The sequence below is a fragment of the Salmo salar genome, chromosome ssa03, assembly GCF_905237065.1.
Source record: "Salmo salar chromosome ssa03, Ssal_v3.1, whole genome shotgun sequence".
In the NCBI taxonomy this organism is placed as follows: domain Eukaryota; kingdom Metazoa; phylum Chordata; class Actinopteri; order Salmoniformes; family Salmonidae; genus Salmo; species Salmo salar.
In genome coordinates this window covers 68,338,436-68,456,000 of record NC_059444.1, presented here as the reverse complement: position 1 = coordinate 68,456,000, position 117,565 = coordinate 68,338,436, and the positions used below count along the sequence as shown (strand labels likewise).

General features: G+C 44.0%; 4 protein-coding genes across 5 annotated transcripts; 1 reads left to right on the top strand and 3 right to left on the bottom strand.

The window, feature by feature from the left end:
- Positions 1-3,946: 3,946 nt before the first annotated feature.
- LOC106601309 (transcription activator BRG1) lies at positions 3,947-12,089 on the bottom strand (the record flags this gene model as incomplete). The annotated part of the gene is made up of 6 exons (XM_014193416.2): positions 11,904-12,089; positions 6,819-7,055; positions 6,496-6,631; positions 5,113-5,526; positions 4,735-4,833; positions 3,947-4,455 (listed from the first exon to the last, which is right to left on the bottom strand). Coding segments are annotated over exons 2-6 (1,353 nt in total), but the record flags the coding sequence as incomplete, so codon positions are not given.
- LOC106601328 (cysteine protease ATG4D) lies at positions 12,062-23,528 on the bottom strand. The gene is made up of 11 exons (XM_014193447.2): positions 23,363-23,528; positions 20,139-20,386; positions 19,967-20,050; positions 19,663-19,836; positions 19,228-19,504; positions 19,056-19,123; positions 18,814-18,962; positions 18,628-18,706; positions 18,465-18,541; positions 18,070-18,189; positions 12,062-17,540 (listed from the first exon to the last, which is right to left on the bottom strand). The coding sequence occupies exons 2-11, from the start codon at positions 20,323-20,325 to the stop codon at positions 17,355-17,357; spliced, it is 1,401 nt and encodes a 466-aa protein (XP_014048922.1). The 5' UTR covers positions 20,326-20,386; positions 23,363-23,528; the 3' UTR covers positions 12,062-17,354.
- Positions 23,529-24,253: 725 nt separating this feature from the next.
- On the bottom strand, positions 24,254-84,510 carry LOC106601329 (microtubule-associated serine/threonine-protein kinase 1). Of its 2 annotated transcripts, XM_045715170.1 has the most exons (26): positions 83,651-84,510; positions 73,881-73,909; positions 53,216-53,313; positions 53,020-53,095; positions 48,693-48,765; positions 43,715-43,951; positions 42,681-42,890; positions 42,013-42,114; positions 40,142-40,274; positions 39,943-40,010; positions 39,460-39,536; positions 39,054-39,262; positions 38,791-38,929; positions 38,533-38,665; positions 37,749-37,914; positions 37,558-37,659; positions 37,027-37,149; positions 32,775-32,884; positions 31,341-31,501; positions 30,901-31,172; positions 30,572-30,802; positions 30,133-30,362; positions 29,823-29,945; positions 28,066-28,202; positions 27,743-27,930; positions 24,254-27,619 (listed from the first exon to the last, which is right to left on the bottom strand). In XM_045715170.1, the coding sequence occupies exons 1-26, from the start codon at positions 83,687-83,689 to the stop codon at positions 25,947-25,949; spliced, it is 5,139 nt and encodes a 1,712-aa protein (XP_045571126.1). In that variant the 5' UTR covers positions 83,690-84,510; the 3' UTR covers positions 24,254-25,946. The 2 variants fall into 2 exon arrangements, with proteins under 2 accessions (XP_045571126.1, XP_014048924.2); XM_014193449.2 differs by lacking the exons at positions 73,881-73,909; positions 83,651-84,510 and adding an exon at positions 71,934-72,069.
- Positions 84,511-109,604: 25,094 nt separating this feature from the next.
- LOC123723646 (riboflavin-binding protein-like) lies at positions 109,605-116,744 on the top strand. Its single transcript, XM_045715169.1, has 6 exons — positions 109,605-109,781; positions 110,591-110,798; positions 110,969-111,062; positions 111,241-111,369; positions 111,498-111,594; positions 115,095-116,744. The coding sequence occupies exons 2-6, from the start codon at positions 110,636-110,638 to the stop codon at positions 115,464-115,466; spliced, it is 855 nt and encodes a 284-aa protein (XP_045571125.1). The 5' UTR covers positions 109,605-109,781; positions 110,591-110,635; the 3' UTR covers positions 115,467-116,744.
- The last annotated feature ends 821 nt before the right edge of the window (positions 116,745-117,565 follow it).

Below are 117,565 nucleotides of genomic sequence, written 5' to 3'. Positions count from 1 at the left end.
GTAACCTAATAAATCACACTTTTTCCAGTATTTGGGAGCACCGACTCTAGGCCTTATATTAGGCATTTTGACTGTTGTATTTGCGAATTCCAATCTGTATGTAGGCTTGTTATAGCCATTTGCATTGCACAACCCCATCACACAGAGGCTATATCCATATCAAATAACGAGACAAAACCAAATATTAAGTGTTGGCTATAACCTGTCTTGAGCGGAATAGCCAAGGGGTCCCAAATGGTCAAGACTATCTATAGCCTATTCTTACTGCCAGATCTGTTTTCCCTATCAGCCACTGCATGTGCTTCTTCAACTATTTTGTTTAAAATGTATTTAGAAGCTATATTTAGAGGCCTGTGAGCTAGGGTCTCTTTTTAAGGGAAGGCCTATAATAAAAACTGGAATAAAACACAAATAGAATCCTACAATTATTCTGCAAGACACCAGTACCAAATGATAGCCTACATTGCAATGCCTACATGTTGATGGCCCATTGTTCTATTTGGATAGGCCTAAATTAAACACTGAATTATTAAAATGATAGGCAACTTGAGAATTTAGATACTTTTGAATACACACATGGATTTCAATAAACAAACATAAGACTGTTCTATTCTCTTTGATTTAGTTCCTATTGCAACTCAGACCATAAACAGAATGGATGACATACTGACTGACTGAACTGAATGAAGGATGAATTAAATGTTGGAATGAGTTGCACGCATCGTGCATGCTCTGTACTTTATTTGGCTAGTAGGCAAATAGGCCTACATTAGGGTATAATGACTATGGCTGCATGCCTCCAGAAAGGCATCTTCTGAGGCTGAGGGGTGCTTTTCCGAAGGCGCATAGTGCTGGGGTATTGCATGGAGATCACAAGCTCTTCAACTGGGCAGCAGTTTCACAATGGAGGGAATAGCCTACACGGAGACTACTTAAAAGACCACTGCAACAGAGTTATTGTAAAGTGTGGGAATAAGATCATGCTAGACTTAGCCTACGTTTAACCTCTCCCTTGCTCATTTTAAAAGCCATATGTTCATGACCCAATTCATATAAATCATGTCAAATTATTTTACATTTATGCTTTGGCAAGATTGAGTGATTAAATAAATGTCAAAATATAAAAAAATTAAATATTGAGTGGCAAAGGCTCCAGTGGTCATACATAATTCATAGATTCACCAAACATCTGTTTCATTATTCCTGGTATATACTACTGGTTATGATTACAGACAGAGAATGGGATGGTGCAGTACTAATTATTCATGTTGATAAGGTGCATGCATGGGGATGTCCACGTCACCCAGAGATATGCCCATGCTGTAGATTCACCTAGCTGACTGAAACTTCACTGTTGTAGGCATAATACAGCTCGTGTTATCTAGACTTGCGCTGGCAAACAAATCCATTACATTAGCTACTGAAATGTGAAGTAAACTGAGGAGTAATAGAGACTTTTAACTTGAAAACGTGCAGGATAACTCTTTCCGGTTTCTCCGGCTTCCATTTATTTATTTTTTTACACTGTGTTATGCTTGTTTGTGTAGCACTCCTCACAGGCCGTTTGGTGTACGTTTTTTTTGACGGTGAGATGAAACTGCCAAAACTCTGAAAGGTATTATTGTATGTCAGAATTACAACACAAGATTTGTTCAAGCCTAAAATGTTAGTCCGTAATCGTAACATGATGTTTCTATGTTCACAGATTAAATTTCACATTTACATTTTATGCATGGCTTTTCTTACAATCCAAACAATTTATGTATGGATTTTCTTACAATCCTAAAGAGACTTACATTCAACCTTTTGGCAGCTATCTGGCTCCATAGAAAAACTGCGACATTTACCTGGATCTCACTCTGCAAGTAGCACTGCTGGGTGATTTGAAAAATCAGTTAATCAATCAATCAATCAATAATACTATTAGCAAAAATGTTTATATTTAATTTACAATCTGTTGAAACTATGAGAATAGAAAGCTTCTGAACTTTTGTGAAACATCACAGTACAGTTGAAAAATATATGGCAAATAGACATCAAAACTGGATGGTATTCAGAGATGGATGGGAGGGGTTGAGGAGCTGAAGGGTGGGACTGATAACTAAAGTAAAATGTACTGTGTCTGTAAAATGTACAGGATATAGTATGCATAAGGTGTAAGTAGAAGCCTAAATGTTGTTGTCCATTAGTTTAATCCAATTAGGGGAGGGGTGGTAGGGTTATGGGAAAATAATAAATGGACAATATATATAACAAAAATGTTTTATATATATATATATCTGTCAAAAGCTTGGACACACCTACTCATTCAAGGGTTTTTCTTTATTTTTACTATTCATTTTAGAATAATAGTGAAGACATCAAAACTATGAAATAACACATGAAATCATGTAGTAACCAAAAAAGTGTTAAACTCATCAAAAAATTTCTTTGCAGCAGTTGGACCATGAAGGCCTGATTCACGCTGTCTCCTCTGAACAGTTGATGTTGAGATGTCTGTTACTTGAACTCTGTGAAGCATTTATATGGGCTGCAATCTGAGGTGCAGTTAATTGCGGATTTTTGAGGCTGGTAACTGTAATGAACGTATCCTCTGCGTCAGAGGTAACTCTGGGTCTTCCTTTCCTGTGGCGGTCCTCATGAGAGCCAGTTTCATCATAGCACTTGATGGTTTTTGCAACTGCACTTAAAGAAACGTTAAAAGTTCTTGACATTTTCCAGATTGATTGACCTTCATGTCTTAAAGTAAATATGGTCTATTGTTTCTCTTTGCTTATTCGAGCTGTTCTTACCATAATATGGACTTGGTATTTTACCAAATAGGGCCATCTTCTCTATACCACCCCGACCTTGTCACAACACAACTGATTGGCTCAAGCGCATTAAGAAGGAAATAAATTCCACAAATTAACTTTATCAAGGCACACCTGTTAATTGAAATGCATTTCAGGTGACTATCTCATGAAGCTGGTTGAGAGAATGCCAAGAGTGTGAAAAGCTGTCATCAAGGCAAAGGGTGGCTACTTTGAAGAATCTCAAATATAAAATATATTTTGATTTGTTTAACACTTTTTTGGTTACTACATGATTCCATATGTTATTTCATAGTTTAAGTCTATACTATTATTCTACAATGTAGAAAATAGTAAAAAATAAAATAAAAACTCTGGAACAAGTAGGTGTGTCTAAACTTTTGATTGGAAATGATTGGAAATGATGCAGATATTTACACTGATAGAAGCCACAATCTATCTGCAACATTTGAGCTGATCTAACCCCCTGCCAAAACAAATTGTGTAGACTACATGACCAAAAGTATGTGGACACCTGCTCTTTGAACATATCATTCCAAAAATCATGGGCATTAATATGGAGTTGGTCCCCCCTTTGCTGCTATAACAGCCTCAACTCTTCTGGGAAGGCTTTCCACTAGATTTTGGAACATTTCTGCGGGGACTTGCTTCCATTCAGCCATAAGAGCATTAGTGAGATCGGGCACTGATGTTGGGCGATTAGGCCTGGCTCGCAGTCTGCGTTCCAATTCATCCCAAAGGTGTTCGATGGGGTTGAGGTCAGGGCTCTGTGCAGGCCAGTCAAGTTCTTCCACACCGATCTCGGTAAACCATTTTTGTATGGACCTCGCTTTGTGCATGGGGCCATTGTCATGCTGAAACAGGAAAGGGCCTTCCCCAAACTGTTGCCACAAAGTTGGAAGCACAGAATCGTCTAGAATGTCATTGTATGCTGTAGCGTTAAGATTTCCCTTCACTGGAACTAAGGGGCCTAACCCGAACCATGAAAAACATCCCCAGACCATTATTCCTCCTCCACCAAACTTTACAGTTGGCACTATGCATTCGGTCAGGTAGCTTTCTCCTGGCATCCGCCAAAGCCAGATTCGTCCGTCGGACTGCCAGATGGTGAAGCGTGATTCATCACTCCAGAGAACACGTTTCCACTGCTCCAGAGTCCAATGGCGGCGAGCTTTACACCACTCCAGCCGACGCTTGGCATTGCGCATGGTAATCTTAGGCTTGTGTGCGGCTGCTCGGCCATGGAAACCCATTTCATGAAGCTCCCGACGAACAGTTCTTGTGCTGACGTTGCTTCCAGAGGCAGTTTGAAACTCGGTAGTGAGTGTTGGAATGGAGGACAGATGATTTTTACTCGCTACGCGCCTCAGCACTCGAGCCTGTAGCCTGTACTCTCTCTCCTGGAGGATCTCCACTGGGTCCAGGCCACAGGGCTTCTGGATAGGTGTGATGTGGTTCTGTTTCTGGTGCAGCACCATGGGCAAGGGCTGGGGGGGCTGCCCAGGGGACTGGGTCTGAGGGGGCATGACCGGGGAGGCAGTAGGGGGCACGGAGGGAGGAGCAGGGGAGGGTCTGCCAGTGGGCTGAGGGGGAATCAGCTTCTGGGGGGCACTGGATGGAGCAGCAGCATTCACCATGGGCCCTAGAATATATTGCATTGAAAGAGTTATTAGTTCTACCATTGATTCCACAGTGTTTTGGTGCAATTATTATCTGTTTAATATGCACGTATTACTTGTTTAATTTTTATTTAACTAGGCATGTCAGTTTAGAACAAATTCGTATTTACAATGACGGCCTTGTGATAGGTCTGGTGAAATTATCAGTACAGGAAAGAGAAGAACATGGAATAAAAACACTACAGACTAGTGCCCTCTCACACACAGGTAAATCACTGCCCAGGTGTCAAGAGGAGGCTCACCTTCAGGCCATTGTTTAGGGAGTCCATTGGTGGGCTGGCCCTGCATACCAGGGGGAACACCTGAGGGTCCTGGAGGAGGCATGTTTGGGCCTACCATTCCTGCAAGATGAAATTAGATATGATCATACACTACCTGGGCATTCATGCCTACTGAAGTCTAGTTAACGTAGAAAATGGTGCCTGAACCGAGAGCATGCGTTTAAGTTTCACCACCAACGGTCCGTGTTAAGCATTCAAATTATTTATTTTCTTTGTTTGAGATGGACAACATTTGTGTGCGATTGACTGTAATTATGTGCATTTGTGTGTCATTCATAGGGTTACAAAACTCATTAACAGGCTGTGTAGCATAAACTTGCATGTGCCCACCCCACTCACCAAGTGGTCTGTTGTAGTTTGCTAGTGGCTGTCCAGGCCCCGCCCCAGGCCCAGAGGAAGGGGGCATGTTGGGCATCCCTGGCTGCATCCCTGGCATGGGCCTCTTGCCCTGCACAGCCATCTGCAGGTGGTCTGGCAGGGGCTGGCTGCGAGCCAGCATCTTGTAGGCCATGATCTGGGCCCTGAGCTGGTGCAGCTGGTTTTGGTTGAAGGGGGTAGGTCCACCAGGCCCAACCCCACCTGGCACTGAACCACCACTCAGGACACCACCGAGGCTCTGCTGGCCCATGGACTGAGGGTCACCGCCCTCCATGGGAACACCTGGGCCAGAGGGCATCATGGGGCCAGGGGGAGGGCCGTTGGCTGGCACAGGGCTGGGAGTGTGCTCAGAACCCCCCAGTGGAGAGAGGTAGCCTGGGGAGGAGAGACAACAGCACAGGTGAGAAAAGTCATCTTCCCTGGGAATGGTAGGGCATGAAATGGTGGCGAAATGGATGCTAACAGACCAGAAGAAATGTTAACCAAATCCAGACTGGTATTATGATTATGAGCTGGACTGGCGATACAAACACTTTACAAATCAGTCTCTAACAGACATGCACACATTACAGCTGAGCCCCGCCCTCTGTACGTATTACCTCAATACCCCCGCACATTGACTCTGTACCGGTATCCACTGTATATAGCCCCGCTATTGTTATTTACTGCTGCTCTTTATTATTTGTTAATCTTATCTCTTACTTTTATTTTATATAAAGGTATTTTCTTGAAACGGCCTTGTTGGTTAAGGGCTTGTAAGTAAGCATTTCACTGTAAGGACTACACCTGTTGTATTCGGCGCATGTGACGAATACAATTTGATTTGTCACCAGTCAAACACTTTACAAATCAGTGTCTAACAGACATGGACACATTACAGCTGAGCCCCGCCCTCTGTCACACCAGTCAATACAGGATAGAAGAGTCAACAGAAAAACATAATCTCCTGTGTTACAGTATTTCAACAGCCCCTCTGTCTCCCTGTCCTTCTCTCCTTGGTGACTGAGTAGTTTTGTAGCAGACAGCTGCCACCGGCATTGTCTGAAAGGGGAAGCCTCATGCCCCGCCCCTCCACTGAGCGTCTGCTGCTCACGCTACCCAACAAAACGACAGAAGTGAAAGAGGAGAAACTAGCTGGTTGAGTTCACAGTACAAGTGCACACAAGTTAGCATTCTCTTTTCAGGTAATCAGCTTTAAAAACAATTGTGCTTAACTCTAAAATCATAAGCACCATATTTAGATCATATGGAAAGCTAATAAGTTAACCTTTTGTGTAAAGCTCCTTCAAAAACAGAGTCAATGTTTCCTCTATCCAATCTAATCAGTACCCCATGGTATGGTACCTTGGGAGTGTTGGTCCATGGGGCTAGGAGGGGGTCCCATTCCAATGTGGCCTCCACCTGCTCTCATGCCCATGCTCTTCATCGGTCCATAGCGAGGGTCATCAGACATGCCCTTCTCATGCATTCCTTCCATAGGCTGGGAGAAGACAACACACATGAATACATTGACATAAGCATGTCCTACTTAGATAGCATATACATTCCTTATGTACAGTAAAGGAAGAATAGATTAATGCAAAAAAAGTATCATAAAATGGTACTGCAGACCATAGCAGACATTTGACATACATTACAGTTATGGATATGCCCATTTTCTGTCTTACTTTGTGCATCTGATGCATATTCTCCTGAGGATATCCTGAGGGCCCCTGTTGTGTGTGGGAGTGTCCAGAGGCTGGGGGACCTGGGCTGGGTCCCATCATGCTATGAGCAGAGCCTGGGGAAGTGCTGGGGCCCATGGCTCCTGGAGACGGGCCCGGCCGAGGCGTCCCTCCCATGGGGGGGTCCGGGGTGGACATTTCTCAGGTGAGTCCGAGAATGTGACAGCACCAAGCTCCACTCTGCAGAGGACAAATGACAGATGAGATACTGACCACTATTTACAACAAACCAACCCAGCAGTGGGGAGTAAAATGTACTGTGTACTAGTGATGGGGGGGATTGATACGTTACATATCAGGATACTGTTGACGATATATTGTATCGTTTTGACAATATTGCATTAGTTGGCTGTACCTAGGGTTGCAAAGGGTTGCAAACTTTCCGGTAAATTTCCTGAATTTTTTCCTGGGAAGTTAAGCCCTGGAATTTGGGTAATTTTGCTTAAATTCATCAAAAAAGTTAGCTTAAAACAGTGAACCTTTTTTGTGGGATACATGGCAATTCTAGGTCTTGTGGCATATTTTGGTTAACCTATCCCCAATTCAATGGAATTGCAACCCTCTGCATGCACAGTGCATTCTTCCATCACATGTACAGCTGATTCTCAAGATCTTGCACACTAATGAGATGCTATTCAGCCCACACTACTACACTGTCTGAGTTAAGGACTACATGCTTTCTGGTAAGTTTTGATTACAATATTGGGTGGGGTGAATATTTTTTTTGTTAACTAGTAAATTGTAGACTACAGAAAAGTGTGTTTAAATCATTTCTAACTTGTTAACAATTTCTACTAGTTAGTTTTTGCTACCATGTGGGATTTAGCTTGCTTGAGCCTGCTAACTGAGGAGTGTTAATTCACCTGTTTCCATACATGTTTCATTTTAAAACATTTATCTTACAAAAGGAATTGTTTAATCTAACTGCTTAAGTATTTATCTGTACATGGAATTGTATTTGTTTATTTTTTAATAATTGTTTTCTAATCTTTACAGGAAAATGCCACGGGCACCATCTGATGTGTGGAGACATTTCACTGCAGCTAACGTAGAAGGAAAAGTTGTGTACATTTGCAAATACTGTGCCAAATAATATGAAGAATGCAACAAAGATGCAGAATCGTCTGGCCAAGTGCATAAAGTTCCCTCAGCGCTCACAACAAGCAACCTCTGACAAAAGTCCCTCTACTTCTATTCGAGGTGAAAATGATGAATCAGACACCTTATCGATAGCAACAGCTCATGGTCCTCCTGGAATTAGAAGTTTTTTTGACTCAATGGAAGAACGTAGTCAGAGAAATCCTGATGAATGTGTTGCTCGAGCTGTGTATGCAACTGGTTCACCTCTGATGCTCACAGATAATATGTATTGGAAGAGATTTCTGAATGTTCTTCACCCAGCATACACCCCTCCAACCAGACATGCTTAATCTACTCATTTGCTGGATGCAGAGTTCAACAGAGTTCAAGTCAAGATCAAGCAAAGCATAGAGAGAAGCAGACTGTATTGCAATAATCTCTGATGGGTGGTTGAATGTTCGTGGCCAAGGAATAATTAACTACATCATCTCCACCCCTCAACCAGTATCCTACAAGAGCACAGACACAACACACACACCAGTCTCTACATTTACATTTTAGTCATTTAGCAGACGCTCTTATCCATAGCGACTTACAGTAGTGAATGCATACATTTCATAAATTTTTTCTCCGTACTGGTCCCCCGTGGGAATCGAACCCACAACCCTGGCGTTGCAAACACCATGCTCTACCAACTGAGCTACATGGGACTCTACATTGCAGATGAGCTGTCATCAATGACCTTGGACCACAGAAGGAATTTGCACTGGTGACAGACAATGCTGCAAACATGAAGGCTGCTTGGTCTAAAGTGGAGGAGTCCTACCCTCAAATCACACCCGTTGGCTGAGCTGCTCATGCATTGAATCTGCTCCTCAAGGACATCATGACACTGAAAACAATGGATACACTCTACAAGAGAGCCAGGGAAATGGTTAGGCATGTGAAGGGTCATCAAGTTATAGCAGCAATCTATCTCACCAAGCAAAGTGAGAAGAATAAGAGCACCACATTGAAGCTGCTCAGCAACAGCCGTTGGGTTGGTGTTGTCATCATGTTTGACAGTCTCCTGGAGGGGAAGGAGTCTCTCCCAAAAAAATGGCCATAATCACAGTCTGCCGATATGGACAGCCCCATCAAGAGAATCCTCCTGGATGATGTATTTTGGAAGAGAGTGGTAAGCAGCCTGAAACTCCTGAAACATATAGCAGTAGCCATTGCGCGGATTGAGGGAAACAATGCCATCCTGTCTGATGTTCAGACTTGCAGATGTAAGAGAAGAAATCCGTACTGCCCTGCCCACTTCACTGTTGCTCCAAGCAGAGGAAACTGCAGTTCTGAAATATATAAAAAAGCATGAAGACTTCTGCCTGAAGCCCATACACGCCGCAGCGTACATGTATGCTGCCAAGAGCATCCTGTCTGGTGCAGAGATCAACAAGGCCTATGGTGTCATCACTACCGTGTCTCGCCACCTTGGCCTGGATGAGGGCAAGGTTCTTGGCAGTCTGGTGAAGTACACTTCCAAGCAAGGGCTTTGGGATGGAGATGCAATATGGCAGTCGTGCCAACATATCTCATCAGCCACCTGGTAGAAGGGACTTTGTGGATCTGAGGCTCTTTCCCCTGTTGCTTCCATTATCCTCCAAATCCCACCAACAGCCGCCGCCTCAGAGCGCAACTGGTCCTTGTTTGGAAACACACACAACAAAGCACGCAACAGGCTGACCAATACAAGGGTTGAAAAATTGGTGGCCATCCTGGCAAATTTGAGGCTTTTTGAGCCTGACAATGAGCCATCCTCAACAAGGTTGGAAAGTGACAGTGAAGATGAGCCCTCAGAGTCTGATGTTCAAGAGGTGGACATTGAGGAGGTCCAGGGAGAAGACATGGAAGCCTGAGAGGAAGACAACCAAAGCTTTAGTTTCATTTTACAGATGTATGTTGAAAACGTTTTTGGGAGATGCGATGGATCATTGGGGATCATTCAATATTCCCTTTCTCTTGTTGTTCATCCAGTGAAGAGTCAACTCATTTAATTAAAGTTCAATTCGTAACACATTTTATTTTATTATTATTTATATTGGAAGGATTTAATAATTTGCAATTATGTCTACATATGATAAGTTAAAAGGTTTATGTTTGTCTCCATATATGGTAAATATATCCAATGCAAAAAAACATTTACATTTAAACGGTATTAATATAAATTTGCATATTCCCGTTAATTCCCAAGGAAAGTATCCACCTCTGAATATTCCCCATAATGTGCAACTCTAGACACACCTACTCATTCAAGGGTTTTTCTTATTTTTTTTTACATTGTAGAATAATAGTGAAGACATCAAAACTATGAATTAACACATATGGAATCATGTTGTAACCAACAACAACAACAAAAAGTTTAAACAAATCAAAATATATATTTTTTGAGATTCTTCAAAGTAGCCACCCTTTGCCTTGACAGCTTTGCACACTCTTGGCATTCTCTCAACCAAAATCCACCAACGCTACACATACCTTTGTCTCATGCCCTTCTGCACACCTAGGAACCTCCCTCCTACACTGCTGCCACATGCCCATTAGCTTGACACACCTGTAACGTTAACATCGTAATGTATTCGGTACAAAAGCTCAGACAGGGATAACTGATATAACATCACTCTGCCGGGCAGACTCAGAATCAAAAGAACACAACTCTTCTGTGTCTCCACTCAAGCCACACAGTCTGCGTCGCACCAAACGAAGAGCATCACAAACACCGGGAATCTTCCCCTGGCTTCAGGTTGTCCACTTTCACCACAACCCCAGTAATCACTCCTTTTAATGGCGCCCTATACTTGAGAGCAAAACTATTCATATATCCTGTCCCCAGACGTTTAACGCCAAGCGCCTGCTTCTTCTGACCAACAGAAACGCAATCACAAGACCACTTCAGGTTACCTAAACCGATTCCACAGCACCCAACTCCATTTTCACCCACCCTTAATTTCACTCCTACGGTCTCAGACTCATCTTTATCCTGACCCTCTGTGTAATCCTCGGGCTCCGAGAACTTCACCACCTGATACTTCGCCCTTATTCACTTTCATTTCTCCTGTCTTCGATCCGGTGTACAGATCACACTTTCTACCATTCTTCAACAAACCATCTCCCCTTTTCCTCCACTTTTGACCAATTCAAACTCACCTTCTCCTTTTCCTTCCATTAGTCCTCCATAATCCAAGTATATGTCACCATTCCCCGCTCGCTCTTCAAGTATGATCACCCCAAACATTTTCCCTTACCAAAGATAATCGTAACTCCTTATCGGTCATCGAGGCCGTTAACACTTTCAAAACTCGCAGAGATCGACAGTATTGCAGCGCGTGAGGCACCTAATGTGGTGTATAGCTAGCATAGCTTGACTCGAAAGCTAGCTAGCAGTAAAACAACCCCCGTTAGCTCCGTTTACCACATAGTAGCACGTTATATTTGTTCGAGGTCAGAAACAATTCACCCATGTGATGGGCTACATTTAAAAAAATTGTTTTCAACATAATAAATGCAAATAAACTGGAACACTGCCAGACAGTTGGCCAACGTTAGCTAATGGTATGGTCTATGCTAGCCGACCATGCTGTCTTAACAAAATGTATGGTGCGAATGACGTTGTTTTGCTGACTTTAGAGATGCGGCAAGAGTAAAAATATATATATATATCAGTTGATTGATCCAACCCGCATCCCGTACCCCTGCTAACTATATACATTTACCAAAAACATGTATTAATTTCAGTCTGCAGCCACTGTCTGCAGAGAGACAGACGAGTAATGTCGGTCCTGACTACCGTTCCTTCCCAACCCAACGATAACCAAAAGGTATCAGAAAGTGAAATTACGTATCATTAATCTGAACAGGGATAACATCGACGAAGTATTGAAAATAAAACACCTGAATCTGACTTACATTGAAATCACTCTTCGCGAGTAGGTCCTTTCGAAGTATGTCGACGTGGGGGATGGGTGTACAAATTATTATAGAACAGCATTATTACATGTAGTAAAATAAGGTCATGAGGCATCATTGTTGATAGTAGTCATTGACAATAATAATAGCAATTGAGCTCTGTTTACATGGACATTTTATTCAGATAGAAAAATGCAATGTCAAAAAAACATTGAACGTTATCAACACTAGCTATATTAACTCGTTTAATAACCACAACCAAAGGTGCTGTTTTGTAGTTTGGAATATGTACCAGTCCACTTTACAGTAAAACAAAATATGATAATACAGGTTATTGAAATTAAATGCATAGGGACTAGATAGAACCACGGAGAGAACTGGGTAGTGGTGGATTATCGATTCCTCGACTCCTTGCCTGTCGACTCCCTTTTCTTAGTGTCAAGCTTCGACTCCTAAGATTCAGTATTTTTGCAATGGAGGAAACAATTTCCCGTAGAACACAAACTCTCGTATATTTCACCGCAAAGAAAGAGCGAGGGGGAGATGGGAGGGGCACAGCCAGGCATGTCCGCCAGCAGGCAGAACTGTGCATCGGTAATCAAAATATGTGGGCTATTGCAATGCTGTATTTCACAATTGCTTGCCTTGTAATGTCTCGCGCAAATTCACGAAAGGGCTATCAATGAGTAGGCTGAGCTATTCTACACGCAACAGACCGAAGACCAAACACACACTTATCTTCCTAGTAGGACTGCAATAATGTGGTGCGTATGTGTGTGTGCATCCGTTTCAGCGTGTTTTTGGAGTTGAGCAAGAGTCGACTCCAACCACAAGAGTCGGAGTCGAGTAAGTGGCGATTCATTTCGACTCCAATCACAGGATTCGGAGTCGACTCCAAAAATCCTGAAGTCGCGCACCACTGGAACCGCGTTCATCAGGACAAAACTTTTTAAATTGTTTTATTTAACCCTTAACTAGGCAAGTCAGTTAAGAAAAAATATCTTATTTACAATGACGGTCTACCAAAAGGCCTCCTGCGGGGACGGGCCCTGGGATTAAAAATACCAAATAAATACAATATAAATATAGGACAAAACCCACATCACAACAAGAGAGACAACTCTACATAAAGGGAGATCTAAGACAGCAACACATGACAACACAACATTGTAGCAGCACAAAACATGGTACAAACATTATTGGGCACAGACAACAGCACAAAGGGCAAGAAGGTAGAGACTACAATACATCACACAAAGCAGCCACAACTGTCAGTAAGTGTCCATGATTGAGTCTTTGAATGAAGAGCTTGAGATAAAACTGTCCAGTTTGAGTGTTTCTTGTAGCTTGTTCATTCAAAATTTTGGCCAACGTTCAGATAGAAATGTATGATGTAGAACAAACATAGCTACCTCTTTAGTGTATAGAATCAGGCCTGCTCTAGTCATGGCATTTCTATCTGCAACGTTTTTGTAATGAACATGGCCTGCTCACAGGAGGGTAAGGTTTACCCGTTTATCACCGGTTTTATTATGAGCCAATAGTATCTTGACATGTAGCATTTTAACCAATTGAATGAAAATGCACATTAAGGGTTGATGAGGAAAGCAACGCCCCCTCCAGCATCAGACCCTTCCTTTCAATGAATAGCACTGTCAATGTGTTTGCCACAGTCATATCAGACAATAGTGAAATACCATAAAAACAAGGGTGTCATTAACTTGTTTGTAGATGTGTTGGCTATTCTTAAAATACATTTTCATTGTTGCACACCTTGATTTAGGCCTAGGTGGTTTTACTATTCTTTGTGTTGTGGAATTTTCTGTTCTTATTTATTTTAATTGTATCTAATTTATTTGTTTTCCTTAATGTCCTTGTCTCTTGTCCAATTTAGCTTTTAGTATTTGGCATCCCTAATATACAAAAACGGATTGCTGCTCATAACATGTGAATAAGGACATTAGCCTTGTCATATTGCAGTTGCACCTTACATGACTGTTTACAGCAGCAAAGCTTGAGAATAGACATTCTCAAATCTTACGTAAGTCAAAAACTCAATCATGGCTTCTTGGCTGGAGAGTTGCTGGCTGGCTGCGTGACGTCTCGCTGAGCGAGTTTAGAGGGGGAGGTCAGGTCTCTCTTTAGAGGGGGAGAGGGGGAGGTCAGGTCTCTCTTTAAGCTCCGGAACCCAGTCTCACCTTCAAAGTCCCAGAGCCTATTTACCATGCTAGGAGGGAAGAAGGTTCCAGAGGAAAGTGTTTCGGGTGGGCCACAGAAAGGAGATGACCCTCTGCTGGTTGTCCACCCAACTTTGGAGACACCGTGTGATGGGTCTCCTGTTGGCTTTGTGTGTCACCTTGTTACTCATGCTCCTGGCTACTCAGTCATTGCAGCATCCAAGGTAAGGGACAGTCTGTCGCTCTCTTTCTCCCCACACCATTATGCAGTCTGTAGGTGGTGGTAAAACTAATAGATTTAGCTCAGTGGTTATTGTGAAAATGTACCAGAGAAACACTACATATATTTGTGTAAATGCAGTACAGATTAAAAAACCTTTTAAATACAGAATTGATTAATGAGGAGTTCTTTGTCATGGCATACAGCTAAGCTGCATAAGTTCTGTTGAGACTTTGTTTACCTAGATGTCTGTTGAAATCCTCTCTTTCCTGTTTCAAAAGCCACTATGGTGGGCACAAGGGCCATAAGGTGGAGGAGAGGGGAGCACTTTCCGACAATGCTCCTCCAAACACCCTCGTCCCATCCCACACTGCCCCTAACAGGAGATAGGTATGGGCACGACAACTATCTGGGTAGCTGAACTGGTATGCGTAATAGGGGAAGGCGAAAGTGAGGTTCTCCTTCTCCCCAAGGCGGAACATCAGATTCTGGACAGTGCTGCTTCCAGTCTTGTGTGTTTTGAGGAAAGCTACAGGTGGAGGGCTCCTCCTTGTCCTCATAAAAGTGTACCCATTGGGGTCTCTTTGATGCTGCAGATTGGGTGTCTGAACCTCCTTCCTCCTGTAAGATACGGTTACCTCTATTCATCTAATGAGTAGATATGTTCTATTGCAATGTTCAGATTATCAAGTTTACTGTCAGGTCTCTGGTACATTTGGAGCCCCTCCATTTGGTGGATATTAACTGCAGATAACTTTCACTGCTTTAACGTCCTTATGGCTCCAGGTTCCGAGCAGACTTTGTAGATAAGCTGCCACCGGGTTCCTCTCAGTTCGACATGCTCTGCAGCCACATGTGGCTGGACCTGGGACAGCTGAAACAGGTGATGCCCAAAAACACTATCTACATCACCCTGCTGCGTGATCCTCTACAGACCTTTGAGTCCGTTTTCAGCTACTACACTTCCACTGTACCTGCCTTCACTCTAGCCAAAAAGGCAGCTGACACAGCTAACAGGAAGTCAGCCCTCTGTCTTCCTGGAGGCCCCAGAGTCCTACTGGGACCCTACAGAACCTGGGAATGGCCTAGCCAGGAACCCTATGAGCTTTGACCTGGGCCTCAGCAGCCAAGAGTGTAACGCATCCTGGCCCATGGAGCTGACTCAGCTGGAGGAGGCCTTCCAGCTGGTGATGATCGCTGGGGGCTCTGCTGCAGCTGGAGCCTGAGGAGCTGGCCTATGTGCACCTGAACGTCCGCACCCCCTCGGACATCACCCCGATAGAGGAGGACACCAAGGCCAGGCTCTGGGCCTGGAACAGTTTGGATGTGCTGCTCTACAACTTATTTCTGCAGGTGTTCTGGGAGAAAGCTGAGCAGTATGGCCTGGGGAGACTGAAAAGGGAGGTGGCCCTACTGAGGGCCTCCACACAGAGGCTCAGACAGAAGTGTGTGGCCAGAGGAGGAGTGCCCCCTGGTGAGCTGGAGGACCTGGTCAGGCCCTGGCAGACCGACACAGTCACCATCCTGGGATACGAGGGAACCTGACTCTGCAGGAAGAGGGGCTCTGTGTGCGACTAGTGCTGCCTGAGCTACAGTACCACTCTCACCTGTATTTCCAGCAGTAGGCCATGACATGAGGTCCATACCTACGGACTAATGTGCAGCACTTTCCCTTTTAGATACTACACCGCTCAGGATTTCTGCTTTTGATGTATTTTTCCAATAAACCAGAAATACTAACATTTTTTTAAATGTAGACTTTGTTAAAATACTATAACGACCTTAATTCAACTCCTAGCGACCTAATCAAGAGATGTTAGCCTTTTGGGGAAGCTAAGAGGCATAGTTCAGCCATAATCCGAGAGGAAGTGGTGTCTCTCTTTACTAGAAGCTTGAGGACATTATTTTAGCTATAATCGTTACATTTTTCAGTAAAATGTTCAGATTTTTTGGGTGGGGAGAAAACTGAAGAGGGGTATCAAGCAAATGTATTTATAAAGCCCATTTTACATCAGCAAGTCACAAAGTGCTATACAGAAACCCTGCCTAAAACCCCAAATAACAAGCAATGTAGAAGCACTGCAGGGTATCCGTTAAACATGTAATTCAAATTTGTATGGCCTAAACTAAATCAGTCTGATGACGTTGAGTGAGATTTTTTTTTTTTTTACTGAGCTTTTATTGAGTGCATTGTGCCACTCATTTTCCATGTAAAAAATATTAATTCCGAAAACAGGTCAAATGCAACCCCATATTGCTCAGAATGTGCCTCTTAATTGAAATTATTATTTTATACTCTCCCCACTCAACCACATAAAACCAACACATCTAAGAAGACAAATTGATTCCTTCACCGGTTCCATGTGCACGTCACAAGGTCTAAGGAATCTGATTTCCTAATCCATTCACAGAGCAGACATCCTGTCACATGACGTCAAACAGCAGCTCAGGGCCCAGATTGTCTTGAGTCTAATGCTGGACAAAGTAGTTCAACAAAAGGTTGTAGTGGAAAGGACTACGGGATGAGCAGCCTATCTACACAATGAGGAAATAGGGTCAGTTAGTGTCTTTCAGCCAGGCATATTCACCCATGACTTCATGTAGAATAGTAAACAACGAAGTTGAAGGCAGGTTATTTAACGTAAGAACTAAAAATTAAAAACAATTATACAAAAACCTTCATTTAAAAATATTGTTACATTCATAAAAACACATTCCCTTAAAACAAATAATTAGCCCAAACTAATAAATACACAAGAATAGTGTCATTGGCCTGTTCTATTCAGCAACACCTCACCCAGCCTGGTTATTGCCTGTGGAGGTTGGGGATAAAGGGTAATGCTGGAGCATGTCCCCTGTCAGTAGCTGCCACTGATAAAGCTCAGTTCAGTAACCGTGTGTATGAGTTGGTATGTGAATGATGTTCCCTGCTGGCCACATTAAGTCAGTCTGTTCACAGCACCCTTAGCAGAGTGGCCAACAACCAGATGTTCCAGTTTTCAGGGATACAGCTAATTCAACCTAGCTTAGAACTTTTATATCTGCTACATTAGTTCACAATAACACAAACTCATCCATGCTGTTGCTGTTATTGGTCCTTCTCAGCCTCGCCTTGTCCTTGGTCAGGATGTGGGTGATAGAGTTTGGGGGTGCATCGCTCTCATCCTCCTGCCCCCCATCCTGTCCCTGACCCTCTGCAATGGTGAAGATGGGGTACTTTTCTGTTGATGATGAGAGAGCCTGGGGAAGAGAAAGAGATGAATGAGAGAACCATCTCTAGGAGAGCTCTTATTTTTCCCCTCATCTCAATTTAACCATTAACCAATGACTGCATTACAGACATACTGTAAAAGCAATAATGTACTTTGCTCCTTGCAACTAAAACATGTTCTGCACCAGTTACACAGCATACTCTTCATATATTTATATTTGATCTCAAGAGTAAACAGCATCTTGTCCAAGGTTCAAATCCATAGCCAGCCTATTCCCCTGACATGGACACCACAAATAAAATCAAGTTGGTCACATGCACAGGATACCAGGTGTAAACGGTACAGTGAAATTCTTACTTGCAAGCTTTCATCAACAGTGCAATACCCATTTATAAAAAGAATACACAATAAGTAATACAAAGTAGTAACAAAATAACAATTTTAATGTTTGGAATTTTTATGTTTGGAAATATATACACAAAAATAATATACAGTATAGCTTAGATAAATAATAAATAGTAGCAGCAATAGTGGCTGTGTGTGTGTGCCCCACATACCGTGCTAACAGCTGAGCACAGTAACTCAAATTCCTTCTGGCTCTTGGCATAGAAGCCTATAGTGCAGCTGGGATCCATGCGACTGAAGGAGATCTTCCTGGGACACTTGCAGTGAAACGACTGCAGGGGGAGTGGAGAGGAGAAGGCCCCATTAAGGCGAGAGATGGTGGCATCAGGGTAGTCCAGATTCTAGACCGAGATTTTATCTTGATTGTATCACGAAAGCGTCGCCAACATGCACAGACAGGTTGGTAAATAAGTGGCTTAGTGTTATACTGCTAGACTGAGATACAATCTTGGTCTAGGACCTGGGCTAGTGTCATGGATATAGAATAATGTATAGGGTTTGCAAACAACACAGACAGCCAAAACAGGAAGAGAGCGCCTTCCATTACCTCTAAGGGGAAGTTATCCTGTGTGATATCCACTGTGGACTGGCTGTAGTGGGGGTCCAAGTACAACAGCTGTTCGTCTAGCACAGGAGACATGAGCATGGTCAGAATGAGGGTACAAGGACTGTAAAATTACAGAATGACAACAGGAAGACCATACACCTACCTTGGTACCCAACGAAGAACAGAGAATGCTTGGGTTTGCCACCAATGATTCCAATGCAGCATTCTAACCTCAGGAGATTCTATGGAAAGAAAAACACAAGAATGGTTTACCAATCTCTTACTGTGTTTTGTGGTTGTCATTGTCTGTGTGCATGTCTCTAGCATGTTACTTTGACTTGACACATACTTTGACACATTTGATGTAGGTTGGGTTGAGGACTTCTCCTCCCAGGCGCACAGGGACCAGGATGATGACAGACTTCCAGGCTGGACTGGGTCCTGTGGAGCCCTCAGATAGAGGTCTCTCACACAGCCTCACCACGTCATCTATGTACACTACACAGGGACCACATAATGATATCACCTATTACTATAGTCTGATGGGCGCCCTGCCACATAGTGAGAATGAGATAACAAGGGAACACTCACCAGTGCAGTCCTGTGCTACATACACTGTCAGATTGGACACCTCTGCTGATGCTGCGTCAACAGCCTTACTAAAACAAACAGACACCCCACATCACTAAGGGAAGATGTATTGTATGGAATGCAGATGGCTGGGGGGGGTGGGGGGGGGCAGGTTTAGCTTCTAAATTCTCACCGAAGTATGTGTGCTACGATGGAGGGGCCATACCAGTCCCCTGCCTTCTTCCCTGAGCTTGTGCCCTGTTCCACCAGCTGGTGCAGCCCGAACGGGGCGATGGGATGGTCCCCAAACCAGGACACCACCCGTCTGTGAGTGACCTCAGTCCGGCTCTCCAGGAAGGACACTATGCTCCTCCTCCTTCCCTTCTTAGTCACCTCTGGACCCAAGGAGCGAGACTCCTGTACCTCCATGTCATCTTTGGAAACATGGTTGGCAGAGACCCAGGTCCAGCCTGGCAACAATAGAAAGACAAGGGACAAGGTTAAGTAGTGATAAACTGTAGTAGTGTGTTACTCAGGAGATACTTCAAGATGCTGCTGGAAACATGTACCTGTATATATGTGTGTGTTTGTGTGTGTCCCACGTGCACAAGTGTGTTTTTTCTTTTACCTGGCGGCAGCAGGTGTAGCAGCAGGCCCTGTGCCAGCAGCATCTGTCCACTGCGCAGCATGCAGCCCCACCCACTGTCTGTGGTCAGAGAGGAACCATCCAGCTGTGGGAAGCCCCGCCTGTACGTCAGCCACAGCAGAGTGGCAAAGGCCCGGCGAAAGCACTCCCTCTCCACTGACAAAACAAAGCGACAGACACTGGCCTTCAATATAGAATGTTCTCAAATCCAGTTACATACCAGTTTACCATTAGATGTGGGTCTTTTAAAAGGGTGGAGTTACCCAACCAACAGAACATCTCTCACCTCCATGACAGAGCAGATAAGACTGTCCAAGCATGGTCAGAGGAGAGGTCTTGCTGAAGCGGGCCTTTGACTTGAATGTCCAGCCTGGATGGGCAAAGGAAAACAAACTATAAAATGACAAACAATAAGTGACTGGTCACTGTTAGGTCAAAACGGTTTTAGGCACACATACCATATTTGACATTGTTCCATGCTGACACCAACTTGGACTTGAGTCTGCCTCTCTCCTCAGGTTCCTCTGGGTCATCCCGGCTTCCATCAGAGCCCTGAGTTCCCAGAGACATGGTGGAAAGGTGGAACCAATCGTCTGGAGGGTCACCCTCAGGGCTCTGGCCCTCACAGGGAGAACTGGGGTTCATGACTACTGGGCTTGACCAAATGTCTGGAGTCTGGAGGTAGTTTCCTTATCGCCATATCAACCTGAGAGTGGACACACCATTGCGTATTCAGCTAAGAAGAAACCTTGATTACCATTAGGGGCAAAGCTCAGATGTAAGCTGAGAGATATTGACTGCACAGATCATATTTGTAGCTTATACTAAGTCTTCTGTCCAGGAAGTAGCTACAAATGTATGTTAAACTGCATGACATGTTAATTATTCCCCTCAGTGAGTTAGACTGAGGGCATGTGACTAGCTTGTGATGACAGTAGGAATTTCAGACATGGGTTTCTTTCAAATAGATAGACTATAATGTTGTTGCTAGAAGATACCAACCCTACCGTTAGGCTTGTTTACACTGAGCTCCACTGGGGTCAAAACTCAATCATGGTTAAATTAAGACAATGGGGAGCCAGTGCGAGATATGGGTCGGAATATAAATCTCAATGTGGTGATGGGATATGTATTATTACTAACGTACGCCAGCTAGCAGTAACCACCGCAGCCATTTTCGAATGGCAGTGTCAGCCAATCAGCTCCTTTGTTGTTCAACGCGACTTGCCATTCCATAATGGCTGCTGTGGTTACTGCTAGCTAGCATGAGGATGAAAAGGACAGTTTTCCGGGAAAACTAGCAGTATTTCAATCTTCTCGATGCATCAGTGTGGATAAAGCTAAAACTTGGAGTACAGTGACATATCCCATCCCTGCATTGAGGTACGTTTTCCGTGCCATATCTCCAGCTAGCTCCACAGTGTTTTAATGTAATCATGATTGTGTTCTGACCCCAGTGCAGCTCAGTTTAAACAATTGTAACGGTAGGGTCAGTATCTTCTGGCAAATAATTGTGGAGCAGCACTTTCTTTTCAGCAGACACTGAAAATGCAGTTACGCACACAGTAGAGCTCCATCTGCCTCCGCATGTAGCTAGTATCCAACTGTTTAATATACATTGAAAGATTTTATAGCTGGCTAGTCTACAGCGCATTCGTCAAGTATTCAGACCCCTTGACTTTTTCCACATTGTTACGTTACAGCCTTATTCTAAACTGGATGAAATCGTTTTTTCCCCCCTCATCAATCTAAACACAATACCCCATAACGACAAACCATAAACGGGTTTAGACATTTTTGCAAATGTATGTATATATAAAAAAAACGAAATATCACATTTACATAGGAATTCAGACCCTTGACTTAGTACTTTGTTGAAGCACCTTTGGCAGCAATTAAAGCCTCAAGTCTTCTTGGGTATGACACTACAAGCTTGGCAACCCTGTATTTGGGGAGTTTCTCCCATTCTTCTCTACAGATTCTCTCAAGCTCTGTCAGCTTGGATGGGGAGCGTTTTCAGGTCTCTCCAGAGATGTTCAATCGGGTTCAAGTCCAGCCTCTGGCTGGGCCATTCAAGGACATTCAGAGACTTGTCTCAAAGCCACTCCTGCGTTGTCTTGGCTGTGTGCTATGGGTCGTTGTCCTGTTGGAAGGTGAACCTTCATCCCAGTCTGAGGTCCTGAGTGCTCTGGAGCAGGTTTTCATCAAGGATCTCTCGGTACTTTGCTCCGTTCATCTTTCCTTGAGCCTGACTAGTCTCCCAGTCCCTGCCGCTGAAAAACACCCCAACAGCATTTTGCTGCCACCACTATGCTTCACCGTAGGGATGGTTCCAGGTTTCCTCCAGACGTGACGCTTGGCATTCAGGCCAAAGAGTTCAATCTTGGTTTCATCAGACCAGAGAATCTTGTTTCTCATGGTCAGAGTCCTTTAGATGCCTTTTGGCAAACTCCAACCGGGCTGTCATGTGCCTTTTATTGAGGAGTGGCTCCGGTCTGGCCACTCTACCATAAAGGCCTGATTGGTGGAGTGCTGCAGAGATGGTTGTACATCTGGAAGGTTCTCCCATCGCCACAGAAGAACTCTGGAGTTCTGTCAGAGTGACCATCGGGTTCTTGGTCACCTCCCAGACCAAGGCCCTTCTCCCCCGATTGCTCAGTTTGGCCGGGCGGCTAGCTCTAGGAAGAGTCTTGGTGGGGCCACTGTGTTCTTGGGGACCTTCAATGCTGCAGAAATGTTTTGGTAGCCTTCCCCTGATCTGTGCCTTGACATAATCCTGTCTCGGAGCTCTACGGACAATTCCTTCAACCTCATGGCTTGGTTTTTGCTCTGACATGCACTGTCAACTGTGGGAACTTATATAGACAAGTGTGTGCCTTTACAAATCATGTCCAATCAATTGATATTTACCACAGGTGGACTCCAATCCAGTTGTAGAAACATCAAGGATGATCAATGGAAGCAGGATGCACCTGAGCTCAATTTTGAGTCTCATAGTAAAGGGTCTGAATAATTATGTAAATAAGGTATTTGTTGTTAATACATTTGCAAACATTTCGAAAAACCTGTTTTCATTTTGTCATTATTGGGTATTGTGTGTAGATTGATGAGGAAGCTCATTTATTTAATCCATTTTAGAATAAGGCTGTAAAGTAACAATATGTGGAAAAAGTCAAGGGGTCTAAATACTTCCGAATGCACTGTATATCAGTAGCGAGCTAACAATCTGTGATATGTTGTGTGATACGTTAAACAATTCAGGTGCTGACTTATGTAATAATATTCGTGTTGACAACCAGCTAACATTACAGTGACACACACGCCTAGGGATGAGGTAACTACATGTCTCAACATTACAGATGAATCGTCAACATTTTTTCCAACACAATGCCAATGGCAAGCACGTTGGTATTCATTTGTCACTGGCGAACTTCTTGCTGGCAATGTGTTCTAACGTTGCATTGTAAAAATATAGCAAACAGAAATATTGTATATTGCTTTCAAATCTTAAGCGAACTCAATGCAGGCTGACTTGCTAGTGAGTGAGCTAATAACTAATTGACAGCGGGTTAACTAACTAGCCAACGATATCCATGTCTTTATTATATTCTGTAAACAAGCTAACATTAGCTGTTCTTCTCTCCTGAGGTCTTTATAGTTGGTCGATAATTTGTCCTCTTACCTTTATTTACATATCTGTCATCTTGTATGTTTCACGTACAAACTATTGTCAACAAAATAATCGTTGAGACTGGAGATGACTTTCAACAACAAGTTATCCCATGATTAGCTAGCGGCTTGACTTCCTGTTTGTCTACTTGGCAATCGGTATCGTGATTGGTCAATAAAGGACCAACGTTTCATTTACGCTATGCATTTACCCCTATTGATTTACTCCCTCCACAGCGGCGTGTTCAGCATGACGCAACGTTTTGGAATGTTCATATATATGCTACGTAAAACAAACATGGCTCTCTGACGTATGGAATAAGGATTTATGTATTGCTCTATTCATGAAATGTTTATCTGCAAGGTTTGGAAAAGTTTAGCTGAACGTGGCCCTGCTCTAGATCCATCTGAAATCGATTTAGAAGTTGCCTGTCAAAGTTATGTCTCACAACAAGAACACAAACAGGCACATGGTAATTTAAGGATTCTCTTTAAGGATTTTATTACTCTTTAGGCTTTTTTTGCATTGGTTTCATAACAGTGCCTAGGGAATAAAATGACATGGACAACAATGAACTGAGAGAAGTGTCATAAAAAAGTCAAAACTCACAAATATGTCAACATGGACAGAGGCCATGGTGTATTGCAACTCTCTTATGGAATGACAGAAGTATAACTGCACAAAATAGGACAACCACACAGATTTGGTAAATTCTCTCATTTGTAGACTTACAATTTAGAGATATAAATAACAATTCAAAGAACAATGCACAAGTAAACCATTTGAGAGCAAGTGACAAATAATCAAATACAATAAATAGTGTAATAAATAGATAAATAAATTTGACACAAAATAAAGTGCAATCTCACCCCCCCCCCCCATACACAAACACAAGCTTTTAACTAGCATTCATCTAAATATAAGCTGTTTGTCGTCTCATAGGAGCACTGCATCAGTATCATACATCTCTCTTTATCGGTCATAATACACACAACAAAAGTTTTTTCAAATTGTATTTAGACAAACAAACAAGTTTCTAGTAGCTATATGAATGGAACAATGGTTACAATAGAAAATAATGAAGATATGAGGGTAATATCTCGGATAGAATCTAATCTTGCGGTCATTAAATTGTGAACTGATTATGTGTAAATTACATTTTGACCTCAAATACTATGTTCAGGACAGTTGTGTGATGACCACAAGATGGCAGTCTGATACAGGTATGGGCATGAACATATTAAGTTATGTCACTGATGAGAGTGCTGCCTAGGTCTATGGCGGGCTCTCAGATCTCACTAGGAATTCTACATAGAACTTGCATATCATTACACATCACTGTAAACAACATGTTATCCCTCAATTAAAACTGGCACTTTTATTCGCACATTACATTTTACAACGCTAATTTTGCATACATTGAAAAGGGAGCGAGTTCTAGCCTACTTTGCCAGAGTACGAGTAAGTCTCAAAGAAGACTCCCATTCTATAGTATCTATTTCATCACCTGACCACACTTAATTCACACACAGAGACATCTGGGTTCCACTTCTTTAGTTCAATTCATTAGCACTGTATTCATGTCAGAACCTAAATAATTGCACAATTCACAATGCCCACTGGGCACAGACGTCAATTCAATGTCTATTCCATATTGGTTCAACGTAATTTCATTGAAATTACGTGGAAACAACATTGATTCAACCAGTGTGTGCCCAGTGGGTGGAGTCAATGCAGACAATTCGTAGAACAATATATCTGCTTGCTTGGCTTATTGCAAACCTTTACCTCCCTAACATCCGTTCATGGGTACATTGTAGGGGACACACAGGAAAATACCTAAAAATCCCATTGCATAGTGTCCCTGTGCAAGTTCAGATAGTCCACCTAAATCCAACCAGGACTCAGCCCTTAAAACACTCAAACAAATTCATTCAGATCTTCTTTACACAATACAATTCCAAGTTCCACATTTAGCAAGCAGGTCATCATCTTAGTCCAGTTAGGAACACATCTCAATTTGTTACACCAATGCAACAATTCTTCTCTCAATCTTTTTTCAGGTACTGTGTGAGAAAAAGAACAAGGTCTTTGTATTATCTTTGTATTTTAACTAAGTGAAGAGATGGCATCGAAGTTGACGGACATGGATAATGTTCCTCGTGGTGACAGACTGTGACAGAAGCCTGCCTATTGACATGCTGTTTACATTGGGAACATGTGGGGGCTGTTGACATGATGTTCACAGTGTTCATTACCATCAGGTCTGTTAGATTGTTTTCCTCATCTCTTTAAATATTCTCTTTCATCTCTCATGTACAATTTGGAACATGCAAGAAGACACGCTTTTACTATATACATTACACATACAGTACATACAATCACACATTTGAGAACAGCATTAAAGCACATTCCTCCACATATTCTTGTTTTATCTACAGGTCTGTATTTTCTAGCTATTTGGTGTGTGTTTCTTTAGGTGTACATGTTTTTGTCCCTTTTTTGAGGGTCCCTGTCCGTGCCTGATATGGTGGCATGATATTCCGATCCAAAAGGCATTTTCCGGGAGATCCCAGGTTTTTCCCTCACTCGCAGATCAGGAGTGTTGCTTACCTGAATTCCTCGTGTTTGCCTTTTCAGGCTGAGCTAAGCCGGCAGGACTTTGAGATGTCCCCTGAGCCCCACGTCGACCACCTCCAGACGGAGCCTCAGACTTTCCTGCTGAACTTCCCCGTTTCTCCTCACCGCCTTTGGGCCCTTCCTGGGATCCCATCTTCATAGGCCCCAGCACGTTTTTGGCCACACTGGTCAGCTGAGTCACAAAGCTTGGCTTGTCACCAGGGGAGACGGGGCGTGACTTGCTGGAGCAGGGGGAGGCAGCAGTGGAGGAAGGGGACATAGGGTTCTCCTCCACCACCTCCAGGTGACTCCTCTCCTCCTTGGCCCCTCGGTAGCTGCTCAACAGAACAGAAACCTTGTCTGCTCTGGATTTTGTTGAAGCAGGAACTGGGCCTATGGTAAGAGGGGATGTGGCCTGGGTTGGGGCTGGTGCTTGGGTTGGGACTGAAGGAGCAGGTCCTTTAACCTTGGTCTCAGTGGCTTTGTCAATGCCACCCATCCCTCCTTTCAAAGTGCTCTCTCCCATATGTGTGTCTTTACTTACCTTGGCCAACTCTGTAGCTCCCGCCCTCTGTGTAGTGACTTTGTCTGGGCCCACACTCCCTTTCTCCTCACTCTTCTTCTGGCTTCTGCTTGCTGGGGTGGTGTCTGTCTGGACAGCCTGGTGCTTACGCTCCTGGGAGAGCGGACTCTGGGATGTAGCCTGGACTGGGGCCCTCTCAGTGGGTTTAGGGCCTCCACTGGCTGTCTCAGAGCTTGGAGCACTAGAGCTTATAGGTTTGTCTGCTGGGCTGGACTTGGCCCCTGGAGTGGAGGGGGTTGAGGCTGGGCTAGGCTGGGCCTCACCTGGTACTGGGGAAGCTTTTCTCTTCAGAGCCTCACAAGGGGTTAATGTCTTAGCTGTCTCCCCAGCGCTGGTCTTGGGCTCTACTTTAACAGGTGTGCTGTCAGTGTGAGGGTCAGATGCTGTAGTCTGGGCAGCTCTCTCCCTCCCTGTCTGCAGTGTGTCCCGGCTCAGGGGCGACTCCTGTCTCCCCAGCCTCCTCGCAGGCTTCAGGCACCCTGTCTCTCCAACCGTGGGGGGAGAGGGGGAGGAGGAAGACGAGGGAGAGGGGGGAATGGGCCCGTTCTCTCCCTCCATCTCCAGCAGACTCTGCAGGCTGTGCTCGCAGTGGAAAGACTCCCTCCTGTAGTCCCCATGTGACACCTCCAGGCTGTGCTTACGCATTGACACCCCCCCTGCAAGGGGCGAGGAAGCTGATGACGAAGATGAAAAGGAGGGCAGGAGGGTCGCGCCCAGTTTCTCTGACGACTGAACCCGCTGTAGCAAGGGTGAGCGGGGGGGCTCTGCGCTTTTGGGCCTGGGACGGGCCACAGGGGGAGAGGAGTGGAGCTTGGCTGGGAAGGCCTGGGTGGTGTTGGAGCTACCTACTGTGTGGCCAGACAGGGGTGGGGGAGAGGAGGTGGTGGGGGAGGGTGTGTGGGCCAGGGGGGACAGGGGGATGTTGCCAGCTGACTTGCAACGGGCTGAGCGGTACTGGCGGTGCAGCTTGGGGGAGAGGCCGTGCAGGGAGCTGGGTCTCATGTGCTGGGAGGCAGCCGGGGAGTTAGGGGTGCTGGAGACTGGAGAGATGCTCTGAGAAGAATTGCCTGAGGAGTGAAGAAGAGACATATAGCAATAATTCAAACTGTATTATTTTGTTATGTGAGGGTGCAGATGCTAAGAGGAGTGCTGTACAGTAATGTAGGTAGAGTATTGCCCTTCATACTGACCCAGGTAGGTGGAGTCGGGGGTGGAGCGGTAGCTCTGTGTGGGGGAGCGGGCAGAGAGGTTGTGGGTGGGGGAGCCTGGGAGGCTGTCCCCTGATGACAGAGAGCGGTTCAGAGAGGACAGGCTGCGGCTGGTGTGGAGCAGGTTCGACTGCTTAGTGATCTTCCTGAACAATGAGCTGCGCTTCTTACTGCGAGTGAGAAGTGAAAAGAGAGAGGTGGGAGGATGAGAGAGTTAGAAGAACAGAGTCAATGACATTGATTTTCTAGAGCGCTCATCTGAAATCATAGTGTAGCATCTGCTGTGCAGAGAAACCCACTTGTACCTTTCTTGTCCCTCCTTAGCCCCTGTCTTCTTGTTGCGCCGTGCCATCTTGGACTTGTAGCTGGACTTGCGGGCAGGACCGATCTTGATGGAGGTGTTTTCAAAGGGCGTGGTGGTCACCGTCACATTGTTTCCACTCTGGAGAAACAACGGAAACAAAACACGTACAGTATGCACTGCTTGCACACTTATTAGGCAAATTGTATTCCTCAGGATTCATTTTATTGTTGAACAAACACAATGCTCTCAGTCAATCCAAAATGTTATTGCATCTCAAACCTGAATGTTTAACAAAGGAATAGTGAGTTTTGCCTTTCTCAGGGGAATATATAAGTGTTAGGCAACTATTAGTGTGCACAATAATTAGGCAACTAAATTACAAAAATAATTTCTACCAACTCACTTTTTATTCTCAATTTTTAGAGTAAGTGTAACAAATAAGTAACACAAAATGACAATCAAATAAAATTTTTGGCCTTTCAAAAATATTCAGTGACCAATATAGCCACCCTTCTTTTAAATAATTGCCATGAGCCTTCCATCCATGGAGTCTGTCAGTTTTTTTATCTGTTCACGATCAACTTTCGCTGAAGCAGCAACTACAGCCTCCCAAATGCTGTTCAAAAAGGTGTATTGTCTTCCCTCACTGTAAATCTCACGTTTGGGAAGGGCCCACAAGTTATCAATAGGATTTAAGTCAGGTGAGGAAGAGGACCAGGTCATTATTCAGGCATCTTTGAGGCCCTTGCTGGCTAGCCAAGCAGTGGAATACTTGGATGCATGTGATGGAGCATTGTCCTGCATAAAGATCATGGCCTTCTTGAATGCTGAGGACTTCTTCCTGTACCACTGCTTGAAGAAAGTATCTTCCAGTTTCAGTTCATCTTCAACCTGAAAAGGTCCAACTACCTCATCCTTAACAATAGCAGCCCATACCAGTACCCCTCCTCCACCTTGCTGGTGCCTGATTCGAAGTGGTGCCTGTGTCCATTACTGATCCAGCCACGGGCCCATCCATCTGGTCCATCAAGAGTCACTCTCATTTCATCTGTCCATAAAACCTTTGAAAAATCTGTCTTCGGGTATTTCTTTGCCCAATCTTGACGCTTCAACTTGTGAATCTTATTCAATGGTGGTCGTGTTTCAGCCTTCTTGACCTTGGCCATGTCTCTGAGCACTTGACACCTTGTAGTTCTGGACACTCCAGGTAGGTTGCAGTTCTGGAATATGGTGTCACTGGAGGATAATGGGTTCTTGGTAGCTTGATGTTTAATTCTTCTCAAGTCTTTCGCAGTTAATTAGCACCTTTTCTACTCCATGCGTTTTATTCGCCCAGTTGACTAATCGCAACAAAACGTTTGATTGTCTGGTGGTCACGCCTCAAAAGTTTAGCTATTTCAAGAGTGTTGCATCCGTCTGAAAGGCATTTAAAAAAAAAAATACTTTTCAGTGTCAGTTAAATCTCTTTTTTGGCCCATTTTACCTGAGGTAATGAAGCTGCCTAATAATTATGCACACCTTGATATAAGGTGTAATTCACTTTCACCACACCCTCCCTCATTACACAAATACATATCACCTGAAAATGATTAAATCCAATAAGCATTCAAGTTTATATGGTTTGGAGTTGGAAAATGTGCATAGAAATAATGATAAGATCAGAATACTCACTTGCCTAATAATTGTGCACACAGTGTACGTTAGGCTTCACCTGTATTCTATACTGTAGAAAAAAACACGTTGTTTCTTTCCTCTCACCTTCAGAATGAGCTCCACCACCTCAGTGTGCACCAGCCCGTGGACAGACTCCCCGTTCACATGAGTGATGAGGTCACCAGCGCAGAGTTCCGCCTCCTGGGCAGGGCCTCCGTCCTCCACATGCTGTGATTGAAACAGATCAACATCAATCAAACAAGTCATCATGCTATTGGACAAGTCCGTTTTTTCCACTACAATTGTAGCGATGCTTTGTTATGATACAGAACTTCTTCAATAGAGTGATGTCTACTTAACACTACTTTCTCCATGGAAATGAACACAGAACATATAATCTCTATCGCTGTCTCACCCAGACCACATGGTGTACGCTGTAGACATCACTGTCTCCCATGTAGACTCGAATGGCTCGGAGGGTGAAACCGTACTTCTTCCCAGAGCGGTGGATGGTGATGGGAGAACGCAGCACGTTGACCGTGGGTGAGTAGTCTCGGCTGGGGGAGGAGTCACGAGACGACAGGTCGGAGGAGATGGATCGAGGAGACATGGGGCTGGCCAGGGGGGACGTACCATGCTGCTCCACTGAGGAGGGGGGAGAGAATCACAGGAATAAAGTGTGAGAAAAAACATCTGAATAAGTCAATTGAAGGTCAAAGCAATAGATAATCTTTAAGAAATTTACTATTTTCCATAACAAGCCCAGTTAACCGTTTTACTGTTTAACATTAATATTGTCATTAGCAACAGACAGACCCGGTCTTCTCACACTCCCTTGCCTTCCATCTCCTCACCTGTAGGTATGATGACAGACAGAGCTGTGGTGGAGGCAGACTTGATGACCTTGGTCACGGGTCGCGAGTTGCGTTTCTCTCCCTCAGCTGAGAGCTGGCTGTGGCGGACCCTCCTCAGGACCAGTTCGTTGGTGGCCCGGGACCCCTGGGGCTCTGTGGCCCCAGCAGTCACAGTACTGCTGGGGCTGGGGATGACTCCCATTGGTACATCAGCTGGCCTCAGCAGCTTGTCTGGAGCAGAGCAGAAAGATGGAGGAATAATATCATGTAGGTATCAAAGTGTATGTCAAGCCAGGATTCATCCAATATCCAATGCCAAATGCCCTCACCTCCAGCAGTCAACCCGTTGCCCTCCTTTTCCTTCCTAAAATCCCCCTGGCTGGATGTGGTGCCCATGGATGTGGTGCCCATGGCCCCCTCCAGAGAGGTGCCCCTGGCCTTGACTGGGGGCTGCCTGGTGGGCACGGGCAGCTCAGGATCGGCCTCTAGTGGGGAGGCGAAGCGGTGAGTGTCCATGAGGGCAGAAAAGCGTCGCCGGGCCCCAGATGGAGGACTGGAGTCACTCTCAGTGAAGGAGGACTCTGAGCATGACAGTCGCTTCCTACACACAACACAGCACAGAATAGATTTATTGTATTTATCAAAACAAACAATGAGTAATGATGATGAGAGCCTTGATAATGAGGACCAACAATGTCACATTTCCTACTTGTTATGCAAGGTAAGAGGGCAATAGTACTAGTCAGAGTACAGTAGTGGTCATACTCACATCTCAGGTGATCCTGTCCTCCAGCTCTTATCTCTCAAGGTCAGGCTGCCCAGGCTCTCTCTCTTGGCCGCCCGGTCCTCCCTGGGGCCCTTGTGCTCCCGCCGAGTCACCGTCGGGGGCTTGTGCTCCAGCTGGGACAGGTGCTCCATGCTGCTGTACACCTGTAGTTCCCAACAGAGAGAGGACGCATAAGCTTTCAGCACCCACAGAGGGAAAAATTACACATGTTCCCATGATTCTTTCTTTTACAATAGGTTCAGTGGCACAATTAGCTTTCACAGATTAGTCAAGAAGGGGAGATCTGAGCAGAAAGATAAATATGTCTGAGGCATGTGTGTCAATAAAATCCAAGGTTACCAAAGAGGTTCTTTCATGACTTAGTCTACCATGTGTGATAGTCACATTAAGTCACTTGGCTCAGACGTATGTCTCTTTCTGCTCAGATCTCCCCCTCTTGACTAATCTGTGAAAGCTAATTGTGCCACTGAAACCATTTTAAAAGAAAGAATCATGAGAATTTAGGATTATGAGATTCACTGACAGGCTTTAGAGAAGACACGTTTACATGGCCAAGACTTTTATAATGAGGGGCATCAAGTTAATCTAGTTCAGCAAGGAGTATTGGAGAAGGGAGGTGAGACAGAAGAACTGATTAGGCCGAAGTATAGGTTTTAGAGTAAACATCAATTAATAGCCCAGGCGTTTATTTGCTTGAATCACTGAACACAACAGGCTCTTATTAGACACAGGCTTCTATTTGAGTCATGAGTCTCTTTCCTTAAATGCACACAGCGTTTGCTCATTTGCTTACTAAGTTGTTTAATTCAAGCATTCACTTCCAGTATTTTAATCAATATCTTAATTTCCTGCACTAATGTGCTATCATTTACACACTGTTCCACGTTTATTTTGTCTTAGTATGCCTCTAATAAAAATGTATAAAAACTCCCACCCTTGACAGAATAATTATTCTCCCCTTTTAATGTGCATTTTTTCTGCAGTTCTTACTTTTGTCACTAGAGCGAACAGCTGATTTCTGGGGGTCTGTATTTCTAAAGTTGTTGACAGTTTTTGTGCTTGCCAGTTAGCTAGCAGTTCTCATCTGTTAGCAGCCAATGGCTAGCAGTTCTCATCTGTTAGCAGCCAATGGCTAGCAGTTTCTTACTGGTGATAAAAACTGATGATTGCCATCACTATTTCGAGACATTACTGAATTATTTAATGTAACAAATTAAACATTAAACATTGGAAACAATTCATGGTAATTCATGGTAATGCTGTAAACAATTAATTTAGACCCAGCGTTTATTTGAAACGGGTGTTTATTTGCTGAAATGTGTACCGTTGGCCGGCTATTAAAATGGACAGGTCGGCTATTTGAGACTGTGTTTAATTTAAGTTTGAAGGTAAGGATGAGTAAGTGTAGAGTTTGACCTTGCTGAAGCGAGGGGAGCAGGAGGAGAAACGACGGATTTCGACAGGTTCATCATCATTGGTGTCGTCCTCATCATAAGAGTGGACGTGGTGGTAGCGGTCCGAGCGGGCTGGGGACGGAAGAGGACATGACACACACACACACACACACACACACACACACACACACACACACACTTACAAATGAAAACAGACAAATAGCATGGACAAGTGCCTCAAAGCTCCAAACACAGCTAGTTCTTATCTCTATCCCTTATGCCAGTGGTATTCAAAGTCGGGGTTGTGACCAAACCATTTTTTTTAGGAACAAAGAGTAAAGATTATTGTATAGAACAATATGCAAACCTTTTTGAGAAATACAATTTTATTAAGTAATTTCATTTATTGGTTTCTTTGAAAAGCGATTAAAATGTTTTTTAATTATTTTTTAATTTTTTGTTTTTTTATTGAATATATTGAAACATACAATATACTTACATTGAACAACTACATCATACATCATACCAGTCAACAACTACATCATACATCATACCAGTCAACAACTACATCATACATCATACCAGTCAACAACTACATCATACATCACACCAGTCAACAACTACATCATACATCATAACAGTCAACAACTACATCATACATCATACCAGTCAACAACTACATCATACATCACACCAGTCAACAACTACATCATACATCATACCAGTCAACAACTACATCATACATCATACCAGTCAACAACTACAGCATACATCATACCAGTCAACAACTACATCATACATCATACCAGTCAACAACTACATCATACCAGTCAACAACTACATCATACATCACACCAGTCAACAACTACATCATACATCATACCAGTCAACAACTACATCATACATCATACCAGTCAACAACTACATCATACATCATACCAGTCAACAACTACATCATACATCATACCAGTCAACAACTACATCATACATCACACCAGTCAACAACTACATCATACCAGTCATCCAACAGATTCCCATTCAGAGCGACACACAGAAGCATCCAGGGTTAATGCCCTGCTCAAGGGCACGTTGACAGATCTCCCTCCAGGCCAAAAAACGTGAACCCGAACCCTCCAAAATCCCTCCCACAGTTTCCCAATAGCTGTCCCTCAACCATTCGAGACCCCTCACACAGTCCCGACAAGACGAAAGAAAAAATATATAAAATACAATTAATTCCATTCCCCACCCCCAAGAACCCCCCAATGCACCAACAGCCAAGAAAATGAACTAAAGAGAAAAAAGGAAAAGACAGATGAAAACAGCAAACAATGCAAAACATTTTTTAATAATAATTTAAACAAAGGACATCAAGGACAACTAAAATCATAGCAGCAATCCCAACTGTATATGTTTGTGTGCATGTCTGGCACTATTACATGTATGTGTTTGTTCTTGCATGCGTTTATTTGAATGAGAGTGTGTGTATATGCATGTGTACAAACACCTGCATGGCATCAGCCTCAGGCAAACCGGCATTAGTTGTAAAAACACTACCCCCCAGTGTCATTCAAATGTACTTTTTATTATGTTTTTATTTTGACTTAAAAAAAAATATATATATCTTTGACCATCATTCTATCTCCCGCACAGCAACTCCACTCCCACTTGTCTCCAGTTCCACATCCAAACCCTCAGCTTCCCTTAGCCCATCCCATCTATCTCTGCTGGCCACCCACTTCGGGTTTCTATGCAATACATATCTTTCAACTATGCTGTGATGTTTAACGTACAATTTCAATCTATCTAATCGAATAGAATCCACAGATTGCGAGTTCAAGATAAATACTTTTACCAAGAGTATTAGTATATTAGTAATTGACTGACCAGGTCTCTCCAGATCTCCTGACAGTACTATTTCTAGGGTCAATTTTAGATCAATGCTATGCATTTTCAGCCATTCCTGAACCTGAGACCAGAAACAGGCTACCTGAGGGCAATACCAAAATAAATGGTCTATTGATTCTGTATCCTCACAACAAAATCTGCAGAGCTTCGATGATTTTATTCCCCAAATATTCAACATTTGGTGGCAAGAATTCTATAGTATACTTTTAGCTGAAAAGCACAAAGTCTTGAATCTTACTATCTTGCTATTTTGCTGTCTGTATGGCACAGTTGTCAACATCCTGGTCCTCAAATGAAACTGGTATACTTTCCTATTTATGCTATTTTTATTCTTCTGCCAGTTTTTATCCTTTATATTGGGCAGACAGACCAGTTCCTTACCTCCTCCCGCTGCCACCTGCCTCCTCCATTTTAGGGGTAATGCTGTAATCAATTGGTTGTACTCTTGGATCGAGCAGACCTTCCCGTACAATTCTGTTAACTCCATGAAGGACATAACTCTTCCATTCCAATTTACAATATCATTAAAGAAGAAAATACCCTTTCCAAACTTCAAACTTTCACATAAATACAGGTGTTTTATCAACCAGCACATTTGAGTTCAGCCTTAATATTTGTTATAATATTTGTTCTATCTTTTCAGGAGGATGAAATTGAAATTGTAGCCAGCTTGAAAAAGAGAGATACTTTGAAAAAAGTATAATTTTCTAATTAATCGAAAAGGCCATTTTTAACCAATGGATGAGCTTTTCTTAGTAATCTACTTGAGAACCATTTAGGGTTCAAATAAAACTTTTGAATAAGTGAAGCTTTTAGAGAGGTTTAGTGTTTTTATATTTAATAATCTCAACCCACCCAATTCATATTCATTAAATAGATAGGCACGTTTTATTTTGTCTGGTTTAGCGTCCCAGATAAAGCGAAATATTTTTTGCTCATATGATTTCAAAAACAAATCATCAGGAGTAGGCAGCGCCATAAGTAAGTGAGTAAACTGAGATATGATAGACAGGTATTTACCTCGCCATGCTTGCAGGATTTAGTCTATTTTTACAAGTTTTCTATTGAAATTCATTGTGGAGAGCTTATTTATATATTTTGTGATATGAATACCAAGTATGTCTACTTCACCATCAGCCCATTTTATAGGTAAACTGCAGGGTAATGTAAAAGTTGTATTTTTTAAAGATCCAATAAGTAATATTGTACACTTATCATAATTAGGTTTTAGCCCAGAGAGTACAGAAAAGTTATCTTCAATGAGACATTGCAGGGATCTAGCTTGCGGACTTAATATAAAACTTGAGTCATTGGCATACATGGATACCTTGGCTTTTAAGCCTTGGATTTCTAATCCTCTAATGTTGTTATTGGGTTTGATTTTAATAGATAACATTTCGATGGCCATAACGAATAGATATGGTGACAGCGGACACCCTTGTTTAACTCCTCTTGACAATTCAAAACTCTCTGAGAAGTAGCCATTATTTACTATATACACCTGGGGTTGCTATACATTATTTTTTACACATTTTATAAGAGAATTACCAAAATGGAAAAAATCCAGGCATTTATAAATAAAATCAAGTCTTACTTTATCAAATGCCTTTTCAAAATCCGCTATAAATACCAGGCCTGGCTTCTTAAATGTTTCATGATGTTCTATTATTTCTAGTAGTTGTCGTATATTATCTCCAATGTATTGTCCATGTAAAAAATCTGTCTGATTAGGATGATCAATACCTGGTAAAACCCTTTTAATTGTGCTATGCATTTCACTAGTATTTTTGCATCACAACATTGAAGTGTAAGGGGCCTCCAGTTTTTTAGATAGACTGGGTCTTTATATTTGCCATCTGGGTCTTGTTTAAATAATAGTGAAATCAGACCTTCCTGCTGAGTACCTGACAGACTACCATTTCTATAGGAGTAGTTAAAACAATCTAACAATTGAGCTTTTAGTATATATCAAAAAAGGCTTGATATACCTCTACCGGTATGCCATCAAGCCCTGGGGTTATTCAAGACTGAAAGGATTTAATAACCTCAAAAAGTTATTCCTCTGTAATTTGGCCTTCGCACTGATCTTTCTGATTCAAATGTTATTGAAGGTTATTCGTTGACGTAAAAATCAACATTTACCTATTAAGGTTTTGTCAATAGATTAGGGGTGGGGTGGGCTGGGGTCACGAGAAATTGTTGCAAAAAAATGGGTTCCCTAGAAATTCTGGAGAAGAGAATGGGGTCCTCGTTGAAAAAGTTTGAATACCACTGCCTTATGGTGATTCTATACATTAAGAATGCAACAAATCAGCACAGTTCCCCTCCATGTGATCAGGTAGCAGTGCAGTTAGAGAGAGACTCACTGTCGAAGTAGCTGGTGTCCTCCTCTGACTCTAGGTGGGGGATGAACTCAGCCTTCTGTCTCAGCAGACTGTTCCAGTCCAGTTCAGTGAAGAACGAGTGCTGCTTCACCTCAAATGCACCGCCTGGGGCAGCGAAAGAGAAGGAGAGAGAGAGAGAGAGAGAGAGAGAGAGAGAGAGAGAGCGTGCGTGCGAGAGAGAGCGAGAGAGAGAGAGAGAGAGAATGAAAGGGAGAGTGAGAATGAAAGGGCGAGCGAGAGAGGGGGAGAGAGAAAGAGAGAGAGAGAGAGAATGAAAGGGAGAGTGAGAATGAAAGGGTGAGCGAGAGAGGGAGAGAGAGAGAGAGAGAGAGAGAGAGAGAGAATGAAAGGGCGAGTGAGAATGAAAGGGCGAGTGAGAGAGGGGGAGAGAGAGATAAGATGTGGGTTGTTGAGTGAATCTATATTTTCACTATGAATAGGCAGTTCAGTCCATCTCTGTTACAGCACACGTCTGATGTTAAGCATGTTATAAACATGCACGTTTATGCTGACCTGTGCCCAGTCGGACCAGTGGGTTGGTTTGAAGCAGAGTAGCGATCAGATGCTGGGCATCGGCAGGAAGAGCGTCCTCACCTTCTGGCCACACTATGTCATCTACAAGAGACAGACAGAGATAAGTTGCATTGGCTTCAAAATGGCTTTAAGATGCTGCTTAATGAACCCACTAACCCCCGACCTCTCACCTGTGATGACCTGTCCAAAGAGCTCCTCAGGCGTGTCTCCAAAGAACGGCACACAGCCCACCAGGAACTCATAGAGGATGATGCCCATAGCCCACCAGTCTACTGGCTTCCCATAGCCCTGTCTCAGGATCACCTCCGGGGCGATGTACTCTGGCGTGCCACACACCTGATGGAGGGGAGAACCACAGCGCTCCTATGAGGCTCTGTATTCATATCTATGGATAAAACACTACTGGTGAGATGCAAAGGCCAGTCTCTCTCTAAATGTGAGTGTGAGACATGTGTGGCCAATACACATTTCTGCCAAGCTGAGGGGATCAATGCGAGAATGCCAGGATTAAACATGAAAGCTTTGCACGTTGTGTTTTCATGTGCAGATGGCTATTCATCAAATGCTAACAGATCTGTGGCTGTGAGAAAGCCGAGCAAATAAATAATTGGGGATTTAATTGAAGTAGCACCATTTAAAGGGTGGGAAAAACAAAACATCTGAAAAGACAGTTGATTATAATAACTGAGGCATATTTGGTTATGATTTTGTTTGATGTTGATCATTTCATTTCTTCACGGTTTGACAACTATATGCACACATTTATAAACTCAGCATGTATTTATTATATTTGTCTAGAAATAAATACATACAAATTGATTAGCTACAGTTTTTTTGGTCTGAATGGTTATGGAAAATGTAGAAATGTAAATATATTACTGCAAATTCATTTTGAATTCCTGCCAAGGTTGTGTATGCTGTGGTGGGTTTCTCTGCTCTATATACAGTACACACCTGTTTGTCCAGGAACTCTCTGGTGTCCTTCTCAATGTGGCCCTCGTACAGGTTAGTGGTGAGGCTCATCAGACCCATCTTAGACAGGCCGAAGTCAGTCAGCTTGATGTGCCCCATGGAAGTGATCAGAAGACTGGGGACAGACAGATCAAAGGTTACCTGAAACACTCTTCGTGTTTGTAATATAATCAAACTTTGAGTTCACTCCAATGAGTCCCATATGATAATTGTTCAATGCCAACCCAAGTGAGGTCTTACTTGTCTGGTTTGAGATCGCGGTGCACGATGCCATAGTTGTGGATGTACTCCAGTGCCAGGACGGTCTCGGCAAAGTACATGCGCGCCATCTCCACAGGCAATGCCCCGATGTTTTTCAGCAGGGTGGCACAGTCTCCCCCTGGCAACGGATAACACGTGATCAGGCTGACTGCTAACATTCCCATCACCAGCAGTGTCCTAAATGCTGCTCTTGTCCTAAACAGACAAGTAATGGTGTCCAGTATATTACTGTGTTAACTTACCCTCCACATACTCCATGACCATACAGAGGTGCCTTCGGGTCTCAAAGGAGCAGAACATGGAGACCACGAATGGGTTCTCAGCGAAGGTCAGGATGTCCCTCTCTACGAAGGCCTGCTGGATCTGGTTCCTCAGTATCAGGTTCTGCTTGTTGATCTTCTTCATGGCGAAACGCTGACGGGTCTCCAGGTGACGGACCAGGTAAACAGCCCTGGAGACACACACACGCATACACACAGTTAATAATCAGATTTTTTACACATTTTACTGAGTAAATCCAGTGTTTTCTCCTAAAACCATTCAATGGACATCAACAAGATGGCTCAGAGACATGTACTTATGTAACATTCATATGCGTGAACACACCCTCACACCCACACTCACACCCATACCCACACCCACACTCACCCATAGGCTCCATTGCTGATGAGCTTTATGGTCTGGAAGTCAGCCTCTTCGGGCGTCTTCATAGCTCTCATCTTGCCCTGAGGGAGAGAGCATGACAGCAGGGTAAGACGAGACTGGATCTGGCCAGACCTCCAACACTAAGCCCACAGGAGTGACGTCGTCTCTTTCTCCCCCAGTGCTACCCTTGTCTTCCTGACTTTTTGTCCAGTTAGCTGAATTTTGGCACCTGTCCTGATGGTTGAAGGAGGGCTGATTGCAGGCCTACAAGGCACTAGAGAATATCCTGCTTTGACTTCAGACTATAATCAAAGCAAATGGACTCAATTATGTAGGGTAATGTCCACTGTGCCAAGTAATTAGCAGAGGAAGCAGTCATATTCATTAGAGTCAGCAGGGCCTTGGACTTAACCCAAAGGGACAGAGGGAGAGGGTGGTTGATGGTGGGCGGGCTGGGAAGAGGTGGAGTAGGGACAAGGTTCTCACCTCTGTTGAGTTGTCTGTTTCTGGGGTGAGAGGTCCCTCACTGTCGTAGCTGTCCAGGTTCACCATTTCTGGGGACATACAGAGGGAGTACATATGAGCTGCATTTCAGCAATACATAGAGTGAGAGAGCAACAGTAGTCAACACAAGTCAAGGCTTCCTCTTTCTCTCTCTCTCTCTCGGACTCATTCTCTCGCTCACCCTCTATAGGGTCTCGTGTCAGTCCCAGCTGGCTGATAATGTAGCGAGGGATGTCCGTCTTCATCAGGTGTCCCTCCTTGGCGTGGTCCTCTGCTGCCTCCAGCAGGTGGTAGAACTCCTCTGGATTAAACTCCTGAGGGACAGGAACAGGAGGACCACATTCAGTGTGACACAGGTATAACACTAATTTAATCAAGATATAACTAATTTTATTGCCCGCACTACAGACGCTATATCAGTCCGCTAATACTGGATTAGTAAAGGCCCATTGCACTACTTTTTTGAAGACATTTTTTTCAAATAATTATTCAGATTTTTCAAGGGGGCCCTCAGCACCCTCAGCACCCCTACTTCCCGCGGCTATGCATGTACCAAATATAAAATACTAGTTAAATGGGTTTCCATCACATTTTCAACTCTACTGATGATTTTCTCACTCAAAATGTTTTATATAGCGAGTGTGCCCACTCTGGTATTGGCACAGTACTGTATCTGTGTCATGCACGATGTTGGCTAGAGCACACGCATAGCCTACATCATGGGTATTACACTCTTAACCTACGAGGTCCGGAGCCTGCTGGTTTTATGTTTTACCTGATAATTAATTGCACTCACCTGGTGTCCCAGGTCTAAATCAGTCTCTGATTAGAGGGGAACAATGAAAATAATGCAGTAGAACTGTCTTCGAGGTCCAGAATTGAGTTGATGAGATTATTGTGGACAAAAGAGCGACATCATTTTTATTTGTCAAACAGCACCCAAGCATCGATGATGATGTCACCAGAATAAGACCCTAGATATTTATTGGAAAGGATCATCAAGCTCATGACCTTGCACTTTCACCACCCTGTGAAGTTCATCATAAATGATTTAATCTGTAGCCTAATAAACTGCATGCTTCCCCAACGAGTTGTAGTGGGAGGACCATACAACATGTCATTGCAAGACTCTTGCAAGTTAACTTCCATTTGATGGGTTATTATTTCAAAATCTAAGCATAAAAGAGTCAGAGTGCAGTATAACTACAGTATGCTGCAAATACTGCGTCCAAAATAACACTGCTTTATTTACAGCAGTAATTTAGCAGTTAGACTACAGTATAACTACAGTATGCTGCAAATACTGCGTCCAAAATAACACTGTTTTATTTACAGCAGTAATTTAGCAGTTAGAGTGCAGTATAACTGCAGTTCAACTGCAGTACACTACAGTTATTTTACAATTACTGCATCCAAAATACCACAGTCAACTGCAGTTACTGCACTTTTACGGGCAGTTTCAAAATTGCAAACTTTTTTTGTAAGGGCTTGACTAACGTTTCCATCAGGCCTGTCATGACATTTTTTTATCCAACTTGTCCTTTACGCACATAAAAAGGTTGGATGGAAGCCAAGTTTATGAGGCCTGCCGGCTGCGTTCACCCAGAGGACAGGACTACTGCTCTGCCAGAGACCCTGAGTCAGTCTGGGCTACACACACAGGCTCAAACTTTAAATGACACAGTCACGGTCTGTGAGGCTCAGACAGCACTTCAGGGGGCCGCTGGTATTTGTAATACTGTAGCGAGGCAAATGGAATTTTAATCTAAATGCAAATGGAATGGCTAGACAGTCAGATTGGGCCTTTTATCAAGGTGCTTAGTTGGAGCTCAGTATTTTTGCCCTACTGTGTAATAAACCCCCTGTTTAACTGTTTATAATGACTGTTTGTGCTCATATTTATTTAAGGAAATGAATTTGTCTTTGGTCCAGGCCAGGGATATGGTCTGTTAAATAATTAGTGGGGCCATGGAGCGTGAATGTGACTGTGAACACTCCCATGACCATTACCATGACTGTGATTGTGTTGAGAGTTCTGTGTTCTGCTCTCACCAAGCACTCCAGCAGCCTTGCTGGGCGAGAGATGATGATGAGGAGTTTCTTCACCAGCTCTGTGACGAAGGCCACCTCTGAGCTCTCTGATCGCTCGTACGCCTGAGAGAGAGAAATAGATAGAGGAAGAGAGAGAGAGAGAAACGTTGAGGGAGAGAGAGAGAGACAGACAGCGACAGACAGAAAACGACTAAATAAATCAAAGCTTGGCAGCAACATTGGATGTGAGAACAGTCACATTCCAGGCAAAACGAATCCAATCAAACAGAATATTGGCAACCCAGAATAATCAGACCAATTTACTCAACCCGTCAAACCAGGGGTGCAGATGATGTTCCTTGATAGCTTCTATTTGCTCAGACAAATCACACACTATTACACAATTAGCCTTATTTTACTATTTTACTCGTTCTTATCCTACTGAAAGGCGTAGTGCTGTCATTTGAAATGAGATGATAGGAACTAAATGTGCCTCTCAGCAGCCTGCAGCTAGGCCACTCAGACCTGAGAAGAGCCTGATATTGAGACAATTCCACTCAGGGCTATGCTGATGTTATACACTGCAACATAAGACTGGCTTATGGGCAGCTCTATAACCCCAGAACTGACCTGTCCTGGCCCCTATCATGACATCTTAGCCTTATAGTTGCAGTGCTTCTGTGACTCACATCATTGAGCAGCTTCTCCAGGTTCTCCTGCAGCTCAAAGAAGTAGACAGTGGTGATGAGGCCCTCGTGAGCTTTGGACAGGCAGTCCCTGGACAGCTCTGCTATCTGATGGTGGATGAAGCTGATGACCCCGTCGGCCAGCGGCAGCACGCTCTCAGGGGAGAAGGCATTGATGAACTCTGCTAGATGCTCCTCCATCTGAGCCGTGGCCTGGGAGAGGGAGATACAGGAAACAGAGTCAGGAGAGTTCTACCCATTTCGTATTTTACATTCAAAACTGCAATAGTTCACTTTTGCTCCACTGAGCCGTGGTATTTCCATCACTCATAACTCCTGACATACAAATCAGAGAAGAGACAGCCTCATTTCCCCTCAATTTCATTAGAAGAGTTTTCCAATTATTTTGTTTTACCCCTTTTTCTCCCCAATTTCGTGGTATCCAATTGTTAGTAGTTACTGTCTTGTCTCATCGCTACAACTCCCGCATGGAGAGGCGAAGGTTGAGAGCCATGCGTCCTCCGAAACACAACCCAACCAAGCCGCACTGCTTCTTAACACAGCGCGCATCCAACCCGGAGGCCAGCTGCACCAATGTGTCAGAGGAAACACCTGTCAGCGTGCACTGCGCCCGGCCGCCACAGGAGTCGCTAGTGCGCGATGAGACAAGGACATCCGTGCCGGCCAAACCCTCCCGAACCCGGACGACGCTAGGCCAATTGTGCACCGCCCCATGGACCTCCCGGTCGCGGCCGGCTGCGACAGAGCCTGGGCTCGAACCCAGAGTCTCTGGTGGCACAGCCAACACTGAGATGCAGTGCCTTAGACCACTGCCCCACCCGGGAGGACAGAAGACAGTTTTCTTTCTCTGACATACAGTACCACACTGAGCAAACACCATAACCTGCTTCCTTTTGATACCAGTCTGCTCTAACCAATCCTTATCCTTACTTGCACTTGAAAGTGTGAGAGACAATTATGTTTTGTGTGCGTGTGCGTGTGCGTGTGTGTGTGTGTGTGTGTGTGTCATGTCTTACTTTGGGGAAGCGCTCCTTGTACACATGGTTCATCATGACGATCTCATTGTCATAGCAGGAGGGGGAGCGTCCAGGACTGAGGCTGCGGGAGCGCGGTCGCATGTGTGGTGAGCAGCGGCCCCCATCATCGTCGGTGATGCTCTCCGTGCTGCCAAAGTGCTTGGACAGGAAGTGCAACTCGTCCATGGTGGGCTGGAAGGGCAGCTGGTGCAGCCGCTCCTGAGACGAGCTGGAGGACTGGAGGGTGAGGAAGAGAGAGAGAAGGAGGAGAAAGAGAAGGGAGGAAGAGTGGAGGTGTTAGACAGAAGACAAAAGAGGATGAAAATTGATGTTCTCTCATACATGAAATCCAGTTATTGTATTGGCCAGAACCATAGCTAATGTACTCTGGTGGCACTGGTAGTGGCTATACTGGGAAGTGGGGACAGTTAACCTAATCCATCTGTCTCACCTCTGAGAGACAGAGAGAGACACTAATGAAGTGAGCACAGCACCAGGGTCTGCTACATTAATCTGTCTCTTTCAGACACAGACTCATTTACCTGCTGAGTCAAAGCAATGGGACTTGACATTCACCACTAACCACAGGCTCAATCCCAAATCAATCCCAATTGGCATCCCTGCTTAAAACAATCAGGACAAGGTTGGATGGAAGGATGGGAAGATTATCTCTGTCACTGAATTTCATGGTTATAAATGTTCTGTTATTCATCGATGCTGCTTTCTCAATATGTCTGCCAGGGTATTGAAAAAGCACAGTTTTCACTCCCAAATGGATCTGTCTCCACCATAGCCATGATCAGACTCAGTCCAGGGGAGAGGAGGGGACTCTGTAGTAGGACTGGTACTAGTTGTGAAGAGGGCACGATAACACCCTTTTCCCCTCAGGAGACTGAAAAGATTTGGCATGGGTCCCCAGATCCTCAAAAGGTTCTACAGCTGCACCATTGAGAACATCCTGACCGGTTGCATCACCGCCTGGTATGGCAACCTTTCGGCATCTGACCGTAAGGCGTTACAAAGGGTAGTGTGTACGGCCCAGTACATCACTGGGGCCGAGCTTCCTGCCATCCAGGACCTACAGTATATACTAGGCGGTGTCAGAGGAAAGCCCCAAAAATGTTCTCTGCTACCGCACGGCAAGCGGTACTGGAACGCCAAGTCTAGGACCAAAAGGCTCCTTAACAGCTTCTACCTCCAAGCCATAATACTGCTGAACAATTAACCTAATGGCCACCGGATTATTTACATTGACCCCCCCCCCCCCAATTTGTTTTGTACACTGCTGCTCTCTCGCTGTTTATTATCTATGCATAGTCACTTCACCCCCACCTACATGTACAAATTACCTCAACTAACCTGTACCCCTGCACACTGACTCGGTACCAGTAACCCCTGTATATAGCCTCATTGTTGTTATTTTATTGTTACTTTTTACACTCAGTTTATTTGGTAAATATTTTCTTAACTCTTTCTTGAACTGCATTGTTGGTTAAGGGTTTGTAAGTAAGAATTTCACGATAAGGTCTACACCTGTTGTATTCGGCGCATGTGACAAATAAAGTTTGATTTGATTTGATTTGAAGCCGCCCTACCAGCTCCGTACTAAGTTCCATGTCTGGGCTCATTCAGATATATATGTGTTGTTTGTTGACGTATTATTTCCAGTGGGGGTATTTAGCTAAATTGAGCCTGTGGTGAATTGGGCACCGAACAGCGTGTACTTGCCATATCTATTTTCTTCTCTTTTCTACTCTCCTCTCTTATCCCACCGGTCTGGTACTTATCTAGCTACCCTCCTCTGTTCCTCCCTCTCTCACTGGCCAGACGAGAGCAGTCCCCAGGCCTCTGATGTTGTGTTACATAATGAGAAAAACAGAGCGAGCGAGAGAGAGAGAGAGAGAGAGAGAGAAAGAGACCTGAGGGAGGAGAATCAAAGACAGAGAAAATGTGGGTAGAGATGATGTGTGTGCCGGTATGTGTGTGTGTCTATGAGTGTGTGAATGAGAGAGATAAACTAAAGAAGACCCTGAGGCAATGACAGAGACAGTAAGAGTGTGCCATAGTGTTAGAAAGAGAAAGGAGACAGAGACAGTAAGAGTGTGCCATAGTGTTAGAAAGAGAAAGGAGACAGAGACAGTAAGAGTGTGCCATAGTGTTAGAAAGAGAAAGGAGACAGAGACAGTAAGAGTGTGCCATAGTGTTAGAAAGAGAAAGGAGACAGAGACAGTAAGAGTGTGCCATAGTGTTAGAAAGAGAAAGGAGACAGAGACAGTAAGAGTGCTATAGTGTTAGAAAGAGAAAGGAGACAGAGACAGTAAGAGTGTGCCATAGTGTTAGAAAGAGAAAGGAGACAGAGACAGTAAGAGTGTGCCATAGTGTTAGAAAGAGAAAGGAGACAGAGACAGTAAGAGTGCCATAGTGTTAGAAAGAGAAAGGAGACAGAGACAGTAAGAGTGTGCCATAGTGTTAGAAAGAGAAAGGAGACAGAGACAGTAAGAGTGTGCCATAGTGTTAGAAAGAGAAAGGAGACAGAGACAGTAAGAGTGTGCCATAGTGTTAGAAAGAGAAAGGAGACAGAGACAGTAAGAGTGTGCCATAGTGTTAGAAAGAGAAAGGAGACAGAGACAGTAAGAGTGCCATAGTGTTAGAAAGAGAAAGGAGACAGAGACAGTAAGAGTGTGCCATAGTGTTAGAAAGAGAAAGGAGACAGAGACAGTAAGAGTGCCATAGTGTTAGAAAGAGAAAGGAGACAGAGACAGTAAGAGTGTGCCATAGTGTTAGAAAGAGAAAGGAGACAGAGACAGTAAGAGTGTGCCATAGTGTTAGAAAGAGAAAGGAGACAGAGACAGTAAGAGTGTGTCATTGTGTTTGATTTTGATTTTATTTGGATCTCTTTTAGTCCCCATTTGGACTAATCTTCCAAGAGTCCTTAAATATTAAAATACAATTTATATACAAACACATTTTCACATATAACACACTATTACAAACATACATAATATACTAACATAATGAACCAATAAATAATCAATCTAAAAAATATGGATTCTTCATTTACTGTAATCCCACAACATTTCTGTGTATTATATTTAAATCGTTTTAAAATAATGTTTAAATTTATATATTGAAAGGTTTCTGGTTTGCTCAGTTAATTTATTCCATTTCTTTATTGCTCTAAATCGAAATGTTCTTTTGCCTATTTCTCTTTTCTGTCTGGATAACGCATAGATGGTGGACAATCTATTCCTAGTATTTACAGAATGTCTGATTACCGTTGTGAATAGAACTTGGCCGTTTTAAAGGATGTATATTATGAAATAAAATAAGCATGTTTTTTTCAATTATCTTGTCGATTGATGACCAACCAAGAACATTGCGCATGACTGCAACAGAAAAAACATATCTCCACCTTAAAACAATCCTTGCTGTTTTGTTATGTGCAATCTGCAGCCTCCTAACTTCACTTGATGATGCATTTCCCCAGACCACTGAACAGTAGTTCACTTGACTCTCAATTAAAGCTTGTGTTATTTGCTTAAGAATTTTTCCTGGTAAATATTTAGCTATCCTTCTGATTATACATGCTGTTTTAATACTTTTTTTTTACATAGATTAGTTATTTGAGACGACCATGATAAGCAGTTGTCTAGCTGCACTCCCAATAGTTTGGTTTCTGCCACTTCTTCAATTTGTAGTCCCCCCATACTTAATTGTATCCCATGCTGTTTTGGCCTTTTCCTAGTGGAACAGACCAACATAACTTTGGTTTTCTTGGTGTTTAAAACAAGTTTATTCTGGCAAACCCACTCCCTGATATTCTCCAAATCTCCTTGTAAAGCTTGCTGTACCTGTTGAACCGATTGTCCTGCTGCATAAATTGTAGTATCATCTGCAAATATAGTAGCTTGAGTTTCAGCTAGGGCATAGGAAAGGTCGTTGGTATTTATTAAATAAAGAAGTGGCCCAAGGCAGCTGCCCTGCGGTATTCCACAATTTAACACATGAGGGGAAGAAAATGAACCATTGATATATGTGGACTGTTTCCTGTCAGTTAGATATGACTGTACCCAATTCAATGCTATCTCCTTAAAACCATAATGCATTCATTTTGTCAAAATTATTTCATGATCCACTAAATCAAATGCTGCACTGAAATCTAAAAATAGTACCCCCACAAACTTGCCATTATCCATAGCATTGAGCCACTGGTCAGTCATGTCAACCAATGCAGTGGTAGTGGAATGGTTTTTGCGATAAGCATGCTGATTGGCTGTAATCAGATCATTATTTTCCATGTACTCCCATATTTGTCTACTCACAATACCCTCCAATATCTTACTGAGTGTAGGGAGTAGACTAATTGGTTGACTATAGTGTTAGAAAGAGAAAGGAGACAGAGACAGTAAGAGTGTGCCATAGTGTTAGAAAGAGAAAGGAGACAGAGACAGTAAGAGTGTGCCATAGTGTTAGAAAGAGAAAGGAGACAGAGACAGTAAGAGTGTGCCATAGTGTTAGAAAGAGAAAGGAGACAGAGACAGTAAGAGTGTGCCATGGTGTTAGAAAGAGAAAGGAGACAGAGACAGTAAGAGTGTGCCATAGTGTTAGAAAGAGAAAGGAGACAGAGACAGTAAGAGTGTGCCATAGTGTTAGAAAGAGAAAGGAGACAGAGACAGTAAGAGTGTGCCATAGTGTTAGAAAGAGAAAGGAGACAGAGACAGTAAGAGTGTGCCATAGTGTTAGAAAGAGAAAGGAGACAGAGACAGTAAGAGTGTGCCATAGTGTTAGAAAGAGAAAGGAGACAGAGACAGTAAGAGTGTGCCATAGTGTTAGAAAGAGAAAGGAGACAGAGACAGTGAAGTAAGTCAGACAAAGAGAGAAAGTGGAAGAAAGCGAGTTCTGAAGAAAAGACTAAGAGCTTTTTAGGAAAATGCCATTGATGCATGAGATGAGACAAAGCAGGGTAAATCTGTGCTACCGTGGAGCTGGGCGTGTTGGTGCCATATCCAGAGGAGGGTAGAGATGCCAGGGACCATCGTCGACCATCCGCCCTTCAGAGGAGAAAAACAATGTACAGTATTACAGTTTTTCTCCATTGGTTTGGCTCATTTCTTGAAACAGAAATTACATTCTCAAAACTACATGGACAAACCTCCAAACCACTTGGCAATTGTTCACAACAGAATTGAATTTCTCATTCATTTCATCAAATTGCAAATGTCTAAGTACATGTCTCAATGTCTCAGTACATCTTTGCAAATGATTAAGTACATGTAGCCTACATTTAGCACAATTTCCAAGTGAATAGATCTTATCGATCTAAACTGATTGTTGATTCTCAGTCTAATGGTTGTTCGCTCCAAAACGTGTCAGCGTCATTTCACTGTATAAGTCATCACATGCACAATAGTCTGTTCAATTGTCAAAATTAGTTAAGAACATAATACCATGAATACCATATATGAATCCCTTGGAACATTTGATACATTTATTACAGCAATTGACAGTCAGGTGAAACTAGAACTTGACTAACGAAGGAGGAGTTTCACACATCTCAGATGACCAATCAAACAGTATGTTTAGTTACCTGACAGGTGCTGTCCATGACTGTGAATGCTGCCAAACATGTATGTAAAGAGCTTGACCATGCAGGACCAGTACAATTTCTGAACATGGAGGCACCTGGCCAAGTAAATGAACAAGGGCAACTGCCTGCTCGAGGATGAGGAAGAGGAAGAAGAAGAGGAGGAGAAGGAGGAGTAAGGGTGCGTGGTGGTGGAATAGGGGGAAGAGGCCGAGGAGCACGAAGACACCATGCTGTCCCGGATGAAATTCGGGCCACAATTATAGACCATGTCATCAACCATGGCCTCACAATGGCGGAGGCAGGTCGCCGAGTGCAGCCTAATGTGCCTCGCTCAACAGTCTCCTCCATCATCCAAACCTTTCCCAGGGAAAACAGGTATGTAGTCGGTCAATGATGGAATCATATGTTGTATAGGACAGGACACTGTGCATAGAGCAAGAAATATATTTATTTACACATTTACCTATTCATTTAGTGTGTGTGTGTGTGTGTGTGTGTGTGTGTGTGTGTGTGTGTGTGTGTGTGTGTGTGTGTGTGTGTGTGTGTGTGTGTGTGTGTGTGTGTGTGTGTGATAGGCCTACAGTAATATCTTACCTCAATGGGATGTTATGATACTAAAAATGACAAGAAAAACATTGGAGAAAATAAACTATGGAATAGTTTATTTTCTACAGTATTGATGATACAGTTTACAGTAGTATTCCAGTCACTGTGCAGTGATGCATTAGAATTGTGGTAAAGTTACTGTAAGTAAAACAACAATACAATTACATAGGTAACTCATTCTGTAAGGAATTCATAAGGTATACATTATGAATGGAGTGTTGTCCTTTGACTTCTATATCTAGGATTGGACGACAACCTTGCACGGGTGGCAGAGGAAAACTTCTCAATGAACAACAAGAACAAGAGATCTGTAACATGGTGATGGCAAATAATGCCATCACATTGAGACAGATCCGCGCTGCAATCCTACAAGACAATGCCATATTCCCAAATGTCAACTCTATAAGCAACTCCACAATAGACCGGATATTGAAGAAGCATCAGATGACAATGAAGCAAATTTACAGGATACCATTTGAGAGGAACTCTGATAGAGTGAAAGAGCTGTGGTACCAGTATGTACATGTAAGTCAGTTACTGGTTGTCCATCATTATAACCTTTTTACAATTAAGCAGTGGTTCCCAAACTTTTTTGGCTTTAGTACCCACTTTACCTGATTTGTGTATCCAGGTAATCCAGGTATGGAAGTATTTGATTTATCTGACTTCAACATTTCGCCTAAAAACTGCAGCTTACTGTATGATGCAATTATCATTATAATCCTAATTTTGAAGAATATAACATACAATAAGAAAAGGGGTCAAAGAGCTGCAATTAGTGCCTCCCATGTAAATCTATCTAATACTGTGGGTTTTACTGTAACATTTCAGTAAGTCTAGTCATTGATGATTTACCCCTCCCCTTTCTGTCAAATACCCCCTGTAGTACCTCTGCATAGGGGTACATGTACCCCAGGTTTGGAACCACTGGAGTAGTGGCCAGTAGTATATTGAACTTGTGGAGAACATAGAACATTCCTATGTAATTGTCTGTAACTGTAGTGTATGACTCTTCTGTATGACTGATTTGATGTTTTCTTTTTTTACGCTATTGTAGAGAATAATGGCATTGGAAGGAAACGAGACCCATCACATCCTCGTGTTTGTGGATGAAGCTGGCTTCAACCTGGCCAAGGGCCGAAGACGTGGCCGTAATATTATTGGCCACCGGGCCACGGCGGATGTCCCAGGCCAGCGAGGGGGCAATATAACTATGTGTGCTGCCATATCTGAGAATGGTGTGGCCACTCACATCCCCAGTCTTGGCCCATACAATACACAGAAGCTCCTCATCTTCTTGGACCGCCTTCATTTTGATTTGATCCCTGAAAATGAGAGAGGTCTCGTAGGGCCTCACCTACCACAATATGTCATTGTATGGGACAATGTGAATTTCCACCGTGGCCCGCTCATCAGGGCCTGGTTCACTACTCATCCAAGGATGGTCATGGTGTTCCTACCACCTTACTCTCCTTTCCTCAATCCTATTGAGGAGTATTTCTCCGCTTGGAGGTGGAGAGTGTATGAGCATCGGGCTCAAGATCAGAGGTCCCTGCTCCATGCAATGGACGCTGCGTGTGAGGATATTACAGGAGATCAGTGTAGGGGATGGTTGCGACATGCACGCCGTTTCTTCCCTCGTTGCATCGCAAGGGAGAATATACGCTGTGATGTGGACGAGAATCTGTGGCCAGACAGACAGCAGCGTGTGGATGGCCAGGAGGGTGAGGATGGTGGCCAGGAGAGGGAGGGTGAGGACAGCGACCAGTGAAGAACTGTTAGTTGTGAAACTCCAGCTTTATTTACAACACTGTAGGCTGCATATCATTTTCATTGTTTGTGTGTTTATATTACAGTATATTATGCTGTATACATTTTCTTTTTACTCTGATGTATGGAAGTTACTTTATGTGTGTGAATGATAATGGTTACAATTTCCTTGGCAGTATGAGTGCAATGTGTGATGTCAAACCTTGGAAGCTACTCTTACCCTAAAATCCTATTTCTTTTTTTCAGTTTTATGCACAATTGTATTCTGTTAGCTGGACAAAAAACAGTACAGTAACCATTGTCAATGAAGGACTGGGCTAAGACTGAAAGGTGGACATGAGGGATATTTCAATGGTTCTCTGCCATAGTGACAAAACATCTAAACATTTTGACTTGCAGTGCTTACACAATGCCAAAGGGACGAAGCATTTTGGGGGCACTGACTGTTTAAATGAGAAGGAAATTTAGTTTTGGTTAAAGCACCAAGAGTGTTGAGAACGTCCGGTCTGTTTCAAGAAATGAGGCAAAGCAATTGAGAAGGATCTTTGCCATTTTCGTGGCACTGACTCTTTATATGGGAAAGGAATTTAGTTTTGAAGCATGAGTGAACAGTTTTAGGAGAGATATGAGCTTTTGCAAGTGAGCTATAGTGTTGTGCTGAACTGTAAGACTGTTTTGCCAAATGATCTTAGAGTTTTGAGAATGTAATTTCTGGTTCAAGAAATGAGCCAAACCAATGGAGAAAAACTGTAAACCTGAGAGCATCAGACTTATGCCCAACATCCTCAATGCATCCACCAATCGAACTAATATGGAAATATGCAAATGAGGCGGCGCCCGCATTCTGTATAACACAACTGATCCATAGTATTGTGTTAGTCATAAGAGCCATCCGAAGGGAGAGGGAATAGAGTGGAGTGACCTGGCCATTGTGTTTCTATGGGGCTGCAGCATGCTGCAGTGACAGACAGACAGAAAGATTTGATAAACACGAGGAGTGAGTACAGAAAGCTATTACTGCTCCTGCCTCTACTCCTCTAACTCTGACTGACTGACTGACTGACTGACTGACTGACTTACTGACTGACTGGGAAGAGAAGGGATGACTGGATTGGACCTCTTCACATGTGTATGTTGTTGTGTATCTCAAACATACATACACACATTCCTACCTCCTGGCTAGGCTCTTTGGCTTTCTCTCACCACTGACTCTGAGAGGTGTGATCATTCTCACTGGGAGGTGCTAGACCTGCATCTAACAGGTATTCACCTCTCCCTCCCTCCCTCTCTCACACACACATACATACGCATGCATACACACACAGTGTCAGGGAGCTGTTACCTTCTGGAAGAGGCGAATGAGAAGTGTGCCGGGGTGCTGGAAGAGAAGTTGCGTGGGCTGTCCAGAGGGCTACTTCCTGGAAACATAAAGGAATGGGAATAGAGAAACAGACAGAGCATGAGAGAGGAGGAGAGGTACTGTATAATGACGTGTTTACAGTAAGATGTTTGCAGTCCGAGACGGCTGTAGTACGTACCGAGGTGTCCAGGGAGGGGCAGAGGAGAGTGTGGGCGGTGGGGCAGCGTGGGGGAGGTGGTGGACAGGATCAGACTCTTCCTGTTACTGGTACGACAACTGGAAGCACAGAGAAAGACAAATAGAGGGAGTTTTATGAACAATGATGTATTAGCAGGAGACCTTCTGTGGAGGTTCAGTGTGGTACATAAAAGAGAGAGTGTGTTACCGCAAGTGTGTGTGCGTTTGTCTGTGGTTTAGTGTGTTCAAGTGTGTGTGTGTTTTCAAATGTGTGTGTGTGTTTGTGTGTGTGTGTGTGGACATGTGCGTATGCAGGGCTCACTGCAGGAGGACCAAGACGATAAAGAAAATTCGATTTGCTATCAATCCCCAGCCGTCTCCTCTTATGCAAGATAAGGGTGAAGAGTAGGAAGGAGGGAGAGATACAGAGCGAGAGAGAGAGAGAGAGAGAGAGAATGGGAAGACAACAGGATCCTCTCAAATCCATGGGAGAACCTCAATCCAAATTGGAACCTTCACTCCACACACTCTCCTCCATGTCGTACTACACATGATGACTCTGAGTCACACACAGACGTTCTCAGTAATGGCACGGGGCCTCTTTAATGACACTCTAAAAGCCCACAGCTCAGACCCATTTGAAACACACTCAGATAGCTCCATCACCAGCACTATGACACATTGCCCCATCCACTCCTCTTTAATACTGTATGCACTACTAGTCAGCTTTACCGTCAAGGAAAGGAGGAGAGACGCTGCGTTCATATGCTGGTCGGAAATAGGAAACTCGAAAATGTCCGACTTGCTGATTCATGGAACGCGGCAAGTGTATAACTACAACTAGTTAGAAAGATATTCCTAGTTCCATATAGCATGTGAATGCGGGAAGAGTCCTGCTGTTTTTCCACATCCTGCCTCTGTCACACAGGGGAGATGTTATACAGACATGCCTGTTGCCATAGCTGCAGGAACTAGGGGTGCTTTTTGAATAAAAACATTATAGAAATAATCATTAAAAATGTTAAAAAAAATATTCACAAAAGTGGCGCACTGGGCCTTTACTAGTCCTTTATTAGCGGACCGGTGTAGCCCTCTGTAGCGAGGAAAGATTTTTCCCCCCAAAAAGGGCCTCAAGCCTTGAACAATATAACATTTAACTGATTGAAAGTAAGGGGATATCAGTGAACAAATTCCATGGTCAAGGCTATGACGCTGCCAAAGCAATGAATGAAGCTTACTCACGTGCTTAAAAGCGCACATCAGAGCGGGAGCCTAATGGTTCTCAGGCAGGCCTAACTCTTTAGAAAACTATCTCTCTGCAGAAGCGACAGTTACAGGGTTGGTAAAAACAGCTTGATCGCCCTAGGAACATCCGGGAAACTGGGCCGAAGGGAATGGTGCTTCAAATACAGCAATTGTACAACATATTTAATTGAGTCTCTCATTCTCCTTCAACATATTATTGAAAGAGATAAATTGCATCAAAAAGGTATTTAACAATCTGCAATGTTTGATTTTCCAACTTTAATTACTGAACAAGTAATTACATTATTGCCGCCAGCAAGCAGTCTCAACATGGCAGCATTGCGACACCATGTATAGTGTCGTGAAATGTTAACATGAGGAAGGATGACCAAATAGGCCTACCAATAAACATTTATCCATTAGCTAAAGCTCTAGGCTACATTCCTTGGCACCACAGAAAGCCCATCATCAAACAGACGTTGCAATTTCAGCACGATGGACAGTGATCAGCAGTCTATACTTTGTGAGTGCCTGTCTGGTTAACGGGAGGATGAACTCCTACCATGTGGGGATCCAGAGAAGCTACTTTAAACCAGTGGCACAGATGGGGGGTCTACCTGTGTCAGAGGACCTTCCCCTTTGCCATCCCACTCCTCAAGTGCCCTTTTGGGTATTTTTCTGTATACAGTTTTTGTCATTGTCGTTCTGAACCCACTGACCCCAAGTCGTCGTTATGTCATCAAGTAACACTTGATAACACTTGATTTAAATAGTCATCCATATTCGGTCTGGTGGTTAACTGTTACCGTGACAATCCAATTGCTAACTCAACGACAAGCCGATGCTGATGACCAGTGCAACAGTGGTGCAATTCCATCGAGGTGCAATTCCCACTCTTTCTTCCTTCCGACTGGGCAGTAGCAGAGAGGCAGCAGTTGTGTCCCACACCTGTGTGAAGCTAGCCACAATAAGGATTAGCCACAATAGTGGAATTTGTACTTCGCCTTCAAAATTAAAGTCCCCAATTAATACTGACCAAAACAAATAGAGATAGTGGAATAATGCCATATTTGGACTAGATATTAATGCTAAACAAGGTTGGGATGTTGTTATATAACTTAAAAATAAATGCAATAATTTATTAATTTGACAATAAACAGTAAAAAAAACAGTTAATTGGTGGCATAAATATATGCACATGTACAGCCTTGCCTATAGAGTGTGCACCCATGAAATGGGGTATCAGACTACTGTACAGTGACACCCACAGAACACAACTATGTCTCGGGTCAGATCTTGGGTATTCGGATTATGAGCGGACCCGAGAAGAATTCTAATCCCCACTCAACTATTGCTACATGACATATGTCATCAATTTAGGGCACCAGGCATATCCATTCAGCCTTTCCCAGCACACAGGCAGATACGTGAGAGGAACTCTCCTTGACCACATACATACACCGCCTCCCCCACTATCACCAAACCCCACCGCCACACACACAGTTTCTTTGACGTTGTTTCAGAGGAGTGTTTTTCCGTCTGAATAAATGCAGAGTCATTGGGACTAATAGGCTGATTGCTGAGTCATGACGTGAGCTGACTGTAGGATCACCCAGTCGGACAGACACAGAGGCAGTCGCAGAGACAACCCCCTCTATTCCATTGGGAGACAGTGACAGAGTGCTGCTAGCAACCAATCACAGACAGTCTAGTCAGGCTGCAGGTAATGCTAATAATTAGCATGACTCTGCAACAAATCAGTTCAATCAACCCGTGTGTTTGCTCCATCTGTTTGTTTCAGTTGTGAAGATTGTACTCCTGTGCTTGTGGTTATTACTGAGAATGTTGATAAAGAGTTGATCACAAAACCAGCTGTTAGCCTAAACCCAAATATCACCAACCACTAACCAGAGTGAGGAGTTCATTCATTTTTGTTTTCATTACCTATCCTATAAAATACGATCTGTCATCAAGCTTATAGTTATGGTAATTTACGGCCTCGACTCTTTAGGCTTTGCTACTGATGGATGCCTCTGTAATCCTCTTTTGTGGTCCTCATCCCCAGCACTGGGCCTCTCCAGATTCAGTTCTAATTCAGCGTGAGGGAGAGGCTTTGGAGACGTATTAATTAACGTTTCATTTCACTGCAGATGATGGTGGGAGCAGAAAGCGACAGCGAACACATTAAACACTGTTCCACTTGGCTTTCATCACGTTCGTGGTTAATTGTTTCTTCAGCAACTGGGGCTATTTAAAGGAGTGCAGGGCGCTTTGAGGCATCAGTGAGAAACCCAGAGTACAAAGAGCCTCACTGGCTGAGATTCTACTTCTGTGGTTCTCAGACTAGCAGGATAAATGCACTCTCAATGCCGTGGGAAATAAATAGGGCTAAGTGTTCACACAAATATGTGCACACAAAGGCACGCACGCAAACGTACACACATGCAATTTAAGATGCACTACATGCCCAAAAAGGTGTGGACACCCCTTTAAATTAGTGGATTCGACTATTTCAGCCACACTTCTTGCTGACAGGTGTATAAAATCGAGCACACAACCATGCAATCTCCATAGACAAACACTGGCATTAGAATGGCCCATTCGGAAGAGCTCAGAGACTTTCAATGTGGCACCGTCATAGGATGCCACCTTTCCAACAAGTCAGTTCGTCAAATTTCTGCCCAGCTAGAGCTGCCCAGGTCAACTGTAAGTGCTGTTATTGTGAAGTGGAAACGTCTAGGAGCAACAACGGCTCAGCCGCGAAGTGGTAGGCCATACAAGTGCACAGAATGGGACCGCCGAGTGCTGAAGAGTGTAGCATGTAAAAACCGTCTGTCCTCGGTTGCAACACTCACTAATGAGTTCCAAACTGCCTCTGGAAGCAACGTCAGCACAATAACTGTTCATCGGGAGCGTCATGAAATGGGTTTCCATGGCCGAGCAGCCGCCACAAGTCTAAGATCAACATGTGCAAAGCCAAGCGTCGGCTGGAGTGGTGTAAAGCTCACCGCCATTGGACTCTGGAGCAGTGGAAACGCATTCATTCTCTGTAGTGATGAATCACACTTCACCATCTGGCAGTCTGACGGACATCTCTGGGTTTAGGGGATGCCAGGAGAACACTATCTGCCCCATGGTGCCAATTTTAAAGTTTGGTGGAGGAGGAACAATGGTCTGGGGCTGTTTTTCATGGTGAGGGGAAATCTTAACACTACAGCATACAATGACATTTTATTTTTTAACTAGGCAAGTCAGTTAAGAAAAAATTCTTATTTACAATGACAGCCTACTGGGGAACAGTGTGTTAACTGCCTTGTTCAGGGGCAGAACAACAGATTTGTCAGCTCGGGGATTTGATCCAGCAACCTTTCAATTACTGTCCCAACACTCTAACCGCTAGGCTACCTGCCATCCTGAATGATGATTCTGTGCTTCCAAGTTAGTGGCAATAGTTTGTCGAAGGCCCTTTCCTGTTTCAGCAGGACAAAGCCCCCGTGCACAAAGCAAGGTCTATACAGAAATAGTTTGCTGAGATCGGTGTGGAAGAACACGATTGACCTGCACAGAGCCCTGACCTCAACCCCATCAGTACACCCCCTTACTCATTATTTCAAGGAAAATTAGTGTTGGTGTAATGGCTTTATATTTTAGGACCAGTCCCCAACGGCCCCGGGGCCGAGGCCCATTCTCTGATTGCTCATTCAGGGTCACAGGCAGACAGGACAGTGGGGAGATGTGGCTGTTTGTTTCAGCCCCAGTGACTAAGGCTGGACTGAACCGGCTGACTCCACACAACCTCCCAGCTGACAGGCTGCTCACTGCCTGGGGCTTCTCACTGAAGAGGAGGGAGGGAGATTGAGAGGAGGGAATAAATTAGGAGGGATGGAAAGGAAAGGAGAGATGGAGAAAGAAATATAGGTGGGGAGAAGACATGGAAAAGAACAAGGGCAAGGGAAGAAAGGGATGGATAAAGAAAATAAAATCAAGTGGAAGAGAAAAAAGGAGGGAGGAAAGAGAGAGAGACAAAGAGAAATGAGGTTGGGAAAGGGAGGATGTTCTCCCAGTGGTGCTCATCATCCTTGCAGGTGTAACCAGTGTGAAATGGCTAGCTAGTTAGCGGTGTGCGCTAGTAGCGTTTCAATCGGTGACGTCACTCACTCTGAGACCTTGAAGTAGTTGTTTACCTGGTTGTCGATGTGTTCAGAGGGTCCCTGGCTCAAGTCCAGGTTTGGGACGAGGAGAGGGACGGCAGCAACACTGTTACACAGGTGTAAGGTAAACATGACCCAGTTCTTTCACAGTGCTGTACACACACACACACACACACACACACACACACACACACACACACTATAATGGAAACATAGCGAACACACACATTCACAAAAAAAACACAGGCCCTTCTGCTTGAACAAAATGCCTGACAAATAGGAGCCCTCATCACCTTATTTATGCTTATCCTCTGCCTTTTCATCTATTCCCCCTCTCTCTTCCTCCATTCACAGCAGAGGGAACAGACCTCATTAATACTGAGCAAACCAAACCATGTCTCCCTCCATGCTAACAAACAGGCAGGTGCAATATTGTATTTATATGGATGAGATGACAAATTTGAAACTGACTATATTCTGAAGGACAAAGAATGCGAGAAAGTGAAAGGGAGCAAGAAACAGAGACACACAGAGCTGCGATGGAGGGAGGAAAAGAGAGAGAGAGAGAGAGAGCATCTGAGGTTAAGTTGAGGTACAGCAGGTGTTTACATCTGGCACTGGAGAGATGGATAGAGGAGGGGGGAAGAGATGGGTGGAGAAGAGCTGAGACTGGTAGAGGAAAGGAGGGGAAAGATGGATAGAGGGTAGCGTGAGCGATGGGTGGAGAAGGGGAGATATTAGTAGAGGAAAGGAGGGGAGAGAGATTTAGGTAGAATAGGAGACTACTGTGTACAGGAGAGGTGGGAAGGAGGTAGAGGAGAGAGTTAGTGGAGAGAGTTAGTGGAGAGGAGAGAGCACTGAGCGGTGGGCTCAGATCACATGTTGGCTTGTTGCTACGCAATGTGCAGCAGGGGAGACACAGATAAGAGTTGAGAGAGGGTGACCAGTGAGAGGAGGAGAGGAGACAGAGAGAGACACCCGACTCCGTAGTTATTCAAGTTCACAGACCATGTGAGATGAAAATAAAATGACAAAGGAGAAGCAATAATGTGAAAGAGAGAAAGAACAAAATACGGTGAATGTATGATGTGGTTGCAATAAGATTTTTTTTAAATGGTGTAAACAATTGCTACAATAGTACCAAAGATTTTTGTAACTAACCCAAGATAGACCACAGTCTGTCGTTTCCATTGTGAGCAAATTAAGCATAGTGGGCAGAACAAGCATGGAGGTGGGCAGAGCCAAGCACGAGCTAGCGAAATCCTATTGGCGTGGTCTAGCATGTATTAGCATATTTCCGTTAGGGAACGCCTACTCTGCGAAGTGTGCGTGTGCAATAACTAAATTTGCCCCTGCACTCCTTCTAAGGGACTGTACGTTATTTATAATGAGGGATACCTGAAGAAAATCAGACCACTCTGAAATGAAAATGGATGGCCCTCCCTTCAGTAAAATATATTTTTACCCAACCCTACCTGAACGCTTGAAAAAAAACAAGTGACCCTCCCATAGACCCAAAATAATAGTGGATAGCAGAGGACATGCCTAGCATTTACCCTCACTCCTTGCATAGACCAGAGCCTTAAGATATGCAGTTTTAGAAACTGTCCTTCATTTTGTAAGCATTAGCCTACATGGCAAAGTAGCCAGAAGGTTGTGGATTCACATTACACCATGGACAAGGGTAGCTGTGAAAAGATCTCCATTATAATTAAAATACTGCATGAATGTATCACCTTATTTGTGGTCTGAGAAACAAATTGCCTTTTATAAAAGCATTTCATGCAATTCTACATTATTTTACATGACTGGAAACAAGCAGAATCTTTTAATAGCACAACAGCGCATGACAACTAATGAGCACATGCTGCAGCACCGGAGAGGTTGTGATTTCTATACAGGATGTTGTTAAAAAAGAGGATAGTCTAAGTTTGGAACAGTGCTGAAGTTGTCAATCAACTGTAAAAATTGAGCGCAACAGAACCAGTTACAACTGTTGTTTCTAAAAGTAAATTCAAAGGCAGAGGTTGTGATTGACTGTATAGGCTAATAAGGCATTTTTCGTTTCATTATTATTTCATTCTAAATAAAAATAAAAAATGTAACTGCAGAGGAGTATTTCTGCCTGTAATAATACCCTTTTGTGGGGGAAAAGTCATTCTGATTGGCTGGGCCTGGCTCCCCCATGACTGCGCCCCTGTCCAGTCATGTGAAATCCACTGTGGTGTAAAGTACTTAAGTAAAATATACTTGCTATACTATACCTGGCTATCAGCGGAGCCTTGTCTGGCAGCGAAAACAGTTAAATATAAAAGTTGTTTTTTGGGGGTATCTGTACTTTACTATTTATATTTTTGACAACTTTTCTTTTACTTCACTACATTCCTAAAGAAAGTAATGTACTTTGTACTCCATACATTTTTCCTGAAACCCAAAAGTAGTCGTTACATTTTGGATTCTTAGCAGGACAGGAAAAAGGTCCATTCATGCACTTAAGAAGAGAACATCGCTGGTCATCCCTAGTGCCTCTGATCTGGTGGACTCACTAAACACACATGCTTTGTTTGTAAATGATGTCCTAGCGTTGGTGTGTGCCCCTGGCTATCCATAAAATAAAATAAAAAACAAGAAAATGGTGCTGTCTGGTTTGCTTAATATAAGGAATTTAAAATGATTTATACTTTTACTTTTGATACTTAAGTATATTTTAGCAATGACATTTACTTTTGATACCTAAGTAAATTTAAAACCAAATACTTGTATACTTTTATTCAAGTAGTATTTTACCGACTTTCAAATTTTATTTGAGTAATTTTTTATTAAGGTATCTGTCACGACTACTGCCGAGGGCGGTTCCTCTCCCTGTTCGGGTGGCGCTCGGCGCTCGGCGTCACCGGCCTACTAGCTGCCATCGATCCCTTTTTAGTTTTTCTGTTAGTTATGTCTTTATGAGTTACACATGTTTCCCATTAGTAATTAGTTTTATTATTTAAGTCCGCCTCTCCACCTGTTCTGTGTGCGGGCTTGTTATGTGTCTTCACTTTGTATGTTTTGTGGTACATGTATTTTGGACTTCGGGGTTATTGTTTTGCCCTGTTGTGTTTGGACATATTTCCTCGGTTTTCAGTACTTATTAAATTACATATTGTACCAAACATTTTCCTGCTTCCTGCGCCTGACTCCACACCCACAAAGCCCAAAGTGTTACAGTATCTTTACTTTGACTCAAGTATGACAATTGGGTACTTTTTCCACCACTGGTATGTTGTTTTAATAGCTTGTTGAAATGTTGATCGTCAATTAGTGACAGGATCACACATTACTTCCTAAAAAAAGTACATGTTTTGTCTCCTCGGCTATAGAATGTTGTAGTGCAGCCTCTGAATGGCATACAAACAAACCAAAGATATCACTTCAGCATCGGAGTCACATCTTTCCCCTGCATTTTATAGCTTGCTTCTAGCATAAAGCTCTGCGGACTAAAGTGTTGATATAGATCGCATTATATAATCAGGCCTTTTAAAAAATATTTATCTAAAGCTAACAAGGGGTAGGCCCAGTGGCGATTTTAGCCTGTAAATCCTGGTGGGGCTAACTCCCCCCCCCCAAAAATGAATTGCACTATAACGGTGACAAACGGTGCCCACAAAAAGCTATCCCAACAGCAGAGCTTTCTTTTCAGCACCATGGAGTGAATCCTTACCATTGCTACACCTGGCTATCAGCGGAGCCTTGTCTGGCACCGAAACAGTTAATTCAGCCTCATTTACTGCCTTTAAAAAAACAGCTAATATTTTTTATTTAACTAGGCAAATCAGTTAAGAACAAATTCTTATTCTCAATGACAGCCTAGGAACAGTGGGTTAACTGCCTTGTTCAGGGGCAGAATGACAGATTTTTACCTTGTCAGCTCAGGGATTTGATCATGTAACCTTCAGGTTACTAGTCCAACGCTCTAACCGCTAGGCTACCTGCCGCCCCGCATGGCTAACTTGCTTAAACAAATGTGGTACCTACTGACAATTTAGACGTACAAACTATGACATAAGGGGACGATGAGTGGATAAGAGGCTCTCCGTAATTTCGATTAAGACATTAATGAGCGAGCTAGGATGGATGTAGTCAATATAACTATTTGTTCAGCACTTCTGAAATGTACAGCAACAGAATTCAGAACATAGGCCGTTCTTACAGTATTCTCCCTGTACACCAAGTCAGAACCGTAGGATAAATAAAGTGTGCATATGAGCAGACAATGAAAGCTCTTACAATATTCAATGATGACATTTCACTAAAACAGGCTATAGGCTACATGTGCACCACCAAGTCAGAACAAATGGCTAAATTATGAGGGGAAAAGGGGCCAAATTATTAGGGTGAGGTACATTGGCTAATAACAGCTTACTACACAACATACACTTAGTATTACTTTCTTAGCTACAGTATACATATCTCCCTGGCATTTTACAGCATTTATGCAGCAGCATACAAGACATTTCTGAACTCACCATGTTGTGCTGTGCTCACTTGAACAGAAGGGTGGTCCTTTGTGGGCAAATTTTGTCATCAAACTTTGTCATCAAAGTCTGGCATTCTCTGAATTTATGGTGCTTTCAAGACAACTGAAAACTCAAAGAAAAAAACCCCAAAGTCGAATCATGATGTTAGTGATCTTCAGGTCGGAGCTCTAGAAAGAGGCTCAAGTTCCAGACTTGGAATTCCAAGTTGGATGACTGTTCAAAACGTATTTTCCAGTTCATTTTTTTCCAAGTTCCCAGTTGTCTTGAACGCACTGAAGTCTGAGATTTCCCAGTTCCGAGTTTCCAGTTGCTTTGAACAAGGCAGAAGTCATGCTGGATTGACAGCATGACCAATGTATTCAACCTTTTCTGGCCCATCGTGTTAAATGTTTATCCTTTTAAGCTTGGAAAAGAGAAGCTTAAACCAAGACCACACACCCACTCCACTGAATTTATTCATCAAAACCCAGACCTTTCTGTGCCACTGTAAGCACTGAGCCAATCATTTTTGGCTGTGAAAATAACAAACATATATCTGGCACATCCCCGAATGTAAAGGTCTACCGCCAGCACTTAGATTTACTATTGCAATAGGTTTGGTTATTTTTTTATTGAACTAGGCAAGTCAGTTAATAACAATAATCTTTACTCTCATTTACAATGATAGCCTACCCCGGCCAAACCCTCCCTAACCCGGATGACGCTGGGTCAGTTGTGCACCGCCCAATGGGACTCTCAATCATGGCCAGTTGTGATACAGCCCAGGATCGAACCCGGGTCTGTAGTGACGACTCTAGCACTGCGATGCAATGCCTTAGACTACAAATTACATGACCCTCCTCTAGACAAAATAGAAAAATACTAAACCCTCCCCCTGACTGAAATTGTAAAAGCATGACCCTCCCCCATTTTCCTCCAGGTAACAATTGTGTACATATTGACCACTCCCTAAACAATTACATTTTTTCTAAACTTTGGCAAATGGTAAAGTCTACAAAACTTTGTCCAGTTTTCATCTATGAGAAAATGTGCAGAATGTCAAAACCCATCTTGCTACATCTTCTCCCACTGCCGGCCACTAGGCTTCCTCTCATCACCATATTTGGCGGTGAGTGGAAATTCCAACCGTATGCTTCAGATTTATACATCCGGTGAAACATCTAGCCCATTGTTTTATCTGTGATAGTACTGTATAGGCTACACTATGTGACCACAATCGATGACATACCAAGCAAAGAAAACCAGGGTAGAGAGAAGAATATTACAGTGAAAAAGAGAGTGCCTTGTCTTGTCCTCTATCCTGACACTCAACACCTATACCCATCTAGAACCATCAAGAATCTTCTCAGTCAATCTAAAATCACACATTCCTTCCATCACCCAGCATGCTCTCCTCCTGACCTCCATGGGCTGGGACAAAGTCACCAGCATCAGCACATCACAGCAACCCAATCTGGACAGACACCCGAGGAGAGGCGATGCCACCCCAGCCTGGAAAACTGTCTACACTACTACTGAAATACTGCTACTGTAATGGATATACGGAGCTGAGAGTTCCTAAAAACACACATAGAGATAAAGATGCGAAAATGTACAGTATATTTTATATATGAGGGAACCTTTGTCCCAGCCTACTGTATGTCTACACTTTATATACAGATGATGGATGTGGCTTTATTGTCCCTGAGAGTTTAAACACTGACAGATGTTGAAATGGACATGCCAGCCCTCAAGCAGAGCTCTGGCTAACACAGCTTTGTCACATCTCCACTGGACCACATAATGTGTTAAATGTCAAATTGTGTGGCCTAATTTCATTACCATACAGCTGATGTTAAAGCCTTGTTAGCTTGTAGCTAGCTAGTTAGCTAACATTACTGGCTAACATTAGTTGGCTAGCTAACTGGCAATAGCACCCAAGGATGTTCACTATCTTATTTGTGCTTATTTGTTTGTGCTCTGATTACATGCAAGTTTCAAGGCCAACAGTTTACACAGATGACTTCAGCCATGTGGAAAACCTTCCATAGCAAAATATAGCAAGCTTCCTTTGCTTGTAGCTTGCCTCTCATCCGACTGGTGAAAGCTAGCTACTAGCGCTGTTGCTGCGCAATCCAAGTGCTTTGGTCTGGTTTTAGAACTCTTGAAATTCGGCTTAAAAGGTGCCCAGCTAGCAATGAGAAATCTGCCCAGAAGCGGCCCTTTTCCGGGGGGGCATAACTGGTTGAATCAGCTCGGAATCGGGTGCAGGACTCGGCCGGAAATCAAAATGAATGATTGACCAGAATCGGCCCGATGCATCCATCTACCGGAATTCAGCCGACTTTGCCGGCATTTTACCAGAATCCCTCCAGAAGAGGCTCGATGCAATTTTAAATAAATGTATAACATTTTTCCTGATTTAGTCATTTTTAATATTACTATAATACATTTTATACATACAAATTATACACATCCACAATTTTTTTTAAATAACAGAATTTATTTGTTTATTTATTTATTACCCCCTTTTCATCATATCTAATTGTCTTGTCCCATCGCTGCAACTCCCGTACGGCCCCAGGAGAGGTACAATTCTGTTGTTCTGCCCCTGAACAAGGCAGTTAACCCACTGTTCCTAGGTTGTCATTGAAAATAAGAATTTGTTCTTAACTGACTTGCATAAATAAATAAAGGTAAAAAAGTGGGTGTCACGTCTGGCATGGGTATTGAACCAGCATCTCTAGCGATGCAGTGTCTTAGACCGCTGCACCACTCAGGAGGGCCCGTCCACAAAGATTTTAATGCTCAAAATACTACTTAAAGAATTTTATTTAAATGTTAATTTTATTTTTTATCACAGAAACGATGAAAAAATATGGAAAAATAAATAAATATTGAAATGTTAATGAATTAGCCTGTGTAATCATCTGCCAGAGAGTAAGCACAATCGGCCCGAGCCCCAAGTAATACATTGGGCTAAATCACTCACACCGGAATCGGCCCGAGCTCAATCCCCACAACCTAGCCATTAGTAATACTGCTGAAGGTGGCCCAGACTCGGCCCACATGACGTCGGCCAAGTCTAACGCTCAGCCGAGTGCCCCGACTCTCAGCCCAGATCCACTGTGCTAGCTGGGTGTTAGCGTTGTCAGAAATGTAACAAAAGGGTAGCACATCGTCGGTTCTTAATGGACAGAAATGAGCACGTGAGATTGATAAATTATACATTTAACCAAAACTGTTGCCCCTACAAACATATTCAGTCGAAAAGGTGGCAAGTCTAATAGTCACTTTATGGACGCTGAAGTCTTGTTCTTGTCCGACTCCTAGATAGAGCTAGGTCGGGGAAAGACATTTTATTGTTTTCCTAATTCTAACAACCCAGATGGCTCATGACCAGAGGCGGGGAGTGTGTTGTGTACCTGAATTTAACATTGAGCTTCAACCAATGACATACTGTTGTGGGGCTATAGCCAGTTAAGAGAAGTCACAACAGACCATTGATCAGTGTCTAGGGCAGTGATATTCAAACTATGTATTCGCCAAGAGTTTCTGGCCACCCCATCGGCACTCCAATAAAAAAAAGAAACCATAAATACATTTACTCAATAAAATAACAATTTTCAAATGATCTTTCTCAAAAACGTTTGTATATTGTCCCATACAATAATCTTCACTCTTATTTATTTATTTATTTATTATTACAACCCCAACATTGAATACCACTGGTCTAGGGGCTTACTTCAAAGCTAGAACAGCTTTTGATGTTGCAGTCTCAGAGACAAAACATTAGCTTCTTGTTATTGTCTTTTATTAACAAAGATCCCTTATTTTGTCTAGAAACATAGAGGCTGACAGAGAAACAGGACAGTGTCAAGAGTGGCATTCTTCAGATTCAGTATTGAGGGGGTAGACTTTTCCTGGAACTGAAGTCAGGCTCCGATGGGACTAAAGAAGATCAAAGAGAATAAAAGCCCCATTACTCCACAGAATGGATTTTTACTCTAAGAGAGGAGTAATGCTACCACTTCCACAAAAGCTACTGCTATTGAATCCAAACATCCCCTGAGAGACAGGGGACCACTCAGAAGGACGGATTCTTTGGTCTGGCCCAGGTATCTTGACACCCCACTTACCTCCTTTGATGTGTGATATGTGTGGTATTGGTTGAAGGTAGATTCAGAGAAATGACATTGCCACGAGCAGCACCAGAGATATATTGAGATAAATGAGATGCAAGACTTCACTCTCACAGTCACACACAGTATCTGAATATGTGCACGGGTTCGCTTCACACTGTGAACAACATGGCAGCCAGGGCACCAAAACAGTGGAGAAGTTGAGCCTTGTGCTTCAATGCTCTTAGAAATTGACCCACTACGCTCTTTACTTTCTGCATCTACCTCATATTACTGAGTCTACCTTTAAGTACTGTGTAATAGTGTTCTGATGGCCTTGTTTGTTTGTAAGGGCTAAGATGTGGCCATTAGAGAGGGAGAGGTATGTGGAGGTGTGTGGAGGTGTGTTTGTGTGTGTGTGTGTGTGTTCTAGGGAGGGGTTGGGGATGGAGACGTGTTGTTTTCGCTCTGATCTTTTTTGTGATGAGGTACACCTGAGCCCAGCACCTGAGGGACATACACTGTCTGATTATCAACACTCATTATCTCTCCTTTTATCTCTCCTTCACTCTTTATCTTCTTTACCTCTCACTCCTTCCATCCTGAATACACCCACCCACTACATCTGTATTTAGCTCACACACACACGGAAACACATACACCCCCACATAAAAAGAGGAGAGACTCGTGTGCACGCATGTGCCTGACTACAGCTGAATAGACACTCATCCCAGGACGTTCTCTCGCTCACTAGCTCTCTTTCTGTCATCCTCTCTTTCGTGTTTAAACTGTAAAGAGCTGGATACAGACAGAAAGAAAGAAGGAGAGGGAAAGAGAGAGAGAGAGAGAGAGGAAGAGAGAGAGGCCTGTGCATGTCTTCACTGCTCACATAACCCCAGTGTGTTGGTCCTTGATGGAGGCTGAGATAGAGATATTACCCCTGGGCCCTGTGCTCTTACTCACTCCCTCACTCTCCCTCTCTCTCATTTTCTCTAACGCTTTCTTTCCCCCTCACTCTCTCTCCTCACTTGCTAAGCCACTTTGACTTGAGGATGTGACTGGAAGATAATGTAGTGTGATAATGGCATGTCCATTCAAAACAAATAGGGAATGATGTTGATAACTTAACTCCTAACTTAAAATGGTAACACAGGCCGATAGATCTATTACACTGCAGTGTAATTGGAATATAGACATGTGTTTGAAAATAATAATATAGGGGCACTATGAGATGATTGAACACACAAATTCATATGAAACTACTACCATCAGCACAACAGACTTCTTGTTAATCAGCATGCTGACTAAGTCGAGTATTTTCTGTCTGGTGGGTGCTTGTGTGTGTTGGTGTGTGTGTTAAAACTGCAGTAATAACACACCAGAGGCAGCCTAATCCCTGGCCAATCAGCAGGAGAGAATGAAGTCATTGAGAGTCAGAGGGACTGGGGCACAGTAGGAGAACTTCTCTGAGATTAAAGCAAAATTATGTTGATCATGGCTAGAACTAACTGTTTTGGAATATTCTGTGTCAGAGAGCTACAGTTGAAGTCGGAAGTTTACATACACCTTAGCCAAATAGATTTAAACTCAGTTCTTCACAATTCCTGACATTTAATCCTAGTAAAGATTCCCTGTCTTAGGTCAGTTAGGATCACCACTTTATTTTAAGAATGTGAAATGTCAGAATAACAGTAGAGAGAATGATTTATTTCAGCTTTTATTTCTTTCATCACATTCCCAGTAGGTCAGAAGTTTACATACACTCAATTCGTATTTGGTAGCATTGCCTTTAAATTGTTTAACTTGAGTCAAATGTTTAGGGTAGCCTTCCACAAGCTTCCCACAATAAGTTGGGAGAATTTTGGCCCATTCCTCCTGACAGAGCTGGTGTAACTGAGTCAGGTTTGTAGGCCTCCTTGCTCACACACGCTTTTTCAGTTCTGCCCACAAATGTTCTATTGGATTGAGGTTAGGGCTTTGTGATGGCCACTCCAATACCTTGACTTTGTTGTCCTTAAGCCATTTTGCCACAACTTTGGAAGTATTCTTGGGGTCATTGTCCACTTGGGAGACCCATTTGCGACCAAGCTTTAAATTCCTGACTGATGTCTTGAGATGTTGCTTTAATATATCCACATCATTTTCCTTCCTCGTGATGCCATCTATTTTGTGAAGTGCACCAGTCCCGCCTGCAGCAAAGCACCCCCACAACATGATGCTGCCACCTCCGTGCTTCACGGGAGGGATGGTGTTCGTCGGCTTGCAAGCCTCCCCCTTTTTCCTCCAAACATAACGATGGTCATTATTGCCAAACAGTTCTATTTTTGTTTCATCAGACCAGAGGAAATTTCTCCAAAAAGTACGATCTTTGTCCCCATGTGCAGTTGCAAACCGTAGTCTGGCTTTTTTATGGCGGTTTTTGAGCAGTGGCTTCTTCCTTGCTGAGCGGCCTTTAAGGTTATGTCGATATAGGACTCGTTTTACTGTGGACATAGATACTTTTGCACCTGTTTCCTCCAGCATCTTCACAAGGTCCTTTGCTGTTGTTCTGGGATTGATTTTCACTTTTCGTACCAAAGTATGTTCATCTCTAGGAGACAGAACGTGTCTCCTTACTGAGCGGTAATACGGCTGCGTGGTCTCATGGTGTTTATACTTGCATACTATTGTTTGGACAAATGAACGTGGTACCTTCAGGTGTTTGGAAATTGCTCCCAAGGATGAACCAGACTTGTGGAGGTCTACAATTTTTCTTCTGAGGTCGTGGCTGATTTCTTTTGATTTTCCCAGGATGTCAAGCAAAGAGGCACTGAGTTTGAAGGTAGGCCTTAAAATACATCCACAGGTACACCTCCAATTGACTCAAATGATGTCAATTAGCCTATCAGAAGCTTCTAAATCCATGACATTATTTTCGGGAATTTTCCAAGCTGTTTAAAGGCACAGTCAACTTATTGTATGTAAAGTTCTGACCCACTGGAATTGTGATACAGTGAATTATAAGTGAAATAATCTGTCTGTAAACAATTGTTGGAAAAATGTATTGTGTCATGCACAAAGTAGATGTCCTAACCGACTTGCCAAAACTATAGTTTGTTAACAAGAAATTTGTGGAGTAGTTGAAAAACGAGTTTTAATGACTCCAACCTAAGTGTATGTAAACTTCCGACTTCAACTGTACGTATCCCCTTACAGTCATTGCTCAACAAAGAGTTTATCTCAGCATCACTGAGTCAAACTGATTCAAACAGAGCCATGGATATAATCAAACAGTCACTTTCATTTGAGTCACTGATTAGTAGAAACTATATTAACTTTTGGGATAGGGGGCGGTATTTTCACGTCCTGATGAAAAGCATGCCCAAAGTAAACTGCCTGCTACTCAGACCCAGAAGCTAGGATATGCATATAATTGGTCGATTTGGATAGAAAACACTCTAAAGTTTCTAAAACTGTTAAAATAATGTCTGTGAATACAACAGAACTTATTTGGCAGGCGAAACCCAGAGGACAAACCATCCAGAATTTTTTTTGAGTTCACTGTGTTTTCTATTGGTTTTCTATGGTAAACTAGATTCATGAGGCACCTGGTTGCAGTTCCTATGGCTTCCACTAGATGTCAACAGTCTTTAGAAATTGGTTGATATTTTTCCTTTGAGAAATGAAGAAGTATGGCTATTCAGAATGAGTGTCAAGCCAAGTGGACTCTTTTGTTTGGGGCGCGCGACCTGTAGCTCGCGCCACTTTGATTTTATCCGCTACTGAACACAGTATATTCCGTCTTAAATTTGATAGATTATTTAAGTTTTAGGATACCTAAGGATGGATTAGGAAAGTTGTTTGAAATGTTTGGACAAAGTTTACAGGTAACTTATTAGATCATTTGTAGTCATGTTGGGCGAGTTGGAACCAGTGTTTTTCTGAATCAAACGCGCAAAATAAATTGACATTTTGGGGATATAAAAAAGGAGTTTATCGAACAAAAGGACTATTTGTGATGTTTCTGGGACATATTGGAGTGCCAACAGAAGAAGATCTTCAAAGGTAAGGCATGAATTATATCGTTATTTCTGACTTTGTGTTTGTGTTTGTATGGTGGGGTGTTGTCCTCAGATAATCACATGGTTTGCTTTCGCCGTAATAATTTAATTTGAATTTCGTGCTCTGCAATTTCACCGGATGTTTCACTAAACGTTCCGCTAGTAGCCGTAACAGGTTTTAAGCCTCAAATAATGCTACAGTCCTATCTTAGCTGGATGTCTGTAGAACCACTGACACAGCAATCTTCATAAACACTACTCTAAGCCACTCGACAGCCTCACTCAGCAGAACTGAGCAGAAATACAAAACCAGATGGACACTCACACACACACACACGCACACGCACACGCACACGCACGCGCACGCACGCGCACGCACGCACGCATGCACACACACACTTACACACACTCGGTGACCTTATAAGCACAAACACATCAGTCGCACTGTCAATGCTAACCACCTCCTCATGTACACTTAGCTGATACACAAACACAGAGAGGGAGAGAAACAGATAGATGAGGTGATGGAGAGAGGGAGGGATAAGAGAAGGATAAAAACAAAAGGGAGGATAGGGAACAACATCACGTATTACAAAGACAGAATCCCCCCACCCCTCAGGACACACTGACCTATTTAACAGTGCCCTTTGTTTTATATTGTACCTTTTGGTGCGTCGGAACATGTTGCTTGCGTAGTGAGGGTAGCTTAGCGTAATGCTAAGCAACGAGAGCAGTTGAGAAGTGAGAGTCAGGAAGCAGCAGGGTCCCTTGAAAATGTCATCGCAAACGCTCCCTCAACCTTTAGATATGCACCGGTGTCTGAGTGATGTGGCGGTGGACAAACGACAGTAAAGGAGAGGGAGGGAGGGAGGGAGGGAGAGGGAGAGGGAGAGAGAGAGAGAGAGAGAGAGAGAGAGAGAGAGAGAGAGAGAGAGAGAGAGAGAGAGAGAGAGAGAGAGAGAGAGAGGGGGGGGATGGAGGGAGGGAGGGAGGGAGGCTGAGGCTGTCTTTGATTTTAAATAGGAACAAAAAAGCAGACGGGGAATTGTGGATCGTGTCTCAAGGGTAAGGACCATGGCAAGGGAAGGGATGATGAATTCATTATCCCAGGGAGAAGGAGAAGACACTCAAAGAAGTCCAGAGCGTGTTAATTGAAGCTGATGCTAGGAGGTGGTAGAGGTGTGTGTGTTTATCTGCAATATGTGTGTATACAAGTGGACGTGTCGTACATAACAAAAAACAGATATTTTAGATTAGATATGTGCACATCCATTCCATAATTCATCCAAACAAATGTAAAACCACAACAGTGCTGATAAATACAAGCCTACTGAGAGCAATAGAGGAGACACCCCATCCAGATGAATAGATCAAGGCAGTAGATTAATGTGAGGCCTACTCCAGTGAGCTCATCTATAATGGATGATATGGATGATACTGGTCTAAGGGGAGGGAGGCCTAGAATGGGAACCAGACTGAAACAGAATGAACCCAGATGGTACATCTCTGGAGGAGAGCATAGAGTTGATGACTAAATGGGGGACAAAATGAAAGCTGAATAGCACTGTGAGGGAAAGATAGAGGAGATGACCAGTGGTCATTGAGGTCAGAGGTCAGCACGGCTCTCAGGTTCATTTCCTGGTTTATTTCCCAGGGGTATGGTGTGGGTGGGCAGGGGGAAGAGACGGGTTACAGAGAAAGGCAGAGTGAGGGACTGGATGGAAGCAGGGACAGAGACTACACAGAGAGACAGCTTGGGTCTGTGTTCTGTATGCTGTGATTATAAACACACACAAGCGTGCGCGCACACACACACACACACACACACACACACACACACACACACACACACACACACACACACACACACACACACACACACACACACACACACACACAATGATAGAATGATAAAAGCTTAATCTACCACATTATTAACATATTATAACATTTAATTAACACAATAAATCATTTCAGCCAAATCTTTGTCTTGCTGACACAGACAATAACACACTGGGGCTGTTTCCCTACCACACACAAGCTAGGGTATGAGAAGGAGGGTGAGAGAGAGAGAGAGAGCGAGAGACAGAGCGAGAGACAGAGCGAGAGACAGAGCGATAGACAGAGCAAGAGAGGCAGAGCGAGACAGAGCGAGAGAGGCAGAGCGAGACAGAGCGAGAGAGGCAGAGCGAGAGACAGAGCGATAGACAGAGCAAGAGAGGCAGAGCGAGAAGAGCGAGAGAGGCAGAGCGAGACAGAGCGAGAGAGGCAGAGCGAGAGACAGACAAAGATAGAGGAGGAAGTGTTTCAGCACCATGGAAAGCAATCAGACGCAGACCACTGTCTACCCAGACACACGGCAGGATTGCCTCCTGCATTCATTATAATTCCCCTCTAAGTACCTCTCAAGTATCCTCAAACCCTCAATAGGGTGTTGAAATGCTAATCATGTCTCAACAGGGATTCAACAGGGATGAAATCTTCCAACCAGGACAGTAGAGCCCTCGGCTGATAAAAGAGTTGCTGTTTCCAAACACACACTTCCCCTGGCTCGGGGTGTGTTTCATAGGGAGTGCCCAGTTGGCCAGGAGGGAGGGAGGATGTACTAACCTGCTGTTCTTGCGGGGCAGTGGCAGATCCTTCTGGAAGAAAGGCAGAAAAAAAGAGGACAACAGAGATCAGGTACTGGTAACATTAGAGGGATTCACAGGTTACGAGGTGGTTAGAAGCAGAGAAACAGACACCTCACCACATATGTACATAAGCTAAGCAATGGAATGTTATGATATGACACCTCCCTTCAGTCTCTTAGTCCAGTTGGACCTTGCCTCTGCTATAAAGACTCACATATACAGTACATTAATATATACAGTACATGGTATTCTGTGTGTCTTTGTGAATTCTGTTGAGGGAGAGAAACCAGGAAACAGCAGAACAGAGAGGATGGGTAAGTGCATTATGTGCTTGTATATGTGAGTGTGTGCTTCAGTAATGTGGACCAGTGCTTTGAAGTGGACCAACACTCTCTCTACCGCTCTCTCTCGCTCTCTCTTTCTCTCTCTCTCTCGCTCTCTCTGTGTGTTCCCCCAGCAGAGCAGAACAGTGTGTCCACACCCCAATCTCTCCCCTGGGTCCCAGATGGACCCAGAACACTGGGCTGGAACAGCAGCAAATGCTGAGAAGTGCTAAATCCTACACCAGCCCAGGCTGGCTCTTTGAAATGCTTCTAACTGAGGCACTGGTGTAGTTTCCCTGGCACTGTTTTAGCATTTGTGGCACAAATCCCATTCAAGTCATGGTACCGATATTTGCGTTTTTCATGCATCATGTTCAAATCATCTATAAGTGACATTGTTGAGCTTCACCGTCAATTTTAGATATTTTCGGAGGATTTGCACATGATGTGCCAAAAATGCTAATATTAATACCATGACTTGAATGGGATTTGTGCCACAAATGCTAAAACATTAGCATTTGGAAACAATGCCAGGAAAATAAAAGTAATGCATGGATTGCTGTCATACCATGTCTATAGACTGCTTACAGGGTAAGGAAACCAATTTGTCATTTTGAAATTTGGAATGAAGTATCCCTTTAAGCTCTGTGGTGCCTAGAGCTTCAGCCTCCACCAGAGCCTGATTCTGCCTCTGTCTGTGGCCGTGACTGATTACTTCTTACACACATTCACTGCAGCAGACTCCCACTCTCCCCAGACATACATGTAGAACATGAAAGAGACAGAAAAATTGCAAATTGACCAAGAGGTACTGCAAAATAAATCGGGGAAGAGAGGGGCCAAGAGAGAGAAGGCCAAGAAGAGGTGAACAGAGAGATAATGGAGAGAAAAGAGGATCCAGAAAGTCCAAATGCTCACAGGCATCACTTTGGTGACTAACTGAGCCCGCTTCCCAGCTGTGTGTTGTGTAGAGCGCTAATTAATGCATTAGCCACTCCACATCCACTCCTGTCAATGACGGGCGACTCAGTCAAGATTCCATTAGCAATGACTGACAGGCTACCAGTGACAATCAATACAATATTAGGTTCATCTTGAGCTAAAGTGTACATGTTTGTTTGTGTGTGTGTGTGTGTGTGTGTGTGTGTGTGTGTGTGTGTGTGTGTGTGTGTGTGTGTGTGTGTGTGTGTGTGTGTGTGTGTGTGTGTGTGTGTGTGTGTTTACATGTATACTATCAGCTATTAGGGCTGGGAATTCCCAGGGACTTCACAATACGATATCATCACAATTCTTAGGAGCTGATACGATATGTATTGCGATTATCATGATTCTATATTGCGATTTGATGTTCCGAACATATTGCTCACTATATGCCTGCTGCAGAGAGACGAGAGAGCATGATAAAATGAGTTCTGATCAGTCATGGAAATAAAACAGCTGAAGGCATGTTGGCTCACTATTTAAAAGGAAGATGGAGAACAAGCTATAGGATGAAAAATACCAGAGTTTTGGCGCAGGTACAGCCGACTATCTCTACCTACAATTATTTGTGTTATTTTTTATTATTACAAATCAATACTTAAAATCATCCAAAAATAATGTTTGCGATATGTAACTGTATCAGTTTTTCCCCCACCCCTATAGGAAATAGACTGAATAATTTACCTTTATTTAACTAGGCAGGTCAGTTAAGAACAAATTCTTATTTTCAATGACGGCCTAGGAACAGTGGGTTAACTGCCTTGTTCAGGGGCAGAACGACAGATTTGTACCTTGTCAGCTCAAGGATTTTGCAACCTTTCGATTGCTAGTCCAACACTCTAACCACTAGGCTACCTGCCGCCCCATAATGTGTGATCCTCTTCATAAGGTTCTCTCTCTGGAACAACTAGAGAAACCCTCTCCAACAGTGTGTGCTTGTCTAGTGGAATGTCTTTGTATCCCAGGGACAAACCTCCCACATAGCAGAATACCTTCAACACTCAGTTACCTTGAAGTGTCAGATGGAACACTCTACAGATTTAGTCTTACCCCAGAGAGAGTTGGTAAAAGCTATGAATGCTTGGGAGAGAAGGCAGTAGAACCTTGATTGAGGAGTGAATATGAAATAAATAATTTTGGATCAAAAGAGAAGTAACCTCACCATTGTACGGTCAGATTCTCACATGAGGTTTACACCCAGCACAAGCCGAAGGTCATCGATAGTTGTTGGTGTATATTAAGCTCCTCCCATGGGTTTACGTGTTAATAGAAACAACTTCCTCTTTACAAGGACGACCGAATATTCAACCTATTGATTCCTCCTCACTCCTCCTCCATTGGTCTGACTAATTGATCCTAAGCCATCAGAGCTCTGTACATTACTTGAAAGTGTGGATGGAGGGAAGACAGTGCAGAGAGAGTCTAGCGATGGGGAAGGTGTATGAACATATCTCAGACCCAACATCATAAAGCTATCTGGCTCGTACCCGTCATACTGCACATACCAGTGAATCACTTTATTATTGCCACTTTAAGAGCTGTTGCATAGATCCATATTGAGTCTATGCCTGTACTGAAATGCACTATCAATAGATACTCTCCGTTGCGCATACTTTTTCATCCAGGTCATGTAACCTCTCATAACATGATTATGAAGAGAACATCTAGTTCGCTTTTGTAATGGGTGCGTGTTGGTGTCAGGGAAGTCAGGCGCAGGAGAATCGAACTTGGTATAAACGGAGTTGTTTAATCAGTGCTTCACAAAACTCCAAAACCAAAATTACAAAAGAATAAAAAGTGGGTACAAAACCCGTCGCGCACCAACACATAATACACAAACATACAATCAAACAATCTCCGACAAGGACATGAGGGGAAACAGAGGGTTAAATACACAACATGTAATTGATGGGATTGGAACCAGGTGTGAAGGAAGACAAGACAAAACAAATGGAAAATGAAAAATGGATCAGTGATGGCTAGAAGGTCGGTGACGTCGACTGCCGAACACCGACCGAACAAGGAGAGGGACCGACTTCGGGAGAAGTCGTGACAGCTTTAACACACAAAGAGCGGAAATCTTTTTATGCTACAAGTGCAGACTTGTTAAAGTAAGAAAGAATGAAGAGAAAACCTTCCGAATATAGAGGTATGAAGCCAAAGGAACAAAGCAGGATGCACTACGTTGACTACAGCATTTAATCAAAATGAGTCTGCTCATTGTCTGATGTCCTCAGTAGGGCCCTTTACTGCTGTGGCGTGTCTGAGGCATGTCTAGACAACAAAGAGAACAATGTGGTGCATCAAAGAGAATGCAACCTTCTATTTGTCTGGGAGGAAGGAATCAGAATCATGGACATGGCCCTACAGGTGTAGGATCTTCATTTGAGCCAGTTTTCTACTTCAGGAAAATAACAGGAAATGTGAATTATTATGTTGATTATAATTAATGGAAATGTTTGTCGGGGTTGATACAATTTAATCAAGAGAAAATCAAGTCTGAAATTTCAAAATGTAAATTGCTGTCACGGATCCCTCCGGAACTTTCATCACACACACCTGTCCCCTATTCCCACTGATTAGTATTTGTATATATGTGTCCTTTGGTTTCCATTGGGGAGTCGGTTATTGTTCCCATGTCCATTGGTGGTGTGAGTACCTATGCGTTGGTGAACCGGTTATGCTGCGTGCTTTATATATTGTGTATTATGGGTATCGTCCCATGTCGGTCAACGAGGTTTACCATCGCTCTTTTGTTTGGGTACAGCCCAGTATTTTTGTATACATGTTTGTTTTGGGTGTATTAAAAACCCCTATTGCGCCTGTCTCCAAAATCCTTTATACCAGCGTGACAATTGCCAACTTCAGAAGCCTTTTAAAACGTAAAATACACTACAAGTTTTAAATGTCCTGCATTGCAGAAAGGAATCAGCACCACGGACAGGGCCCTAACTTGGAAGAAGGAATAAGCACCATGGACAGGGCCCTACCTTGGAAGAAGGAATAAGCACCATGGACAGGGCCCTACCTTGAATGAAGGAATCAGCACCATGGACAGGGCCCTACCTTGAAGGAAGGAATCAGCACCATGGACAGGGCCCTACCTTGAAGGAAGGAATCAGCACCATGGACAGGGCCCTACCTTGAAGGAAGGAATCAGCACCATGGACAGGGCCCTACCTTGAAGGAAGGAATCAGCACCATGGACAGGGCCCTACCTTGGAGGAAAGAAACTGGACCATGAACCGGGGATACTGAAGAGGAGGTCACGCCACAGAGCCAAATCAGGAGTGGGATATGGAAAAGGGATATAGTAAAGGGATTCAGGGAAGGGTATAGGTTCAAAAAGACCAAATGAGATCAGGAGAGGAGATTAGCTGCTTGAGAGCCAATGTATCCAATCAGCTCATATATGATGGAATAACATCTGGTCTGGAGAGTGGTCTGACAAAAGGTGCCTCCCCTTCTGACTATTCATTTGCTTTAGATTTGCATCAGAATGTCAGATAATGTACGTTATAATGTCATGTTTTCTAATAAAAAAACATGCAATGAATAAAGATCACCTCCTCAAACTGCCCTACAAACAACATGATTTTCATTGTTGAACCAATATTTTAATGCTCTCTCACTTTGTCAGGCCATATGGGGGGAAACTCATGTCACACTGAAATCTAGACTTTATCAATGGCCAGCCATTGTGTCATTGACTTAGTCAATCCAGGAAGCTGAGACTAATGAAAGAGATTGTAATTGAGTTTCCGCTCTCTGAATGTTAAACACACTAAAAGCACAGCGACTGGCTGACGGTAGAGATTGGTGCTCTGAATCTGATGGATCTGGAGCGGAATGACGACAGATGGAGCTCTGTCACAACCGTACCGTTCCCACTGACTGATCACAGATTTGAAAGCAAAACAATGATGGTCTATATTTACCCCCTCTCTGTGACGAGGATGACTGCTCTTCCAGAAGGTTCTGCACTGTGGGTTGAGGAGTCTAAATGGTCCCTCTGAGTCGCAACCACATTGGGATGTTTGTGACACAATGACAAAACATATGTCAAATGTCAATGAATATTCAAATAGACTGTATTGTCCTGTGATTGCTGTGGTTGGCAGCATTACAAATACGGTTCAGGTTCATGTTTATATTGCCTGATTGTAATGCTGTGTACAGTATAGTACACTATGCTGTGGCCCAGGGGGGAGGTTGAACTCTCAGTCATAAGTCACTGTTCCACCGGATGCACCACAATATACTTGTGTATTCAGCCCAGAGCAGAACGTGGAGCGCTGGTAAACGTTTCAACACGGGATGGTGCATCTCAAGGAGTTTTATCCTTTCAATAAGAAATCTTAATTAATAGAATACAAGTGATTGTGATGTACAGTGCATTCGGAAACTATTCAGACCCCTTGACTTTTTACACATTTTGTTACGTTACAGCCTTATTCTAGAATGGATTAAATTGTTTTTCCCTCATCAATCTACACATAATACCCCATAATGACAAAGAATAAACAAGTTTTTAGAAATGTATGCAAATGTAAAAAAAACTGAAATATTACATCTACATAAGAATTCAGACCCTTTACTCAGTACTTTGTTGAAGCACCTTTGGCAGCGATTACAGCCTCAAGTCTTCCTGGGTGTGACGCTACAAGCTTGGCATACCTGTATTTGGGGAGTTTCTCCCATTCTTCTCTGCAGATCCTCTCAAGCTCTGTCAGGTTGGATGGGGAGCGTCATTGCACAGCTATTTTCAGGTCTCTCCAGAGATGTGCGATCGGGTTCACGTCCGGGCTCTGGCTGGGTCACCCAAGGACATTCAGAGACTTGTCCCGAAGTCACTCCAGCGTTGTCTTGGCTGTTTGCTTAGGGTCGTTGTCCTGTTGGAAGGGGAACCTTCACCCCAGTCTGAGGTCCTGAGAGCTCTGGTGCAGGTTTTCATCAAGGATCTCTCTGTACTTTGCTCAGTTCATCCCTTCCCTCGATCCTGACTAGTCTCCCAGTCCCTGCCGCCGAAAAACATCCCCACAGCATGATGCAGCCACCACCCTGCTTCACCATAGGGATGGGGACAGGTTTTCTCAACATGACGCTTGGCATTCAGGCCAAAGAGTTCCAGCTTGGTTTCCTCAGACCAGAGAATCTTGTTTCTCATGGTCTGAGAGTCTTTAGGTGCCTTATGGCAAACTTCAAGAGGGCTGCCATGTGCCTTTCACTGAGGAGTGGCTTCCGTATGGTCACTCTACCATGAAGGCCTGATTGGGGGAGTACTGCAGAGATGGTTGTCCTTCTGGAAGGTTCTCCCATCTCCACAGAGGAACGCTGGAGCTCTGTTAGAGTGACCATCGGGTTCTTGGTCACCTCCCTGACCAAGGCCCTTCTCCCCCGATTGCTCAGTTTGGCTGGGCGGCAAGCTCTAGGAAGTCTTGGTGGTTCCAAACTTCTTCCATTTAAGAATGATGGAGGCCACTGTGTTCTTGGGGACCTACAATGCTGCAGAAATATTTTGGTACCCTTCCCCAGATATTTTGGTACCCTTCCCCAGCTCTACAGACAATTCCTTCGAACTCATGGCTTGATTTTTTGCTCTGACATGCACTGTCAACTGTGGGACCTTATATAGACAGGTGTGTGCCTTTCCAAATCATGTCCAATCAATTGAATTTACCACAGCTCGACTCCAATCAAGTTGTAGAAACATCTCAAGGATGACCAATGGAAACAGGATGCACCTGAGCTCAAATTTCGAGATTCATAGCAAAGGGTCTGAATACTTCAGAGCCCGGACTTGAACCCGATCTAACATCTCTGGAGAGACCTGAAAATAGCTGTGCAGCAACGCTCTCCAGCCAACCTGACAGAGCACACCAAATACAGGTGTGCCAAGATTGTAGCATCATACCCAAGAAAACTTTAGGTTGTAATCACTGCCAAAGGTGATTCAACAAAGTACTGAGTAAAGGGTCTGAATACTTATGTAGATATGATATTTCTGTTTTTAATTTTTAATAAATTAGCAACCATTTCTAAAAACCTGTTTTTGCTTTGCCATTATGGGGTATTGTGTGTAGATTGATGAGGGGGAAAAAAAATTAAATGTGGAAAAAATCAAGGGGTCTGATTGCATTCTGAAAGCACTGTATATAGAACCTTCCACCCCCAGCTGGGATATGGATGCTGATGAAGACCTAATGGTCGAAACGTTGTTGCAATAAAATCCCCTGGGAGCATGAGGAACAGTGTGCAGCGTTTTCCTTTCTATTAAACATCAATTCACCTACAACTCCAGCACCTGCAAAAAGTACCTGGATGTACGTATGTTCTTCAGCTTTTGTACAACACCTCAATGTCAGCAATATGGTGCTACTTTAATTATCTTCCCCTAGACCACTTCCTGGCAGTAATCTCTGTGAAGCTCTCTGCTAATGAGATGGGCTAGCTAAGACACCAGCCAGCCATGAGGATCAGACAGAGCGCAGGCAGAGAGTAATGCTGCTGCCAGACCCTGCCATGTTTCCCGAGATAGGAGAAACAGCAGCACTATAAATGGTCGTCTGATGTCATGCCCTTCAGATCCTCCTGTCTGAGCCGGAGGAGAAATGGCCCCGGCTGTTATGAAACAATACAGGCTGGACTCCCTGCCCACAGCTACACCGCCGCTGGCCCCATCATTTCGTGGACACACGAAGGACAATGGTGAGAAAGTGAGTTTGGGGGGGCTGATCAGAACCTAGACAGGGGCCTGCTCATCACCTCAGTCAGTGTCAGTGATTGGCTTTCCGTCCCATGTCTGACAGATGGAGAGGGGCTGGGGAGGAGGGTGATGCTGTAGTATGGAAGTGTCATGTCATCCCCACTGGCTGGCACACAATCCTCAATACCCCACACATTATTCAGATCGGTCCTTCCCCTGTATGCTATTGTACATGCTGTACATGTATATGTGTGTGTGTGTGTGTGTGTGTGTGTGTGTGTGTGTGTGTGTGTGTGTGTGTGTGTGTGTGTGTGTGTGTGTGTGTGTGTGTGTGTGTGTGTGTGGAGGCTGGAGGGATAGTGTCTGGAGTAGATACAAAGATGTTTGTTTCATGTTAGTCATGTTGAAGCAGTGCATTATGGGGCTGACCTTTGACCTGCTCTCTGTGGGAGTGGGGTGTGTCACCATATGGCGCAGAGAGATGAGAGATGCGCCAGAAGGGGGATTTTAAACAGACACTAACGGTTGTGAGAGTGGCTGGGATGATGAGACTCCAGGGAGATGAGCTGTTGGATGAATCTGAAGGATGGTCATCCAGACACTATCCATCCTCATAAACACACAGAGAGAAGCACACTGGCATACACACACATCTTCCTTATGCACATTCATGACTCATGCTTGTTGTTGAGACATGTAGATGTTTCTAGTTGTCACCCAATGTCACCAGTTTGCTTTGCCTTATGTTTTACTTCACACACACATCCACTGTCTGTTTGCTGTTGTGTTTTACTTCACACACACATCCACTGTCTGTTTGCTGTTGAATTTTACTTCACACACACATCCACTGTCTGTTTGCTGTTGTATTTTACTTCACACACACATCCACTGTCTGTTTGCTGTTGTGTTTGTGCTGTTGCCAGTGTCTTCTGTATGTGTCGTCCATTTTGTCTTACATTGCCTTTTGCCTCTTGCCAGGCCATCATTGTAATTAATGATTTGTTCTTAATTGAATTGCCAGGTAAAATAAAAAATGAAATACTGTGAAGTCAAGCATATGTGCACAGACACAGACCCCACACACACAGGATGGAATTGAGAGTGTTGACAATGCCATGAGGTGGATTTTCCCAGCACAATAAATAAACTGAGTAATGGTCATCCCCAGTCTCTCCATCCCCAGCTCTCTATCCTCCCTCCTCTTCATCACTATACTGCCCAGCCCTAATGATGCCCTAAGGCCCTCTGCCTGGCTGGCTGGCTGACCACTCAGCTCAGTTCACTTGACTGAATCACACTCCGAGGGGGAGGGGTGACTGTACTTAACCAGGCTACTTCATAATGGATGAACACGTAGGCTTCAGTAATATGAACATGTCATATCAATATGCATGGGTACATTTTCATTATGGAGATATTACCTTCAATGGTTATTATAGACATAGAGTTCCAAGTATCTTATGAATTTGACCTCTGCTGAGATACATTAAATCAAGATTTCTGCAGCTGAGCACATGAAGTCATAAATGCATAACACAGTTGTTATAACACATGCTCTAAAAAGGATGTTGTGTGTGGGTAATTGGTTATTAACATATTAGCCTAAAAATGGTATTAAACATAATCTCAACTCAATGGCACATTCTGTACGATGTCTATTGACATGAGTGTAGCCTACATGGAACTAACTGTGACATGAGAGATACTATCAAACACATTACACCTGACCCTCACCTGCAGCCTCCGACGCCGAATTATTCCCGAGTCATCCATGGTGTAATAAGGCTCAGTCGGATGGGGAATTCCCAAAAACAGCCCCCTGACCCTTCACTTGTTTCGGTTTCGACCCAAACAACTCTGCGGCATCCACTGGCTGTCCGGTTCTCACTCAAATAACACAGCCGAGACGGCGGCGTTGCTCGCTTTGAGCCAAAGCGCACAGTGCGCGTATAGTGTCACGTTGAGGAACCGATTGAAAACCACCAAATGCCAGGATGTCCCGTAGCATCTGAAACAAGCAGGGTCTTCGGGCTTTTACGTCTCTAAAATAAAGTTATTCCGCTGTAGCCTATAGGTTAATTAAATGATTACGTCAATGACTCATAAATCCCCATGTTGATAGTCGACTGTCACCTTCACTTCTTCCGGTTGTTTTTAGAACATCTTTGTGCACCGCCAACCTTTCTTTAGAGACTTCGCTTGCAGTATAGTCTACTGCACCAATTCTTTGGCGGTGTCTAAAATAAGTTACACCTACAGCATTAAATGTTCACAATATACCAGAATGTTCATTTCGCGGTTGATGCTGCTTGAACAACGGTGCGAGACGTGCAAAGATGCTTCCTCGAGCTCAGTTAGCCCGGTTGACATTGCCGCTGATTCGCCCAGGAATCCATCCACTTCTCTGGACTCCCAAGGCAATAACAGTCCATGACATAACAAAACACATCGTCTTTCCGCTCAACCTTTAAAAATTCGAGAGAATGTTCTTCTCCCTGGCTGCATATCGTGGTCCATTCATTATTCCACCTTCACTTCCTTTGATAACGGACGACAATAGCGCGATATCTGTAACCCTTCCATGCCTGGGATTCCCTCACGCCCCTCCTCCACGCGCAATCCGCAACCGGGCCAGTGTGATGAATGTAACATCCCTCTCCTCTCGCCACAGGTAAATGGGGGGGGATAAGAAGGATAATATGGGGTGAACCACTTTATATTTGGGCAACGATGAGAACCGCATGCGTGTGAACGGCCATACTGGTCATTCAGGACCATGGACAGCGCCACGTAGCCAACAAATGAGTGCCTTAGCTTTTAGATAGTTTTACTGCGAGCCATTGCATTGTCATTATCTTTTTTTTACCAGCATTACAATCAAAATGTTGTACATTGTATACGATATACAGTACCCTCCATCACTCTCCTTCTTGGTAAAATAGCCCTTACACAGCCTGGAGGTGTGTTGGGTCATTGTCCTGTTGAAAAATAAATGATAGTCCCACTAAGCACAAACCAGATAGGATGGCGTATTGCTGCAGAATGCTGTGGTAGCCATGTTGGTTAAGTGTGCCTTGAATTGTAAATAAGTCACAGTGTCACCAGCAAAGCACCCCCACACCATCACAACTCCTCCTCCATGCTTCATGGTGGGAACCATGCATGTAGAGATCATCCGTTCACCTACTCTGCGTCTCACAAAGACACAGCAGTTGGAACCAAAAATCTCAAATTTGGACTCATCAGACCAAAGGACAGATTTCCACTGGTCTAATGTCCATCGCTTGTGTTTCTTGGCCCAAGCAAGTTTCTTATTATTATTGGTGTCCTTTAGTAGTGGTTTCTTTGCAGCAATTCACCATGAAGGCCTGATTCACGCAGTCTCCTCTGAACAGTTGATGTTGAAATGTGTCTGTTACTTGAACTCTGTGAAGCATTTATTTTGACTGCAATTTCTGAGGCTGGTAATTAATGAACTAATCCTCTGCAGCAGAGGTAACTTTGGGTCTCCTTCCTGTGGCGGTCCTCATTAGAGAAAGTTTCATCATAGCACTTAGTGGTTTTTGCAACTGCACGTGAAGAAACTTTCAAAGTTCTTAAAATGTTCCCGATTGATTGACTGTCATGTCTTTTTTCTTATTTGAGCTGTTCTTGCCACAATATGGACTTGGTCTTTTACCAAATAGGTCTATCTTCTGTATACCACCCCTACATTGTCACAACACAACTGACTAGCTAAAATGCATTAAGAAGGAATGAAATTCCACAAATGAACCTTTAACAAGACACACCTGTTTATATAAATGCATTCCAGGTGACTACCTCATGAAGCTGGTTGAGAGTATGCCAAGAGTGTGCAAAGCTGTCATCAAGGCAAAGGGTGGAGAAGAATTTCAAATATAAAATATATTTTAGGTTACTACATGATTCCATATGTGTTATTTCATAGTTTTGATGTCTTCACTATTATTCTACAATGTAGACAATAGTAAAAAATAAAGAAAAACCCTGGAAAGAGTAGGTGTGTCCAAACGTTTGACTGGTACTGTATATATTTATCCTTTTGCAATATCTGTTCATGGTGTATGTTGGTCTCAAAAGCTCATATCAGGAGACCTTGCAAATGGAATCCAGTAAGTCTACTGACCTGCTGTTGATCAAGCATGGATCATCTTTATCATGCATGGCATACCCAGGATTTAACCCCCCTAGGGATGACTGATCATTCCTGGCCCATATCCAATATCTTTAGGTCCTGGTTATTGATCAAATAGGCCTATGTGCTGCAAACAGGTTACATCTCAAACAGGTTACATCTCAAACAGGTTAGATCTCAAACAGGTTACATCTCAAACAGGTTAGATCTCAAACAGGTTACATCTCAAACAGGTTACATCTCAAACAGGTTAGATCTCAAACAGGTTAGATCTCAAACAGGTTAGACCTCAAACAGGTTAGATCTCAAACAGGTTAGATCTCAAACAGGTTACATCTCAAACAGGTTAGATCTCAAACAGGTTAGATCTCAAACAGGTTAGACCTCAAACAGGTTAGATCTCAAACAGGTTAGATCTCAAACAGGTTACATCTCAAACAGGTTAGATCTCAAACAGGTTAGATCTCAAACAGGTTACATCTCAAACAGGTTAGACCTCAAACAGGTTAGATCTCAAACAGGTTACACCTCAAACAGGTTAGATCTCAAACAGGTTAGATCTCAAACAGGTTAGATCTCAAACAGTTGTCATCTACTTGTTGCATAATAAATGAGCATGAACGACTAGAGGGCTGGGAGCTGAAACTTTTGAATGTCTCTCTCCATCAGAAAAATGCTTGAGTGGAGAGAATGTTTTACTCGTGGTTTGGTGCCCTCAACATTTGTAAACAAACTGAAACAGACAGTCAGACAGTGCATGACCTGAGTGAAAAGAAGGAGCACAAACAATGGCCAATGTTTGCCCTTGGACAGTTGGCCATTGGATAGATCTACAGATCTACTATAATGAGTTCCTCTCATCATATTTGTTTGCCTGGGATGATGATGAGGGACAGATGGATTGCCCTTTGGCAGAGAGAGATTGCGTAATGCTTTGCGATCAAGGATTAGGACTTTCACGCTGTTTTTATGTAACATATGGTCGGTCCGAGTGTATGGCCCACGCAAGGATGACCTCACCCTCAGCCCAGACATAGCCAGCCCACAGAGCAACACAGCACCAGACACACACACACACACACACACACACACACACACACACACACACACACACACACACACACACACACACACACACACACACACACACACACACACACACACACACACACACACACACAGTCCAGCATCCCGTCCAAACAAATATACTGTAACCAATTTAAATATATTCAACAGATTACTTCTCCACATAGAATTGTGATGCCACTTGAATTAGTACATTGTGCTCATAATGCAAAATCATGGAGAAAAGCTGTGGTAAGCAGGCTTTGATTCATTTGATTAAATAGCAACCATCAGGGCTTTCTGGCTGGCTGGCACACTTTCCTAATGCTGATGGCTGCTCTTTATGTTCCAATTCTATCCAGCCAGCATCCATCTCACAGAGACCAACACTCACAACACAATCAGGAAGCCATTATCAGGAAGCCAGTCCCCTCAACCAAACCCTGTAGCACCTCATCCACTCCACTCAGTGAAATCCTCAGGCATCTCTACTGCTGTGGTGCCTTCAGACATACTGCAGGCACTGTATTGATTTTTGCTCCTTGTTGCTTTAACTCGTCTGACTGATAGACCCCTGGTGGGCATACAGTACATTCGGAAAGTATTCAGATCCCTTGACTTTTTCCACATTTTGTAACATTACAGCCTTATTCTAAAATGGATTAAATACACATTTTACTTCATCAATCTACACACAATACCCCATAATGACAAAAACAGGTTTTTAGAAAAATACTTATTTACATAAGTATTCAGACCCTTTGCTATGAGACTCGAAATTGAGCTCAGGTGCATCCTGTTTCCATTGATCATCCTTGAGATGTTTCTACAACTTGATTGGAGTCCACCTGTGGTAAATTCAATTGATTGGACATGATTTGGAAATGCACACACCTGTCTATATAAGGTCCCACAGTTGACAGTGCATGTCAGAGAAAAAACTAAGCCATGAGGTTGAAGGAATTGTCTGTGGAGCTCCGAGACAGGATTGTGTCGAGGCACAGATCTGGAGAAGGGTACCAACACATTTTGGCAGCATTGAAGGGCCCAAGAACACAGTGGCCTCCATCATTCTTAAATGTAAGAAGTTTGGAAACACCAAGACTCTTCCTAGTGCTAGCCGCCTGGTAAAACTGAGCTATCGGGGGAGAAGGTCCTTGGTCAGGGAGGTGACCAAGAACCCGATGGTCACTCTGATAGAGCTCCAGACTTCCTCTGTGGAGATGGGAGAACCTTCCAGAAGGACAACCATCTCTGCAGCACTCCACCAATCAGGCCTTTATGGCAGAGTGAGCAGACGGAAGCCACTCCTCAGTAAAAGGCACATGGCAGCCCGCTTGGAATTTGTCATAAGGCACCTAATGACTTTCAGACCATGAGAAACAAGATTCTCTGGTTTGAGGAAACCAAGATGTAACTCTTTGGCCTGAATGCCAAGTGTCACGTCTGGAGGAAACCTGGCACCATCCCTACGGTGAAGCATGGTGGTGGCAGCATCATGCTGTTGGGATGTTTTTCAGCGGCAGGGACTGGGAGACTAGACATGATCGAGGAAAAGGTGAACGGAGCAAAGTACAGAGAGATCCTTGCTGAAAACCTGCTCCAGAGCACTCAAGACCACAGACTGGGCTGAAGGTTCACCTTCCAACAGGACAATGACCCTAAGCACACAGCCAAGACAATGCAGGAGTGGCTTCGGGACAGGTCTCTGAATGTCCTTGAGTGGCCCAGCCAGAGCTCGGACTTGAACCCGATCGAGCATCTCTGGAGAGACCTGAAAATAGCTGTGCAGCGACGCTCCCCATCCAACCTGACAGAACTTGAGAGGATCTGCAGAGAAGAATGGGAGAAACTCCCCAAATACAGGTGTGCCAAGCTTGTAGCGTCATACCAAAGAAGACTTGAGGCTGTAATCGCTGCCAAAGGTGCTTCAACAAAGTACTGAATAAAGGATCTGAATTCTTATGTAAATTAGATATTTATGTTTTTAAAAATTTTAATACATTTGCAAACAACTTGTTTTTGCTTTGTCATTATCGGGTATTGTGTGTAGATTGATGAGGGGAAAAAACAATTAAATCCATTTTAGAATAAGGCTGTTTCTGAATGCACTGTATTAAAAAAAATATTTGTATTCCTTTGTATTTTTCTATTCCTTCTGTGCGAAGGTTAGCGCTGAACTAGACCCCACATGGTCAGCAGAGGAGAGGGTTTATTTTCACATGGTCAGCAGAGGAGAGGGTTTATTTTCACATGGTCAGCAGAGGAGAGGGTTTATTTTCACATGGTCAACAGAGGAGAGGGTTTATTTTCACATGGTCAACAGAGGAGAGGGTTTATTTTCACATGGTCAGCAGAGGAGAGGGTTTATTTTCACATGGTCAACAGAGGAGAGGGTTTATTTTCACATGGTCAGCAGAGGAGAGGGTTTATTTTCACATGGTCAGCAGAGGAGAGGGTTTATTTTCACATGGTCAACAGAGGAGAGGGTTTATTTTCACATGGTCAGCAAAGGAGAGGGTTTATTTTCACATAGTCAGCAAAGGAGAGGGTTTATTTTCACATGGTCAGTAAAGGAGAGGGTTTATTTTCACATGGTCAACAGAGGAGAGGGTTTATTTTCACATGGTCAGCAGAGGAGAGGGTTTATTTTCACATGGTCAGCAAAGGAGAGGGTTTATTTTCACATGGTCAGCAGAGGAGAGGGTTTATTTTCACATGGTCAGCAGAGGAGAGGGTTTATTTTCACATGGTCAGCAGAGGAGAGGGTTTATTTTCACATGGTCAGCAGAGGAGAGGGTTTATTTTCACATGGTCAGCAGAGGAGAGGGTTTATTTTCACATGGTCAGCAAAGGAGAGGGTTTATTTTCACATGGTCAGCAGAGGAGAGGGTTTATTTTCACATGGTCAGCAAAGGAGAGGGTTTATTTTCACATGGTCAGCAGAGGAGAGGGTTTATTTTCACATGGTCAGCAGAGGAGAGGGTTTATTTTCACATGGTCAGCAGAGGAGAGGGTTTATTTTCACATGGTCAGCAGAGGAGAGGGTTTATTTTCACATGGTCAGCAGAGGAGAGGGTTTATTTTCACATGGTCAACAGAGGAGAGGGTTTATTTTCACATGGTCAGCAGAGGAGAGGGTTTATTTTCACATGGTCAGCAGAGGAGAGGGTTTATTTTCACATGGTCAGCAGAGGAGAGGGTTTATTTTCACATGGTCAGCAGAGGAGAGGGTTTATTTTCACATGGTCAGCAGAGGAGAGGGTTTATTTTCACATGGTCAGCAGAGGAGAGGGTTTATTTTCACATGGTCAGCAGAGGAGAGGGTTTATTTTCACATGGTCAGCAGAGGAGAGGGTTTATTTTCAGGGGTAAGTAGTCCAGGTACAGTAAATGTTCTGATCACTGTCATTCCCTCTCCTCTGCTCATCCTCAGCACCTACTATTCACACTCCACAGTGCATCCAAATACCCCTTCTTCTCCTGCAAGTTCGTTTTGTATAAAAGCCCTTTTAAAAGTGTAAACGTTTCATTGAGATTGGATGGAGACCAGAGGTTTTTACTAAAGAACAATTCTGGGAAAGCATACAGACTGTGTAGATTATGCAGGGATTTTTACGCCCTCATGCCCGCGAGCAAGGGGCCCTGACTACAGAACACAGGGTGGTGGTTGATTATGTCAGGGGTGAGGAGAGGCAACCTCAGCCTGGGGTGATGTAACAAACTGAAGCAGTGTTCATCCTAAGACACCTGTCATGTCATACACAGACACACATATACACACACATATACACACATATACACACACATATACACACACATATACACACACATATACACACACATATACACACATACACCGATAGGGGAGCACAGATGGAAAATGAGAGATGCATTCCTTTCCCCCTCCCACCCAGCCAGAAGACAAACCAACCATTACCAAAGACAACCGTAAAGCTGTCACTCAGGGCTCTCTTCTTGGTGTTCTGAGAGTTACTGTAACAGGCAGTTTCATTTTAAGTGTGTATGTGTGTGAGATGACATAGCCCTGCTAAGTGTGTATGTGTGGGAGATGACATAGCCCTGCTAAGTGTGTATGTGTGGGAGATGACATAACCCTGCTAAGTGTGTATGTGTGTGTAAGATGACATAGCCCTGCTAAGTGTGTATGTGTGGGAGATGACATAGCCCTGCTAAGTGTGTATGTGTGTGAGATGACATAGCCCTGCTAAGTGTGTATGTGTGTGAGATGACATAGCCCTGCTAAGTGTGTATGTGTGTAAGATGACATAGCCCTGCTAAGTGTGTATGTGTGTGAGATGACATAGCCCTGCTAAGTGTGTATGTGTGTGAGATGACATAGCCCTGCTAAGTGTGTATGTGTGTGAGATGACATAGCCCTGCTAAGTGTGTATGTGTGTGAGATGACATAGCCCTGCTAAGTGTGTATGTGTGTGAGATGACATAGCCCTGCTAAGTGTGTAAAACATCTCTAGCTTGTCTAAATGTCTGTTTTCATTATTACAACGTTAACCATAATGTTTCCCTCTCCCACTCTCCATAGTAAAGTGGGTCACAGTTTCCACACACACACACACACACACACACACACACACACACACACACACACACACACACACACACACACACACACACACACACACACACACACACACACACACACACACACACACACACACACACACACACACACAGAGACCGCCTGCGTGGAAAGAATCCCCAGAGGATCATCATTAAGAGAGAACAGACGTGGCTTTGGACTTCAGAGAACACATTCAGCCACACAGGGGGCTTGTTCCAATGCCAAGGCATGAGGAGTGTAAACATCACATAAACGAGGGGATGAGAGGGAGGAGAGGAGACAGGGATGAAAACACAACTGATGTTGCCAGTTATTTTTCCCTCTTCCTCTCTGAACCATCCATTGACATTCCCATAGGAACATCAGTTTCCTTGTTTCTCTTTTCCTTGCCTTTCTTAAACCACTGTAAGCTTAGACCAGACTGTTCTATACTCAATCCGCTTATTCCTAATGAGTAGTTTCATTTTATTACATTTTGAAGAGGTGGTGAATTATAGTTTCATAGCACAGCCACTGTGGAGGGCCATGAGTCTGGTAAACAAGACCAGGTTCACTGTAATAAATCCCAACTGTGCCATTGCCACCAAGTGGTGACATGTGACAGTGCAGCAAAGTTGCCGCACCTATTTGAACAGCACTGAGTGGACCCATGCTGGCCTTCTCCCAGTGAGAAGTGACTGACAATATATTTTACATAGGAAATCCATGAGGCAATAAAAGGATCAGGCAGTTTAATGTAAACCAGTCTTCAGGCAGTCTTTCAGTTACATTTACATTTAAGTCATTTAGCAGACGCTCTTATCCAGAGCGACTTACAAATTGGTGCATTCACCTTATAATATCCAGTGGAACAACCACTTTACAATAGTGCATCTAAATCTTTTAAGGGGGGGGTTAGAAGGATTACTTTATCCTATCCCAGGTATTCCTTGAAGAGGTGGGGTTTCAGGTGTCTCCGGAAGGTGGTGATTGACTCCGCTGTCCTGGCGTCGTGAGGGAGCTTGTTCCACCATTGGGGTGCCAGAGCAGCGAACAGTTTTGACTGGGCTGAGCGGGAACTGTGCTTCCTCAGAGGTAGGGAGGCGAGCAGGCCAGAGGTGGATGAACGGAGTGCCCTTGTTTGGGTGTAGGGCCTGATCAGAGCCTGAAGGTACGGAGGTGCCGTTCCCCTCACAGCTCCGTAGGCAAGCACCATGGTCTTGTAGCGGATGCGAGCTTCGACTGGAAGCCAGTGGAGAGAGCGGAGGAGCGGGGTGACGTGAGAGAACTTGGGAAGGTTGAACACCAGACGGGCTGCGGCGTTCTGGATGAGTTGTAGGGGTTTAATGGCACAGGCAGGGAGCCCAGCCAACAGCGAGTTGCAATAATCCAGACGGGAGATGACAAGTGCCTGGATTAGGACCTGCGCCGCTTCCTGTGTGAGGCAGGGTCGTACTCTGCGAATGTTGTAGAGCATGAAGCTACAGGATCGGGTCACCGCCTTGATGTTGGTGGAGAACGACAGGGTGTGGTCCAGGGTCACGCCAAGGCTCTTAGCACTCTGGGAGGAGGACACAAGGGAGTTGTCAACCGTGATGGCGAGATCATGGAACGGGCAGTCCTTCCCCGGGAGGAAGAGCAGCTCCGTCTTGCCGAGGTTCAGCTTGAGGTGGTGATCCGTCATCCACACTGATATGTCTGCCAGACATGCAGAGATGCGATTCGCCACCTGGTTGTCAGAAGGGGGAAAGGAGAAGATTAATTGTGTGTCATCTGCATAGCAATGATATGAGAGACCATGTGAGGATATGACAGAGCCAAGTGACTTGGTGTATAGCGAGAATAGGAGTGGGCCAAGAACAGAGCCCTGGGGGACACCAGTGGTGAGAGCACGTGGTGCGGAGACAGATTCTCGCCACGCCACCTGGTAGGAGCGACCTGTCAGGTAGGACGCAATCCAAGCGTGGGCGGTGCCGGAGATGCCCAGCTCGGAGAGGGTGGAGAGGAGGATCTGATGGTTCACGGTATCAAAGGCAGCAGATAGGTCTAGAAGGATGAGAGCAGAGGAGAGAGAGTTAGCTTTAGCAGTGCGGAGAGCCTCCGTGACACAGAGAAGAGCAGTCTCAGTTGAATGCCCAGTCTTGAAACCTGACTGATTAGGATCAAGAAGGTCATTCTGAGAGAGATAGCAAGAGAGCTGGCCAAGGACGGCACGTTCAAGAGTTTTGGAGAGAAAGGAAAGAAGGGATACTGGTCTGTAGTTGTTGACATCGGAGGGATCGAGTGTAGGTTTTTTTCAGAAGGGGTGCAACTCTCGCTCTCTTGAAGACGGAAGGGACGTAGCCAGCGGTCAAGGATGAGTTGATGAGCGAGGTGAGGTAGGGGAGAAGGTCTCCGGAAATGGTCTGGAGAAGAGAGGAGGGGATAGGGTCAAGTCGGCAGGTTGTTGGGCGGCCGGCCGTCACAAGACGCGAGATTTCATCTGGAGAGAGAGGGGAGAAAGAGGTCAAAGCACAGGGTAGGGCAGTGTGAGCAGGACCAGCAGTGTCGTTTGACTTAGCAAACGAGGATCGGATGTCGTCAACCTTCTTTTCAAAATGGTTGACGAAGTCATCCGCAGAGAGGGAGGGGGGGAGGGGGAGGAGGATTCAGGAGGGAGGAGAAGGTAGCAAAGAGCTTCCTAGGGTTAGAGGCAGATGCTTGGAGTTTAGAGTGGTAGAAAGTGGCTTTAGCAGCAGAGACAGAAGAGGAAAATGTAGAGAGGAGGGAGTGAAAGGATGCCAGGTCCGCAGGGGAGGCGAGTTTTCCTCCATTTCCGCTCGGCTGCCCGGAGCCCTGTTCTGTGAGCTCGCAGTGAGTCGTCGAGCCACGGAGCAGGAGGGGAGGACCGAGCCGGCCTGGAGGATAGGGGACAGAGGAAATCAAAGGATGCAGAGAGGGAGGAGAGGAGGGTTGAGGAGGCAGAATCAGGAGATAGGTTGGAGAAGGTTTGAGCAGAGGGAAGAGATGATAGGATGGAAGAGGAGAGAGTAGCGGGAGAGAGAGAGCGAAGGTTGGGACGGCGCAATACCATCCGAGTAGGGGCAGAGTGAGAAGTGTTGGATGAGAGCGAGAGGGAAAAGGATACAAGGTAGTGGTCGGAGACTTGGAGGGGAGTTGCAATGAGATTAGTGGAAGAACAGCATCTAGTAAAGATGAGGTCAAGCGTATTGCCTGCCTTGTGAGTAGGGGGGGGAAGGTGAGAGGGTGAGGTCGAAAGAGGAGAGGAGTGGAAAGAAGGAGGCAGAGAGGAATGAGTCGAAGGTAGACGTGGGGAGGTTAAAGTCACCCAGAACTGTGAGAGGTGAGCCATCCTCAGGAAAGGAACTTATCAAGGCGTCAAGCTCATTGATGAACTCTCCAAGGGAACCTGGAGGGCGATAAATGATAAGGATGTTAAGCTTGAAAGGGCTGGTAACTGTGACAGCATGGAATTCAAATGAGGAGATAGACAGATGGGTGAGGGGAGAAAGAGAGAATGTCCACTTGGGAGAGATGAGGATTCCAGTGCCACCACCCCGCTGGCTCGATGCTCTAGGGGTATTCGAGAACACGTAGTCAGACGAGGAGAGAGCAGTAGGAGTAGCAGTGTTATCCTTGGTAATCCATGTTTCCGTCAGCGCCAGGAAGTCTAGGGACTGGAGGGTAGCATAGGCTGAGATGAACTCAGCCTTGTTGGCCGCAGACCGGCAGTTCCAGAGGCTGCCGGAGACCTGGAACTCCACGTGGGTCGTGCGCGCTGGGACCACCAGGTTAGAGTGGCAGCGGCCACGCGGTGTGGAGCGTTTGTATGGCCTGTGCAGAGGAGAGAGAACAGGGATAGACAGACACATAGTAGACAAGCTACAGAAGAGGCTACGCTAATGTAAAGGAGATTGGAATGACAAGTGGACTACACGTCTCGAATGTTCAGGAAGTTAAGCTTACGTTGCAAAAATCTTATTGACTAAAATGATACAGTACTGCTGGCTGGTGGAGTAGGCTAGCTAGCAGTGGCTGCGTTGTTGACTTTGAACGTGTAGCTGGCTAGGTAACCTCGATAGTTTCAGTACTACACCTTGTCATGATACAAAGCAACTTTGTAGCTAGCTAGCTAACATAACACTAATCAAGACGTTCCTTGTAATGTATTTAGTTTCTACAATGCTGCTCGTCGGTAATAGTTGGCTGGGTTAGGAAAAATGGCGTCGCGGGGGGACGGAAATAGCTGGCTAGCTAACCTCGATGGCTGGCTAGCTAACAATTATCAAGCTATGACAAAGACAACTAAGTAGCTAGCTAGGTAACACTGCACTAGTCAAATCGTTCCGTTGTAAAGTATTAGTATCTACAGCGCTGCTAGTCGGTAATGGTTGGCTAGCTGGCAGTGGGTTAATGATGACTAGGTGTGTTGAGTAAGTCTGGCGCCGCGTCGCGGCTGGCTAGCTCACCTCGATAATACTCAAACTCAAACTACACAATTATCTTAGATACAGAGACAGCAAAGACAACTATGTAGCTGGCTAACTAACACTAACACCACACTAATCAAGTCGTTACGTTGTAATGTAATAGTTTCTGCAGTGCTGCTAGTCGGTAGAAGTTGGCTAGCTAGCAGTGATGACTAGCTAGCAGCTAGCAGTGTTGACTACGTTAGGAGGACGAAGATAGTTTGCCTTGATAATTACTCAATTACTCTAAACTACACAATTATCTTTGATACAAAGACGGCTATGTAGCTAGCTAAGAAGAATTGCTCAGATCAAACAAATCAAGCCGTTGTAATGTAGTGAAGTGTAATATTACCTGTGGAGCGAAGCGTGGTGCGACTGCTCGCTCCAAACCGGAAGTACATGAAAGTTATTGTTCATGGTGGTACAGTCAGATCTGGATTGGCCTGCTTTGTATTGTGAAATTGCAGATGGCACTGCCCCCATCATAGAGTCACTAACAAATCAAAGTCACAGTGTTAGACATCACAGCAAACAGTATCCTATCTAGTCTGTCTGTCTGTCTGTCTGTCTGTCTGTCTGTCTGTCTGTCTGTCTGTCTGTCTGTCTGTCTGTCTGTCTGTCTGTCTGTCTGTCTGTCTGTCTGTCTGTCTCTCTCACGCACATGCCCACGCCTCACCCCCCACCCAAGCATTAACAAGATGACGTCATTACTAGATGATGACAGAAGGCATGGTGGGTAATCCGTGTGGTCAGCGTGTCTGTGTCTGAGTCAGGAGGTGAGTCCCCTCTGCTAAACCAATGGATGAGCCCAGCAGGATGCCATTAAGCTCTGATCAGCACCACAGTCGTCACCCACTGTTAGAGACAGCCACACACACACACACACACACACACACACACACACACACACACACACACACACACACACACATCTCAAATGGCTCACAACCAACCAGCCAGGGGCAGGGGACAGCCTGGCCTACTGACCATGTCATGGCTCCTTTCTTCTGGGTAGCTAGACATTCTCCTGGATCAGACTCTTTTTACTGGAGCTGAGAGAACAGCAGACGGTAACCGTAAACCCATATCCAGATAACTGTATTAGAGATCCAGGTAAATTAGTCCATGTTTCTGACTGACAGGGGATTTCAGCGCAAGATTTGCCCTGGTCACGATGGGGTCTTACAATCTTTCTATTTTTTACTCAATGGGACTTTCTGGTAAAAATCACCAAAGTGAAACAACTTTACTTATGAGAGACGTTTGCTGTCACTCTTTTAAGCCAACTTCTAAAGAGAAACTCCTTTTCATGTATAATTCATAGTTACTTAGCTCAGGCAGAAGGCAGTACACAATATACCAGAGATAAAAGGCAACAACAAAGACAGACACAGCAAACGTCATTAGAGGAAAGTGCTTCCAGAGAGCAAATTGAGATAGATTAAAGTCTTAGTGCAGTCTTTGTATGTGAGTGTGTGTGTGTGTGTGTGTGTGTGTGTGTGTCACTGTGGAGTAGAAAACAATGTTTAGCACTGTTGCCAAGTGGCTCTGCAGGCACTGTGAGGGAAAAATGGCAATCAGAATGGATGTCATGCACAGCATGTATATAGGATGTACTACTTCTCTGTTGATTTGATGACCACAGAGACAGGTGGAGTTATAGTCTCCCTGGACACCTCCTGTCACACTCACACACATACATGCAGGCTTTACACTCACACTCTGTTCCTGTCCAACTAAGCCTATTAAATAGAAGCAGAGGGTCAGTGTGTGAATCTGTTTGAGAGCGTGTGACGGCGTGAGAAAAACACTACGCGGCTGCAGTAACAGGCTTAAAAGTGGTAATGCCCCACTGACCCACTGAACATAGGTCACAGGGGTGTTCCATCCAAACAAGTCTTTCTCAGGTTTTTTCCGGTTCCAATAATTTAATTAACAGTGGTTACAGCATGCCCTCGTCTACAACAGTGAATGATGATGAATGCCAAAACAAAGTGTGATCAGCATGCATACGGCTGGTCGCGCTGCAGAGAAGGCAGAGAGGGAGAGAGGTCAGTGTGGTGTATAGATCTGTTCCCTCTGAGGTGTCAATGTAAAGGTAGAGTTATGGGACAAACAGGGCCTTACGAGAGGACGCTCCCCTCCAATCCATCTACAGGAGACGAGATTGAGTGCGGAGACTTCTCCTAATACAAACATGAATCTGTCTGCGTAGTGTCTCATGCAGTCTATACTGAGTGTACAAAACATTAGGAACACCTTCCAAATGTTGAGTTACACCCCCACAGCCTCAATTTGTTGGGGCATGGACTCTACAAGTTGTCGAAAACATTACACAGGGATGCTGGCTCATGTTGACTCCAATGCTTTCCACAATTGTGACAATATGGCTGGATGTCCTTTGGGTGGTGGACCATTCTTGATACACACGTCAAACTGTTGAGCGTGAAAAACCCAGCAGTGTTGCAGTTCTTGACACACTCAAACTGGTGCGCCTGGCACCTACTACCATACCCCGTTCAAAGGCACTTCAATATTTTGTCTTGCCCATTCACCCTCTGAATGGTACACATACACAATCCATGTCTCAATTGTCTCAAGGCTTAAAAAATATTATTTAACCTGTCTCCTCCCCTTCATCTACACTGATTGAAGTGGTGACATAAATAAGTGATCTGAGTGTGTGTGTGTGTGTGTCAGTGCACCTCTGTCAAAATCAGATCTGATTATTACTCATTGATTCTTTCTCTCTGTTCATCACTCCATCTTTCTCTGAGCCTGTCTGTCACGGAAAGGAAATGAAAAAAGATACCTCTTGGAAGGCGTAAAATGTCTACCGCCTCCCCCAGCCAAGTCATAGGCTGGATGGATGCCAAAAGAAGATGAAAAAGACAATGAAAAGCTCCCCCACTCTGGTTTATACAGATACATTGTTTTATTGAAAACAAACTTCATCCATGTAACCATATGATATGCTCTGTTGTAGACAGAGTCCAATAATGTCCCTGTTGGTTGTTTAGAGACACAGTAGACAGTATATAGGCAATCCCATTAAGAAAGGAATGGGAGGTAAGTTAGTATAGGCCTTGGCCCCATAGAGAGGGGTAACAGAGCCAGGTTGGCCTGACCTGCTGTCGTTAGGTCTCAGGCTCTTTCGGAAGGCTGTGGTGCTGTCCATGGTCCTGATTTAGGTACTGGAGTAGAGGCAGTATAATGTTGTGTGGGACTTTTCTTCAGAAAATAGATGAATGGATAGCACCTCTTTGGCATGGCAGGACTCTCTAATGCAGTTACAACCTTTCGATCCTTTGCTAAGGAGCCGATTGCAATTGTACATGTCCAGACACGGGCTTATCTGTCACCAATCCTGTCAACGCAGCAGGCCAGGGTGCTTAACGAATTTGGAGGATTTTGCATATCATGACATGTTAACAAAATGCTGCAGATATTAGAGCACTGAAACAGATGCCGAGTTCAAGACAACTCAGAAACTCGTAAACTCATAGTTAAAATGTGAGTACATTTTTTGTGTCGCACTTCCTATTGGTTGATTCTGATACTTTCCAATTGGGAAACTCGAACCTCCCCTTTCTACGAGTTTCCAAGTCAGAAATGTTGTAGTTTCCGAGTTCCGAGGCAACTTCTCTTGAATACGACAAGAAGGTTAGAAGCATAGTCTTACATCAGATAGAGTGTTGAGTTCACCTGCACAAATGGTACTTTCAAGACAACTCGGAAACTCTGAACTTCTGAGTTAAATGTGGGTCTGTTTTTTTGCATAGAGCTTGATATTGGTTTATTTATTTTTAATACTTTCCAATTGGGAAACTCTGAGCTCATCTTTCCACAACATGTTTCAAAGTCGGACATTTCTGAGTTTCCGAGTTCCGAGTTGTCTTAAATGCAGCATGATATCGGTTGAGGGACAAGCCTTGCATAGGAGTGACGCCATCTGACATAAAACAATGGGTTAGTTATGCCGTGTTCAAATCATGTTGGGGACTCGTAAATATCTTCCTACTGGGAAAAATGCACGTGTATGATGGTATGATGTCTGGACCCCGATCTTTCCAACATCATGCACCACTAAAAATGGCAACAAACATGGTTTCTGCTGTCAGTCGTGAGAATGGTTCTTGCGTACCTTCCGACCCCCGAGCACGTCAACGCTCCAAGTCGTTCCTCCGAACTTGACAAGTCATTTCTCCGATCAGTCCGACATGACATTAACGCAGCATTAGAAACACATCCGTCCTGAACAGGTGTCTGTCTACAAGTTAGCCAGGTGAGCTACTAATCCGGTAGGCCTCTAAGAAAGAAGCGTTTCAGTCCAGACACTCCACAAACTTTCAGCCACCACCGAGAGCAGACATTGATCACATCTCACGATCCGTCGTTGCCTCAGGACGCCCACTTCCAGAGGCGGGGATGGAGCATTGCACCCCGGGGAGCCTCTTCCCAATTCGTGTGGAGCACTAACACAGCAATGCATTTAAACGTTATACTGAACCATTTAAAAAGTGTTGTTCATGTAGGCCTGATGGACCACGGGTGTTTTTGACAAGGCCATCAGGCTGAGAATAACCAACCAACCATAACAAAGCTGAGAATAACCAACCAACCATAACAAAGCTGAGAATAACCAACCAACCATAACAAAGCTGAGAATAACCAACCAACCATAACAAAGCTGAGAATAACCAACCAACCATAACAAAGTGTAATAACATAGTACAACCACAGGGTGGGAGTCTTGCCATTAGATAATGCTTCAGTTGGGCTTCAAACCTATACGCAATGCTCTGACACACACACACACACACACTCTTTATTTTCATCACACCCAACACACCTTAATGAAACATGGTGACATTAAAGCACCCAGGTTGTTGTGACCTTTATTTACAGCCTAAATTATATATATTTTTTAAATCCTCCGCAATCTACACACAATACCCTATCATGACAAAGTGAAAACAGGTTTTCCTTTTTTTTTGCAAATGTATTAAAAATAAGAATTTATTTTTATTTACATAAGTATTTAGAACCTTTACTATGAGACTGCAAATTTAGCTCAGGCGCATCCTGTTTCCATTGATCATCCTTGAGATGTTTCTACAGCTTGATTGGAGTCCACCTGTGGTAAATTCAATTGATTGGACATGATTTGGAAAGGCACACACCTGTCTATATAAGGTCCCACAGTTGACCGTGCATGTCAGCGCAAAAACCAAGCCATGAGGTCGAAGGAATTTTCCATAGAGCTCCGAGACAGGATTATGTCGAGGCAGAGATCTGGGGAAGGGTTCCAAAACATTTCTGCAGCATTTAAGGTCCCCGAGAACACAGTGGCCTCCATTGTTCTTAAATGGAAGAAGTTTGGAAACACCAAGACTCTTCCTAGAGCTGGCCACCCAGCCAAACTGAGCAATCGGGGGAGAAGGGTCTTGGTCAGGAAGGTGACTAAGAACCCGATGGTCACTCTGATAGAGCTCTAGAGTTCCTCTGTGGAGATGGGAGAACCTTCCAGAAGGACAACCATCTCTGCAGTACTCTACCAATCAGGCCTTTGTGGTAGAGTGGCCACTTGTTACGCTGCTGTGCGTTTTTGTTGCCGATCTTACTTTGATACCTGACGGTTTTTTACTTTTTCATTACCGTATATTTTAACTTTTTCCCTCACTCAACTTTTTTCATTCAACTTTTTCACCCCGGAGGTTTTATCTGGACATGGTTCGTCAGGACTTCAAACAGCCGAAGCTAAGTAACATTAACATGATGCCTTCTAATTGCAGTCGTTGTACTTATAATATACAGGAGAACGATCGCCTTACGGCAAGGATAGCTGTGCTGCAAGCCCAGCTTCAGACGCGATCGTTAGGCAAGGGTAATTTCAGTGTAGGAAAGGATGAAACAGCGTCTGTGCCACCAGTAAGTACAGATAGTAACGTTAGTATAAACCCCCTCGCACGGTCCCCGCGGCCGGACATCTTTCTCATGGCTTCTGGAGGGAAACGCTGTAGGAATGCTCAACCGGTGTCGCTTATTCAGCCGACAGAAACTTTCAACCGGTTCTCCCCATTAAGCGAGTCGGAGTCGGAGGCCGAGACTTCTCTGGTCTCTACTCCTCCCGTTGTGGGGTCTGAGACGCCGACGGCTCCCACCATTAGCTCTGACAAATTGAAAACCCTAGTCATTGGCGACTCCATTACCCGCAGTATTAGACTTAAAACTAATCATCCAGCGATCATACACTGTTTACCAGGGGGCAGGGCTACCGACGTTAAGGCTAATCTAAAGACGGTGCTGGCTAAAGCTAAAACTGGCGAGTGTAGAGAGTATAGAGATATTGTTATCCACGTCGGCACCAACGATGTTAGGATGAAACAGTCAGAGGTCACCAAGCGCAACATAGCTTCAGCGTGTAAATCAGCTAGAAAGATGTGTCGGCATCGATTAATTGTCTCTGGCCCCCTCCCAGTTAGGGGGAGTGATGAGCTCTACAGCAGAGTCTCACAACTCAATCGCTGGTTGAAAACTGTTTTCTGCCCCTCCCAAAAGATAGAATTTGTAGATAATTGGCCCTCTTTCTGGGACTCACCCACAAACAGGACCAAGCCTGGCCTGTTGAGGAGTGACGGACTCCATCCTAGCTGGAGGGGTGCTCTCATCTTATCTACGAACATAGACAGGGCTCTAACTCCTCTAGCTCCACAATGAAATAGGGTGCAGGCCAGGCAGCAGGCTGTTAGCCAGCCTGCCAGCTTAGTGGAGTCTGCCACTAGCACAGTCAGCGTAGTCAGCTCAGCTTTCCCCATTGAGACCGTGTCTGTGCCTCGATCTAGGTTGGGCAAAATTAAAAATGGCGGTGTTCGCTCTAGCAATCTCACTAGTATAAAGACCTCCTCCATTCCTGCCATTATTGAAAGAGATTGTGATACCTCACATCTCAAAATTGGGTTACTTAATGTTAGATCCCTCACTTCCAAGGCAGTTATAGTCAATGAACTAATCACTGATAATAATCTTGATGTGATTGGCCTGACTGAAACATGGCTTAAGCCTGATGAATTTACTGTGTTAAATGAGGCCTCACCCCCAGGTTACATTAGTGACCATACCCCCGTGCATCCGGCAAAGGCGGAGGTGTTGCTAACATTTACGATAGCAAATTTCAATTTACAAAAAAAAAACAACAATGACGTTTTCGTCTTTTGAGCTTCTAGTCATGAAATCTATGCAGCCTACTCACTCACTTTTTATAGCTACTGTTTATAGGCCTCCTGGGCCATATGCAGTGTTCCTCACTGAGTTCCCTGAATTCCTATCGGATCTTGTAGTCATAGCAGATAATATTCTAATTTTTGGTGACTTTAACATTCACATGGAAAAGTCCACAGACCCACTCCAAAAGGCTTTCGGAGCCATCATCGACTCAGTGGGTTTTGTCCAACATGTCTCTGGACCTACTCACTGCCACAGTCATACTCTGGACCTAGTTTTGTCCCATGGAATAAATGTTGTGGATCTAAATGTTTTTCCTCATAATCCTGGACTATCGGACCACCATTTTATTACGTTTGCAATTGCAACAAATAATCTGCTCAGACCCCAACCAAGGAGCATTAAAAGTCGTGCTATAAATTCTCAGACAACCCAAAGATTCCTTGATGCCCTTCCAGACTGCCTCTGCCTACCCAAGGACGTCAGAGGACAAAAATCAGTTAACCACCTAACCGAGGAACTCAATTTAACCTTGCGCAATACCCTAGATGCAGTTGCACCCCTAAAAACTAAAAACATCTGTCATAAGAAACTAGCTCCCTGGTATACAGAAAATACACGAGCTCTGAAGCAAGCTTCCAGAAAATTGGAACGGAAATGGCGCCACACCAAACTGGAAGTCTTCCGACTAGCTTGGAAAGACAGTACCGTGCAGTATCGAAGAGCCCTTACTGCTGCTCGATCATCCTATTTTTCCAACTTAATTGAGGAAAATAAGAACAATCCGAAATTTCTTTTTGATACTGTCGCAAAGCTAACTAAAAAGCAGCCTTCGCAAATGGAGGATGGCTTTCACTTCAGCAGTAATAAATTTATGAACTTCTTTGAGGAAAAGATCATGATCATTAGAAAGCAAATTACAGACTCCTCTTTAAATCTGGGTATTCCTCCAAAGCTCCATTGTCCTGAGTCTGCACAACTCTGCCAGGACCTAGGATCAAGGGAGATACTAAAGTGTTTTAGTACTATATCTCTTGACGCAATGATGAAAATAATCATGGCCTCCAAACCCTCAAGCTGCATACTGGACCCTATTCCAACTAAACTACTGAAAGAGCTGCTTCCTGTGCTTGGCCCTCCTATGTTGAACATAATAAACGGCTCTCTATCCACCGGATGTGTACCAAGCTCACTAAAAGTGGCAGTAATAAAGCCTCTCTTGAAAAAGCCGAATCTTGATCCAGAAATTATAAAAAACTATCGGCCTATATCGAATCTTCCATTCCTCTCCAAAATTTTAGAAAAAGCTGTTGCACAGCAACTGACTGCCTTCCTGAAGACAAACAATGTATACGAAACGCTTCAGTCTGGTTTTAGACCCCATCATAGCACTGAGACTGCACTTGTGAAGGTGGTAAATGACCTTTTAATGACGTCAGACCGAGGCTCTGCATCTGTCCTCGTGCTCCTAGATCTTAGTGCCGCTTTTGATACCATCGATCACCACATTCTTTTGGAGAGATTGGAAACCCAAATTGGTCTACATGGACAAGTTCTGGCCTGGTTTAGATCTTATCTGTCGGAAAGATATCAGTTTGTCTCTGTGAATGGTTTGTCCTCTGACAAATCAATTGTAAATTTCGGTGTTCCTCAAGGTTCCGTTTTAGGACCACTATTGTTTTCACTATATATTTTACCTCTTGGGGATGTCATTCGAAAACATAATGTTAAATTTCACTGCTATGCGGACGACACACAGCTGTACATTTCAATGAAACATGGTGAAGCCCCAAAATTGCCCTCGCTAGAAGCCTGTGTTTCAGACATAAAGAAGTGGATGGCTGCAAACTTTCTACTTTTAAACTCGGACAAAACAGAGATGCTTGTTCTAGGTCCCAAGAAACAAAGAGATCTTCTGTTGAATCTGACAATTAATCTGGATGGTTGTACAGTCGTCTCAAATAAAACTGTGAAGGACCTCGGCGTTACTCTGGACCCTGATCTCTCTTTTGAAGAACATATCAAGACTGTTTCAAGGACAGCTTTTTTCCATCTACGTAACATTGCAAAAATCAGAAATTTTCTGTCCAAAAATGACGCAGAAAAATTAATCCATGCTTTTGTTACTTCTAGGCTGGACTACTGCAATGCTCTACTTTCCGGCTACCCGGATAAAGCACTAAATAAACTTCAGTTAGTGCTAAATACGGCTGCTAGAATCCTGACTAGAACCAAAAAATTTGATCATATTACTCCAGTGTTAGCCTCCCTACACTGGCTTCCTGTTAAGGCAAGGGCTGATTTCAAGGTTTTACTGCTAACCTACAAAGCATTACATGGGCTTGCTCCTACCTATCTTTCCGATTTGGTCCTGCCGTACATACCTACACGTACGCTACGGTCACAAGACGCAGGCCTCCTAATTGTCCCTAGAATTTCTAAGCAAACGGCTGGAGGTAGGGCTTTCTCCTATAGAGCTCCATTTTTATGGAATGGTCTGCCTACCAATGTGAGAGACGCAGACTCAGTCTCAACCTTTAAGTCTTTACTGAAGACTTATCTCTTCAGTAGGTCCTATGATTAAGTATAGTCTGGCCCAGGAGTGTGAAGGTGAACGGAAAGGCTGGAGCAACGAACCGCCCTTGCTGTCTCTGCCTTGCCGGTTCCCCTCTTTCCACTGGGATTCTCTGCCTCTAACCCTTTTACAGAGGCTGAGTCACTGGCCTACTGGTGTTCTTCCATGCCGTCCATGGGAGGGGTGCGTCACTTGAGTGGGTTGAGTCACTGACGTGGTCTTCCTGTCTGGGTTGGCGCCCCCCCCTTGGGTTGTGCCATGGCGGAGATCGTTGTGGGCTATACTCGGCCTTGTCTTAGGACGGTAAGTTGGTGGTTGGAGACATCCCTCTAGTGGTGTGGGGGCTGTGCTTTGGCAAAGTGGGTGGGGTTATATCCTGCCTGTTTGGCCCTGTCCGGGGTATCATCGGATGGGGCCACAGTGTCTTCTGATCCCTCCTGTCTCAGCCTCCAGTATTTATGCTGCAGTAGTTTATGTGTCGGGGGGCTAGGGTCAGTCTGTTACATCTGGAGTATTTCTCTTGTCTTATCCGGTGTCCTGTGTGTATTTAAATATGCTCTCTCTAATTCTCTCTTTCTCTCTTTCTGTCTTTCTCTCGGAGGACCTGAGCCCTAGGACCATGCCTCAGGACTACCTGGTATGATGACTCCTTGCTGTCCCCAGTCCACCTGGCCGTGCTGCTGCTCCAGTTTCAACTGTTCTGCCTGCGGCTATGGAACCCTGACCTGTTCACCGGACGTGCTTGTTGCACCCTCGACAACTACTATGATTATTATTATTTGACCATGCTGGTCATTTATGAACATTTTAACATTTTAACATTTTGACCATGTTCTGTTATAATATCCACCCTGCACAGCCAGAAGAGGACTGGCCACCCCTCATAGCCTGGTTCCTCTCTAGGTTTCTTCCTAGGTTTTTGGCCTTTCTAGGGAGTTTTTCCTAGGGAGTTTTTCCTAGCCACCGTGCTTCTTTCACATGCTTTGCTTGCTGTTTGGGGTTTTAGGCTGGGTTTCTGTACAGCACTTTGAGAATATCAGCTGATGTACGAAGGGCTATATAAAAATAAATTTGATTTGAATTTGATTTGATTTGATACGGAAGCCACTCCTCAGTAAAAGGCACATGATAGTCCGCTTGGAGTTTGCCAAAACCAAGATTGAACTCTTTGGCCTGAATGCCAAGTGTCACTTCTGGAGGAAACCTGGCACCATCCCTACGGTGAAGCATGGTGGTGGCAGCATCATGCTGTTGGGATGTTTTTCAGCGGCAGGAACTGGGAGACTAGACAGGATCGAGGCAAAGATGAACGGAGCAAAGTACAGAGAGATCCTTGATGAAAACCTGCACCAGAGCACTCAAGACCACAGACTGGGGCAAAGGTTCACCTTTAAACAGGACATCGACCCTAAGCACACAGCCAAGAGTTGCTTCGGGACAAGTCTCTGAATGTCCTTAAGTGGCCCAGCCAGGGCCCAGACTTGAACCCGATCAAACATCTCTGGAGAGAACTGAAAATAGCTGTGCAGCAACGCTCCCCATCCAACCTGACAGAGCTTGAGAGGATCTGCAGAGAATGGGAGAAACTCCCCAAATACAAGTGTGCCAAGCTTGTAGCGTCATACCCAAGGAGACTGAGTAAAGGGTCTGAATACTTATGTAAATATGATATTTCCATTTTATACCTGTTGTTGTTTTGTCATTATGGGGTATTGTGTGTAGATTGATGAGTAAAAAAAACAATTACATATATTTTTTTATAAAATCTGTAACCTACAAAAATGTGTAAAAAGTCAAAGTGTCTGAATACTTTCCAAAGGCACTGTATGTAAAGAGTTTCTTTTTTTGATCATGTAGAGTATGTAACGCTGTAATTTCACAGAATATTTTTCAGATTATTTCTAGGGTCCAGTCTTGAGGAAGTAATACTCAGGCCACATTCTGTTGGCCTGGAATTCCAATCAGTCTGTATTTCACTTGTCATTGCGTGAGAGGTCAGGTTGTGTGTAGCCTCTCTTAGCTTACATAATCACACTACACAGCCTCTGAAAAGCAACACAGACTATACTAATATTTTTGATTTGTTTGGAAATTCAAAAGGGGGACTATGAATTAGTATTTCGAGTTGTCTTCCTCTTTAGTTGTCCACCACTTTTAAACCGATCAGAAAACAAAAGCCTAAGAAATGGGTCAGTGGATCAAAGCAAAGAATGTCTTGCAATTAGCGAGACAACAAGGATCGTTACACTGTTTGCCAATTCTAGGACTGGTTCCCGGCAACCTCGCGGTTAATTAAAAACAACAGTTCACAGCAATGCAAATCTCTGTCCCCCATTTCATTGGTCCCTGAATAGCTCCCACACAAAGGATATCATTATTCACCTTCTAATAGCCAAATGGAAATTGTTTCTGTCTGCCTCTCGCCCCCTCATCCTCGTAAATAAGTGCATTGTGAACAGCCCCTGATTATGAAACTGTCTAGTGAATTTGGGCCCATGTGAGGCAAATGTGTAGAATCCTCCTCCTATAGGATGATATGAATCTAGGCATTCTATAGGTCTACTATATGTTATGGCTCCATTAAGCTCCATCCTTTTCTTCTATGAATACACTTGAACTCAATACTGTACAATTGACTTATATAAGACTCAAGGTATTGCACACCAATGCTACCAAACCCAATGTCATGGATCAGAATGTCATTATCTTACTGCCATATCTCATTGTCATATCTTATTGTTATATAATTTCAGGTTCTTGGTTTTAGGCAATCGTGTCTAGGCCACAAGGAAGTCCATCTGCTGTGAAGAGGCCAAAAGGCTAGTGACGACACAGGGAGTCTGGGGCAGGGATTAGTTGGCACCCTGGGTCTGAGGGGGAGAGAGATTACAGGACAAGAGTACAGGACAGGATGAGCACTGGGCAAAGTGTCTGTTTGGATCTCTATTTTCACCAACATACAGTAGGTCACACAGGCCCCAACATCAAAACATTGAAAAAAATGTATACCTCATTGCGAAAAATAAATTGAGTGTGGATTTTGCTGAAGTGGCAGATTGAAGTTATTTGTGGGGCAATGGTTGTCAGCAGGGAGATGTATTCCAATGCTCTTAGCATATCATACAGTATCAAATCTCATCCTTCACCTCCCCTTCACACAAAGCCCTGACCTGTGGGTTTGTGGGAGGAGGGGAGGACAGGTGACTCAGCACTTGAGGAGGATGCACTTATACCAAGGACAACGCCGCGCCAACACGTTCATATAGGACCCAATCAATTTGATGAATCCACTGACAACCATATCCTGTTGTTTTTCAGTAACTGGTGCTTGATACAGAATGACAGTACCTTTGATACAGAATGACACTACCTGGACATAATATGCTCAGGCCAAATCATTTAAAGGTCATCATATTACAATACTGGATGGGAATACCTCCACACATATCTTTCTAATGTATATGATACAAATTAGTGTGTGTGTGTGTGTGTGTGTGTGTGTGTGTGTGTGTGTGTGTGTGTGTGTGTGTGTGTGTGTGTGTGTGTGTGTGTGATATGGATTACCAGCAAGCGGGAGGTCGGAGGAGGAGGTGGGGGAGGTGGCCAGGGGCTTAGTTAAACCAGTGAGAAACTGTCGTGCTGCCCCTGGGAAGAAGTGATCATAACAAGCAGTCAGCCCGGAGGAAGAGCTGCGTAGAGTGGTGCTGATTCGACGACGATTCCAAAGCTGAGGAGACACGTCGCACAAGACCAAGCAGAATCAATAGGAAAACGGTTTCTCCCACCGACAGGTAGGCTAAGGCAGGCGAGGAGTAAAGTATTGTTGTCGATAGTGGAAAATAAACAAATGGACACAGATGGCAAACTACGCAGTTGGGATGTTCTGGTGTTAAATCTTGTCATTCCAGATATTTTGTTTAAAGCTAATCAAACATGGTTTTACAGTAGCCTATCTTCGAATTTGTTCAAGTCTTAATTATTTTGTTGTGAAATTATTAGTTGATAGTTTAGTTTGTCAGGTATGGTCATCGTTTTTACTGAAAGAAAGTAAGTCATTTGTAGGTTTGTAGCTGATAGTCTCATGTAGCCTACATACAGACGACCTACAATAAGTAGCCTACATACAGACGACGTACAATAAGTAGCCTACATTGTTATACATCTAACAAAGCGATTAGTAAACTCTGAAATGTGTTAAACATGTCTGTAACTCTTTTTCTATAAAATACTTAAACGGAAGTTCATAACAAAATACCATATTTAGGATTTAATCAGGTATTGTTATGCATGCTTAGCGTTTTCCAATGGCTAGATAGGCTATAGCTTAATATTTCACAGGCTGTGTCATACATCACACCAATCCTTGAACCTCCTTAATTAGGCTAGATGCTCCATGGCACGTCATTGAATACAAACTATGTTATGGACAGACTAGACCGTTTTTGATCAGTGGTGGTTGATCTTACTCCCTTTTTGAGGGAAACATTCTCTTTAGTGCTATAGGCAATAGGCAAACATTCAAATGTCACATTATTTAAAAAACTGGTCTTCAGATTGTATGGTTCACTGAACCCGCTTGTCTCCCGCTACGCTGTCCAAGGTCCTGATTATAGCCGGCTAGCTGAACGTATCGCAGGTTGAAGAAATGGCTATCACGTCAAACTCCCTGCCGTTGGTCTGTGCATATTTAGCGGCTACCTTGATTGGTCGCATTTTGTGTTTGGAGGGGGCGTGTCTACAGGACGGTAGACAGAAGACCACACCCAGCCAGGAACCTCACCTGAAAGAGTGCACAATCTATGCTGAGAGTGAGTGAGAGCACTGTGCTTTTAAAGACAACAACATGCATCGTCAAACCATGATAATGAGAGAAAACTGCTGTTGGAAGTTTGCTATCTAAATCCTCAATCCTCCTATGAGATGAGGTGTCTCTCCACACCCCATGGTCATAATCTATCCATATTGGTTCTCTCATCAGATGCATGTTGTTCAGAGGATGACATCCAGGATCTTATTCCCACGACCAGTGAGAAAAACAGCCCCTGGGACAAGTGTGGGAAACTGAGCCCGAAGTAAGTCTGCGATTTACAGCGGCCTTTGATCATGACTAGCTGATATAACCAATATTTTCAATCTATCACATCAAAGCCAATAGCCAACAGAGACAAAAGCATTGTACTGCTGGAGCAAAGCGAGAGTTACATGCTGTGGTCTACCCTCTCTCTCCCTCCTATCCATCTCTATGTCCAGGTGTGAGGACTTCCTGAAGCGTGTGACCTGTTTCTACCGTTGTTCCCCTGATGCAGCCCGCTGGCCACACTCTCACCTCCAGTCCTCCATGCAGGCCGTGCCACTGTGCCACAGCTTCTGCCGTGACTGGTGAGCTCACTACAATAACCTAGGGTCCCAATGTAAACTGTACTGAAGGCACTGCGCTAATCACATCATCCAGCAGTATCAAATGTTGATCTGTCATCTGGTCATTGCAATGTAACATTTTTCTTCAGGTATGAGGCCTGCAGGATGGACATGACATGTGCTCGTAACTGGGCCAGAGACCCCAGAGGACAGAACTGCACTGGGAACTGTGTGCCGTATCAGCAGGTAGGCTATTGATTGGATGGGCAGCAGCCAGTCTCATGGGAGGGAGCCATGTTGAGATGGCTGTAATGCTGTGTTGAGCAGTGTTTTAACCTTGTTATAAATGTGTTTTTTTTATTTCAAAAAGAGATATTTAGACTCAACGATTCATTTCTTTGAGGAAGTTAAGAACCGTCCTAGTCTCTTTCTCCAGCTGTGTCTCTTATGATAGAGCTGTAGGAAGATATAGAAACCTGGCATGCAAGGCTAGGTTAGAAAAGAATCATGATACTGACACTGATACTGCTGGTCTCAGTGGTCAGTGAGGGGTTAAGGACACAGAGGCTGGCTCAGTGGAATAAAGGAGGGGCTCTGCCAGGGGCAGACTGGGACCAGAATTCGGCCCTGGCATTTCTAACTAACCTGCCAATTTTTTTCCTTGAGGGCCCCACACCGGTCCATTTTTTTATTTGAGGCCCCCACACCGGCCCATTTCTTTCCTCGAGGCCCCCACACCGGCCCATTTCTTTCCTTGAGGCCCCCACACCGGCCCATTTCTTTCCTCGAGGCCCCCACACCGGCCCATTTCTTTCCTCGAGGCCCCCACACCAGCCCATTTCTTTCCTCGAGGCCCCCACACTGGCCCATTTCTGTCCTTGAGGGCCCCACACTGGCCCATTTCTTTCCTCGAGGCCCCCACACTGGCCCATTTCTTTCCTCGAGGCCCCCACACTGGCCCATTTCTTTCCTCGAGGCCCCCACACCGGCCCATTTCTTTCCTCGAGGCCCCCACACCGGCCCATTTCTTTCCTCGAGGCCCCCACACTGGCCCATTTCTTTCCTCGAGGCCCCCACACCGGCCCATTTCTTTCCTCGAGGCCCCCACACCGGCCCATTTCTTTCCTCGAGGCCCCCACACCGGCCCATTTCTTTCCTCGAGGCCCCCATTATTAGCCAGATAATTATTATTTTGCGCAAAAAATCCAAGTTAGACAGGCCCAATGTGATAAAAATATGGTCCAGCCTATCTGGCATTTGCTCAGAATGCCAGATGGCCAGTCTGCCCCTGGGCTCTGCTCTGTACTGCTCCACTGGACAGAGGAGGATATAAAAAGAGGCAGAGTGACCCAGGGCTTGTGCACAGCTGGGACCAACTGTGAACCTCCCAGTCACACACAAACATGCACACACACCAGAGGAGGCTGATGGGAGGAGATGTAAGGGGACGTGCTTATTGTAATGGCTGTATTGGAATGAATGGAATGGTACCAAACACATCAAACACATGGAAAAACAGCGGTTCCATTCCAGCCATTACAATGAGCCCGTCCTCCTATAGCTCCTCCCACCAGCCCCCTCTGACACACACACATAATCAGTGGTTGGATGTGATGATGAGAGGTGACAGGAGTGTGTGTATGTTTATGTGGAAGAGGCAGGTCAGGGAACCACAAATATACCAAATAAAAACGTAATTATTGTGAGGCCATTCAATTAAAGTTAAGCTATACAGAGACCTCCAAAAGACCCCAAAAGGAGGAGTCAGAATGTTAGAACAAAACAACTCACATCTAATAGAAATGTTGTTTACACAATAACAATATTTTCACAGATTTATAGTATTCATTAGTTTGACCCTTTGCTTAAGAGCAACTGACTTTGGAACTCAAATGAGGTTGGAAGCAATTTGTGTCCAGGCATTTTAATGACAGCTCTTTTTATGATCTTCAGCTGTTCAAAAAACAATTATTTTAACATAGATAGTAAACAGGTTTGAGATAAACAGTTTGTAGGTTAGACTGGAATGTTCAGTTTGATTCCTCATCAGACAAAGGAATTGGGAAGCGAACTGCACCTCACCCATTCACATGTCCTCCCTAATCGAGCTGACAACGCTTTAGTCTGCCTCAGGGCCACTGTACACAGCACAAGCAGGCTGCAAATAAATACACGGAAACACACACACTTGCACGTAGGCTACAGCACTCACATATAGGCTACACACACACACAAACAAACACATGCACATTCTGTACTCACATATAGGCTACACACACAAACACATGCAGATACTGCATTCACACATAAGCTAGACACACACAAAAACATTTGTACATGCACACACAATACTGCACACACACGTACAAACCATCACAACGTCCCCCTGGCCCTTCTCCCAGGCTCCTCTCTGGCTTTCTCCCTCATCATCTGTAAGCTCTGCTGGCTCCTCTCCATCACCTCACTGGCCACAGCAATATTCTGGGGCTTCTTAACATCATCAACAAGGAAACCAACACTCTCTTCACGCTCTCCACTCATACACTGGTTCTGAAGTGGGCAGTGACTCTGCACTAACATGCACACAGACTGACAGCCTGTGTTGCGATAACAGCAGGTTGACGTTTCTTGGGATGAATCTTCTCCTTAAGGCAGAACTGAGCGATTTCCTCTAGATCCAGCCAACGGCAAAGTAAAAATATTGTCTATATTGTAAAACTGCATGAAAACAAATGTAAGGTTAGGGTTAGGCACTTGGGTTAGGCACTAGGGTTAGGCACATGACCATGGCTGCCCCAGGAGAGGAGGCTAGTAATCAGACCAGCTAGTAGCTATCTGCTGCACAGTAACAGCGCTGTCCTTCTAACACAGTCAATATAGCAGTGCTTCCTAAATGTTCTGAGTGACTCATTCACTCCTTATCCCTCAGACAGACAGGATGAGAGAGGGGGAGAGGAGAGAGGAGAGTTGTAACAGTAGCATTTCTTACAAAGTGGTGATGACTCACTCCCCAGAGAATCAGAGCTTACAGATATAGGATCCTAATTTGACCTATAATGTCACAGCAAAATAATCATTCAGCAACAGGATTTAAATGCTTAGTCCATAATGTAGCTGGAGCTGTGGTTAAGCTATTATCTGGACAAAAGTAGGCTACATGAAAAGTGTAATACTGTTAATATAATTGTGTGTTAGATTAGGTTTTCAGTTCATTTAAATAAGAAAGCTCATCTGCATTGCTTGCGGTGCAGGAAAATTCTCAGCAACAAAAGAGTGATCAAATTAAGATCCTCTGTAAATGTGTAGACCCACGGTGTCACTACCATTGTACTAATAAGCTTTTCCAATATCAAGCTTTTCTGAGAAATGTAGGCTTAGACTTCATGATGTTTTTTTGGGCCCTAAAACCTGAATTTGGATTAAAGTGAAGGGAAAAACATATTTATTTCCCTCAATCAGCTGGCTTTTAGATGACAGATGAAGCATGACTTTGTGTGCTGCTCCCCCGTGTCTCTAAAAGTCTTTCTCTGTATGATGAGGGCACTAATGGATGGGTGAGAGAGGGGTGGGAGTGGCAGCTGCTGCCTGGCAAATGCTTTGTTTTGTTTTGTCAGAAAAGGTACATATTTGTGTAATCAATAAGTGCCTTAATCAGAGGTATAATTTGCAACACACAGAAAAGATAAGGGTCCTATTGAATATAATGTCAAACTACACCTCCAATGATTTGCTCTTTGCTACAACAGATGTACCAGCATGGCCGGGACCTGTGTGAGAGCCTGTGGGGGGACGCCTTCATGACGGTGGAGGATGAGGAGGAGGAACGGGAGGGGGGTGAGGGTATTAGCAATGGTAATGGTGGACGTCCCTGTGGATGCCTGACCCTCAGCCCCTCGGACAGGGAGGTGATCGCTGCCCTCAGGGCCCTGGAGGAAGACCCAGAGGAGCTGGACACCACCAAGAGTGGCTTGCCTCAGTACCGTGCCCCCTGCCACACGCAGCCCCAGACCAAGTCTGCCACACTGCCCCTGCAGGCGCGGAGGAGCAACGGCAACATTGTGATGCGGAAACGCTCGGTCGTGGTGGATGATGTGGAGGGTAGTGGGAGTGGGCTGTAGATGAACTAACAGAATCTGATCTCTGAATCTGTAGCACTGTCCCCAAGCTGGGGTTGTCATATCTTGCTCCTATAACTAACCTTACCTCACATACTGTACCTCTCATCATTACGCACCATTATAACCCATCAATCAAATGTTGCTTAGAGACGCTCCATGTTTTGAAGTAATACCAAACATATAAACCATTATGACATGACATGCCCTTAACACTGTGTAAATAATGTACGAATAGTGACATTGACCGTAACATTATTCTGAAAGGTAAAACTATCAACAGCTAGCATCAAAGTGTATGACATCATGTTGTATTACAGTCTGTTGTTACATGGTACTTGGCCCAGGGACTGCAGTTGAAAATTAGCCGGCTGGCTAAAACTTGCACATTTATACAGTAGTAATGTTAATTAATGTCCACTGTCCCTGTAAACGTTAATGTAATAAAGTAAAGTAGTTGCTAAAACTGGTGACATCATTCATGATCGCCATCAATGTTTGGCATGTAATTGTCAGTCATGTATGTTCATTATAAACATATGCAGTCTTGCAGCTACATTAGTAGGCCTACAAATGAAAATATCTATCATCTTGTGAGGCGCCTGGGACTGCCTCGGTGCATATCATACTGTAGAGTTGTGTTTACTCATCAGTAGACTGCAGTAGTTTCTAAACTGCAGTTGTGTAACTTTGCCATCAGACAAGGCATACAGGAGATACGTATCCATACTGAAGCTTCCACAATTCCTCTTTTCCTCAATCCTAAACACCTTTTTTAGACATACCTGTACAACTGTCAACATGCTTGGCATATTTTACTATCGCGATATAACGTAATGTACTACTGTTTTCTTGTCATGAAATGTTTGATAGTGGAGGAGGGAGGTTGGGTGTTTGTGATGGTGGTGCAGAGCCACATCATTAGAGTGGCTGCCATCCTGCAACCATAGGAGTCAGCTGTAAAAATGATGAAGTATTCTTTATAGCTGGAGGAAGTCTGGAATTTCAGAAAGAGAATCTGCGCAAAGGACAGACTTAGACTGCTGATGTAGAAACATGACTCATGCCAGTAAGGCTTTTGTGTTCGTTTGATAATGCATCAGAACTCTATTCAGGCAATGTCATTCAAGATGCTGTGAAGTAGAATTAGAGCCAAACTCTATAGAATGTCTAAAGAATGGAGGACCAAAAGGGAACCTGTTTGTCTGAGTGTGATAAGAATACCTATTTGGTGTTCTTTTGTTTCTTGACATCCTCAATAAACACTGGATTTCAAAATCATTCCATTGGTATTTTCTATTGTGTTGTTATTAGAGCCATTGCCAGATCAAAATACATAGCAAATATGTGTTCTGTGTTCTCCATACGCAGCACTTTCCAACCATTTGACCTGTCACCTCAGGATAAGGACACTGTGTATTCCAAGGATGATGTCATCACCCAACATGGCCGCAGGGACAGTCCACCTCTGATGTTCTCACCAGTCCAGCTCAAGCTGGCAGACAGCTTGACAGTTTGATTATGGGAGTGAATAAATATAGTATATGTATTGTTCAAATGACAAAGGCGCCACACCAGCAGTTAAAGCCTTCAATATGGTTGTTTTAAAATAATAATGTCCCACTCAAATTAGCAGTATGAGACCACACTGTGTGTGTGTGTGTGTGTGTGTGTGTGTGTGTGTGTGTGTGTGTGTGTGTGTGTGTGTGCGTGTGTGTGCGTGTGTGTGCGTGTGTGTTTCGGGGCTCCCGAGTGGTGCAGCGGTCTAAGGCACTTCATCTCAGTGCTAGAGGCGTCACTACAGACCCTGGTTAGATTCCAGGATGTATCAAAACCGGCGTGATTGGGAGTCCCATAGGGTGGCGCACAATTGGCCCAGCGTCGTCCAGGTTTGGCCGGGGTAGGCCGTCATTGTAAATAAGAATTTGTTCTTAACTGACTTGCCTAGTTAAATAAAGGTTAAATAAATGAAAAGTCTGTGTGTGTGCACTTGCAGGAGGCTAATACAAACAATACAATAAAGTTGTGTGTCATTATAGCTATAGTCATATCAATAATACCACAAAGTACTACTGGACATTTTCCTGCCTAAAGGATAAACA

Excerpts from the sequence above, each read along its gene's own strand:
- LOC106601328 (XM_014193447.2), bottom strand. The coding sequence starts at position 20,325 with ATGAACCCCAGTTCTCCCTGTGAGGGCCAGAGCCCTGAGGGTGACCCT. Across the intron at positions 20,051-20,138 it reads ATGGAACAATGTCAAATATG|GCTGGACATTCAAGTCAAAG; the intron begins GTATGTGTGCCT and ends TTGCCCATCCAG. Across the intron at positions 18,190-18,464 it reads AGGATAACTTCCCCTTAGAG|TCGTTTCACTGCAAGTGTCC; the intron begins GTAATGGAAGGC and ends CTCCCCCTGCAG.
- LOC106601329 (XM_045715170.1), bottom strand. The coding sequence starts at position 83,689 with ATGGATGACTCGGGAATAATTCGGCGTCGGAGGCTGCAG. Across the intron at positions 53,096-53,215 it reads GCCCCTCCCTGGACACCTCG|GAAGTAGCCCTCTGGACAGC; the intron begins GTACGTACTACA and ends TTATGTTTCCAG. Across the intron at positions 27,620-27,742 it reads CCCCGACTCCACCTACCTGG|GCAATTCTTCTCAGAGCATC; the intron begins GTCAGTATGAAG and ends TTCACTCCTCAG.
- LOC123723646 (XM_045715169.1), top strand. The coding sequence starts at position 110,636 with ATGGCTATCACGTCAAACTCCCTGCCGTTGGTCTGTGCATATTTAGCG. Across the intron at positions 111,370-111,497 it reads CACAGCTTCTGCCGTGACTG|GTATGAGGCCTGCAGGATGG; the intron begins GTGAGCTCACTA and ends ATTTTTCTTCAG. Across the intron at positions 111,595-115,094 it reads ACTGTGTGCCGTATCAGCAG|ATGTACCAGCATGGCCGGGA; the intron begins GTAGGCTATTGA and ends TTGCTACAACAG.